Below are 144,179 nucleotides of genomic sequence, written 5' to 3' on the forward strand. Positions count from 1 at the left end.
CATTCATACAATGAGGACACGGGACGCGATGTTGCTCGCTGCGCGTCCCGGCGGCAACTGCCGCACGGACGCAGTTTATTCCTACGGCGCATGCGCGTGCCACAACGAGGCCCGCGCATATGCGCTACCATAAACTGGGACGTCACATCCCTTTTTAACTTTAACCAAAACAGTGCAAACCTTCGGGGTGGGCACACCCCTGTGCAACTTGTGACCATATGGGCGGTCGCATTGACAACTTTAAGTCTCACCTCACCTTCCAGGACGTAGTCCTTGAGATGTCCCGGTCGCCTCCGCTCACGGCGGACCGGGTACCTTGGCGAGGTGGTGGGCGGTGTGGCACACCCCGATTCAGAGTCTGTGGAGGCCCTGGCTTGTTCACCCTCCTGATCTCCAGGTGGCTCCTCCCGACCCACGGATTCCTCCGGAGCCCCATTCTCAGTGGGTACCTCGAGTCTTTTGAAGAAGGATATGTTGCGCGTGACTGTTCCTCGGTCACAGGCCGCCGTCACCATCGTGCCTTTCACATGCGTTACCTTCCACGGGCGCGGCTCAAATGGTAAGGACAACTTCCCTTCGGGGTGCCGGTTTCTGAACAGCACCGTGTCCCCTACTCGCACCTCCCTTTCCTGCAGACCCCTCTGTTCACTTTCTTTGTTGTTGCGCCTGGCCCGTTCTTCCTGGACTCCCTCGTTATTGATCATTCCTGGCAGACGGCCCTCCTCTTCCGGTAGCATTCCCCTCGGGCATCGTCCGAACAGTGCTTCGGCAGGAGCCACTCTCGTGGACTGGTGGGGCGTTGTGCGATACTCTCGTAGAAATTCCACTAGTTTTCTCTACAGGTCTTCACCGCCACAGGCGGAAATTCTTAGAACCTTGTTGAGGGTCCGCATCATTCTTTCGGCCTCACCGTTGGCTCGCGGCCAGAGTGGGGACACTCTGCGATGCTGGATCCCCCTTTCTCGGAGGTAGGTTGCGAACTGGCTGCCTGTGAACGGCGGCCCGTTGTCTGAGCACAGTAGATCCGGGAATCCGTGTGTGGCGAACATTTTGTCCAACGCCTTCGTCGCGAACTCCGTCGCCGTCGACTCCACCACTTCCACCTCGGGGTATCTGGACCATTGGTCGACTGCTACCAGAAAGTACATGCCACGACCAGTCGAACCGAAGTCCACGTGAACAGTCCCCCATGGCTTGTTGCTGCGCTCCATCGATCTTATCGGTGGGGCTCTCTCTCCTGGGGTCGCCGCCTGGCAAGCCACACATCTCCTCACGAAGTTCTCCACTCTCCCCTCCAAATCCGGGAACCAGACTTTGGGTCTTAGCCGTGCCTTCGTTTTGACGACCCCCTGATGACCAATATGGGCCAGTTCGAGCACTCTTGTCCTCAGTGCCCGTGGAATGACGATTTGTCGCCCCCTGAGTATCAGGCCATTGTCTGAGACGGAGAGTTCATCCCTCACTTTCCAGAGTGCCTGGAGGTCTCTCTGGGCCTCCTCTTGTCGGCGTGAATTGTTGCACAGCACCTCCCTCCAATCACCACTCCTCACTGCGGTTTTGATGATGCTAAAAACCTCGTCGTTGGAGGATTCCGTCGCTATTGACATTCTTGATAGTGCCATTGGAAGGGACCCTTCCACCACTTGACACAGCAGCCCATGGCATTCGTTCGCCCCGATGTCAGTGACGGTGTTTTCCCTGTTGGGGTGGCGCGACAAATAGTCAGCCGGGTTGTTTGTTCCTGGTCGATAAATCAGTCGCACACCATACTCCATCAGGGCCAGCATCCACCTTTCGATCCTGGGGGGCGGCTTGGATGACACGCCTGCAAGTATGGGCAGTAGCGGCTTGTGGTCGGTCACCACCACAACGGGTTTGCCCAAGATGTACAAGCGGAAATGGCGACAGCCCCACAGGATGGCCAACGCCTCCCGTTCGATCTGCGAGTATCTCATTTCCGTGTTCGAGAGGGCTTTACTTGCGTAGGCGATGGGACGCATGTCCCCGCGTTCATCGGGTTGCAGCAGCACAGCCCCTACTCCCACCGGACTCGCATCGACCACCACCTCCGATTCCACCTTGGGGCTGAAGTATGCCATGGTGTCCCCATCGGACAGGGCGTTCTTCAGGGCCTGAAATGCTTCTTGTTCACTGGCACCCCATCTCCACACCGCGTCGTTCCTTGTTAGCACCGTAAGCGGTTCTGCCAGTGACGCCAGTCCTTTGATGAAACGCCCGCAGTAGGTTACCATCCCCAGGAAACTCCTTACTTCCGTGGGGGACTGTGGGGGGGCGGCTTCCTTAATGTCCTTGACTTTGGCCGGGTCAGGTGACACACCGGCCGCGTGAAAGATGAAGCCGAAGAAACCAATGCGGTCTTTGAAAAATTCGCACTTTTGTCGATGTAGGGTGAGCCCTAAGTTCTTCAGTCTCTGGAGCGTGCTCTCCAGTCTCTTCATGTGCTCCCTTTCTGAATCTGCGAATACTAAGATGTCGTCGCTCATGTTCAATACACCTTTTAGGCCTGCCAACGCCCCCCTGATGGTGTTCTGAAATACTTCGGCAGCCGACGACACTCCGAAGCTCAGGCGTTTAAATTGATATAGACCATCATGCGTCGTGAAGGTCGTTATGAATCTGGAATCCGGGTGCAGCTCAAGCTGGTGGTAGCCCGCCCGTAGGTCCAGTTTTGAAAATACTCTTGCCCCTTGTAGTTCTCCTATGATGTCATCTAGAGATGGAGTAATGTGCCTTTCCCTCTTGATTGCGGCGTTTGGAAGGCGCATGTCTATGCAAATTCTCACCGCACCGGGTTGTTTCGGCTTGGGAGCCACCACAATCGGCGATACCCAGGGTGTCGGCCCCTCCACTCTCTCAATGATGTCCATGCTAACGAGTGATCGGAGTTCTTCCTCCACCTTCTCCCTGAGGTGGAATGGTATCCTTCGGTGCTTAAGGGCTGTCGGTCTGATGGACTCATCGATATGTAGGCGCACCGGGGGTGCTTTCAGCTTCCCTATTCCCTCGAAAATGCCTGAGAACTTGTCCAACAGCGTTTCGATGTCAATCTGGTAAACTCCATAAGCAAAATTAACCAAATTGAGGGCCTCCGATGCAGCGCAGCTGAGTAGCGAGTGAGGGCTAACGTCCGTGACAAAGAACCTTGCCTTGATGGTGTTTTCCCCTCTCGATACCGGTGACACGAACACTCCCTTGAGTGGCAGCGGGGTGTCTCCTCCAAAAGTGAATATCTTCGCCATGGATTTGTCCAGTGCCGGGGGGCCTGGGAGTCTTTGATAGTGTTCCTCCGCCAGCATGCATACAGATGCTCTGGTGTCGATGAGGATCTGCGTCGGCACACCCAATATGTTCACCACACACTTGGGTTGTCTCTTCCGTTTGCTTCCTGAGGCAATGTTCGAAATGAAAAATACTTCTTCTTCTTCGTCCTCCTCCTCTTCCTCTTCCTCTGCAAGCTGCAACCTCTGTATCTCTTGTTCGAGAGCTGCGATGCTGCTCTGCCTTCTGAAACCGCTGCCCTGTGCTCTCACGGGGCCTCTCTGTGTAGGCACAGGAGCGGCGGCGTGGCACATGCGGGCATAGTGCCCCGGTCCATTGCACCATCCACAGGATCTTGTTTTAGCAGGACATTCCTCTACATGTGGCAGGTCATATCCGCAGTCTTGGCAGAGTGATCCGGGCGCTGCAGGATGTCGGTTCTCAGTTGTCTTCGGGACCCACTTATCCTTCATCTTGGTCCGTTTGTTCATGGCAAAAGCTTCTTCCCGCGTGCTTGGCCTAACCGCTGCGTCCATGCTCGCTCCCCTGGACTCTGCCAGCTCGTACGTCCGGCCACTGTCTAGTATCTGTTGTAGTGTCCACCCCGGTTCTCTCAGCACTTGTCGCCGCAATTTACCTGAGCTGCAGCCCTGGAGGACCTGGTTTCTTATCATCAACTCCTCGTTGTCCCAGCGACATGTGCTGGCCATCAGCCGCAGTCTGGCACAGAATTGATCGAGGGATTCTTCCTCCCTTTGCTTCTCTTTGCAGAACAAAAATCTTTCATAGTCGACATTCGACTGTGGAATGAAATGGTTTTCTAGCGCAGTCTTGACAGTGGTGTAAGTGACCACTGGCAGGGTGAGTGATTCGTAGATGCGCATTACGTCCAGCCCGGCCGAATACAGAAGGGTCGCCCTATTTGCATCATCGTTGGTGGTTCCGGTCGCTGTGAAGTACATCTCGAGCTTCTTTACCCATAGTAGCCACCTGGGGCCTATCTTGGACGGGGGTCCCGACGTGTCAAACTCCTGCATTGGCAACAGCGACCCCTGTTGTGTCCTCACCGCTCTTGTCGCTACTTCTGTTTCTTCGTCGCTACTGGCCATCTTCGCAGGTCGCACAGGCACCTCTGGGCGTGTTAGAGGCCGCAAACCTGGCTGGGGTAGGGCTAAATGTTCTTCCGGCTGTTGTCTGTCGCCTCTTCCCCTTGTGTCTGTATTTCCAGATTGTCCCCAGGTTGTTGGGGACAGTCAAATGTTCCAAAAATTGATTTTCTCTTCTCTGGGTAGCAGCGCAGGAGCACCTTTTCAGGCCGCTACTGCTCTGAGGAGAAAAGAACGTTCACCGTAGGTCCGCGTCGTGCCATCGCGTACTGATGCGGATTGTACGCCCACGTGTGTTGGGCGAACGCTGTGGCGGCAATCCCGCCTCGTCGCCAGTTGTTGTGTGTGGCCCCACGGCCCTTGCAGGCACACGCACACGCATTCATACAATGAGGACACGCGACGCGATGTTGCTCGCTGCGTGTCCCGGCGGCAACTGCCGCACGGACGCAGTTTATTCCTACGGCGCATGCGTGTGCCACAACGAGGCCCGCGCATGCGCGCTACCATAAACTGGGACGTCACACACACGAGCACACGGTGTTGGCAGTCGACTGACTCCTCAGAGCTGAGGGCAGCTAATCAAGTGAATGGCCAGAGAGTTCAGGGAGATGGTGTCAGTGTGGCATGCTCACAGGGCAGTACCTTGAAGCCAAGACTTAGCTGCTGACGGCGACCAGTGCACATTTGAAGAGGTCACTGTGAAGCTCAGCTGAGTCACAGTTCGCAAATATCTCCGCAAACCATATTCCCAGAGAACATATGCCTGCATGGTGCAGGGAGAAGCCATCTCCAAAAGACATTCCAATACAGAGAGTATTTCAGGAAGTGAAGAAAGGGGACCATAGCTGATGAGAGGGGGACGGCTGGAAATTCTGCAGAAGGAAGATAAGTACCTGACACGAAAGGCAAGAAGGGGCAGGAAAGAGAGGAAGCACAGAGAGAACAGAGTGTGAGAGGGGCAGGGGAAATGGACAGCAACACTCCAGAGATAGAACAGCTGAGCAAGGAGTATGTTGTCAACCCAAGGGCTAAGGCAGACGGTGAAACCTAACACCAAGGTCAAGTCTATAAAGGGATGAGAGAGAAGTTGGCTCATTTGCTGTGATATGGGAAAAAAAACTCTCAGATCCAGAACAGGTCTATGAAAGACTGAGAGCAAAGTTTGGTCATTTGCTGTGATATGGGAATTAAAAATCCCTCGACAACATTTGTACTCTCCCACTCTTCAACGACCTTGATGATCGTGGTGTAACATACACCAACTACGCCTATGATACAGAAGCATTACTCCCACTCATCGGCTCCTATGAACAAGACGCTGCCACGCTGAGTGAGATCTATGCCATCATCCAGGCCTGGATGGCGGCCAATGGCCTATGCCTCAATGGAGACAAGACCGAAATAATCCTAGTAGGCCCCAAACAAATCCTCAACAAATTGGACAGCAAATATTCTTCATTCACCATAGACACCCCCAACACCACATCATAGGCAGCCAAAACTCTGGGAGTTTACATAGACTCCACCTTATTTATGTCAAGGCAAGTCAGTGCCATTGCCTCATCGGCAGCACTAACACCTTGCTGTCAAACCCTACCTTTCCCCCAAAAACTGCCTGTCCATACATAGCCAGAGCCACAGTAGGTGCAAGACTGGACTACTGCAATGTCCTGTTCCTAGGCACTTCCTCCAAAAACCTAAAAAAAACCTCCACACCACACAAAAAAACACCCTCAGAGCAGCCTTCCGCATACCCAAGAGGGAGCACATATCCCAAGCCAGGAAGGACTCCCACTGGCTCCAAGTTAAAGAGCGCATCCTCTTTAAAACCCTCTCAATCACACGCTCTTGCCTAGAAAACACAGCACCCCCACACCTCTCAGAAACCATTCAACATGCCACGTCAGAAAGACCTAGGCGGGCCCAACACTGCAACCAGCTCGCAGTCCCGACCTTTAAAAGAGACAAAGCCAGAGGCGCTAGCTTTGCAGTCCTAGCTCCCAAAACCTGGAACACTCTACCGCCAGCACTCAGAAAAGAGACCTCATGCACAGTATTCTGCAAGGCTCTGAAAACACATCTCTTCCACTAGCCACTTTACCTCACACGCACCCTCTCAAAACCGAATGTGATAACCGAATATGACCCTCTTCCTTCTAAGCATCACACCTCTGATTGAATAAGAAAGCAGTCTGTAAACTGCGGTAAACTGTATGTAAAATGTACACTGTTGTTCGTCAAAGTAAGTATACTGTAACAGCGCCACGATGCCCATGCCCCGTTGTGCGCTTTAAAAATGCAAATAAATAAAATCTCACACCCAACCCAAGTCCAAGAAAGACTGAGAGAGATGATTTAAAACATGTATTAAATGCTGGGAAAGAAGGGTTTGCAACCATCCCAAGTCTATGAAAGCCTGGCCGAGAAGTTAAGTGATGTGTTGAAGTCCCACACTCAGTCCCAGTCCAGGAAAGGCAAGAGAGAAGTTGAAACATTGGTTGAATGATGGGAAACAAAGGTTTGCACCCAGACCAAGTCTGTGAAAGAGAAGTCGAATGATTTGTTGCACGCTTGGAAGCAAAGCCTCATAAACCGGCCAAGTCTAATAAAGATAGTGTGAAATCATTTGACTCACATTTCGCGAGAGAATCTGTATAATTTTTTAAAGGGTGGCAATTAAATTCCTTTACACAGCCTAACTATCACAAAGCCTGTTAGAGAGAATGCAAATTGTCTATTGCATGCTCGAAAAACAAAGTCTTGTTCTGCAGCCCAAATCAGACAAAGATTGTGATAGTGAAACTGATTAATTTGTTGAAGGCTGGTAAATGGAGCCCAAGCCCAGCCCAAGTGCCAAAATGGCAGAGTGAGAGAAGACAAGCAACCTCATCATGAGTTGGGCCTTAGCCTTTAAATGCAGCAGTAATGCTATTACCGCCGCATTTAAGGGTTGGCCCGATCATGAGTCGTGTAGTAAGTGGGAGTTTTACCTCCAGCTTTTTGGAATTAAAAATGTCCCCTTACCTCCCATTTTGGGACGTTTTCGATGGTATTACCGCTTGTGCAATTACCGCCAGCGGTAAGAGCACCCCAAACCCCATTGGATCCAATGGACCCAATGGGGAATAGGAACATACCGCTGTACCACTACTCGGTCTGGCACTATTACCACCAGATGACAAGTAGCGGGCCAGCGGTAACGCTATTTGCGCTGGTGGTATCCCAGCAGTATTACCGCCAGACTCCCGATGAGACCCATGGCCTTGTGCTGTATTGGGCTCTTTGCATTGCCTTACCTTCGGACCCTGTATGACTCTTCTCTCTTGCATGTGTGCTGAGGAGCTGGTGCCTAAAATGAATATGCAGTCTTTCTTCATTTTCAGCCTGCTCCTACGCAAACAACAAGCTCCATCATCCAAAACATAAGCTCTTCACATCCAGGCTATTTCGATTTCCATCCCTGCAGCTCCATGCACCTCACTGCATGAACTTACTGAGTGCCTTTCTTGTTCACTGAACCTTCCCTGTGGCCCATCGTTCTGCCTATGAATCCCCATAGGCAACCCAGACCACTTTCCATGATTGCTCTTGCCTACTACTTGTTCATACCTGTCTGCCATGTTTACATATGGTGCATTAGCATGGTAAGTGTCATAGACCATTTTGCTGCTTTGCATTCTCCCTTCCTTTCGAAACCAACATTTGAGGTCTGCTCTGTATTGTGGACTGCATTTCCCTATATTCCAGTGGACCCGGACATTTCCCCTGCCATCCCATTTATATCCCTTTTCAGAGGTTGTCTCTTTTTGCTCTTCTTATTCTATTCTGCTATCATTAGACTTTCCCATATTCACACTGGGGCTTCCCCTTGTGTGGATACAGTCTCCATCTTGCCATCATGCTGACTCTTGGTTCAGAATCTTCGTAAACTCCTCCATCATGGAACCTCTTTACTTTGCACCTTCCTTGCACATGATAGCAGACCATTTAGAAGCAGTTGTATACCTCCTGTCATTTTGCTTACACTGGTACCTGGACTTGTGTAATGCAGTCAGCAATTGGTTCATCAAACATCTCCTTAACTCCACCATTCCATCAGGTAGTCTAGATCCCTTTTCCCCCTGCTGGAGTTTGGGAGCATTCTTACATGGACAACATTACAGTCATCTTTAGTTTGCTATGTCTGGATTCCATTGCCTTCCCGTCTTACTGAAGCAAGCTTGTGTTCTCTTTTGTAGCACAGACATGCAGTCTGCCTCCTTGCTTCCTTCATGAGCTTATCCTCTATTCATTGACAATGTTGTGTTTTGCCTACAGTGGTGGGTGGAAATAGGTGAGTGCTTGCGGGGACTATCAGCGAGGCAACTTGCCAGTCCATGGCAGGTTCCCTTTGTACAGTGTAGCATTATTACGTGAGTGACATCATTTATTGTAACGCTCACCTGGTTCCCTCGGAGGCGCTGGTCTTGGGCTGGGCGCTGCAAACGTCTTCAAGGTTAGGCGTAGGGTTCGTTTGGCTCTCGGATTTGGCCCCTTGCTCACCGAAAGCTTGACCTGCAGAGTGAGGTGTCTGCAAGTGGAAAATCAAGGTATTAGTGGCGGGAAGGATGGGAGAAGTTCCTAGCCCCTCTCTCCCTTTCTCCCCGTGGTACTCAGATGATTGTTGTGCTCACCTTAAATAAGTGAATGTTGAGCTCTCCATCCTGCGTCTTGTGCAGGGGCGCTGGGTCCAGTTACTTCACTGGATGTGAGTTCCGCCTCTTGATTGCAGAGGGAAGGTGAGAGCGATGCCGCCGTTTTGCTGCACGAGCGTGACTTGTAAGTATTAAAGTTCTCTTTGGATTGCTCTCTTTAAATGTCTTTTTCCTTATGTCTATGTCTTTTGCTTTTAGGATGCTGTCGATGCCAAAGAAGATGCTCTCCCAGATTCGTGGCAGAGAGCGTAACAAGAAGATGGTGAATTCGAAGGCACGTAAGTAGGAAGACTGCTTTAGGGCCGTAGAATGCACCTTAATGTCCCCTTTTTGTTTTTACAGGTGCCGGAATGCAGCGCGAACAAAGTTGGAACAAGCGCATCACAGGTAAGCAGTATTGTAACTGAACGTTACTAACCAATGTTCTTTGTCTTTGCAGGCCCGATGCCGGACGCGGAATGCAGAAAAGAAAACGACTTGGATGCTGCCGATGGCTCGGGTGAGTTGAAGCGCTAACTTTGCCTTTGTCTAACCTGTGCCTTTTGTTTTGCAGGAGCTGCTGAAGATTGAAGATTGGTTCCCAGCAGGTAATTTTCATAACTACAGGATCCGGAGCTGAAGATTCGCTGGAGCTGACACGGTGAGCGTCCTGCTGCAGATGCAGAATAACGCGAAGCATGTGGTACCAATCGGGTGTGGTTTAAATAGCCCATAGGAGTACTTAGGTGTCTTCTTCCACCGCAGCCGCGCCCAGGTAAAAGAGTTCCTGCTTCCAGAAGAGTTCCAGTATCAGTGATCCAGGGAGTGGTGCCTGCCCCACCCAGAAAGAAAAGTAGTCCCTGTTAGAAGAGAGTAAAGCATCATCTGGCTGGTAAGTAAGCAGCATGGTCTGCTTCAGGTAGGTTCACCCAAGCACTTTTACACTTGATATGAGCCCGGCGCTTCCTGTGCCGGGACGGGTCCTTACTATGAGCCTGGCACCACCGGTGCCAGGACAAGGTCCAAAAGGTCCCTATTGGGACTTGCTGGTGCCGATAAGGTATGTTATGAGCCTGTTTCCAAGGGTGTTGGGTAGGTCCTGACTCCTTGAAAGCAGTGGTCATGACAGCACCCCCCCTCAAGGCCCCTCCCAAATTTGTTCCTTCTGGGGGTCTTGGTTTATCAGGAAAAGTTCGATGAAATTTCTTAACCAGACGGGGTGCATGAACATGTTCCGACGGTTCCCAAGATCGTTCCTGGGGGCCATAACCTTTCCAGTCAATCAAATAGTATAATTTAGATTTGGAAATCTTGGAGTCTAATATGTCTTGTATTTCGAATTCTAGTTCTCCGTCCACGAGAATAGGGTCTGGAGATTTTGTCAAACGGGTTCCAGGTTGCATGGGTTTCAGTAGTGAAACGTGGAAAACTGGATGTATTTTCATATGAGCAGGTAGGCCCAATTTTACCGCCACTGGATTGATTATAGCAGTGATTGGGTAAGGCCCCAGGTATCGTGGATTGAAAGTACGCGGTCCTTTTAGGGGTAAATGTTTGGTGGACAGCCAGACCTGATCTCCCACAAGATATTGAGGAGCTTCCTTTCGATGTAGATCCGCACTCTTTTTATATTGTTCCTTGGCCTGCTTAAGGTGAGATGTGGCCTCCTTAAAGGCTTGAGTGATTGTCGAATGCAGATGATCTACAGCGGGTGTTCCAAGAGTTTGAGGTGGGTCAAGATTTGAGGTGCGAGGGTGGATTCCATATGAAAGAAAAAACTGAGTTTTTCCTGTTCCGGCGTGGACTGAGTTATTATAAGCGTACTCCGCAATCCAGAGAATGTCTTTCCAAGTGCCCTCTGATTGTTGTAACATGCAGCGTAGGTACTGTTCCAAGGATTGATTGGTCCTCTCGGTCTGCCCGTCGGTCTGGGGGTGGTGGCTGGTCGAAAGCCTTATGTCAATTTGGGCTAGACGACAACAACTCCGCCAGAAGTGAGAAATAAATTGACTCCCTCTATCTGAGATTAAAATTGAAGGAAAGCCGTGCAACCGAACGATGTTTTCGAGGAATTCTCGGGCCAAAATTGGAGCTGTAGGTAACCCTTTCAATGGGATGAAATGAGCCATTTTCGAGAATAGGTCCACAATCACTAAGATTGTATTAAATCCGGAGCATGGTGGTAAATCCGTGATGAAGTCCATGGAGAGAGTATGCCATGGATGTGGAGGAATGTCTATTGGATGTAGGAGACCTGCTGGTTTCTCCTTCTGGCTTTTGCTTTGAGCGCACATGCCACAAGAATTAATGAAGTCCTTAATGTCCTTTCTCCAAGATGGCCACCAAAAATGTCTCTTTATCTTTTCCAACGTTTTGGTAATGCCGGGATGTCCTTCCATTAAGGAGTCATGGTAACAAGAGATCACCTGTCTTTGTAAATCGGTACATGGTAGATATAATCTTCCTCGAAAGTATAATAGGTTCTTATCCATTGTGAAATCATTTCCCTTGAGCTGCCAGTCTTGCACTTCTGCTGGAGTCAGAAGATCTTTAACTTTAGTTTCAATGTCTTCAATGGATTGTGCATCTATTAAACCCAGGATTCTCTGTTCCGGAATTATAGGTACGGGTTCAAGATTGGTCGTGAGTTCATCTACTCCAATTCGGGAGAGAGCGTCTGCTTTACCATTCTTGTTGCCTGGTCGGTAAGTTATTACAAAGTCGAATTCGGCGAAAAACAATGCCCAGCGAAGTTGTCTAGAGGATTGAGCTTTGGCTGATTTAAGGTACTGTAAGTTACGATGATCCGTGATGACGGTGACTGTGTGTCGGGCTCCCAAGAGATAATGCCGCCAAGCTTTAAAGGCGGACTTAATCGCCAAAAGTTCCTTATCTGTAATGGTATAGTTGATTTCAGGAGCTGAAAATTTGCGGGACCAAAACGCCACTGGGTGTAGCTGATTTGTTTCCGGGTCTCTTTGCGAAAGCACTGCTCCCATTGCGAGACTGGAAGCATCAGTCTCTACGATATAGGGAAGTTCCGGGCGAGGATGTTTTAGAACTGGAGCCGAGGTGAATTTTGTTTTTAGTTCCAGAAAGGCTTGTTCAGCCTCTGTAGACCACTCGAAACGTTTATTCTTTCTGAGGAGGGCTGTAATGGGTTGGACAACTCGAGAAAAATCTGGGATAAATCTTCGGTAAAAGTTAGCAAAGCCCAACATGCTTTGAACTCCTTTCACTGACGTTGGTGAGGGCCACTTAATGATAGCGTCCACTTTTCTTGAGTCCATGTGGACTCCATTTGGTGACAAAATGAATCCCAAAAATTCGACCTCTGTGACGTGAAAAACGCATTTTTCCAATTTTGCAAAGAGTCTGTGTTTTCGGAGTCGCTCCAGTACTGCGGTGACATGTTTTCAATGTTCCGCCTCAGAGGACGAGTAGACCAGAATGTCATCAATATAGACAACTACACATACATCAATGAGCTCTCTAAGGACGTCATTCATAAAATACTGAAAGGCTGCCGGAGCGTTGCAAAGCCCAAAGGGCATTACTTGATACTCGAACAGTCCATATTTAGTACGAAAGGCCGTCTTCCATTCATCGCCCTCCTTTATTCGTACTAAATGGTAAGCTCCTCTGAGGTCCAGCTTTATGTAGATACAGGCACTTTTAACTTGGTCAAGAAGTTCAGGGATCAATGGTAACGGATATCTGTTCTTAATCGTAATCTGGTTCAAGGCACGGTAATCTATGCACGTTCTTAGGTCTCCCTCTTTTTTTGGCACGAAGAACAAAGCTGAAGAGGCTGGGGACTTCGAGGGACGGATAAATCCATTAGCCAGGTACTGATCCAAATACTGCCTTAGGTGAAGATTTTCTGGTTCTGTGAGGGCATAAATTCGACTGCATGGAGGAGTGGATCCTGGAACCAAGTCTATTTGGCAGTCGTATGATCTATGAGGAGGCAGTGAATTAGCTTGATCTTTTCGAAAGACATCCTGAAATTCCCGGTATTCAGGAGGCAGATGAGGACTCTCAGAAGCAGTTGCAGCTAGTTTCGTGGGGGGCTGCGGATAGCAGGTAGGTGCGCATTCTGGAAACCGGATTGTCTTTGCTCGCCAATCAATTTGAGGATTGTGTTTTTCCAGCCAAGGGATTCCCAGGATGACTTGAAACTGTGGAGCCTTGATCACGTCAAACACGATTTTCTCTTGATGTCCATCTTGGCTTACCAACGTCACTTCCATGGTGGTGTGAGTAACTGGTCCGGAAGCTATTTCCGTACCATCCACGGTGGTGATGACGTCTTTCACCGACTTAGGACAAAGAGACAGATTCATCCTGGCGGCCAATTCACAGTCCACGTAATTGCCGATTGCGCCACTATCAATGTATGCTTTAATGGCATGCATGCGATTGGGTTGTTCCGGACTCACGAGGACCATGGGCATGGTAAAATGCGAGGTCAAAGAACTGGTTTTTACGCTCGGCAAGCGGACCTCTACACTTGTCGGGCGAGGTCGTTTTCCGACTCTGAACCTTTGGCACCCTTATCGGAAGCTCCTACTGTCTTCTTCTTTGGTTTCACTGGGCAATCTTGGAGGAAGTGCCCTGAGTTCCCGCAATAGAGGCACAATTGTAGTTGTCTTCTCCTTTCTCTTTCCTTTTGGGTTAGAGGTCCTTTTACCACCCCAATCTGCATGGGTTCCACGGTATCATTTCCTTTAACGGAGCTCTGTGGTCTTGAAAAAACTCGATTTTCAAACCTGGAACGATCGGCTTTTCGATTTTGTATCCTATGATCTAATTGCACCACCAGATCAATGTATTCGGAACAGTCTTGTGGTGGATTCACCACCTGGGCCAGAACGTCTTTAAGTTCTCCACGAAGGCCTCTATAGAAAAGGGTGATTCTCTTATCCTCAGGCCATCCGGTTTCAACCACTAGTCTGTTAAATGATGCAATGTAGGCCAGAAGATCTTGATTGCCCTGTCGTAGTGAAAGAAGTTCATTGTCCAGAGCCTGTCCCTGAAAATGCCTTGCGAACAATCTTTCCAAACTAGCTTGGAAGTCCTGGAAATTATAAAGGATAGGGTTATCCTGAGTCACTAAAGGAATAGACCAATCTGCGGCGCTGCCACTAAGATATGAGAGCACAAAGGCTACCTTAGCCTGGTCTGTTGGAAAAGCGGCAGGTCTACACAGAAAGTGCAAACGACACTGATTGATGAACACAGCAAACCTTTTCGGATCACCTGAAAAGCGTTCGGGTGGAGCCAAAGGTACATTTCCTGGTAGATTAATTTGCACCGGATTAGAGGAAGCCGTTGGGGCATGGCTTCCACCAGGGGTAGGCAGAGGAGTCTGTCCCGCTTGGGCTTGTAACAATTGTCTAGCCAAGTCGTCTGTTCGCTCCTTAGAAATCACTAGCTCTCTCCTTAGGGCATTTGTTTCCTGGCGTGCTGCGTGTACTTCTGCTCTCAACTCCCCGAGCAACTGGGCCAATTGGTCTGTGTCTGAAGTCTCCATAGCGCCTGGGCGGGAAATGTTTGGGAGGCTTCGCGTTCTGTAACGCTCACCTGGTTCCCTCGGAGGCGCTGGTCTTGGGCTGGGCGCTGCAAACGTCTTCAAGGTTAGGCGTAGGGTTCGTTTGGCTCTCGGATTTGGCCCCTTGCTCACCGAAAGCTTGACCTGCAGAGTGAGGTGTCTGCAAGTGGAAAATCAAGGTATTAGTGGCGGGAAGGATGGGAGAAGTTCCTAGCCCCTCTCTCCCTTTCTCCCCGTGGTACTCAGATGATTGTTGTGCTCACCTTAAATAAGTGAATGTTGAGCTCTCCATCCTGCGTCTTGTGCAGGGGCGCTGGGTCCAGTTACTTCACTGGATGTGAGTTCCGCCTCTTGATTGCAGAGGGAAGGTGAGAGCGATGCCGCCGTTTTGCTGCACGAGCGTGACTTGTAAGTATTAAAGTTCTCTTTGGATTGCTCTCTTTAAATGTCTTTTTCCTTATGTCTATGTCTTTTGCTTTTAGGATGCTGTCGATGCCAAAGAAGATGCTCTCCCAGATTCGTGGCAGAGAGCGTAACAAGAAGATGGTGAATTCGAAGGCACGTAAGTAGGAAGACTGCTTTAGGGCCGTAGAATGCACCTTAATGTCCCCTTTTTGTTTTTACAGGTGCCGGAATGCAGCGCGAACAAAGTTGGAGCAAGCGCATCACAGGTAAGCAGTATTGTAACTGAACGTTACTAACCAATGTTCTTTGTCTTTGCAGGCCCGATGCCGGACGCGGAATGCAGAAAAGAAAACGACTTGGATGCTGCCGATGGCTCGGGTGAGTTGAAGCGCTAACTTTGCCTTTGTCTAACCTGTGCCTTTTGTTTTGCAGGAGCTGCTGAAGATTGAAGATTGGTTCCCAGCAGGTAATTTTCGTAACTACAGGATCCGGAGCTGAAGATTCGCTGGAGCTGACACGGTGAGCGTCCTGCTGCAGATGCAGAATAACGCAAAGCATGTGGTACCAATCGGGTGTGGTTTAAATAGCCCATAGGAGTACTTAGGTGTCTTCTTCCACCGCAGCCGCGCCCAGGTAAAAGAGTTCCTGCTTCCAGAAGAGTTCCAGTATCAGTGATCCAGGGAGTGGTGCCTGCCCCACCCAGAGAGAAAAGTAATCCCTGTTAGAAGAGAGTAAAGCATCATCTGGCTGGTAAGTAAGCAGCATGGTCTGCTTCAGGTAGGTTCACCCAAGCACTTTTACACTTGATATGAGCCCGGCGCTTCCTGTGCCGGGACGGGTCCTTACTATGAGCCTGGCACCACCGGTGCCAGGACAAGGTCCAAAAGGTCCCTATTGGGACTTGCTGGTGCCGATAAGGTATGTTATGAGCCTGTTTCCAAGGGTGTTGGGTAGGTCCTGACTCCTTGAAAGCAGTGGTCATGACATTTATGTTGGCAGGATTTCATCACAAATGGTGTTAGCAGTAGGATCACCTGGATCTTGCCACAAAATCCAGCCCATACAAATTTAAGGAATAGCCCCAAAACACCAAAAGACAGGAACAAGTCTGCAATTGAGATACCATGATTATTAGGGCCCTTCCACTGCAAGCCTTTTAAAAATGGGAGGAAGCATACTACCATGAACCCTCAGGAAAACTAAGAGGTGGCTGGACAACGAAGTGTCAATCAACCCAATATTTTGAAAGAGAGAGAAGTTGAATCCTTGGATGCATGCTGGGAAACAAAGTCCCAGATGCAGCTCATGTTCAAGATAGATTGAGGGAGAAGTTTAATCCTTTGCTGCAAGGTGGGAAACACAGATATGGAGCTAGCCTAAGTGTAAGAAAGACTGAGAGATAATATGAAACCTTTGTTGTACTCTGGGAAATGAAGTATTACACCCAGGTCTTTGCAATGCTGAAGGAAAAGTTGAAATGTGTTACAATGGTGTAATGAAAAGTCTCACATGCAGCCAAAGTCCAAGAAAGATTGCCAGATAACTGGAATCATTTGGTATTCACCCAGCACCAGTTTATGAACGACTGTTGCATGCTGGGAAATGTAATCTTACACCTAGCACAAGTCCACAAAAGACTGAGAGAAAAGTGGAAACATTTGCTTCATGGTGGGAAACAGTATTTTATGTAGCCCAAGCCTAACAAAGACTGAGAGAAAATATGAATGACTTACATCAAGAGAATCTGAATCATGTGTTACATGCTCGGAAATTAACTCTGTGGTCCCTTGAATGTTATGCATGTCTGTGCCACTGACCATCCATGTAGTGTGGGTAGAATGTTTTAGCAAGCACGTGATTGGCAGCTCGAGAGAATGTCCTGAGAGCGGCAGTTAGGGTTCTGTGCTGAATGGATGAGCGTGGTGTTTGTGTAATTAACCTTGCGTAACGTGAACCTGTAAAAGCCTGTGAATAAAATAAATTGAACGCCCTGAAGATATGGCTGACAGCTGGACTGTGTTTGGTTTCCATCAACACTTCCTTTACATCTTAACAGTGGCAACGAGGATGGATTGTGCAGGGGTTGTATGTGTGAGAGCGCTGCATTTTGTCATAGATGTGGCTCACCAGGGTGTTCCTTCTTAAAGGCTGCGTCAAGTGGCGTATTTGCATTATATGCTTAATGTTGTGGCCTCTGGGTGTAGTTGATGGGAGGACAGTTCCCAGTCTGCAGTTAAGGAGCTTTCATATACCTCAGCATAGGTTTAAGTATAGGCTTGATGTTAGGCACGTATGAATTTTAAATTGAATTTTTCTAACGGATATAGAAGGCTTTGTTCGAGGGTGTTTGGGAAACAAAGTTATTTTCTCAAACCCTAGTCCAAAAAGGGAGAGTCTGAAACATTAGCCGGGAAGTGCAATCCAGGTCTAAGAAAGAGAAAATCATTTTCTCTTTCTTAGACCTGGACTGCACTTTCAGTCTGAAAATGAGAGAAGTCCAAACCTTGCGTTGTGCTCTGGAAGATGGAAGAAGCCCCCCGTGACACCTAGAGTAGACCAGTGGAAGTGAGCGTTCCTTCTTGGGTCCCCAAACATAAAATCAGGTTTATCCTACATTTTTTCTCCATGATTTTTCTAATGCAGGTTTTACAGCGTTTACTTATCACGTGATTTATGTCATTTATGTTCAAAGAAATCCTCACAGTACAGAGTCTGGCTCCACATCTTTCAACGAGTGGTGCAGGGCATTGTCTAAGATGTGTTTTTATTTTGGGCTGCAAAATGACACAGATTATTGATAAAGTCTACTTAGAAGTGACATTAATTTTCCAGTCCTGAATTATCGAAATATTCCACCGTTTGCCGACTACAGACGCATGTTGAGAGACACATAACTACTTATCCCAGAATTCACTCTGCCCCAGTAGATATGTCCCATGTGACTGCATGTCCCATAATGCACCTGACTCAGAGAGGAGGATTTTGAACGGCAAATGAAACAGTGAACCTTTCAGTCGTCCTAGTCCTACACTTAAGCTCACCCATTCAGGCCAGGCTCCCATTGCTTGAGGACACGATTAGGGACATGGATGGAATGGCTGCAGCAGAGCTGACTCCCTCAGAGAAAGCAGACCCCCGTGACCCGCCACTGGGGAGCGAATGGTTGGCTTCTGCCGTCTGCCTATAAACAAAGGTAATCAATTCACTGAAATGTTAATACATCATGTACCAGATAACATTGCAGGAAGGGACATCCCGTCATATTTGACCCTGATACTGTCACAGAAATATGACCCCTGACCTTGAAAACATCACACGAATTTACAATACAGATGTTTTAAAAACTGCATTAAGCATTAGGAATAATGCAATAAACTAGCTGTAGACAGTGTCCCATACTAGCATTCACCCCTTTTCTTTCACAATCTTTCCCTGCCTCTCGCTTTCTCTCTCTCTCTCTCTCTCTCTCTCTCTCTCTCTCTCTCTCACTCTCTGTCAGCTCTTTCTCCCTCCTCCATATCTCTCTCTCTCTGCCGGGGTCTCTCTGTCACCCTTTATCTCTCTGTCTCTCTATATCTATATCTATTTATATTACAGGGCCTGCAGTAGCATCCCTGTAGTTCTGGTTAAGTTGCTCAACTCATAGAAAGCAAATTTTGGGCGGCTTATAACTTTGCCCCCCCTGGATGTGATCTGTGATGTCATCATTGTGGGCATAGGCTGAGCAACAGGGGGCACAAAGGGGGCACAAAGTTAAGGTGGCTTTAGCTGAATTTCAGGGGTTTTGTTGTGTTAAGTTCTCATCATAATGTCCCTGCAACTAAAGTGTTTTCCTTGAATTTTAAGGGTTTTGTTACAATGCATTGCTCACTTTAATGCACCTGCAACTAATGTGTTTTCCTTGAATTTTAAGGGTTTTGTTACAATGCATTGCTCACTTTAATGCACCTGCAACTAATGTGTTTTCCTTGAATTTTAAGGGTTTTGTAATTCCAACAATTTCTAGAATGCTTCCAGACCACTAGCTTGGTCTTGGGGCATGGTCGCTGTCCATTTTAAAACACTACCAGACCACTGGCTGTTGGCATGGCCAAACACTACCGAACCATTAGCCGTAGTCTTCGGTCATGGCCGGTGGACACGGCCACCCTATATTTTAAAACACTTGCAACCCATTGCTCAAAGACCTTCATCAATCACAAATTGATTTTGTCCTGTTTTGATAGTGGTATTGTTATGTATAAAAGATTTCAGGCTTTGAGTACTCAAAATATGTGTAGGCAATGCGCAGTGAAATTGAATTATTTGCCATGGACCACACACTTTGGTTAAGCAGCGTGCTCCAAGCCCCTGGTTTTATGGCCGATCTCTTGGTGGCTGTTGTGATACATTGCACAACCCCAAGTGACCTAATTTAAGCAGCACGTAAAAGGGGCAAAAATGACCAGGTGCAAGAATAACATATGCCCCGGTGCTTTTGCCCCATAGAGAAAATCAGAAACGGGCACCGATTAATATATGCACAGTAACTGAACATGTATCTTAAAGTGAAATATACAAATGTAGTTCAATAGACAGAGTGCGCAAGACAAAATAGCATTGGAATTTAAAAAAAAGTAATGAACATCAGAAAAATAACTTGAGACAGGAAATGTTCCAATAACGATGCTGGCAAAGTATAAAAGGTGCTCACCTTTCAAACCCAGCAATCTGTTGTGAAATATTCCCTGGAAAACTAAATCCCAATACGAAACAAGTGCTTGTGTTCTTGTGAGTAAGCATCTGCACTGGGAACATGACAACCTGAGTAGAATCCTGGTAGCCAAATACTTGAGCAAGCTTGCCAACCTCGGTTCATTTTCATGATAGTTTCTTTTCATGATAGTTGGCGGCTTGTCGTGTTGCTTGGTTATTAGTGTGGCCAGAGTGATCACGAAGGGAATGATGAATTGGTCTCTCCAGAGGATCTGAATTGGTGGTGGTGTGGTAATGAGTTTTTTATTGGTGAAGATTGTTTCTAGTGTATGTATTACTGTGTAGGTTGCTCCTTTGACTAGTTGATGTAATTTCATTGCTGCTAGTTGGCTGGCTAGAGATTTTGTATGGTTGTGGTTTCTTCATCGAACCAGATGTTGAAGTCACTAAGGATAATCAGCTGATTCTGCTTGATGGCTAGGTTGGGGATTGCTTCCGTGAAGACGTCTACGAAGGTCACATCGTAAGGTGGTGATCTGTATAACAGTATGAATTGCAGGTTTTTTCTGGGGTATGTTGATACGCGAATGATTAGAGATTCGCAGTTATCAATGTTTAATGGGTCTTCCAGTTTAATTTGCAGGTGCTCCTTGTGGATTATTGCCAGTCCTCCTCCTCTTTTGGTTTTCCTGTTTGCTTGGACGCACTGGAAGTTATCAGGCAGGCAGTTGTTGAGAGTAATCTTGTTGTCACCTAGCCATGTTTCAGTTACGAATAGGATGTCGATACCTCAGTCACATAGGAGGTCGTAGATTTTGGTGGCATCTTTGGACATTGACCTAGCATTGATTAGATTGCAGTGGATCTTTTTGGTGTGGTTTGATTTATCTGTTGTTCCGTTTTGATTTATGGATGTTCATTTGGAGTGCTTCTTTTTTGACGTTCCGTGGAGGCGGCTTCGTCATTGAATCGTCTGTTAGATTGATAGCTGGGTTGTTGAATTCTACTGCTTCACCATCTCCTGTGGTGTGATGTGGATATCGGTAGTGCCCTTCTGTTTATTTTTATTTATTTATTTATTTATTTATTTATTTATTTCATTTGTTACACGCCCAGACTCTGGGGTATCACGGCATGATTACAGACAGCTTAGTAGTTAGTTAAACTTTTGAGTAGCATATTTACAGGCAATTCATTAGGTAATACTCATCAATCAGGATAAACATAGTTACAATGCGGGCCTAGTTGCGATAAGGCTAGTAAGCAGTCAGTTGGTGCAGGATTGCCAGGCTACTAATATTGGTTAAATAGCCATGTTTTCAGTTGCTTTTTGAAGCCAAAGAAGGAGGTCTCTTTTTTGATGTTGATGGGGAGGGAGTTCCAGTGTTTGGGTGCTAAGACTTTGAAGCTGCTACCCCCTGCTCTGGTATTATTAAAGCGGGTTGATACGAGAAGAAGATTATTATTGTATTTTAGGGCTCTGGTGGCTTCTTTATTGTGAACTGCATTGTTAAGATGGATTGGTGCTTTTTTGGTAAGATATTTGTGCGTAATATATGGAGTAAGGGGATTGGCATCATCCCTTCCTCTTCTTCGGTCCTCCCATCTTTTTTTCCATTGTTCGGGGACATGCTTTGCCTGTCTGGAGATGTCATTGTTGTTGAAGTATTGAGGTTCTGTGGTTTTTGTGAGGTACGGTGTAAGGTATAGGGATTATTCTCTTACAATGTTTATTCTGTTGATTGTATTATTTGGCGGGTGCATTCTTTATTCGAGGCAGCTTCTACTAGAGGCAGTTGCCTCTGTGTATCCATATTGGTTGGTCCATGTTCCTGATCTCTTGGTCGGCTTCCAATTCTGCATCGGGGTATTTTGGGTCCTCGGTGGTAGGAGTTGGTCTGGGAATTGTGTTTACAGGGGCAATTGCCCACCTGTCATTCTTTGTGCTTGGATAATATTGAGTTTTATCCTCTTATGTTGTGATGTCTGGATGCTCTCCGAGGGTGTCTGTCTGCTCAATCGGTTGAGTTTGGGTGTTGTGCTTTCTCTGGGAGGACTGTCCAAGGGAGTAAGTGAGTACTAGGCATTTGACAGATGGTGCGGTTTGTTATGAGGGGGCTATGGGATGCAGGTTAACTTGGGTAGTGGTTCTGGTTGTAATTACTAACTTTTAGTGGCTGCTGGGTGTTCTTGGGTGTCGGGGGGCCTAGGACTCAATTATGGCAGGTACTGATAGATTACCCAGAGGTTTGAGATGACAAGATAATGGGAAGCTTAGGTTTCACAAGTGGTTTACAATGAGAAAGTACTCTTAAATTTAGTATCTCAGAGAGTGGGAGAGGGATCTAGGTTTCAGTGAATGCCAAGCAAAAATTAATTAAACACCTGGATTCCTGACACCTAGACAACTGGAGAAAGGCCTGGGCTTCACAGAATGGCAGGTAGTAATTAAAGCACCTAGATTTGAGACACCCAGAAAATTGGAGAAAGGCTGAGGTTTTGCAGAATAGCAGGCAGTATTTAGAACCACAAGACTTGGGACACCTAGATAATGGGAGAAAGGCCTAGGTTTCACAGAATGGCAGGCGGAAATTGAAACAACCATATTTGGGACACCTAGACAAAAGGGAGAAAGGCCTAGGTTTCACAGAATTGAGACAGTAATTAAAAAACCAAGATTTGGGACACTTAGAAAACTGGAAATGGCCTAGGTTTCACAGAATGGCAGGCAGTAATTAAAACACCTAGATTTGAGAAACACGGATAGCTGGTAAAAGGCATAGGTTTCACAGAATGGCAGGCAGTAATTAAAACACCTCGATTGGAGACACCCAGATAACTGGAGAAGGGCCTAGGTTTAACAGAATGGCAAGCAGTAATTAAAACACCAAGATATGGAACACCTAGATAATGGGAGTAAGGCCTAGCGTTCACTGAATGGCAGGGAGTAATTAAAACACCTCGATTTGAGACACCTAGAATATGGGAGGAAGGCCTAGCTTTCACTTTTCACTGAATGGCAGTTAGCAATTAAAACCCCAAGATTTGAGATGCCTAGACGATGGGAGAAAGGCCTAGGTTTCACAGAATGGCAGGCAGTAATAAAAAACATCTAGATTTGAGACACCTAGTAAACTGGAGAAAGACCTAGGTTTCGCAGAATGGCAGGCAGAAATTAAAACACCTAGATTAGAGAATCCTGTATAGTGGGAGAAGTGTCTAGGTTTCACAATACGATTGTTTTTTTAGTTTGTCTTTGCAGTGGGATTTTTTACTGCCGGGTATGAGTGGTTTCTTTCCTGTGAAAGTGTTGTATGGTGGGGTGAATTCTAAAGTGGGTATTGGTAACAGTGTGATTGTGCAAGAATAGTACCTATCTTATCTGTCAGTGCTGGTTGACGGCAATCTCTTCCTCATCTGACGCTTCTGGGTGCTGCAGCCGGATGCTGCTGCTTGTTCATGGGTGGAATTATGCCTTTGCAACCACCTTGTTGAATGCGGTTGCAGCTGGGAAGTGTTAGCTGTTGTTATTGGGAGCGGTGGGAGTTCGGCACTGCACCCTGGGACTCAGGTGGCAGCACTGCTGGTCCTTTCCCTTGAGCTCAGTGTGGAGAAGGAGCTATGTGAAGGGGCACAGTGGGTCTGTACGATTATATGTGTCAATGAAGGATTGATGGTTAGTTGGTAGTTTGGGCTTGGTTTATGGTTGGGTGTGGCTGCTTCCCCTGCCCGCACCTTCAGATACAGTATTGAGCCATCCCTGTAGGAATGCCCTTTGCCGTGGGGCCCTTAGCTGCTGAGGCAGAGGACTGCCCTGGTGCTATGCTATTAATGGGATTTAATGGGCCAATCGGAAGAGGGGGCGGGACACCATGCCGGAACGAACACGGAAGGGGATGCAGAGACAACTACAATGTGCCAGGGCGCTTCTAAGCCTCAAGTTAAAACAAAATGCACACAAACATATCAATTGAGTGCAGGGGGCCTCACCTCAGTGTTACCAGGGACCAAAGTGGCACACTGGAGGTGGCTCAAACAGGGTCTAGGTTCCCGTGTGAGTTGCTGGTATAGCTTGTCAATCGGAGGAGGGGGCGAAACACCAGGCCGGGAACGAACATGGAAAGGGAGGCAGGAGCAACTACAATGTGCAAGGGCGCTTCTAAGCCTCAAATTAAAACAAAATACACACATAAATATCAAGGAGTGAAGGGGGCCTCACCTCACCGTTGCCAGGGACCAAAGTGCCACACTGGAGGTGGCTTCAACATGGTCTAGATTCCCATTCGAGTTTCTTGTATAGCTGGCCAATTGGTGGAGGGGGCGGGACACCAGGCTGGGAACGAACACGGAAGGGGAGGCAGGGACAACTACAATGCGCTGGGGCACTTCTAAGCCTCAAAACTCAATGCACAAACAAATATCAAGAGGTGCAGGGGGCCTCACCTCAGTGTTGCTAGGGACCAAAGTGGCACTCTTGAGGTGGCTCGAACACGGTCTAGGTTCCCGTTCGAGTTGCTGGTATAGCTGGCTAATCGGAGTAGGGGGCGGGACACCAGGCCAGGAACTAACACAGAAGGGGAGACAAGAACAACTACAATGCACCGGGACGCATCTAAGCCTCAAATTAAAACAAACTGCAAACAAAAATATCAAGGGGTGCAGGGGGCATCACCTCAGTGTTGCCCGGGACAAAAGTGGCATGCTGGAGGTGGCTCGAACAGGGTCTAGGTTCCTGTTTGAGTTGCTGATATAGCTGGCCAATAAGAGGAGTGGGTGGGACACCAGGCCAGGAATTAACACGGAAGGGGAGGCAGGGACAACTACAATGCGCTGGGGTGCTTCTAAGCCTCAAATGAAAACAAAATGCACACAAAAATATCAAGAGGAGCAGGGGGCCTCACCTCAGCGTTGCCAGGGACCAAAGAGATAATATGTCATCCATGCCCCCCCCCCTTTGCATATGCAGTGTACAAAATGCTATTGGGGTGATTGTGATATTTAAAACTCTGGAGATTTAGAGCCGCAGTTTTACTGCTTTTTGAGGTGTTCACTGAGAGGTTCCTCTACAGACTATACATTGATGCGGTTAGATACTAGGCAAGAACCCACTGTCCTTTTTCAACAAGAGGTTAGGTGCTCCATGCTATGGAATCTCTAACATATTGGAATGAATCCATTGCATGGTCTTTGACAGGACATTCTCCTGCCCATTCGAAGGATTTTTTCTTACATTGAGAATGGTCTGCGAGTTACCATGACTCTTTTTTCTCCCCCTACTAGCTGGGATTCTGGGAAAATGGCCCAATGATAAGAGCTCGTAGTGTCCCATGTGGGATGGACAGGGGATCCTGACATGATCCCAGACGTGACCGTAAAGTTGATGATGTTATCGCGTTACGCAATGACGTCACAACGTGGGATGTTTACCAAGCGGACATCTCAAATCTGTTTTGTCTGCCGCGCACCAGAGAGCAGAGCAGTTTGGGTGAGCAGGATAACGTAACCCCCCTATTTAAGCCAGCAAAGGAGGGTGTGGGAATTAACTCCCTGCTCCATTAACAAGGTTTTAACTCAAATAATGTGGCTTGTTACAGATCAAGCATTCGCTATACAGCGGTGGGGCTTACAACACAGTACCTGCCATGAGAACGTTTTGAGAGTTTTACCCACTCAAGTAAGTTGGAATCAGATAAAGTTATGATCAGTGAAACTTTGAGGCAAGAATTATGAGACTTAGTTTCCTTTACAGCTGGGTTTACATACATATTTTATGCAGCTCCAAGGATTGGGAGTTCTGACAAGAAATATCTATTTTCTACGAATCCCTACACCGTGATTTGGGGGAGAGACCATTTCCATTAACTCCACCAAGTAAGAGTTATTTGTAAACTTTGTTTAGTAATGATTCGTAGTTGATAAATTCAGCGGGATTACAACATGTCATATGTTTTTTCCCACAGAACACTGGAACCCCCCACCATTGTATGAGGTAAGATGGGCAGAGATACTATTAGAAATTGAGACATTTGGCAGACGGTTTAAACTATAAACGTTTAACCTACAGCTTTGTAAGTGGGTGTTTGTGTTTTTTTGCCTTGTAGGTGAGGGTAATGAGGATAAGCTGATACTCATCGTACAGGAAAGACAGCTAGAGCAACACTAACGGTTGCATTGTGGTCGAAAGTATTAGATTCAGCTACACCACTCAGGTAGATTATCTAATATCAAACCTGTTACCCTTGCAGCTAAGGGTTTTTTGTGCCAGGCTAGTCATAAAACCATTAAAGTATTTTTTTAATTGTCTTTATCCCTATAGGGATTCTCAGGAAGAGAAGGGAGATAGTGCAATGGAATCCATCTCAAGCCACTCCATGATACACACATATTCTGCCCCTGATGAATGTCCAGCAGAGTCAAGCCATAGAGGACAGAAACGTATATAAGTTGGACTAAGTCAAACATAGCGTGACAAACGCATCTAGGGGACTAACGCTATGAGTAACCAGGTCACAGTGACTTGAAAATCAATGTGTTATGTACATAATTGTGTATCAAAATGTCAATAAATACAGTAATAATAATAAGGATAATAATTATTATTATTATAGATACCAATTGGAAAGTGGGTCTTTAAGTTAGCTACGCAACAGGAACTTTGTTAAAGCTATCAAGTACCTTTGCTTACAAATGTCATTTGCAAGTTGTCAGACACAAATCACTTAACTGTAGACGTTCACAATCTTTTGTATATGACATTGCCCCAAAATAGTGATGTAGGTTTATACGCACAATGGCTCTGATGAATTCATACTGGTGTTTTCGTGCATGGAGCGAATTGTCCACCAGCGACTAATCAAAGTCTTTTGATGAAGTAACTATGAGTGCATTGACGTTTATGAAGATGGAATGTGGAGGCTGCAGCGCTAACCAAGACTGAACTTCGAATGCATGGATACACCACTGAGAAGCCTCTGTAATAATATTCCTTCCAAAATTGAAATCCTGAGTAGTTCTTTTTATTGCTTCTAAGCATTTAAATTCTCCTGTGAAATACCCATTTGCATCTGTATCAAAATGCAGAAGAGTGTTGTGCACGCAATAATATTACATTATTTTTTATAATGAAAACACTTCCTGCTACTGTTACATTACACAGCGAAGATCTTGGTTTCGCTCAATCCGCCTCTTCTGCAATTTGCAAGGACAGTCATTTTTATTTGTCACAAAATATCCCAGATATGAATACAGTAAATAAACAGTTGAATGCAACGAAATTTCCAGAAGCTTGAATTTGTGGCCTAAAAAATATGCCGTGAAAGTAAACACTTTCTTCGAGTGGATGGGTGGCAAGGGGTCCGTTTCGTGCCAATTGGCGCGTTTCTTTTTACTCTGTGGGATCCTGTGACATTTAAACTGCTACTGAATGACATTAGACCACAAATACACTAGAGTGTACCCATGACTATCGATTGGCAGAAAAATATAGAACTCTAATTTTAATAATCTTCGACTGAAAATCAAGAACCCTTTACCATTGTTCATGACAACACACATAGCAATGGGACATTTTTGCAGCAAAACATTCTAGTGAAAGATAGCCTGTGGTGTACCGGAAACTGCGCACTAAGTGGAAAATTAATATACAATCGTATGCCTTCATTTTTGATGGATTCAGTCATGTGCAGTTTTATATTGTGAAGGAGTGCCCTCAGTCTACTGCCTACACTCTGGCCATCGGCTGACCCCCTTAACCACCAAGCAACCATGATATCCTGCTCACCTTCTTGGCATGCACGGTGGGGTCATGGTATTCTACTAGGATGGTGGACCGCACCTCGTCGGCAATGAGTAATAAATGCGCTGGATCAAATAATGCAAATATAGGGACTAAATCAATGAATAATATGTTTATGTTGGGTGATCTTCATAAAACTGTACACAACATGTAATTATAGCATCTTGAGAGTATAACATGCACAGAACTAATTCTAGAATAAGAAAGAAATGTATTTCAGATAATATTCACAAAATGGCATGCAAGACAGCAACAGCAAAAAGCAATAGTGTCTTATAAATCATCATCGGAACCTTGAATATCACATCCCTGTGGAACATAGTTTTGAGCATTTCAGGGTAACATTTTGACTATATAGAATTTTTCAGCATTTCATCATTAATATTTTGTTTCTCCCATTGTCCTGAACAAAGTACCAGCAAAGCACCTGATTAGCAACCTACAGCGATTGGGCTGCGGTGTGATTTAGGTAGTTTATCTTTCCAATCACTCACAGCATCTCTCTATCATCAAGCATTAATCATCCCACTTGAGGATCAGCAAAAACCTCCCCAGAGTTATTCATATGGCTAAAGATCAATTGTTCCCATGTCCCATGAGCCTAATAAAAATCTGCTAGATGCAAAGTTAACCTATCATACTATGTGCCTATAGGAGACATGGGCAACAGCTGAAATATATCACTACATCTAGCTACCAAAGTTATCCTGATTAGCAACATAGTGTCATCATGGATGTCCTGTGGGGGGCATGGCCATTTGAGTCAAGAGAAAATATATTTGCAAAATATATGAAATTGAGACAGAAGCGACTAATCTTCAGATTTTAGATATCACCTTCCCCTTCCCTTGGATCCCAAAATAATTGTATTTGATATCTCTCTATGACCGGGAAAAGATAAAGACAGGAAAGCTACTTTCAGGGACCAGCCAAAAGATGACTGACAAGAGAAAAAAATCAATGATTATTTAAATGGGAGAATTGACTATGCAGTTCAAGCCATTATTAGGGATAGTAAACATCGTAAAGGATCAAGATGAGGCCCGGGAAATCTCAAGGCTGGAAGCCCATGAAGTGAGATATAAAGCAAAACGTACTCATGGGTTGGAAAAATTAACATTGCTGCATGGGTGATGGCCTGTAATGGTAATGTAATTTCCTTGCTTAACCCACATATCGGGGTAGAGTTGTCAGCTAACATTGACTACTCTGTGACTAGTATTGAGAACGGGACTAGAAGAAGAAACTTTAATGTAGCAGTCGCATAGGCAATGACCATGACTGATTCTCTTTAACTGTAATACGAAAAGAATTTCTGAACCTAGGTATAGACCCCCCCAGGAGCAGCATTAATAAAGTAATGAACACGCGAAGGGGAGTGAAATGGACAAATCTTGATTTGGAAATTAAACCACACTCAAATCAATGCGCAGTCCTCCCACTGTTAAAAGGTTCATTTAGGCACCCCAATAGCTCCTGATATATTCATAGAAGGATACTCCAAGTTTACCCAAGTAATTCAAATATGACGAATCCAAAAACATTGATCTGCAAATATGCAAATGAAAGCAATAGGTGGTATAAGGAGTGCAGGAGAGCAAACAATGCTAGTGGAGGCCCTAAAGTGTCCGGACATAATAGATGACCTCATGGTACACAATTGGAGGCATACATATAAAGACAATTTTAAAAAGGAAAAAGCAGAGGAGAACATTCATTCCTTTTCCCATAAATATGGACACATAGGGCCAGATTCTCAAAACATGGACATCTCATTGATATGTGCAAAGGAGCACACATCTGCTTGCATCAGCACACTTCTCATTGAAACGCATGCATTCTCTAAAGAAACACCCAAAGAAAGGTCCTTTGGCCAGATTCTCAAAGCTTTTTTGGGTGCAAGTGAGGAGATGCAAAAGCGCAACTTCTCACTTGCACCTAAAAAGGGCCAGCCCAATTCACAAAGAGCATCTTCAATGCGCTCATTCAGATGTACTTCCCCCCCACCCCTTTTTGCACATTTGAGCAATAAGAGGGTGCTTCTGGGTATTTTTGAAGTGCATCCCAATTTATAAACGATATGTGCTTTAAAATACCCAAAGACGGAGGCGCAAATCGTAGCAGGGTCATTTCTGACTCTGGCATGATTTTCTTTTGAAGTGTGACAGCCACGTTTTAAACCGTGGCTGTCACATTAGCATTTCCATCCTCCAAACAGGGATTAAAATGTTTTTTTTCATTAGTCATTTCACCAAGACTGCGCTTCCGCAGTGAAATGCGCTCCCAGCAACCACGTGGATGCTGGGAGCCTGCCATACATTAGTGCAATAAGATGATCGGAGCATTTCTGAAGATAGCGCAAATTAAACAAGCAAACTCTCTGCACTCCTTTCATTTGCCTATTTTTTTGCAAATCTGGCCCTCTTTGCACTACCGACTGTACATGTACCCATAGAGCCAGAAGGAGGACAGAGTGTCAGATACATTGTTACCTGGATGACTTATTTTCTAGTGATTTGGGATCCCCTTTATGGCAGAAGCAGGACATCACCAACCAGAAGGCCAGAGAGATTCCTCCCTGATACTGTCCTTTGTCCAAAATGTTCCACTCAGTAATTGAGAGCATAAATAACCCAATTGCCTTTATGTTTATTTTGATGTTTCTAAAATTGAAAATTGGATATGAGAATTTCCCTCTCCAGGTACAATAAATAATTGAATTTCCCTGGTTTGTTTCAGAAGCAAGTGTCTCCTGGAATAAGTGGCCTCTTTATACATTGGGAGTTACAGATCTGACAAAGGAATTAAAAGACTTTGTGCCCTGTAACAGCCTTAGTCATTTAATGCCTCAAATTCATTCATCTTTTTCTAGTATTTAGATATTTGGAGAGGGTTTAAACAACTAGGATCTCAAGAAGCAGTGGTTCAAATATAATCCCCTTCTCATTTATCCGGAATTGTTTAGAATGTTCTTTTACTTGGTCCTATTCTGCTACATATATCATTTAGAGTGCAAGCTTTCATTGCTTAGAAAGGAAAAATGTCATCTCACATAACTACTGAATCATTTCCGCTTCATACAAGAGCATTTCTATTAATTTAAGTGTTCTAATTCTGATCCATCATAGAAAACGCGTGTACAGTTGATGATGAGGTATATTTTAAATCAAATGTATTGATGCACTTGTGATTTATATTCGGACTTCTTTATTTTTCTGACCGACATGACGTATTAAAATGAGTTAATCATTCTTTAGCCAAGTTTCACAATATAACTTTTCATTTAAATACTTTGATATTTCAGTGCATGTCATTAACTTGAGAAACATTTGGGGGGTAATTCATAGAAATCAGCGCACAAGTGGCGCACGCGGCTGGCGCACAGTGTGCGCGTGCAAATCCCTGCGCCAGCCGCGTGTGCCAAAACCCATTTCAGCGCACAGCGTATTCATGGATACCAGCCACCAAAACCAGCCGTGGTGCACAGTGGCGCAGTGACCCTGCAGCAGTGCCAGTTACGCCCCCAAGAACGCCTCTCGCACAGGGAAAAGCCATCAAAATCCCCAATCCAGCGCAAAGGGCTGCGCTAACCCTGTACCAGCACGGCAAGCGGGCTACGTGTATCACTGGGGTGCGCGGGAAGTACCTCACGTCATTTCAGCTGGGTACGTGCATTTCAGGGGTGCGCGGGAACTTCCACACGCGAATGTCCTGGCTACGTGTATTTCGGGGTGCGTGGAAAGTATTACACGCGATTCCATCAGGGTACGTGTATTACAGGGGTGCGCGGGAAGTTCCACACGCTAATGTCCAGGCTGCGTGTATTTCGGGGTGCGCGGGAAGTTTCACACGCGATTCCATCAGGGTACGTGTATTACAGGGGTGCGCGGGGAGCACCACACGTGAATTGCACTGAAGCTGGTGCCCCTCTGCCTCTCTGGCCGGGGGTTGTCAGTGGTGCCAGATGTTGCAGTACCCGACATGACAACCCCAGAGGCAGGGGTGGGTGGGCAACTGGGTCCTGGGCTGTGGAGCGATGGAATCCCAGTCGGGAGTCTTCGGTTCCAGCAGGGGTGGTCACAGCAACAGCACCCCTGGCTGATGTGCAGGCAGCAAATGGCAAGGCACGTGGGCAGCAGGCAGTCAGGCAGAAGCAGATGGCAGGTGGGAGCGTGCTCGGGGATCTGGGGGGCAGTGATTCGGCCTTATTGGCAGGAGCGTGGTCTTCCGTGTGCTTACGCGTGGCCAGCTTGATACAGAGTGATTTGGCACGTGAAAATCCTGCACGTCTGCATGTAAATCGAGGAAAGGCCCTTAGCGCGTATGCACGTCAGCACGCATATGCGATTTCATTGGACCAATGGCCCTTAGCACGTGAGCGCGTCTGTGACGTGAGGCGCGCGGGTATTTCCCTCATTACATGTGATGACAGAGCATACGTGTGATATTCAAGGTTTCAGCGCACCCCTGATATGCACGTACCACGCTCAATCGCGTGTGTAACTTCCCGCGCAACCCCGAAATACACATATCCCGCTCAATCGCATGTGTAGCTTCCCGCGCACCCCGAAATACACGTACCACGCTCATTCGCGTGTGTAACTTCCCGCGCACCCCCGAAATACACATACCCCGCTCAATCGCGTGTGTAACTTCCCGCGCAACCCCTAAATACACATACCCCGCTCAATCGCGTGTGTAACTTCCCACGCACCCCCGAAATACATGTACCCCGCTCAATCGCGTGTGTAACTTCCCGCGCACCCCCGAAATACATGTGCCCCGCTCAATCGCATGTGTAACTTCCCGCGCACCCCCAAAATACACGTACCCCGCTCAATCGCGTGTGTAACTTTCCGCACCCCCCCGAAATACACGTACCCCGCTCAATCGCGTGTGTAACTTCCCGCGCACCCCCGAAATACACGTGCCCCGCTCGCACAGGCCCAATTGCTGTCTGTTGCCACTTTTGTAATGCGCAGGAACGCTACCGCCTGCCTTCGTGTGGCGGACGTGTTTCGGCTTGTGCGTGTCTTTGGCTGTGCGTGGCTTTGCCCTATTCAATTCCATGAATACGTGTGGTTCGAGTGCGTGTGGGCGTTCCGTCTGCTTCCCTGCAGTACATCCCCAGTTACGCCCTTATTTTCGCGCGTTGTTCCCCATTCCGCGCGTTACACCCCGTGTTCCGCCCACTTTCTGGTGTATGCGCCGTGGTTGTGCGCTTTCACTGTGCGCGTCGCGCACGCCTTTCGGGATGTTGCAGTGACGTGTGCACCATGCACGGGTTTGGCGCACACCCCGAGGAAAACACGCGCAGAGATTGGGGGTAGATCTCTCTCTTTGGCTGGGGCCTCCCTCAGGAATAGCCACCCTGCCTCTCTCAAACGTGAACATGACCATCTAAACTTCTGGAAGGAACTCAAGACCAGCCTTTTCGCGTGCGCCTGTTTTTTTGCGCTTGCGCCTGCTTGCACCTACTTGCGCAAAGACTTTCGGCGCACGTTTGTTCCATGAATCGGCCCCTTGGTGTCATTGGTATGTTGAAGAATGGGAGCATCAGCAAAGCTACTTTTGAGTTGCTGGAAGGTGGCTTTAGATGTAAGATTCGAAGCAAACTCCATCCATTTTTTCCATGATGCCATAGTTGGTGTAGATGTGCTCTACACATTTCCATAACAAAAGATGCTGAGATCCACTGATTGGTGTGCAAAATCCTTCATAAAATACTTGTAGTAGTTGGCAAAGCCAAGAAACATTTGTACCACTTTAACAGCTTGATGGCTTTTCCAGGCCTGGATAGCTAGTAACTTCTGGTTATTCATTTGGATCCCATGTGATATTGTATACAAGAAAACGGAGTGAGTCTTGATGAAATACACAATCCTCATGTTTAGCAAACAAATAAAGACAGAATAAGACTACGAACACGTGATGCATAGGGAGGGTCAAGGAGGACGAATAGATCAAGATACCATCCAGATAAACCCATACACATTGACCACAAAGATTTGAGAAGACTGAATCCATGAATCATTGAAAAAATAAACGGTGCATTGTTTAAACGAATTGGCATCCCTCGGTACTCAAAGTGACCATAGGATGTCTTGAAAGCTTTTTCCATTCATCTCCTTCTTTTATGCTCAGCAGGTGATATGCGCCATCTAAATCCAGATAAGGGAAGAAAAGACAGGAACAGAGTGACTATAGAATATCACGGATAAGATGCAATCGGTATCTGTCCTTCAGGGTGATTTAGTTCAGTTCCCTATAATCCACACTAGGTATGAGGTTCCTTCTATTTCAGGGAAAATACCTGTAGGTGAGTTGGCCGAAATAATGCCCACGATCCAGACAGTCTTGCAGCTAGGTGCGCAGCAATGTTTTTCGTCTTTGGTCAATTCATAGATCCAACCATGGGGTATGGGTGATCCTTCTTTTAGCTTGATCTGCCTGGTGATGGGGCAGAAGAATGGTGGTGGAGTCTAAAAGGACTGCAGAATACTGTTAATAATCCAGCAGGAGGTGCTGAAAGTTACAGATATGTCTTTTGGTGAGATGTTTCTTTTCACCTTCAGCAGTGGGTAAGCATATGAGGGAGGATTACATGTGGTACTACAATAATATGAACAAAAAACCAAGGTGCATGTGGTCAGTTGATCTGCGGATTATGCTTGGTAAGCCCGGGTAGACCAAACATGACTGGATAGGCTGGTTTTTTAATGACATCCAAAGCCAACTGCTCCTGATTTTATGATATGATATGATATGTAATTTATAATGCTCATGTACACAAGTGTTTCTAGGCGCGATAAAACAAGGAAAGGGAGACAAAGGGAGGACAGGAACAGCAATCCTACTAGGTCATGTGTCATTCAGGGGGAGGCTGGGAAGAAGTGACAGGGGACGAGAGGTGTAGTGAGCAGAGATCAGGTAAGTGCAGCCGGGGTGGCCAGCTTGAAGTAAATGAAAGGCGGCAAGGGACTGTAGGGTTTTAGATACAGTCCCGAAGTGCATAGTAGGCCCTGAGGCAGAGCATGGGGCTGCTGGCCACCAAGGAGCCTGGTGCACATTAAGGTCAGAGGGTGGCCAAGTAACCAGTTAGTGCAGCAGACAAGTACATTAGCAGGGGAGTGAGAGAGGCAAAGCAGAAGCGAAAAGGCTGGTCTTGAGTTCCTTCCAGAAGTTTAGATGGTCATGTTCACGTTTGAGAGAGGCAGGGTGGCTATTCCTGAGGGAGGCCCCAGCCAAAGAGAGAGATCTACCCCCAATCTCTGCCTGGAGAAGCGTCTGACCCTCAGAGAGTTGGAGGTCGATGAGCGGGGGCTCGAGGGGAAGAGAGAGTTGGATGTAGTGTGATCCCCGGCCCCAAAAAGCCTTGTGGTAAAAGCAGAGGGTCATGAACTTGACCCTTGCAGCCACGGGGAGCCAGTGGAGAGATATCAGGGCTAGAGAGATATGATTCCTGGACTTGAGACCAAGGACAAGTCTTGCAGTTCTTTTATGGATTAGTTGCAAAGGGCGAAGACTAGACAGAGGCAGATTGAGAAAGAGGCTGTTGCAGTAGTTCCGCCTAGAGATAACCAGGGCTCTATAGACGGTGAGCTTCTGGGGGAAAGTGAGGAAGGGAAGAATACCTCTGAGGAGGTGCAGCTGGTAGTGGAACTTCTTACAGATGTCTGTGATGTGAGGAGAGAAGGAGAGGGTGGAGTCGAAGAAGAAACAAAGGTTTTTTGCCTCGCAGGACGGCATAGGTAGAGGGCCCAAGGATTCAGCCAGAGTGAAAGAGGGAAAGCAGGATCAGGGGACCCAATGAGAAGAATCTCAGTCTTTACTGGCATTAAGGCAGAGATTGATGGAGGCACACCATTCCTGAATCGTGGCTAGACAGTCAGGAATAAGTGAGAGAGGAGAGGAGGCTGAATGGAGACTGAAGGAGTGCTGAATGTCATCCGCATAGCACAGAAAGTTAGGACAGAAGGTAGAGGTGAGGTGGGCTAGAGGTGTCAAGTAATGGTTGAAGAGCCAGGGTAAAGGTTAGAGCCCTGGGGAGCACCACATGTGGAGAGAGAGGTGGTGGAGAGAAAAGATGCCAGTTGGACCTGGGAGGGTCAATCGGAGAGAAAGGAGATTAACCAGAGTAGGGCCTGATCAGTGATGCCCAAGCTGTCACTGAGCCGATTGATCAGGATGGCATGGTTGACTGTGTTGAATACAGAGGAAGGATCAAGGAGGATGAGGACGGAGGAAGGCTAGAGTCGATATTTATGAGCAGGTCATCACGGGTGTTCAGGAGAGCAGTTTCTGTGCTTCTGACCACTCTAAAGCCAGACTGATGGTCATGGAGACAACCAACAGCTTCAGTATGGAGAGTAAGCTGGGAAATGGCCAGATTTACCAGGAGTTTGCCCAGGAAAGGAGTGATAGGGATCAGGCGATAGTTTGCCAGAGAGGAAGGATCAGCAGAAGGCTTCTTCAGGGGGAGTACACAAGGGAGTGCTTAAAGGGGGAGGGGAAGGTTCTAGTGGCAAAAGAGTGATTGCAGAAATCGGCCGAGGCCGGAGCAAGGGTGTCAATGTGGTCCTTGATGGTTCTGGAGGAGCGGGGAGCACTTGCTTGGACTACACTTTCATAGATCAGACTTGTCTAGAAACATTGTCAGGAGTGAACACCGAGAAAGAGGAGAAAGGGGCAGGAGAGGGAGAGGTGGCCAGAGAGGGGCTGTGAGTAGTAGAGGGAGGGGAAGAGGAGAAAGAGGTTAGAATGTCCTGAGTTTTAGTGTTGAAGTAAGAAGCCAGTGATGTACATTAATCTGGATAGCAAGGGCCCTGGTGTGATGGCTTACTGGTCCATAAGACAATGGTGTCCCATCAATTCCTTCAATCATAGCCACAGAGGCTGAGGTGTTCCCTCTATCTTATATTCAATGACAAAGGAAAGATCAACATAATTGCCAGAGGCACCACAGTCGCTAGAGCAATGGTAGGGATATTTTTCTGGGTACCCGTCCATGATATTGTTATTGCTAAGACAATCAACGGTACTAGTACAATTAAGAGCAGCATTCATTCGCGAGGACTCAATGAAGTGCTGGGAGGGTCTGCTGATTACTTTCCAAGACCCAATTTAATGACCTTCATCTCTGCAGTACATACAAAGGCGGTTAGTGCGGCATCATCATTTCTCAACTTCAGTGAGTGGACACCGGAGATCTCCAAATTACATTGGTTCTTCTATACTCTCTGAATTCCCAGGAGCCACAGTAGGTGAAATACTCTGGTCAACCTGACGACTGGTATACTGGTAGTGTTTCTCGGCTTTGTGCTCGAAGTGGCACTTGTTTAATTAATACTAGTAGTGATACAGCTTCAGGAATATGGACCAGATCATCTTTGTATTCATCACACAGTCCATGCCAGAAAGAAGTCTTCTGGGTCATCTCAGGCCACAAGGATTCTGCCACGTTCAAAATCCCCAGAGGTAGACCACGAGATCCTGGTTTCCTAGAAGCATATCCGCCAGCTGGTCTTGTGCAGCAGAAGCCTCGTTGGGATTAAGAAACACCTCTAGCAATACTTTGTCAAAGTCATGAAAGGAATTCAGTAGAGTACTATGTGTTTAAACAAAATGGGCCACACAGACCAGTGCATTACCCCTAAGACTATTAAAGATCATACAAAACTGGGCATTGTCAACTGCAAAATGCATCGGTCACAAAAGTAACTCGATTTCACAGTGATTGCAAAGATCAAAGAGTTTCCGAGGATCACCATTAAATCTCATGGTGCTGCCTTGACTCAGGGGAGACTCTTTAAGCGCAGAGGTTGTGCCCTGAAGCATGGTGTCCCTACACATCTTGTTTTCATATTTTAAAGCGGCAATTTTTGGTGGAGGGCCTTGTTCTGTAATTATTTCATGGTTCCATGAAATTGTTTATTTCTAGGCCAGAAGTTGGGCGTATCAACCTGTCAAGAACTGCGTCTTGATGTTCTCACATACCTGATATTCCTTGGATCCGGGTTTCAATGTTGCAGCTGGAGCTGGAGTCCAGGGTGAAGAATGGTATGGGCAAAGGGCACCACACAGTTAGTCCCTGTGGGGTACACCCGGGGCTGCCCATGAACTACTCCACAAATAGCACTGATTGCCCATGATACAAACAAGGCCACAGAGGTGCTGGAAGCTGGAGATGGTGGAGGAACAAGTACAGGATGGCGAAGAAGGCTAGAAGGCACTCCAGAAGAGGCAGTCACACAAAGGGCAAAACAGCACAGGGACTCCCATGAGACCAGGAAATGAACAAGGGCAGAGACAGACTGGTGTATAAGGATAAGAGGGGTAGGAAGTGTGAGAAACAGGACAGGAAAGGCAAAAGGGAGTAAGGATCAGACACAAAGAGCATCATTCTGTGCCCCTCTGTATCCTAAACCCCACTGTAAATCTGTTCTGTTGTTACCAGTGAAATGCACTGTGTTATGCATCTATAATGTTGTACACCTCTGTAAAGCACTCCGTTATTTATCTGCATCTGCGTATACCTCTTTAAAGCACTCCGTTGCTTCTCAAAGCTAATAATAAGAATAATAATATTAACAAGGAACATTGGTGAATTGAGACAAGGAGTCCTGACCCTGTCGTCCCTGTTTTGATGCTGCTGGCATGAGAGCGAGGCTGCGCAAGCACCCACAGGAGTGTGCTCAAAGTGCACCCCTGGAAATGCACCGATGGTCCCTCGCACATGCACAGTTCGGAAAACATGGTGGCGGCCATGTAGCTCATGGTCCCGGAAGCATACGCCTGATGCCAAGAGGCTGCGGCAGAGATGTTCCAGGTGGCGGCGCTGAAGGCCATTCAACAGATAGGTACCAGGCCCGTGTGTGTAAAATAGGTTGTAAAAATGCCCTGGAAGTAGTTCCTTGAAGGACAGCCATCCTCCTGTGTGAGTGACAGCTAGGCTGCGAATGAATGGGAGAAACCTGTATAAAAGGCGAGGCTTTTTGCTTGGAAGGCAGAGTCGACCACTGGACGAAGGAATCTGAAGAAGAACTTGGAAGAGACACTTGCTGCAACTCCTGGACCATTGGTTTGTCCAGTGAAGCCCTGCTCCACTGCTGAAGCAACGACTTTGCCTGAACTAAAGAAGCCCTACAATGGATGACTTCTCCCCTTGGGTTGGTGAGACCAATCAAACCCAAAGTGAACTCATCTGGACATCCGCTCAGAGCTGCCTGTACTTCCATTGCTGCTGCAGGAACCGAAGTGCCAGGGAGAGGAACTCCAGACCTAGTGCATCGCTGTTAAGTCCAACCCAAACTCCAGGACTGACCAAGCCTGAGCCTCCTCAACAGAGTGCTGGACCCCAGATGCAAGGAAAGTCCATAGTTGTATCCGAGAACTGCGTTGATGCTGTTTGCGAGAGACACTAGGAGAAGAAACCGCGAAGTGCCGCTGATCTGAAGTGTGCCCATTGCTGCCTCCGAACTTCGATTCATAGTGCAGGAGTCCCCAGATGTCCTCCCTCTTGTCCCCACGAATGAAGCCCAGGAACCCAGGATCTGCAGAGCTACACAGGAACAGAAGCCAGCTGGAAGCAGTTTTTCTTCTCACCAAAGGTACTGTAAAACTAAGAGGACTTACCTCTTGTTGTGTAGCCTTGCTAGTTCTCAGTTAAGACTTATCTTGGTTGCCCTTGCAGAGTTGCTTACAGCTGTGCCCCTCACAAGCCTCCCAGCATGTAGCCCTTCAGTGATTTAATTCCTACAAACCTTTCTAAAAACATTGTACAAGACTTTTACTTACCTACACGAAGATCTCCAGCTACCCCTAGACTTTGTTCAACTAACATTGGCTGGCCTGGCACCCTGAGAGACTCTTCCTACCTCTGACTATGTGCTTTTCCCTTTCCCCCATGAAAGGGTTAATTTACTTTGCATTGGAGGGTTCAAAGAGTACTTACCAGTTTATGAATTATTTGTTAATCTGTGTTTTATTCCCATACCTAACCTTTGCGTAGGAAGTGTCTGTGTGCCATCCCTAATGGGTATCATCTGATTAGAGAAACTAAGAGTGTGTTTTGAAGTATATTTTAAAGTGTTACATGTTTTGCTCCCTTCTAAAGAAGGCTTATTCAACTGAATGTTAAACAAGTTAATAATTGTTTTATCAAGAAACCTGTGTAAAAGTGTTTATTTGAATAACTGTCATTGTGAAACTCTGTGTTATAACTTTACAGCTTACATTGACCCCCTTGAGATAAGCCTGGTTGCTCAGTCACTCTACCAACTTATGTAGTACATGATTATACGAAAGATTGGGTTAACTATTGCCAAGAGGACAAGGTTGGTGCAGTCTCCCACAGGGTACTGCATACAATCTTGCCTAACACACTCTTTCATGATTTTGGCCAACATAATTTTGTGACTATAGTCTAGTGAAAAATATCTCCTTTCCTGGAGGGTTTTAAGAAATTAGAGATACGGGTGAGACTTCAGACTTTGCATAATAGTTTGGTGGCTTCCTTATTGCATTCAGAACTTCGATCATGCCCATCGTTTATATAACATTGTTTAGCGAGGTATGGCCCCTTTGGATGGGATTTCAAGCTTGGGTGGGTCGGTCCACACTTGGTCTGCAATATTTTGCTTCTCAATGTTAGCCACTTTATTGTATAGCAACGTGGACTATCGGGCACTCTATCCACTGTAGAAGTGTAGGGCACAGCTGGTTCTAAAGCCACAATTGATAAGCTATTTGGCAGGAGGGCCAGTTTCCTCCAAAACCCTGTTTCACTTATGTCCGAAACCTTGTCACATGTCTCATGGCCCCAAACCCAGTGCGTACAGGTATTGGTTCTGCCCTACATAGCTGACAGGACCCTATTCCATTTCCATTTATATTTGTTCTATTTATATGTATTTGGTTCGTTTTTTTCAGTTGACCTGATGGACAGAGGAAGAGTGTTCTGCAGTTTTGATTTCGGGAGAACATCCTATCACTCTATCTGGCTCTTTTATATAGCATTTTATTTTTGTTTTGTTAGTATAATATAGTCATAAGACTTTTGATTCATTTACCATAGGAAAAAAGAACTATAAAACAAATATGAATCTGAAATTCAATCAACAGCTAACAATTAGACAAGCTACAACACTAAAAATGTATTACATTCCATCAATTAACTGGGAGATTAAGTCCCAAAGCTGTGTTACATGGTAAATTAAACGCATGTCATTGCCCAACCTGTAGTGTTCCAAATACCAATACTGTAAGCAGAACCCAAATTCCCATTGCCATAAGCCAACAAGGCCCTTCTACGTAGATAGCTTAAAATGTCACATTCAATAAGTAAATTCGTAGCATTTTCCAATAATTCATCATCACAAAATGTACAAGATCCTGTTGATCTGGGTATGCCAATACCAGAGCCAGTTCCTTCCCTAGAATGTATTTGAATGAATCTCACTTTTATATTTATCCATAGATATTTGCGGTTGGGAATGAAAGAAAATATGAGACATATGAGGGAATCGATATGATTTTCATTCTATAATAGACACATTCTGCACTGTTCACCTTCGTTGCTAACTAACCAAAATGTGTTCAGAGCAGATGTCTTGAGCAGATTTCTTTACACGTGTTGTTTAAAGCATATGGTTCACATTAGTTAGAATAGTAGCAGCCTAGCATTCCAAACATTTGCAGTGCTCAATAACTGCTGCATAATTCTACCTCTCACATGTTGAGCTAAGGCCAAGTACCCATTGACAGTCTGCAAAATGAAAGACGTGTCAGGGGAAGCCAGACATTTATGATGATTAAGATAGCTTATAACAAGTATAACGCTAACTCAGCATATATTAAATTTGAAAAGAATGCATTCCATAGGGGATTTGGGGGCCGGGGGGGGCTTAACGGTAGCCTAAATAAGAAATGTAATGATTTACTTTCAAGTAGGTACAGTTCTCGGCTGAATTTATTAACCCAAATTCCAGGCCCTTAGGTTAATATGGGGACAAGTTTGGCTTTATATGCTTTCAGAATAGAGAGGATAAAATAGTCGTGTTTATAAGAAAAAGCTCTAAGTTTGCCAATGTGTTTCTGCTTAAAGTATTGAGGTGTGGAATCCATTTTAGTTGATGGTCTATAGTGATGCCTAGATATTTAAAAAGCGGAACAGTTGCAATAATTTGGTCATTTAACCTACATGTAAAATCCTTTTTTTCTGAGAAGGGGGATGGAATCACATTGGGCCTCATTACGAGGTTGGTGCTAGTCATGGCGCTATAAACGATAAACGTTAAAGAGGTGGGGGCAAGGGTACATCCCTACTTAACTACTACAAAAGTAGGAATCTACTCAGTGACCTTACCTTGCCTATTGAGCTTAACACAAACTCGTGTTTGATTGTGTAGAGCCATAATCAATCTTAGCAGAACTAGAGGAATATTCCACCCAAAGAGTTTATGCCACAGGAGCCCTCTCTGAACTGTGTGAAATGCAGAGCTAACGTCTACCAAAGACACATACTCTGACTGTAAACGTACGTTCCATGACTGTCGGATATCAATCACCAATGCAGGAATGTTACCCAACATATTAGTGGATTTCCTAAAACCTGTATGATTGAGGCGGATGATTTTGTTGGCGTTTATCCAGGTGTTAAGATATTCTAAAGGAACACGTTCAAATATTTTAGAGGACACATCTAGCATAACTAAGATCTTGTGGTTAACTGGGTTGGTACGTGAGCCTTTTTAATGGACTGGGGCTAGTATGTTGTCAGTCCAAGACGACAGCACAATATTAGTTTTTCTGATAATTATCCACCAGTAAGGTCTCCTTTTAAGGATGAGATTACATAGGCCATCAAGACCATGTGATAGAGAAGGCTTTGTGCTCATGATAATTCTAATGAGGTCTGGTATTTGCAGGGAATATGTTCAAGAACAGATGCCAAAATCAGGGAGTTCTTCGTTCAGGGGGATACAGCATTTAGAAGCACCAATAAATGTAGTCAATGAAGTTACGGAAGATCCATTGAGCAGGGTGGGGGAAGAAGGTTCTCAGGTCATTTGTGTGAGAACATAGGGCCAAAGCATGCCAGCGTTCTTTGTCCACATTGTATGTATTATGTCTAAGCCAGGATTGAGACTTATTTTTCATACAGAAACATTATAATCATCAAGGTCTAGATCTGAATTGGCAAGTTGGTGCATATCAAGACTTAATTGCATTCTTGCCTTGCAGATATTGAAGGTGAGAGGCCCCCCACCACTGCTGGCAAATCACCCAACAGAGTTAGTAAAGGTACGTCCCAAGAGGGACTAAGACCAAGACCAAGTGAGAGTGCGATTATAGTCTTTTATCTAAAGTTAGGGCAAACAGAATCTACTCTGCTCACGCTGAGAGCGCTCTGCAGAAAACATGTTACAAATTACTTTTATACAGCTTTATCGTCATCGAACCGAGGGAAGGCCTAAGGGGCACAGAGTCAATTGGGATTGGACACTAAGAGTGGGCACCCATTGGTGCTATACAGTCGGTGATGGCAGATTGGTCCATTGGCACGTGACGAGATGACATGGTGCTGAGGGTCAAACGTTCAGCTGGGCTCATCGGTCTGGCATCCTTCGCTGGTTTTCTGACATCCTTTCTTGGTTACATTTTGTCCTTGTGGCCACACATTCCCATCCATTCAGAATATTGACCTGTTCGTCCGGCAGCAAGGTCAGTATCTTGTAGTTCTGAAAACAAGGCTCTGAAGTGAGCTTATTCATTACTGAACATGAGTTATATGCCCCTATCAAAGGTATCACTCTCCTAGTCAAACCTATTCAGATACTACGTCAGGGGTAGGGGTTATGGGGTCAAAGTATGGTCAGGGGTGTTCATTTAATAGTGACAAGCGGAATGTTAGAGTATATGGCTGAGATGACCGGGTTACAAAAGGTACATTTCATGATAAACATGCACTTCCTTGGAGGGGCTTCAGGGGCTGAATGTCCAGACAACATAACTCTTTGCTGACGCCAAGGTGATCAGAGGTGAGCTGAGGCGCCCTTTATAGTTTAGTCCCACACTACATAATGGCTGAAAGCCTTTCTAAATAAATTTAACGTGTGACTTTTCCAACACGTGGCTGGCTGGTTTACAGTTGAGTCAAATGGGCTTGGGACATACTTTTATCTCCATACAGCTGGGCAATTTTACAACAACAGACAGAGAGAGAGAGAGAGACTGTCAATGAGTAACCACATAATAAAACGTTTCTTTGGTTCGCGATTTACTTACTCCTGGTCGTGCAAGTTGTGGCTAAAGATATATGAGAATTCCAGCCAGGAGAGGATAACTTCTATGTTATGCTTTTCTGACATCATACATGTAATTACATTTAGCTTTGTCGAGAATGAGGCAGCATTGTGTGAGTCTGTACAGATCTACATTTCATTGACCATTGTAATATTGCAGTTAATATTGAGAACGTTTCAGCATTGTAAGTCGGCATATATTATGCTTTCAATACAGCAGGTTAGCATAGGAACTTCCAGTGACACACGTATATGTATTTACATTGCTTTACTCATAAGCCTTCTCAGGTTATCCACAGGTTTATATAATTTTGCACAAGAAGAGAGGGCATGCTTACTTCTATCCATGACAAAGGAAAGATAGGTTCACTGGTTGGAGTCGGACGGCAAGTGATACAGTGTGGATTTTGTTACATTCTTGCAACCAGGCTTCTCATGGGAAGCAAGTCGTTGTGTGGACGGCAGAGGGGAGGAGGTGGGGGGAGAGTCTCGCTTACTGTGTGCACTCGCCGGGGCTGGCAGCAGGCTGGAGTAAAACCTTGATAGCCATTTATTATTGCAAATGGAGTCTGTGGTTTTCAAAAATGGAGTCTTAGTCGCCCCTGGTTTTGCTACACAAAGGTGTGCACGGGGGTATTGCAGCACCCAGAGATATTCCCGTACGAAAGGGGTCATGGTTCCTGAAGGTGTTCATGCACATGAGTGCCCCAGGGCCGGGGCCCTGGACCTGAAGCAGCCGTGGTTGGGCCCACCAGGGAAGTTTAGGAATAAGGGAGGGGGGTCTCAGCTGGCCCCTCCTTCCACTCAATATTCCGACTGAAAGTTCTGCAATGGGCTCATTTCTGGTTAGCCGTCCTGAGGATTGGAGAACCCTGAAATTTGCAAATGATAGATGCCACTAATTGCTTAGTTAAGAGCTCTAGATTTAAAATGTACTTAGTGGCCATGGAGATGCTACAAACAATTAGTGAGTCAGCACAGAATGTGACCAGACAATCAGCAATGCATCTATCAATCATGAAGGCCACTTTTTCGATGTTCTCAGAATGCCAACACAATCTATTGAGACTGTGATATCATTCGCATGTGGATACATGACATCATTTATAAAAACATAGTCAAGAGTGGTAGCACTGCTAAATGTGGCTCTGGTGTGTTTCCCGGGTAGGTCGCCGCGACAATGGCCTTTTAGGATCATAAATCCTCTGGAATATAATTGGGAAGCTCAGTTCCTACCCTTTCTTTCTTTGATGTATGTGACTGTATTGCCCATGTTAGTATTTAAAATAGAGCTGGGGAGGTCATTGGCTGGTATGGAGGCAATAAAGTCACCAGCAATGAAGGCTGGAACGACATCACCATATTGATCAATTAAGGTTTCTATGGTGCTTAATACACCATAGTGCACTCAGCCAGTTCGTGGTTCATACAGACGAATGACGTTGCAATGGAAATGAGTATATCCCACCCCCCTAGGTGCTTTCAGGTGAGGCGAGCCCCATATGAAGTGATGTAGTGTAAAAAGGGGGAGAAAACCGCACCTTTAAACACAATGTAGAGGCAATGTAGCACCAACCGTAGATGCGCTGCACTAGAAAACACATAGAATAAAACTCCATTTTGAAGTAGGCTGAAATCACGGGCTTGTATGATCGAGTTGCCCACGCCAAACTCCATGAACCCAGTTCACTAGGCCCACACTCATTAGGATAGAATGAGTCCGCACAGCCAGTTCTCATAGAAGTTCACTTTCCCCTTGTCCCTCAACTGTTGCAAACATTTAGTATCTTTCAGAGGAATGAGCCTGCAAGAGCACGAGACAACCACGTGTGCAACAGTATGTCCATCCATCTCCACTAAACTGCCAATAGGCCTCTAACCCCCACCCAGCGAGCCCAAAGTTAGGCTCACACCACTGACTCGACCACCACACCTCTGCATTCCCTGATAAGCAAGTGACCCTTCTATCCTAAACACAAATCAAGTCTCCATAAAAGATCCAAGCATGCGCAACTGTATTTCTTCCAGCATAAAATACAGCCTTTGTAACGAAAAGTACAGGGAGGGATAAATTAAAGATCAAACCCAGGGTGAAGACCTTGGGTGTGGGAAGTGCTGTATCAACAAAGCCCTGAATGTGTGGGTCAGCATGACTGTATTTTATCCTGCTTTCCCCCTGGCATCATTATCCGTGCCGCCCAGGTGCATGCCACAGGGGTATATTGAGCATAGCTTGTTAGTTCAGATGTAACAAGGTATAATACGATCAAGACTGAGATGAGCCCAACTGACCCACGTGGATCCTGATCGACGGCATCGCGCCTTGAAACACTTGTGTATAGGTGCATTATAAATGCCATATCATATCATAGCAGAACTAACCAATTGTGGCCTGGCATCCCCGATGGAGCAGGCCCTTCTATAGGGCTCTAACAATGGGTAGCACCGGTTTTCACTGTATGTGATGATGGCACATGTCTTTTTAAGCTTCTGCTTTTCCATAGATTAACCAGAGTGCTCTCGTGCAGCAGAGTCCTTTGCTGATATTTGTATTCTGTACAATTAAACCTTGTTATCCTTGCAACGCTATCTGCTGGCCTATTTCCCTAGAGGTTTGTCTTTATTCTGGAGTGTGCGTTAAAAGGGACTTGCCTTCATTTGGTGGCCTCTCTGGAAGGGCTATGCCCTGCTGTGGTGACCAGTCCCAAAACGTGTATGCTTAGTGGCCTTGGGGGTACCGTCTTTGTAGAAATCCCACCTTCTCGTTGGAGCGGGGTGCGACCCAAAGGAGAGGCCCAGGCCTGTTGTGGATCCCCCAAACAGAGCCTTCTGGAAGAAAATGGACATGTGAGTACATCCTGCAAGGGATAACAAAGTAGGGTTGGGTGTATAGAGCAGTGTGAACAGGGTGAACACGCTGCAAATGAAAGTGAGAGTGTAGTTTGATTTGTAAATTGTGGTGATTTCTATGGCCATTTTTTATTTACTTTTTTGAGGCTATTAAGGCTAAGGAAAAACGGAATATGGGAGCCCCCCCCCCCGAGTAAGGCATCACATGCACTGTCTCAACCAGTGCGGGAGATAAATATAAGGAGAAATATAAGAGCTTTGTATAATTGGAGAGTTTGGGAAAAGTAGTGGTTGTTATTTTAGCTTGTTATTTTAGTTTGTTTTGTTGGTGTATCTTAATGTGTACAGAGGAGGCCCAGGAGGGGTGGGTGTGACGTGTGTTAGCGTATCAGGGGAGCTTGTAGGCAGTGTATGAAGAAGCTCTAGTGGGGAACTTGGGAGGGGGAAAAGTGAATTGATAATTTTTCTGTGAAATTATTGACAGCATTGACTTGTACTAAAGACACAATTAAGGTGTATACACTTTAACTAGCGTGGACGAATTTCTGTTTTGACTGTGGCTCAGTAGTACAATTGTAGCCCTGACACAAGACACCCTCTGGACACAACCCTAAACCACATATGCCCCTATACTGTGTGAGAAAATGAAAAAGTACCACAACCAATGAGTGACTGAGACTAAAGGGGAAGGAATTCCCCACTCCTGGCCCGAATATGGATCTTTTGACAGATGCGGCGTGGATCATATTTCCACTTACTTGACCCAAAGATATAAGGGGAGACTATTGCAGAATAGAAGGGAAAGATTAGACCTCTGGAGAATGTTCGAAGAAACAGAGGTATCAAAAGGGGAGGGGGTAACATCTGACAGTGACAAGAAGACTAGTACAGAGGAGACTGGGAAGGATGGGGAAATGAAAAAGGGAATATATCCACTAGCAACATGCCCAGCAGAAGGGTATACCAACCAGACGTATGTGTCAGCTGGCACTATAGTGGCCACACCAGGTATGGCCCCACCCCCACCTTATGTCTCACCCCCAGACCTATCGGCCCACACAGGGGTGGGCGCAAGAGACTTAGAGGTAGCATTAGCCTCAATGGGCACAGACATGGCAAGATTACGAACAGCATGTGAGGCCACGAGGGTGGCAGAGGTTCCAATGTTGCCCGTGGGGCCGCCCAAACTGCCACCCGGGAATGAATGAAAGTGAGGGGACTTCCTGTTCAGAACAGACAGTGCATCTATAAGAACCATCCATGTAGAGTGGGTCAGGGAAACAGACAACCTGGGATATGAGAATGTAGGGTCCCGGGGAGGGGACGAAGAATATTGGAGTGACTTTGATGACACGGAAGAAGATGCAGAGGGAGGGGCCGAGCAAGCACCCCAGAGCACACCGAGATCAGAGAGCCTATGGGACAGAAGATTAAGGGAAAAGTTTTGTAGAATAGCATTGGCACGGAAAAAGGGAAGTGCAATTAAGGGCGGGAAATTGAAAGGCGAAACTGCAAATGCCCCTATTACACAAGGGCGCGGGCGACTACACTATGTACCCTGGGCACAAATGGACAGAAATAACTTCCTTAAGGCACTCCCACCACTGACAGCGAGGGCGGGAAATAGATTTACGCATTTGAGAAAAACACAGCTGGGTACCCTTAGCCATGGGTACCCCGATGCTCATGATGGCACATCATTTAACAAGATCAGAGCACGAGTATGAGATTCACTGCGACGCATGTTCCCAGACACCCCAGATTTACAATCACTGTACCATGAGAGATGAGGAAGATGCTGCGCAATATATTCATAGGGTTCAGAAGATGTGGAGAGCAGAAACGGGCAGCGCCTGGGATTAATCAACATCATAGTTTTATTTCATTGTTAAAAGAGGGCTCCCCAAAGAAGTGCATAAAGTGCTTGATGAAATAGCGGGGGTGGCCTGACATTCAAAGCATTATAGTTCACCATTGTAAGAGGATCAAGGAGTGAGAGAAAGAAACTATTCAGAAGAGGCAGCCAGAGGAAGTGAAACTAGTTCAAAATAAACTAGTGAAAGTAGCTGCAGTATCGCAAGGGGCACCACCAGAGCAGACGCGAGAGGAGGGGTGCTCATCAGTTGTGACCCAGGCATGGATAGCAGCGGTTTGGGCTGATGGCGGACAAGGACAGTGGGGAGGAAACCAGCACTTTTCGCGACCCCAGTAGCAAGGAGGGCAGCAGCGAGGACATGGTGGGTTCCGAGGACCTAGCAAAGGGGTATTTGGAGGACCAAGGGGTGGAGGGTTGGTACAGTGCTGGTCCTGTGGGAGGTGGGGGTACTTTTCGAGGGGATGTCACAGCAGGCAGGGAGGGAATTATAACTTTCAATCAACAACAGTATGAGTATCCCCACCCAGGTAGCCCCCAAGGGCCCGCTTGTGGAATGTCCTCAATACCATATGAGATTCACCAGCCCTATACGCAGCTACCTCCCCAGATCCTCAGCCCTTACCACCCACCACACCAACAACAAGTGATGCAGCCACACCACCCCCGCCCCAACCAGAAGTCCACCGAGAGTAGACACCCTTTTGTGACTGCACCTAACGGAGCAGCAGCCCCGTATCAGGGAGCTACCATTGTAGGGGGGAACCTGTTCTCATTCCCAGGGACAGACACAGACCCCGACTAGGACAGCCCACAGAGAGCACTTGCATGTCCAGTCCTGTCAATGACCTTACATCCAGAAGAGAAACCACTGGTGGGGCAGAGAGACTCAGAGAGCGGAGAAGTCATGCATTAGTGAAGGAAACGTCCTGCTAAAAGACTCTCGACATGCAGGGATTCTCTGTTGCTGTTTTAACAGTTCCACACACAAAAGACCTAGACTTCAAGGTGGGAGGGAAGGTTGTACGAGCCCGCCTTCTCTATTCAGAGAGTTCTCCTGTCAACTGGCTTGCTAGGGATTTGCTTAGCAAGTAGAACATGACAATTTCGATTACAGACAGATGGATTGTCTGCACCACTCCTGGCATGTGCGCTCTAAGAGCGATGCTGGTAATACATGCAATGACTAGTGAAGTGGCAGTGAGAGGTATACCTGTCAACCCAGACACGTTTATGGCATCAAGGTACTTGCACGTGCAGTCCCCCAGATTATTAGAAAAGAGTGAATGGTACCCTGCGCCTTCATTTTCCGACCTGTAGAACTTCCTGAGTTGATTGCAGGCATAATTCTATCATTAGATCTGGAAGGCTTAGTGGTATATGCAAAACGGATTGTAGTGCTGTGTACTTACCCTCATGGGTGCTAATGGCGCACTCTGTTATGCACTGACCCTAATGTACCCCTACAACAATTGTCTGATGAAGAGCTTTTCGAGGATGGCAATAATGATGGAGAAATCATCCTCAAGATTTGTGCACCAGGTGAAATAATTGTACAATACAGGAAAGTGCAGAGCCCCCTCATGGCTGTTGTTAGTGGGCCACACCCATTCAGCGAGACAGATTTGCAATACGTGCCCACACATTTATGGACCACGAACCCACACGATGTAGGCATGCTGAAAGAGGTGACACCTGTAAAAATAATACTAAAACCAGGAACAGTACTCCTGCAGGTACAACAGTACCCACTGTCCAGGGAAGCAGAGGAAGGGATTCAGGAAACACTACAAGCCGTGTTGCACCAAAGGATCATAGTGCCCTCCACCTCACCATACAAAACCACTATATACCTCATTAAAAATGCAACGGGGGCAGTTGGAGGTTGATCCAGGATTTGAGACCCCTTAATGACATTGTACAGAAAGAATTTCCACTTGTTCCCAACCCGGCATCCATCTTGTGTAGCATCCCCAATGAGACTACCCATTTTACTACGGTGGACTTGAAGAATGCCTTCTTCTCTGTTCCCCTACATCCAGACTTACAATACCTCACACCCTTTACTCTGGGCGGAAAGCGCTACGAGCATACTTGTTTGCCCCAGCGGTACTGTTAGAGCCACGACATCTTCAACAGAATACTACATGAAGACTTAGGGAACATCCAAGCACCCAGCATGATAATTCAATATGTAGATGACCTACTGGTCTGCAACAACAGCGAGCAAGGCTGTCAGAGGGACTCCATCACACTACTACAATTGCTAGCAAGAAAAGGGTACAAAGTGGATAAGGCAAAACTCCCATACTGTCAACTGGAAGTGCTTTACTTGGAGCTGCTAATTGCCAAAGATGGAAAAAAAATAATTCCTGACAGGGCAGCAACAGTACGTGCCACACCCAAACCACTCACAGTGAAGGAAATGCAAATGTTCCTAGGCCTGTGCAACTATTGCAGGGCTTGGATCCTAGACTATGCAGCATACATAAGGCCACTCTTACAGGGCGTCAACGAGGCACAGAAGGAGAGCAACAACATTGAATGGACCCCAGATATGATAACTAGTTTTAATGACTTAAAGGAAGTAATTTCAACAGCACTGGTCCTTGCCACACCAGAGAACACACAGGAATTTTACATTTTCTCCCACTCAAAGGGCAGACTCATGACAGCATTACTCCCACAGAAGAGATCGATGGGTGATAAACCACGAACATATTATGGTGGCACATTCAATTCTGTCATGCAGGAACAGCTTTTGCTATTGAAAATAGCTCCACAATTGTCATGCGGTGCTCAGTAACATTATACGTGGAGCACTCACTTTTTGCAATCCTAGACCACTACAAGTCCACACTCACCACACAAAGAGCATCAGCATATGAGATCATACTGTCTAGCTCTCACATCCATGTCATAAGGTGCAAGACAGTAAACCCTGCCATGTTCCTCACTGAGCCATGCACGGCTGAAGACTTGCAGCAGCATGATTGCGCATCCTATGAAGGGGAAGGGGATGATATCCCCAAAGCAAAAGGCAGCCCCCTAGAAGAGGAAGAAGTGCTCTTCATTGACGGGTCAGCATCAATTGATCAGGAAACAGGTGAAAGGCATGTTGGGGCAGCATTAGTACACCTAGAAGAGGGAGAATATGAAACACTGGTCATGAGAACACTACACATGCATTATTCTGCAGAGGCAGCTGAACTAGTATCGCTCATAGAAGCCTTGTGAGCCACAAAGGGGTGCTATTTTACCATCTATTCAGACTAAACCTATGTCACCACCACGGTGCATGCAGGTCTGTCACACTGGAGAAGGAGGGGGTTCAGAAGAGCGGATGGCTCTCCAGTACAGCATGCTGCCCTACTCAATACATGGATTTCCACCCTCGTAGAGCCCTCTGGGATGGCGGTCGTCAAATGTGCAGCACATACACCCAATACAGAAGAAATTCCACTGGGAAATGCAGTGGCTGACGCGGCAGTGAAAGCTGCAGCATATCTCCCAGTGCCAACATCTGCTGAATACATTGTGACCACAGCAAACACCAGGTCAGACACAGAGGCATACACAGCTCTCCCTATTGCGCAGATCATTGAGCTACAGCGTAAGGCACCCCCAGAAGAACGGGATGTATGGCTCAAATTTGGGTACATGCAAACACCCATGGATCTCTTATGGAGACAGCAGAGCACAGGGAAGGTAGTAATGCCCATGGAATTATTGCATACAGCCTTCGAGCAATTGCATTACCGGTCCCAAAGCTCTAACCAGCACATTGCAGCATATATTCAGAAGATTGGTTTGTCCCAAACTTACAGGAACACTTAGCAACTATGGTGGTCCATTGTACAATGTGTCAAGTATTTAACACAGGCATGATACTGAGAATGCTGAGCAGAACTTTACCCCACCCCATCGGTCCATTACGTGAACTGCACATTGACTACGCAGACATGGGAGAAAGATGCAATGGGGCACAATATCTAATCGTGTTGGTGTGTCCATTCTCAAGGTGGGTTAAGGCTAGCCCATGTGCCCACCCAGATGCCAATAGTGCCACAAAATTCCTCATCAGAGAGGCCTTCCCCCGCTGGGGAGTGTGTGATGTCTTAAAGGAATGGTTTGGTCAGAAAAGTTATTGTTCCTATGGTTCGGCCATGTGTTTTTAACCATAAATCGATTGATCGTACAAACATTTCCTATGCACCTTACCAAAGTTTTCGTCTCTTGAACACAAGCGAAATCAGGCAGCAGGGCACAGCCATAATGTGATAATCGTATCACTTGCCGCATCGCCTTGGGTGACCTGCGTTTGCGGCACTAAATCATATCCCCTGCCCCTGAGACTGACATCACCAAATCATTGATATTCTCCGCCTCTCTCCGTGACGTTACTGGGCAGTGTAGCCAAACGCGCCCAGCTGTCACCTACGCGACTAGACGCGGAACCCGGAAAACAACACACATTGTCTCACAGCACAGCGCTTCACAATTATGAATATGCAACTGTACTTTAACAGGAAACAACACAACTGTCAAATTGGTAAAGTACATTTATTTCACATTAAATGTTTCGATAACATTCGGCGTCTGACATAATCAATTGAAATGGAACTTTTTTTCTTTGCTCTTGTTCCGCAAATCCGCAAATGTTTATCGTGCGTCACGCGCTGTTCCTCTTGCGTACACAGGGTGTTCCTTTTGTCTAATTGAAGCACTTCGGTCGCATGGTGAATTGCAAAGCTGGTGCATGAACTTGGCACTAGACCACCGTAAAGGTTGTTATTTTGCTCCTAATCGCTGGTACCGCGTACGGGCAAATTGGACCTTGTCTGTCGTCCCAAAAGACAGTTAAGTAGATCCAGTGATTGACATGTAGCTGCAGCTGGCGGTTGAAGAACCCATCGGTCGAGGTCTGGAATAGATGGCAATCGCAGAATGGCACGATGTACCTGTTTGCAAAAGATAAAAATAGAAATGTGTCTCAGTAGCCGAGTTTTATTACAGTTAATCATTTTCTTTATTAGCGCAGAGGTGACACAATGTGAACCGAGAGAATACAATGTGGAATCTCAAGTACTCCGCTATTTGCTTCCGACGATAGTGCAATGGAGTATGTTGAGCTCTAAACGTAATGCGTAAACTGGGGCAAGAATTCGAGGTGCACAAACTATGTAATGATTTATTAACGTACCAGGGATAAACGAGTGGCGGTCTACAAGCGTCTTAATGCTGGCCTACCCATGTGCCCGGTAGATAGCCCAGCACACAAAGGTTGCACTAGCACTTCATTGCAATATGCAACACAGAACGAACAAGTACAATGTGACCCAGCAATAATGGTCAGCTATTCGTATTTAGACTAATTCTGGTATGAAATTGTCTAAAGAGAAACTTACATTATATTCAGCATTTCCATTCTCTTGGTGCAATGCAGACCGTAATGCAGAATCCTCTGTTCGTGTCAACGATTTTTCATAAACTGAACTTATATGTAGCTAGGTCCAGTTTCGGAATGGGCAACGTTATCATATCATACATTATTATACCCCCCAATCAATTCAATCCCTTTCAGAATGGTCCCTGCCTCTCAAGGTCAAAAAACAATAGAACCTTATACTGTGTGCGGGACGCGTTGGCCTCCCAGCTCCCAAGCAAAAATTCAAAGCTGGTGACCTTCACTCAAAATGAACATACATTCTTACTTTGCAACATCCCGTGTCAACGCATCCATGAGAACATGAATTTTGAAGCACGGGCACAGGAAATTGGGGGCTGTCACTGCTCGTTGTTCGTGGCGCTGCTGAGCTGTAGGTGAAATTTGCCAATGACAGAATGCCCCCTGTTCCCAAATTATAGTCGGTGTAACGTAAAAACTGAGTCAAAATGTGTCAAGTAATAGGGCCACCTTTGTTCATTTCATGGCCTCCTACCCCATGGCATGTTTTCCCATCAGTACTTCTTGCGTGCCTAGAATGTTTTGTGGCCTAGGTATAGTAACTTTTCTAGGACGAGCAGATATTCAGCTTTTTGCTGAACTTTATGTCAAGGCAACTGCCAAAACCCAAAGATTCTAACACACTGTTATCCATTGGTCATTAACACGAAAAGTGAAGGTCCCACAGTAGCTCAACTAAACTGTGAAATGTGAAAGCAATCGTAATAAATGTAATATTTTTTTTAATAAAAGGACTAAGAGGATAGATTTCAAAAGACAAATCGCATACTTTATTTTTACAGTTTATAAAAAAAAATGTTGTAAAAATAAAAACAAATGGTAATCTTTTAAAGCGGGTTTTGAACGATTTAACAAGCTCTTCTTTGGGTGGACATGGCACGTTGTCAATGTTTGGTGGCAATGTATGTGTGCTCTGAACAGATTTGTGTGCATTTCCATGAGTATACATCTCGACAACATTAACAATAAGATCTTTCACAAAATTGAATTCCATTTTCTCATATACTGGTTTGACAACCCTTTTTTTGCTTCTTTTCGTAAAGGCCATATTGTAGCGAAGCATCCCTAAATTTCCTGCAGTCCTATATTGTTCCCGGCCTACATTCTCATTATGCGCTAATACCGCTAGTAAAGTCCTCGCTTTCATCCCTTGGATGCCGAAATGCAATCTCTTTGGCCTGTACTTTAGGCACATATTGTGGAACACCTCAAAATCTCCAGTGTGACAGAATTCTGTGAGTCCCTTCCAATCTCTTGATAGAGTTTTATCAAACACTATCTTCTCAAGGACTTTGTGTGGAGGTGAAGATGGGATCAACCACTTCTTCTTCCGTGCCTGCTCTGGGGACAAAGGGCCATGTTCACATTGGTGGAAATGTTGGTTTTCTGTCCAGTGGTGAACGTTGGAACAGTGGTTCATTAGAGAGCGCCATTTTTCCAGTAGAATTTCCACAGACCCATCACATGTTTTGGAGCTCCACCAAAGATTGTTGCTGAAAGACTGGGACCATTGTGAAATACTTTCAAAACCTTTTCTTTTCCCTGCCACCGAGATTTGTTTATTTATTGATTTGGCAACATGCCATACATCATATTGATGTTTAATATTTGGATACTGCTCTCTCATTTTCTTGGCTATTGAAACATGTCTGTCCGTGGCTATGAGGACAATTTGCATCCCCCTCGATTGTAGATCTTCCATTGATTTTATTAAACCAAGTTTCTTCATGGCCACTGAGGATTTACATTGAGAAACCTGCACGACCACCGAACTCACAATTTTCTTGCTTTCCATGGCCTGAAAATGGTAGGTGCAGTACTTAGCAGAAAATCTGGGGCTGTCACACTGTCCATCACCGGCTAGCATGAACCGTTTGTCGGCAAATGTAGTTTTAATAGCCAATTGTTCCATTTTCCAAGCTTCACTAATGGCAGGGAATAGATAATCACATTGGTATTTGTAGTATTGAATTTTAGAAATGAAATGTAGTCCCGCAAACTGAAAGAAACTGGATAACTTCGTGAAACTAGAGCCACTGAAAAGTAAAGCTGCTGCATACAGTAGATTGCCAACTGGCAGTTTCCCCAGCATCAGTTGAGTGGACCATGAAAATGTTTTATGTGACTTTTCACAGGTGGCATGTATTTTGAGGTTACTGCCTTGTGTGAAACGGGTCACACTCACCAGTGGCTTCACACATACTTCCCCTCGCACTGAATGCACACAGTTCAGCATCTTTATAAGCTTCATCAAGCTGCTGTCGAATACTATGTATTTGGCCTCTTTTATTAGACTGTCATCCGGCAACAATGTTGTTTCGGATGGAACCGTTGTGTACATATCAGCCAAACTATACATACTGTAGTCGATATTTTTGTCTGTTTAATTGGTCAATAATGTTGATGCATCATTCTCTGTCATTTCATTTCAACATCTGTTACTTGACTATGGATAGGAGAAAACATCAATGTGGACTGTTTTTTGGGGTGCATTTTTTTGGCGGGTGTCGATTGTTTCAAGTGCTCATCTAGTAATGTTAAACTATCATCTATAAATTCAATTTCACCTTCCTCTGGCGGAGCAGGCGCATTGTAGCAATGGTCCAAAAACACTTTCCTGGATTCGCCGGTCATATTAAATTAATTTTCTGGCCATTGGACATAGGCATCTTGAGTGTGAACATGCCACGCCTCAATTAATAGTTCCTTCATGGTGAAAACAGTTTGGCAAGCAGCATCTGTCATTTGTATCGCTGTCTGTGTCTGCATAGTCCGTACTCCATCAGCCAACTACAGGACAGATAGGAAAAGGGATGTTCAGTGTTGTACAATTTACATTAAAAAAAACATATAATGAAGGCCTCAGCACAAAACAATTGCCAACAATTAAAGAGTTTATAACTAATTGGGTGGGTTGACAAAACCCAGTTGGTTGGTGGCGCTGGCTGGAATGTTGGTACCTCGGTAATGTCTCTAGGTATTTAACCCTAAAGTCCAGAGTTTTGTTTGTGCAGAAATATTTTTTATTTCAAGTATAGCATGACACCTGGGGCACAGTGTGCCAGGTTGGTGAACCATAAATGAAAAAACAGCCGAAGCGCGTTTCAACCGAAGTCTTTCTTAAGGCTGTGTGAAGTGAGGGTTGGTGAGTGGTGGGAGAGTGAGTGATTCAGTGATATATATCAGTGATATATTGCATGTGTTCAAAATCATGGTAAGGAAAGTCATACATCAATCCAGGCATGGTTCAACACAGTAATGGCATGTTCATTATGGGAAAAGGCATTCAATATTGGTACATGTTGAGCCACAGTCAGACATGGATAGGGTGGCGTGATTAGTGCATTTTGAGATACGTGGTGAGTGGTGGGGAGTGGTGATTGATACAAATTTGTTACAGTAATTTAAGGCAAAAATGACATCATCATTGATTCAGTTGGCAGGTATTGAGAACAGAGAGGGAGAAAGTCCAAAATAGACAATGTGTACCAAGGAGAGAAAACAAAGGAAAAAATTGAATGAAGAAAGAGAGTTAGAGGGTGGCTTAATAAGCTGCAGGTTACTTAGGAAGGTCCTAATGCAAGGCTACTGTGGTTATGCTTACCATTGGAGTTTGGGTGGGAGTTCCCATTGGAACGAGAAGAACAGTGCCCTGAGTAGGGTAGTGGTTCGATGCTGGTTAGCCAATCTGAAAGGAGATACCAGAGTGTCAATGGGTAGCTGCAGTAGGTTAAGTGGGCAATTGGGCAGTCAGAGTGGCATGATAAAAGGTGTGAGAGGTGGCCCGCTGGGATCGGAAGGTGCTGGGGTGCATGGAGCCATGCCAAATATGGGTCATGAGTACGGGGGGTGGGTGGGGTGTCGGTGGGCCCGGAATGAGGCCGCTGGTGGAATCCCAGTGGAGATAATGTGTGCAAGGAGAAGCGACCCCTGGCTGGGGGACAGACCTTGGTAGGGTGGCACGGGTACGTGGTAGAAGTGCTACCATGTACCAGGTAGATCAGGTAGGTGGAGGGCCCGGGTTCAAGTGTCGGGGCAAATTAAAAGGTCCAAGCACCAGTGGCAGAGCATGGAGAGTTAGCATGTTAGCGGCAAAACTTGGTACGGATACGTGGTAAGTAAGGTGATTAGAGAGCCCGGGTTTGAGCATCAGGGCCAGTTAAAAGAGCCAGAGGCCAGTGGCAGAGCATAGGGAGTAAGCATGTTGGCAGCAGAGTCGTGACAGCGGCGTTTAAAGGTGGACACCCCTGAGACGAGCACAATCATCTGTTGATGGTGGGGCGGCTGTGGGCAAGTGGCTGCCGCGTGGTGCATAGGTGATCATGGTAGAGTGAGGTCTGGAGGTGGCCTAAGTCGAACGCCCGGGCGTTAGTGTTTCCCGTAGGAAGATGCTGGTTGGGACCGTGTTCAAGTGCAGCAACGCTATGGTGGCGAATGTCGGGGCTAGCGTTGTGTCCCAAGTGCAGTAGTAAGCTCTTACCTGAAGCGGTAGTCCATGTGCGTCCGAGGCTGATGCTGGTAATGGAAGATGTCGCAGTGAATTGGTAAAGACGCTCGTTTTAATCAAGGCGGGTGCTGATCATGGGTTACTGAAGAGTGCCTGCGGGTGAAGGAAGTGGGGAATCGATGTAACTGAGCTCCCCGGGGGTCCTCGAGTTAATGTGGCAGGCAATATGGGGGGCCCCATAAATTAGGGGGTGGCAGAAGGTCAAAATTGACCCATCCAACAACGGTTGGGCACTCAAAGAGGTCAGTTTGTAGGGTGGATGCTGATCATGTGGCAGAGCGACCGATGACAGAGAAGCGTGCCAGTGGCACAAGGAGTTAAGAAATTGGTGTGAATTGGGGCCCAGGAGGTCCCTGAAGTAATGTGGCAGGGCACAGAGGCCCCATAAGTGAGGGCGGGCCTGGTCAAATTGAACCATCGAAAAAATTAAACACACAGGGATGGTAGTGTGTAAGGGTTGGTTGGTGCATCCAGGCATATGGGTGCAACGTCTAAACCAGATGCGATAGGAAGGTTTAGAAATTACAGATTAGGTCTGAGAAGGGAGGAGGGAAAAAGGTAGCAGTAGCTCAAAGAAGTTTGTAAGTTCATAAGAAAACATGGAAATCATGATCGGTATTGGGGCCAACAGTTACACTTCTGTGTTTGCAAATTAGTTTGGCTTCTCTTTGACGCAGGTATAGTTCCCTGTCTCCTCCTCTTGCATTTGCCGGTATCATTTCAAGTCCCACAAAGGCAATTTCCTCTTTGCGGGCCCACTGGTGTGCTTCCTGCCAGTGCAGAACCACTGGGTATTTGGCATCTTGGGAATGCAGAGTGCTCATGTGTTCACGTATTCTGATCCTCCGTTCCCTCTTGGTACTTCCAATGTATTTGCGGTCGCATACACATATTATGGCATATATGACATATTTCGATTTACAATTGATAAATTGCTTGATGTTGTGTGTGTCAGTCTCACTGAAAGCCATTGTTTTGGTATTTCTGGCATGTTTACACATTGAACAAGTTACACACTTAAAGAAGCCAATCGGTTTCGATCTGTTGAGCCAATGGACATCCACTTTGGGAGTTAGTGTCATGAAGGATGGGCTGAGAATTGTTTTCAAGGTTCTGGCCTTAGTGTAGTTCAGGCATGGTTTGTCTGAGATCCATTCACTGATGTCTTCATCGATTTTTCAAATATGCCAGTGCCGTTTTAGGATTTTCTGGATTGCTTGGTTGTCACTGCAATATTGTGTGATGTACCGCAGTTCGGTATGGGTAGTGGGCTCCACTGTACACGGATTTTTGGGTGTAAGCAAAGTTGTCCTTTCTCTTTTAGTGGCCATATCTTTGGCAATATTGATTGCCTGTTGGGGATATCCTCTCTCAGTGAATCTTTTAGTGAGCGAGACACATTCTTGGCCATAGTGCATCAATGTACTGCAATTTCGTTTCGCTCTCAGGAATTCCCCCTTGGGAATGTTGTTGATGACTGATTTTTTGTGACAACTTGATGCGTGAAGGACTGAGTTGACTTCCGTTGGTTTCCTAAAAGTCGCGGTTGTTAGTTCAGCTCCTACTAGCATGATTGTAATGTCCAGAAAGTCAATTTTGGTGCTGCTTGAAAATCCAGATAGTTCTAGTCCAAATTGATTGTTGTTAAGGTATTCTTGAAAAAGCTCAAGTTGGTCTGCTGTACCCGACCAGATCATCAGAATGTCATCAATATAGCGAAACCATTTGTGTACAGATTTGTTGAACTCCATGTTGGCGAGAGCATGTACCTGCTCGAAATGATGCATGAACAAATTGGCCATTGATGGTGCATAGGTTGCCCCCATAGCTATGCCTTTGGTTTGTTTATAGTACTGTTGGTTGAACAAGAAGATTGTATGAGTTAAGGAGAATTCTAGGAATTCTTTTGTGAATTCTAAGTGAGAACAAAATAAGGCAGAGGCTTGTGCAAATGCAAAGTCAACAGCTTTAAGGCCCAGTCTGTGGTCAATGGCCATATATAAAGCTTTCACATCCAAGGTCACAAGTGTGTAGTCGTTGTGCCAAGTTACATCCTGTGGGACCAGGAGTGCGTGCATGGTATCTCGAAGATAAGTTGGTATTTTAGGAACTTCTGGTGCCAGTACATTGTTGATATATTTGTTCAAGGTTTCTGTTATCCATCCAATCCCGCTTCAGATGGAACGTCCTTCGGGTACCTGGTTGAATTTCTTATGCACCTTGGGAAGAAAATAGATGGTAGGCATCCTGGGGTCTCCGGGCTGCAGGTATTTGATTTCACCGTCTGATAGGAGACCGCGTCAATGCCATTTGGTCAACATAGTGTTTGCAGCAAGTGTCATTTACTGGGTAGGGTTACTGTTCAAGGTTTCATAACAACCAGGGGATACTAGGTGGTTGTTGGCCATAGTTATGTAGTCTGATCTGTCCATGATCACCACATTGCCCCTTTTGTTGGCTTCCTTGATTATGATTTTTTGGTTCGCTTGCAGGCTCTTAAGTGCGAGTTTCTCTAGATTCGTAATATTGTTGGACAATCTGCTCAGTTTAGTTTTGGTCTGATCCTCAAGAAGCTGTAGGTCCCTGGTTACTGCTATGGTGAAGATGTCAATTGCATTGTCACCTTATAGATTGTTTGTGAATTTGGATTTGGGCTTGATTTCGGGGATTTTAAGGTTTGTCTCTTCGATATTGAGGTCTTTGATTGTTTGTTGTATTGTCTGTCCATTGGTGCCAGTTGGATCCTCCAGGGATGCTAGTAGGTGAGTGTTTTCAAGGTGCTCTATGATGTTGATTTCACTCAACGGTACATGTGTGGTTACGGGATTCTTCCATTTGATTTGTTTGGCGAAAAATGTCTTGAGTTTCAGCTTTCTGGTATATTTGAACAAATCAATGTGAGCGTCCACATAGTTCGTGTAGTTGGAGGGTGCAAACGAGAGGACCTTATTAAGTATGTTGATATCATTAGTAGTGAGATTGTAGCTTGAGAGATTCATTACTAGATTCGGGGTCTCGGAGTTCTCTGTTGGAGTTGTGTTTGAGACTTTGTCAGCCTTATAGCACATTCGAGTTCTTCTTGGCCGTTTCTTGGTCCCCGCTCAATTGCCTCTCTTTGATGTAATCTTGGTGGGATGTTGCCACGGGGGGGCTCTTAAAAAAAGTCACCTGTTTCTTAGTTGGTGCACATGTACCTTTCTTGTAGCGTTGGATTTCATCCAGAAAATTATATCCTATGCTTCTGCTTGCTTTGTGTGCTCTTGACAGCCTTGGTGCTGGTTCCTTGGAACAAGTCTACGATTTGTGTGGGTCGTGGTCCTGTTCGTTGTCTGCATCAGAGTCCGGTTCATTCTCTGCTTCTATCTCTACTTCACTGTCAGCATCTGATGTTGCAGGTGAGCTGGTCGGAGTATTATCCTTCGAGCTGGTGCCTTGTATGTTGTCAAATTTTGATTGAAAAGTAAATACTCTGTTGTCCTGGTAATCACGTTCATCTCGGGCAAATTTCCTGCATTTCCTTATTTTTACCTCATCCTGGTGAGCTTTGAGTATCTCATACATGATTTTGTAATTTTTCTGTTTCGTAGCTGTGGGCGAATTACCTGATTCAATCTCTATTTTGAGTTAGTCAATTTCAATAGTGAGTCTTTTGTGTGCCCGGTCGGCATGTTCAATTAATAGTTCCATCATGATTTTGGAACCCATAATCAGGTTTTCTTCCCATTTGGCTGCCAGATCGGCATCATCGGGGTTGGTGAAGTCTGGAAAGATTATGATTCTTAGTCCTCTCTGTATTTTTTCCTGTTCCATGTAAGTTTGGAGAGTGAATCTCTACCAAAATGTATTGATCTCCTTGGTACAAAATCGTTCAAGTTTGATGAATTGGTGCCTCAGGTTATCCGGCACAATGGTTGTTGGTGGGAAGGCATGTACGGTAGAACCCTTCGCGGAAAAGAGGTTCTTGGTATCACTTTTTCTTGATTCCAGATAGTCGGCCATTATTAGTCTGTTGCTGCGGGGGTCCAGACCCTGAAACTGTTTCCAAGGGGTGAGGAGCTCGGTGTCGGGACAAATAGGTCCCCTGCGCAACTCGTCGTCTATGTAAAGGGTTACGCCTGCAGCCTAGCACATGGTTTTGTCAGAGAAACAGACTCCTTGGTTCTCAGGAAGTTTTTGAAAATTGGGTGGGTTGACAAAACCCAGTTGGTTGGTGGCGCTGGCACGAAGGTTGGTACCTCGGTAATGTCTCTAGTTGTTTAACACTAAAGTCCAGAGTTTTGTTTGTGCAGAAATATTTTTTATTTCAAGTGTAGCATGACACCTGGGGCACAGTGTGCCAAGTTGGTGAACCATAAACTAAAAAACAGCCGACGTGCGTTTCAGTCTTTCTCAAGGCTGTGTGAAGTGAGGGTTGGTGAGTGGTGGGAGAGTGAGTGATTCAGTGACATATTGCATGTGTTCAAAATCATGGTAAGGAAAGTCATACATCAATCCAGGCATGGTACAACACAGTAATGGCATGTTCATTATGGGAAAAGGCATTCAATATTGGTACATGTTCCTTGCTAGAGAAACTCGCACTTAAGAGCCTGCAAGCGAACCAAAAAATCATAATCAAGGAAGCCGACAAAGGGGGCAATGTGGTGATCATGGACAGATCAGACCACATAACTATGGCCAACAACCACCCAGCATCCCCTGGTTGTTATGAAACCTTGAACAATAACCCTACCCAGGAAATGACACTTGCTGCAAACACTATGTTGACCAAATTGCATCGACGCGGTTTCCTATCAGACGATGAAATCAAATACCTACAGCCCGGACACCCATGGATGCCTACCATCTATTTTCTTCCCAAGGTGCATAAGAAATTCAACCAGGTACCCGAAGGACGTCACATCCTAAGCGGGATTGGATGGATAACAGAAACCTTGAACAAATATATCAACAATGTACTGGCACCAGAAGTTCCTAAAATGACAACTTATTTTCGAGATACCATGCACACACTCCTGGTCCTACAGGATGTAACTTGGCACAACGACTACACACTTGTGACCTTGGATGTGAAAGCTTTATATACGGCTATTGACCACAGACTGGCCCTTAAAGCTATTGACTTTGCATTTGCACAAGCCTCTGCCTCATTTTGTTCTCACTTAGAACTCACAAAAGAATTCCTAGAATTCTCCTTAACTCATACGATCTTCTTGTTCAACCAACAGTACTATAAACAAACCAAAGGCATAGCTATGGGGGCAACCTATGCACCATCAATGGCCAATTTGTAGGAGCTGAACTAACATCCACGACTTTTAGGAAACCAACGGAAGTCAACTCGGTCCTTCACGCATCAAGTTGTCACAAAAAATCAGTCATCAACAACATTCCCAAGGGGGAATTCCTGAGAGCGAAACGAAATTGCAGTACATTGATGCACTATGGCCAAGAATGTGCCACGCTCACTAAAAGATTCACTGAGAGAGGATATCCCCAACAGGCAATCAATATTGCCAAAGATACGGCCACTAAAAGAGAAAGGACAACTTTGCTTACACCCAAAAATCCATGTACAGTGAAGCCCACTACCCATACCGAACTGCGGTACATCACACAATATTGCAGTGACAACCAAGCAGTGACAACCAAGCAATCCAGAAAATCCTAAAACGGCACTGGCATATTTTAAATATTGATTAAGACATCAGTGAATGGATCTCAGACAAACCATGCCTGACCTACACTAAGGCCAGAACCTTGAAAACAATTCTCAGCCCATCCTTCATGACACCAACTCCCAAAGTGGATGACCATTGGCTCAACAGATCGAAACCGATTGGCTTCTTTAAATGTGGAACTTGTTCCATGTGTAAACATGCCAGAAATACCAAAACAATGGCTTTCAGTGAGACTGACACACACGACATCAAGCAATTTATCAATTGTAAATCGAAATATGTAATATGCCATAATATGTGTATGCGACCGCAAATACATTGGAAGTACCAAGAGGGAACTCAGGATCAGAATACGTGAACACATGAGCACCCTGCATTCCCAACATGCCAAATACCCACTGGCTCTGCACTGGCAAGAAGCACACCAGTGGGCACGCAAAGAGGAAATTGCCTTCATGGGACTTGAAACGATACCAGCAAATGCAAGAGGAGGAGACAGGGAACTATACCTGCGTCAAAGAGCAGTCAAACTAATTTGCAAACACAGAAGCGTAACTGTTGGCCTCAATAACGATCATGATTTCCATGTTTTCTTATGAATTTACCAACTTCTTTGAGCTACTGCTACCTTTTTCCCTCCTCCCTTCTCAGACCTAATCTGTAATTTCTAAACCTTCCTATCGCATCTGGTTTAGACATTGCACGCATATGCCTGGATGCACCGACCAACCCTTACACACTACCATCCCTGTGTGTTTAATTGTTTCGATGGTTCAATTTGACCAGGCCTGCCCTCACTTATGGGGCCTCTGTGCCCTGCCACATTACTTCAGGGACCTCCTGGGCCCCGATTCACACCAATTTCTTAACTCCTTGTGCCGCTGGCACACTGCTCTGTCATTGGTCTCTCTGCCACATGATCAGCATCCGCCCTACAAGCTGACCTCTCTGAGTGCCCAACCGTTGTTGGATGGGTCAATTTTGACCTTCTGCCACCCCCTAATTAATGGGGCCCCCCATGTTGCCTGCCACATTCACTCGGGGAACCCCAGGGAGCTCAGTTACATCGATTTCCCACTTCCTTCACCCACAGCCACGCCTCGGTAACCCATGATCTTTACCAATTCACTGCGACCTGGGGCTCACACACCGAGCAGCTGGAGCACCCACGGCTGACAGGCCAGCCCGACCAATCAAAACCCCTAACGTCATGACCCACACCGGGCCCAACCTCCAATCAAGTCCAACTGCCTCACTTCCAACCTGGAAGTTCCTACTTCTTCTCTGCCAGCCCGACACCTTCCATTACCAGCAACAACCTCAGACGCACATAGACTACCGCTTCAGGTAAGAGCTTACTACTGCACTTGGGGCACGACACTAGCCCTGACATTCGCCACCATAGTGTTGCTGCACTCGAACACGGTCCCAACCAGCATCTTCCTACGGGAAACACTAACGCCCGGGCGTTCGACTTACGCCACCTCCAGATCTCACTCTACCGTGATCCACAGCTCTTTTGCACATGCATAGGTGACGCACCACGCGGCAGCCACTCGCCCACAGCCGCCCCACCATCAACAGATGATTATGCTCGTCTCAGGGGTGTCCACCTTTAAACGCCGCTGTCACGACTCTGCCACCAACATGCTTACTCCCTATGCTCTGCCATTGGCTTCTGGCCCTTTTAACTGGCCCTGATGCTCAAACCCGGGCTCTCTAATCACCTTACTTACCACGTACCCGTACCAAGTTTTGCCGCTAACATGCTAACTCTCCATGCTCTGCCACTGGCGCTTGAACCTTTTAATTTGCCCCGACACTTGAACACGGGCCCTCCACTTACCTGATCTACCTGGTACATGGTAGCACTTCTACCACGTACCCGTGCCACCCTACCAGGGTCTGTCCCCCAGCCAGGGGTCGCTTCTCCTTGTTGCACACATTATCTCCACTGGGATTCCGCCAGCGGCCCCATTCTGGGCCCACCGACACCCCATCCCCCGTACTCATGACCCATATTTGGCATGGCTCCATGCACCCCAGCACCTTCCGACCCCAGCGGGCTACCTATCGCACCTTTTATCATGCCGCTCGGACTTGCCAATTGCCCACTTAACCTACTGCAGCTACCAGTTGACACTCTGGTATCTCCTTTCAGATTGGCTAACCAGCATCAAACCAGTACCCTACTCAGGGAACTGTTCTTCTCGTTCCAATGGGAACCCCCACCCAAACTCCAATGGTAAGCATAAGCGCAGTAGCCTTGCATTAGGACCTTCCTCAGTAACCTGCAGCTTATCAAGCCACCCTCTAACTCTCTTTCTTCATTCCATTTTTTCCTTTGTTTTCTCTCCTTGGTACACATTGTCTATTTTGGACTTTCTCCCTGTCTGTTCTCAATACCTACCAACTGAATCAATGATGATGTCATTTTTGCCTTAAATTACTGTAACAAATTTGTATTAATCACCACTCCCCACCACTCACCACGTATCTCAAATGCACTAATCACGCCACCCTATCCATGTCTGACTGTGGCTCAACATGTACCAATATTGAATGCCTTTTCCCATAATGAACATGCCATTACTGTGTTGTACCATGCCTGGATTGATGTATGACTTTCATTACCATGATTTTGAACACATGCAATATGTCACTAAATCACTCACTCTCCCACTACTCAACAACCCTCACTTCACACAGCCTTGAGAAAGACTTTGGTTGAAACGCGCGCCGGCTGTTTTTTCGTTTATGGTTCACCAACCTGGCACACTGTGCCCAGGGTGTCATGCGACACTTGAAATAAAAAATATTTCTGCACAAACAAATCTGTGGACTTTAGTGTTAAATAACTAGAGACATTACCGAGGTACCAACCTTCATGCCAGCGCCACCAACCAACTGGGTTTTGTCAACCCACCCAATTTTCAAAAACTTCCTGGGAACCAAGGAGTCTGGTTCTCTGACAAAACCATGCGCTAGGCTGCAGGCTTAACCCTTTACATAGACGACGAGTTGCGCAGGGGACCTATTTGTCCAGACACCAACCTCCTCACCCCTTGTAAACGTGTTTATAACTAACCTTATTTTTTATTTCTTTTCTTTGAAACCTTCTTTACTCTAACATCAACATCAGCAAGCTGGCGCACCGACTCAGATCCACGTGCCTCCGGTTCAATATACAGATCTTGTATACATCCCTACAAAAAATAGTATCCGTATAAAATAAGTCATTTGCAGTACACATACAATTAGACTGACTTTCTTTCATTAGATGGTACTGTCAGTACGCATACCTCTGGCTCCTGATCAACTGCAAGGTCTGGTTCTGGAACAACTACAAGGGATAATGTAATGGTTGAGGACGCCTCAGCATCTCCCTGAAACACAGTACTTGCATTAGTAAAGATGAAAATATTGGAAACTGGACACACAATTTGGAAAGACGACAAAGGTACATATCAATATCAAACCACAAAAAACTTTGTGGAAAGCAATGATAAGTTGCGAAAATATGATCACGTTATCTAGAATTCCGTGCTTAAAACCAGTCTGGAACAGAATAGCTAGGTAACATTACCTGATATGCGCTGGAAGTGGTTGATGACTCCAGACAAGATATGGATGTTGAATCTTGTTGCTTCATATTCGGTGGATAGTCATGGAGCCTCATTACGAGGTTGGAGGCAGCCATGGCGCTATTAGCGCTATTAGCGCCATGGCTGCCTCCAAACTCGATCCGACTCCGCCCTGGTGAATGGAGCAATTACCGGTACATTCCAAGGTTGGTGGGACCGGTAATTCCCCATTCACCAGGGCTTTTCCCCATTCCCATTGAGCCCCTATAGGGCTCAATGGTAATGGGGAAGGCGCTAATAACGGTACTGCAAATTGTATTAGCTCTAGAGTCCCTTTGCGGGTCCCGTCCTTAACGCCTGGAAAAACCAGGCGTTAAGGGAGGACCCGCAAAGGGAACTCGTAGTAGGGCGGTAAGGGATTACCGGCACCGGTGCCCTTACCGGTGCCGGTAATCCCTGACTGCCCACCTCGTAATGAGGCCCGTGGAGTTGTAAAGGGAAAGTATTATTCGATTTAGAAATTCCAACATTAAAAAGCGGCATGTAAGGAGACCGAATACGAGAAAATGATGCTTATGTAAATGCATAATATAGCATGGTTATTTGTCCACATAAATCAATTTTCTATGTGGGTTCTAAAAAACAAGGACTGATGTTTAGCAAAATAGTCATTATTTAAACAGCTATTCAATCACATAAATATCGGAAGTATTATAAGTGACATTTATAACGAAAATACTGGCTTAAAGCTACATCCGGAAGCGTGTCTCACCTGTGGCGGCATGTGAACGGATAAGGATAAAGTCAGAATAGCGTTTGGTTGTAATTTTCGAGTTGTTCTCAGTTGATTCCTCTTTGTGTACAAGGATGTGTCGTACATATCTGGGTTGAAGTGCAGGATGCAGATGCGGTATCGATGACCCCTCTCGTCCTCCAAGACTTGTTTGACTCTACTTTCAAGCTCTTCCGGTGGATATCCACATTGTCTGACCAATTCTCTTATTCGATCAACAGTCTTAGGGAATATATGCATTGTAATGCCTTCGGATTTGTCATGGGTCTTCGAAGGGCAACCGAAAATAGGACATGCAGGCATTGTTGTCAATTCTGCAAAATAAAAGTCAACATGATTAGAAAATTATTTGCATAAACATGTGAGAATGAATGAATTGGACCATACATTTTTCATTGCACGCTTTCTCTTGGACGCCACAGCAAAACCAGTGCAGCGTGTGCGACTGTATTATTGGATAAATTTCACAAACGATTCACCGATGTGTTGAAAATCAGAACATGTTACTCGCCCCTTGAATGTTCTACCGTGCACGAAAAGGAAACATGCTTATACTATAGACACGCTCCGCAAACGATGCAATACCATGCCGATTGACATTGATGAAAAATGATATATCGATAACATAACAAAAGATACTCAAATTAATAGCAATGAGATATGATTAGGATACATGTCCTTACCTTGACCAACAAACAGTTAGATTCAGCAAGCAGAGTAATTAGTGGCAGGAGAACAGGGAGATGTTCACAGGTAGCACACTGACAAGTTCACTCCAATCGGTCACAGAGTAGCACGTTCATGAGTTGACTTGCAGTGCTCAAAGATGTTCTCATGGTAAATATGAAGTGGTTTATAAAGAATACCAAAAAGGTGTGTTTTACTGAATGAATGACGTTTATATGTAGTGGTATTACTTGTATTGCAGGGGCGCGGCCTCCTTGAAGGGGATCCTGCCTGGAGACACAGGGTCTGAGGAGGCCATGTGAACAATGGCCCCTGGGCATAAGATACCTTTTGAAGTGTACATGGTGTTTGGCACCTTGGCCGTTCGCGCCCTTGACAGCACCCCATGGCAGCGCACATCCACTGGTGGAAACTGCCTTTGATAGCGGATGGGGGATGGATGGGCCGGGGGCGTGCAGATAAGGCACCGGAACACTGCGGAATGGAGAAACGCTTGATTCACTTAAAAAATGAAACAACCATAGATAAAAAATATGTTGTGTTTTATTTGGTTTCTTATTTTGGTGGCAAAAAAATACTAAACATTGTAAAGGTCTGGTTGCAGCTCAGCGAGGGAAAATCCCCTGTACTGACCGCTGTCACTGGGGAAAGTTTGTCTAATGGCACCAACGACACAGGCGGGTATTACTCGTCGAACGTGGTGTCCAAGCCTCCCATGAAGCCACCATGTGTACGAACGATAGGCCACCAGCCGGTACCACCTGTGAAAGAGAAAGATATAAACTGTTTTTAAATGACCAAGATAAGTGTATTAAACCTTAGTTGTCAATGACAAATCTTGTATCCAATGGCATTATTGCCAGGACAAATGCTAACTAGACACTGCACAATATTGAACGACTTATATGCGACTTTAACTAGAGAAATAGTAGTGGCCTAACTGACATCACAACCAGACTATACTTACTCGTTACTTGGATTACGAGGCCGAACTGTTGCGCGAAGTTCGTGCATAAGCACCATCAAAATCCTCAACACGGGCCATGTGAAGCAGACTGCCGTGAAGTCTGGCAGCTAGGTAACGCATTGTGGCTGTGGATCGCCTTCCGATATGTAGGACAAGCAACCAGAGTTTTCTCGGCAGCAGCAGTTCTCCACCTCGGTTGGCATTAGCGCACACCGATTGCAGGTACACCAGGTGGAAACACCGTCCATGCGACTAGGCCCAGGCTCTTCATCTGTTGAAATGTCTGCCCAACTGTTGTCCAAATCCCCATCGTTTACGCAGCTTTCTCTTTCCAGTAATTCCTCCTCGGAATATTCAGGCTCGTACAAGTAGGGCATTATTGTTGCCATTGTGTGGTAAATAAACGAAAATAATTTATAGTGGTGGTACTGGTATCTGTTCACACGGGATACAAGCAACGAAGGTAGCTGACCAGAGCACAGAAACGAGTCACAGAATACTCAAAAAAATACAGTGAGAGGAATGGAATAGAAAATCTGCTGTTGTGTGTTGTGAAACGGTCTGTTCATACTTATCGAGGAAATGGGCTTCCTGCTGTTTCCATGGCGACACGTCATTAGCTGAGATGCAGAGAATGTTGACACGAGACGTGCTTTGGCGTTGGGAAATGGGCGGCACGCATCTGGTGATGTCAGGCTCAGGGGCGGGGGATATGATTTAGTGCCGCAAACGCAGGTCACCCAGGGTGATGCAGCAAGTGATAAGATTATCACAAGATGGCCGCACCCTGCTGCCTGATGTCGCTTGTGTTCAAGAGACGAAAACTCAGGTAAGGTGCATAGGAAATGTTTGTACGATCTATCGACTTATGGTTAAAAACACATGGCCGAACCATAGGGACAATAATGTTTCTGACCGAACCATTCCTTTAAGGTCAGATAATGGTACCCACTTCTTCAACAAACTCTTAAAGGAAATAACGACCCTGTTAGGAATTAAACATAGTATGTGCTCCATTTACCACCCACTATCAAATGGGATGATGGAGAGGATCAACGGCCTCCTTTAAAGCAGACTTCCCAAGCTATGTAACACCCTAAAAAAGAATTGGGTGTATTGCCTGCCCCTGGCCCGTTCCATCTGCGCACACAACCCAGTAAGGACCACCACCTGTGCCCCCATGAAATAGTGACTGGCAAGTGTAGGCAAACACCCTTATCACCTGTCAGGAGAGCATCAGATACTCATAGAGCAGCAGCTATACTAGGAGAGGAGTTCAAACAATGTTTATCCCAACTGACCTGTGCGCTAAGACGTATCGCAAAACAAATGACTCGGCCACACACAGAAGCAGCACAAACGACAACTGCCCCACAAGCTGAAGCCACCCCCACACAACCATTTTTGGCAGGGGAATGGTCTATGTCAGAAGCTTTGTGTGGAAATGGAACAACGCTAGGTTCCATGGGTCCAACGAGGTTGTGTTTTCCACCCCCTTGTAGTAAAGATGAAGGGGTAGAGATATTGGATACACCTCTCAGATGTCCACAGGGCCCCAATGGACACAAAACAAGGTGCCGGAAATGAAGAGAACTATAATACCTCGACTCACGTAGCTTCTTGCTATATTAAGTGCACTTGTAAAGAGTAAGAAAACATATATTGCAGCTACTTCATCAGCTACATGAATTAAAACTCTCTATCTTTATTTTTCTTTTCTCTCTCTCTTTCTCTTCTCCTCCCCTTACCTTTTCCCTTCCCTTCCCCGTTTTTTCCAAAATCTGCAAGTGCAACAAAGATGGAGATGACACCACTGAGATATTCTGCAAATAGTGAAAGAAATAGCATAAGTAGTACTACGGCGTACAGCAATGACTGTGGGCTTCACTTTGTAGTGATTTTGTTTACAATAATGATGTTTGCATTGGGAATTTATTGGAGAACATCTTTTGACTGGGCTGACCATTTAAAAGAAGGGAGAGGGCACTACGGGAACATGGAATATGAGTACACTTTTCAATGTCACTGGATAACTTTCAATGGTACTGTAGTGAATTCTAACATCACTATGGATCCCTCCAATATAGCTGAAGTATCTTCCATTATTGCCAGAAGCCCCCTGGTAGTTACATCTATCCCAAGCCCCACATCCTCCCCTGTCACAGTGCTAAGCCTTAACATGAATGAAAGGATGAATGAAAGTGTACCATTCAATATTTCAGAACGAACGACACCAATTAAAATCGGATCAACGTATAATGTGAATGTCGCAAACAGCAGCAGCTCTGAAACCTCTATATGTAATAGTAAAATGTTCCAAATATTAATGCCAAATGAAAAAAACTCTTTGTGTAACGGGACAATTAATGTAAATATAACTAGCCGCAAAAGCACCATGGTGAAAAGGCACGCAATACGTAATTAGAGAAACAAAAGACAAGCGTGCCAATGCAAATATGATGCATACCATGGTTTAGGACTAGATGCAGTGTAAGATTCGTCATCCTGAACACTCGAACAGTTGGTACTCTGAATTAAGTGTAATGGGAAGATGAACGACTAATGGGAGTTGCTACGTCTGTTCCTTAATACCGCATGCATCTGGGGCGCCCAAGGTCTTAGTTTCGCAAGAAGTACCCATGATAGGGACCCAATGCCTAATTCATCTTGCGCTATGTAGTACTTTCCAGGCACGCAATGTTTATCTAGAACTCCTCGATCTAGACCCCCGAAAAATCAAAACCAGTTCCAATAACCCCAACTGCCTGAAAGAACCACATCTAGTAATCAGAGGAGCGAGATATGTCAACAACGAGTGGCAAGAAATAACACATTCATGCAGGGCCAAAGGACTTTTAGGGTTAACTGAGCAAATTGCAACACTCGTGGAGAAGACATGCGCACAGACCGGGGCAGAGCACATCACCAAACTAACATGGATTGCGGCCCTCGAGAGACCAGTAAAAGTGCACCAACAGAAATCATATGAACTTTGTTTTTTCAGTGAGGGGAGAGTTTCTGTCGGGTCAAATGAACAATGCAACCAAATTGTCATAGTGCCTGGCATCAAGAAAGGTACTCCTGCGCTGGTGGACTATTACTGGATCTGAGGCCAGCAAGTGTACTTCCACCGCCCGCCTTCTTGGAGGGGCTACTGATTCGCTAGCAACACTGCACTTTGCCCTGTTAGTAGCACCAGAAGAACACCTAAGGTTGACCTCCTACTTGAAACCCGCACCGTGCCCCTGACAATAGAGGCACGACACACAAGGCCACCACCAGACTTTTGCATCCTCCCTTAGAAAAGGCCCTAAGAGCAGCTGGGAAGAAGAAAAAGAGCCTCAAATTACATATCCAACGACTCGTCCGAACTGCTTGTGCAAATACTGAATGAATATAAGCTCTACAATTCAGCAGATACATTTTTTTCAATCTCTAGTACCCAGCGTCCAGACACGGGCCAATGCAAAATGGCTCCAAATAGTGCAATGGGAGCTGATCCAGCTGGCCAACGATACCGAGCAGGGGTTCAATGTCATAAAAGTGGAACTGATGGCCCTCAGACTAATGACAATGCAAAACGGTTACGTACTGGATCTCTTGACAGATATGGAAGAAGTTGTTTGCAAAAAGATCAGGAGTTCATGTTGCACATTTGTACCATTGTGAAACGTCATTGCAGCAGTACATGAACTAGGGGTGAACATGAAAAAAGAAGATCCGGTCCAAGAAGAAGACTGGTTCACAATGGCCTTCAACTGGGTCCCATCATGGCTCAGAACGCTAGTGAAAATGTTGGTTCCCATCATCGTGATTATTCTGGTGATCTTCTGCACATGTCAATTGGGTCTCCGGTGTTGTGCCAAAGCTGTGCTTAATAGCACAATGATGATGGTTAGTATTGGGAATACTAAGGTACCTCATGATACAAAGGAAGTGGAGATACAAACTGATCAAAATGACCGCCGCGTTCACCACATGGTCCCAATCCCTATTGGAGATAAAGTTGATAACTTATACCACACAACCATTGTTCCTCCCCTTGAACTCAAAAACTATAAAGAGATATGGGTGGATCTGCTGGGCGGTGGAGGGTGTATCTACATGACATGTACACCTGAACAGTGTGCACAAAGAGGGGAAAGGTGCGACACGTGTGTAGAACGTGGATGCCAGTTAAGGGAACACCTGCATGGGAGGAAGCATAAAGGAAGGCCAATGATTGTAAATATGGCGGCGGAGAATTTGTTACTGTAGAAGTAATGAAAGGGGGGAATGTTGGGATGGAAATTAGTATATCCCGGCCCCCTAAACGCTTTCAGGTGAGTTGAACCCCATATGAAGTGATGTAGTGTATAAGGGGGGAGAAAACCACACCCTTAAACGCAATGTAGTGCCAACCGTAGATGCGCAGCACTAGAAAACACATAGAATGAAACTTCATTTTGTACTAGGCCAAAAGCACAGACTTGTATGATCGCGTTGAACCTGCCAAACTCCATGAACCCAGTTCACTAGGCCCAAACTCATTAGGACAAAATTAATCTGCGCAGCCAGTTCTCACGGTAGTTCACTTCCCCCTTGTTCCTCCACTGTTGCAAATATTTAGTATCTTTCAGATGACTGCGCCTGCAAGAGCGCGAGACAACCCCAGGCACCGCAAATATGTCCATCCATCTCCACTATACTGCCAATAGGCCTCTAACCCCCACCCAGTGAGCCCATAGTTAGGCTCACAACACTGACTCGATCCCCACACCTCTGCATTCCCCGATAAACAAGCAACCTCCTGTCCTAAACACAAGTCAAATGTCCATAAAAGATCCAAGCATGCACATCTGTATTTCTTCCAGCTTAAAACACAGCCTTTGTAACACAAGGTACAGGGAGGGATAAATTAAAGATCAAACCCAGGGTGGAGACCTTGGGTGTGGGAAGTATGGTATCAACGAAGCCCTGAATGTGTGGGTCAGCATGACTGTATTTTATCTCTCCTTCCCCCGGCACCATTTGCGTGCCGCCCAGGAGCATGCCACCGTGATGGAATAGGGAGCTTAGCATGTTAGTTCAGATTTAACAATGTATTATATGAGCGACCTGACCTTCACCCAAGATTGAGATGAGCCAAGCTGACCCACGTGGATCCTGATCGATGGCAGCAGTACTAACCAATTGTGGCCTGGTAATCCCCTATGGAGAAGGCTCTTCTATAGGGCTCCACCAATGGGTAGCACCGGCTTTTACTGTATGTGATGACGCCACATAGCTTTTTAAGCTTCTGCTTGTCCTTAGATTAACCAGAGCGCCTTCAAGCAGCAGAGTCCTTTGCTGATATTTGTATTCTGTACAACTAAACCTTGTTATCCTTGCAACACTATCTCCTGGCATATTTCCCTACAGGTTTGACTTTATTCTGGAGTGTGCTTAAAAAGGGACTTGCCTTCAATGATAAGAAAGAAAGTGGTTTTACCATCTACAAGGGTCAATTGAATCATACCCGCAAAGACAGAATCCATAGAAGTAGGGCTCTTCATAATGGAAAGGGAATTGTCAAAACTGATGATCAGGCCACCCCTGGATCTATACCTTTAGGTCCCTTAATAGCAGGAATATGGATTGGCTGATGGACATCAATCTCCAAATTGTCCATGAGCCAGGTTTCTTGAAGCATCACTACTGGAAGCCTGGAGAGGAAATCTGACAAGCCATCAGGTTCTGAGTAGTGAGAGAAACTGTGCATGTTCCAGGGCCTACGAAGATTGCAGGGTTGACGTGTGGGATGTTTTGACCCACTAGGCTCTGCTCTGCGGCATCACTGTGTGATGGTGGCACCAGAATCAGCAAAATGGCCGAAAAAATCCCATGCGTGCCAAAACCTAAGGAAATTGCGCTCCACCAAGCACAAAAAGATGGCTGCCAAATCTAGGGAGACCGCACTCTGAAACATGTCATTGGGCTGTCTAACATGTAAAAATGGAGCACAGATGAAAAGCAGTGCTTGCTGAAAGAAATTCAAAATCTGCTTTTAAATCTTTTCTTGGTTGCTAAAAAATACAGAATGCTGATTCCAAACACTTGCAATCATCCAATCTTCTTGTTGGGTGTCCCATGCTATGGAATACAAGGAATTATTGTGCATTTGCAATATCCAGGAAAGTTGAATTGGTCAGAAAAACATCCACAGCCAGTTTGCCTGCCTGGGAAAGCTGTCAAAATCTGGGCGCAGTACCAGCGGCCGCCTGTGACTGTTTCAAAAGCCTGTTTTAAAACTGTAAAAGTTGTACCATTAAGGTCTAATGTCTCAAATCTAAGTGACTTATTATCAAGAGCAAACTAGGTTGTTACTATTTAAACTCCTTGATTTAGAGCCTAGAATCAGTGTTCTTGATGTTTGTTTTAAAATTGTAAGTTTATTTTCAACAAAGAAAAATGTAACAATGTACTTTTAAAGTAAGCCTGATTCAGTCAAAACTACAAAGAAACTTCCCTCAGTTGGAAAGACACCTCCCTTCTGCTTCCCACCAAAAGGCCAGGAAATCATATTCAGGTGTTGATGAAGAGGGGAGGAGATTTGGGCTGCTGCTCCTGGGAGAGACAAAGGACCTTCCTGGGCTGAAAGGATATGCAGATTAAAGTGTCAACAGTACTCTCTGCCAGAAGGAAGAAGGCGGGGATTGCTCTTGAGCTACAAGAAACCTTTGGAGGTGGGGATAGGCGGTTTTGTTGATTCACAAATGGACAAAAAGCAGATTTCTAATAAGACTGATAATTTATCGTGGACAATTGTTAAAAATATAGAACCCCCGGACTTCTGAATCTAAATTTTGGGTGCACATTTCAAGAGGTGCCAGAACTCTGTGCTATGTTCTGGGACATGACTGTAGAAATTGTGGTTTTATAGCAAATGCATTGATGTAAGAAATACGAAACTTCACACCCTTATGCCCCTATGCAATGCGCACATGTGTACCAAGTTTGGACAACATAGATATTGTACCCCGGACAAAAAGTGTGAGAATTTGTCAAATCCAGACCCAAGATCCTACAGAGACGGGGCTTGCTTAAATACTTGCTCCACAAAATATGTGATCTAGATATGCTGTTACTATCAAGTTTGTAAGATTATAAATATATATTACATGAAAAGTAGATTTCATGTGCAAAAACAAAGGGGAGGGTTTTCCTGCCTCATAAACCACATCGTCATGATGACACTCGGTTTTCTTCTCCAGTCATGGGAGAGGAAAGACCCTACCCAATAGAATACCTAGGGGCTGCGCTTAGGATAATTCAGCATACACACCCTTTTAGTAAATACATAAATAGAGACAGCTGAGGGCTCACAAGTACACACACATTCACCCATCAACCGATTGCTGGTGGAGCACTTTGAAAGAGAAATCCATAGTTCAGACTCCAGATTCCAGAAAGTTTGAAAGCAGAAAGGCCCATTTCTAAAGCTGAACCATTCTCACCCCAGACCTCTAAGGGGAACCAAAGAACAGCCTGGCTGTGCTGTATCTGCTTTCCTGCTAAGAACTATTGCCAGAATCCAAAGATCAAACCCAGTAGAGCCGTACTGCGAACAGATAGCTGTGAACCAGAACCAGAGCAGATCCTGTCCCACTGTGCGGTGTCCAGAGTGCCTTGCTAATTGCAGACCAGACCAGTCTGGTGTGCCCAGCAGAATTCCTGTCGAGAAATCTTGACTGACCTGAATCCCTGACGGTTCTGTTCCAAACCCATGTAGTGAGTATCCTTAGCATAGGACTGTCACTAGCATTTGTACTGTCCATAAGTCATCCATATCCAAACCTATCCTCTCTTATATCCAGAATTGTTAGAATATTTTTGTCTTGCCTGAACTCTCCATCTCATCCTTATTATCTCCTGTACTAGTAGTGTGAAATCATCTTTGCGCTGATATATTTTCTGAAGAAGGCGAGCGTCTCAGCCGTCAAAAACCATCCGGTGACGTCCTGGCATGGTTTCTCTGCTGTCGTGTAGTTTGCATCTTCATAGTCTACCCCTAGTGTAAAGAAACCTAGTTTATAATTTTAAAAGCGCATTCTTGCTTTACAAATGTGCCTCTTTCTGAAGAAAAACAAACAACCTCCACAAAAACCTCCATGACTTCTTCACCGTTTATGCTAGAAACAAACTTTAAATGTCTACTTGAAGCTAACATCCTAAGCTTTCCAATGAACCCAACCTTATAGTTTTTCTGCAATCGCGCTTACCGCACACAGAAAAGTTTGCCGCAAATTTTTCCTGAACATAGAGATATCCTTCAAGTCCAAACTGTACAGACCCAAGAAAGTCAATCAAGAGCACTGAAGTTGTGTGAATGACTATGAACACTTTGCTCTAATGTACTAATTCTGGAGGCAACTGAGCCTCACAATTCATGTGACAATTTACACATATTCAGTAATTGTATTGCTTGATGTTATGTCACACAAAATATATTTTTACTGCACACCAGATGTTTAGCACTGAGGATTTAAAGTGCAACATGGTTATACGTTATCTCACTTTTGCTTTACCTTTATATACATGTGTCACTATAAAATGTTTAATGCACACCGGTTTCATATAATTTGGTTCTTTTTTACCACATAAATTTCTTTTTTTTCATTAGAATTGTTCGCATATGGTCTTTCTTCCTGTCTGCAAATAGAAAGCCCCCCTGTTTTGGAATAACAACCTCTAGGGTCTTTACAGGTTAAGATAATGACCACAACTGCATGCAGAGTCATGTGATGAGTCCCTCAGTAGTCCCCTTGTCTGACAACTAATGGTTAATTTATACGTGACAAGGTAGGAACAAGTTTATGCCCCCCCAAAGAAGAGGAGGGCGTCTAAGAATCAGATACATGGGAGAGGGGACAATTTCTTCTTGTTGTCATTTGCGAATTTTTCGTTTGGCTCAAATCCATAACGTGTGAAATAGCTTTTCATTGCACCCGGCCTCAAAATTAAGTTCTCAAATTGCTAGTGTCTCTATAATCATTGCAGTGTTTGTCTGATACCATACAAAGTGGCTCCCAGTAGTATTTGAATAATTTCAGTGAATTAAAACCATTTTCAGTGTTTTTACGATTCCATTCAAGCCAACTTTAAAACCATTTTGACAAGTTTGCAATCATTCCTGTTTCTCTCTCTGTGTTTGCTGGGGGAAATTGGGACAGATACTTTTGCTTAAATTCTGCATTCCTGAAACCTGTTCTCTCTCCTTCTATTTCGTCTTATTGCAAATTGGGGGGATTGAGTAGTGTGCAGGGGGAAAGAGTAATCACATTGCCATTTGATTGAACACACACAAAAGGATTATTTCTGTGATGCATTATTTTGCTCATTATTCCTCCTTCTGATTAAAGAGATTCTTAAGTGTGACATCACCCAATTGGTGATTATTGTATAACCATTAAAATAGTGTGAGATATATATTGTGAAATACATAAAAACATATTTTAACTTTGCAAACCAGTCTGCTTCCTGGTTCAGTGTGACCGGGGGGGATTCGAAGAGAGGGGCGTGAAATAAGTGATACATCGTTCAGAAATAAAAGAATTTATAGACACAAATAATTAATTAAGGGTTTCAGCTGTGCATCACGCACTAGGCATTGACTTAGGTGAAGTGCTGGGTTGAAATCACTTACAGACGTGTGGATGGTAACCAGTGCCAACAATTGACTGATCCATAATGTTTTCTTCCAGATTTCAAAATGGGATTAAATGGGGGGAGGAATAGTAGTAATTTGTATTAATTAATGTTGTTCCCCAATTCTGATTTGTCAGAACCCGAGAAGAGGTCAGGGACATGGCTCTCATATTTTTCGCGGTCTCCCTATCCCATGTCAAGTCTGACACTCAAAGGAATGCTAATTGTGGAGCAATCATGGCCAAGTTTTCCCAGCTGTTCATCATGCATCATAATAAGGTCCAATACAGTTGTGTTGTGAAAGTAAACAATGGCACATGTGTTGCTTGCGTCTTCTAAGATAGCCACAATGTCAATGTCACAACTATGAAGAGAATGCAAGGGAGAGACATCAGGAAACAACTGTAGAATAGTAGAGCAATGTACATAATAATCCCAACCACAACAAAAAATACTTAGAATTTAAGTGCCACACGATAAGTATCCATGTTAGTATTTGGTAGTCAAACGTCTTTCAATTCAAACATAACTTTATGTGGTGCGAGGTTCAATGGCAATGCAGACCTAGGAGGATCATTAGAACATGTGACCAAGCTAGTAGTGTCAGCGTCATTAGACAAGGCTTCAGGATTATCTTCATTAAATGGCATATCCAAGTCTGTCAGTGTGTTAGAGTCCTCCAGTACAGAAGACTGACTGTTAATTTTCACACACTGGGTAGAAATACAAGTGCATACAGTTTGAATGGGTGTGCCAATGGGTTTCGTTAAAAACTGTCTTTGTTCCAGGGAGCCTCACTGGAAGTGGATGTGCTAGTTTCTTTGCGTTGTGACTCAAACCTGGACCCCTTTTTTAAGTAGTTGATGAACGCAGTGTATGTTTTCTTGGGGCTAATGGATGAGATGGTATCATAATACAATAACTACGAGTTTGGTATTTTTAGTATTACATTATTATTGTTTTATTTGGCAATGCACCGAAGAGGATTTTAAGCGCAGACCCGAGAATTGAACTTGCATTCAGGGACGTCATTTCACCAAAATTCCAGGGGTAGCGGAAGTGACATCACATGACCCTTGACCTCTGATGACATCAAGGGAAGTGATGTCATTTGACCCCAACCTAAAGTGTATCACAGGAAGTGATGGAACACAACCTTTCACCCTTTGACAAAACAGCACATAGCATTGTTCCTAAGTACACTACGAAAAATATGTTTACTATATCACTGTAATGTGACATACAGTTCATACACGAATGTATCACCGTATTTAGCAGTAATATCAGTGTGTATAGGCCCACATTACTGTGAATGCAAGCAAACGTCCAAGGCCAAATGATAATGATGTGTTATTATATAGCACTTACGCTTAAGAGCTTTATATAAAACAAACATACATACAATATCACCCAACCTGTGTTGATACTCATTTATCAACCTCAGAAGAATGAAAGGCTGAGTTGGGCTTGTCAGGATTCGAACCTGCAACCTGCAGACCACACAAACATCACAGCAGCGAGCACTCAACCCACTGAGCTATCTTACCAGCTATAGCTATCTTACGGCTATAGTAAAATGAGAAATTACGTGTCTGAACGTTCTCAAAGTCAGAAAGCAACTTACACTGTGTAGTGGATACTAGTAAACTGGTAACTGAGATTTAACATCAGGCCAGTTCATCTGCAGGTCTGGTGCAAGGTTGGACACATGTGAAGCCTTCGTGGATCTACTTTCCAGGCTTCAGATGTTGGCAACATGCATACCATTGGGAGGGTTCATAACTGTGTATGAAAAAATGTAGAGTAGCCTAGGGAAAGCTGTGCCATGGACTATAAAGCACCATTCTGCTCCTTCCAAGAGAATCTTCACCTGAGCACTACCCATCAATCTTAGTAGTGCTGCCCTAAGAGAAATTGCACATGGGCACTATCTTTCTAAGACGCACGGAACCATACGCCATGAACCACCAAACCACCCCCTCTGCGAGGGACTACACCAGCCAGAATAACATATATGATAATCCCGTTAAGAGGCTCACACTGGCGACTGCAAACAAGTTTACTACTTCCTCTAAGAGAACTACTCCTCACAGAGGCACTGCACTTGGCACTTCACCAGATATGTTGAACTATTACACTCCCATCTGCCAGTGAAATACGGAGCCGCGAACGTCACACCAACACGCGACCCTTCAAAGAGACACTGCACCAGGCACTATAGACTGCCATACCCATCCTCCCAGAGACACTATATCATACCAGTCAAACCACTATACTGCACCCTCCCAGAAAAGCGCCTCACGAGCATAACCCACCATACAGCTCCCTCCCTCAGAGACACTGCACCAGGCACTATAGACTGCCAGACCCGTCCTCCCAGAGACACTGTGCCATACCAGTCAAACCACTATACTACACCCTCCCAGAAAAGCACCTCACTCACGAGCATAAACCACCATACAGCTCCCTCCCTGAGAGGTACTGCACCAGGCACTAAACACCACCACACTACTCCTTCGTTAAGAGACACCACACTACTCCACCACGGTGAGGCACTGTACACTCACATATTACTCTCTTCCCTACAGAGTCACTGCACCATACACAATAGCTTTCCCTCGAGGAAAGAAGGCACCAGGCTGTATAAATCCATTCACCCTACACTTTGCCCCAGAGAGACCCTGATCTCATGGTCCCTGTCTCACTATGATCTACACTACACAGCAGAGTGATCGACCGCACCAGTCATTATTCGACCACTTGAGCTTCTACCCGGGCGAGAGGCATAGGATGGGGCAGGCAGACCTAAGGCTACCAAAAGTAGCACGGAAGGCTCGCCTACTCTGGATACAAAACCAATAGAAAGGCCGGCAGTGGGATGGAAAGGCAACCCCAGGATCCGAGAAAGCAACGCTTGTCTGGAGAATGCGTAGATAGACAGGGAGATGGAACGGCGCCGAGACAGTCAGTCTGGAGGATGCCAAAACAGGCGGGGAGACAGGAGCATGCAGAGACAGTGAGTAGGGCAAAAGGAGGCAGAGAAACACCGACAGCCATAGCGATGCAGAGCCAGGGGTTCGGCGCCTCACCTGTTTTGTAGGCAGCGTGTCCTCCCAACAGATGGAGGGATGAGTTACAGCAGCTGGAGGAGTCTTTCCCGCCTGTTGCTCTGTGTCTCCTGTTGAAGTTTCTCGCTCCCAGCCTCCGAGATCAAAGTGTCCCCGGGGATTCCTGAGACAGGCCACGCCTGTGCCTTCAGGTCTATTGCTTGAGCTCGTCCAGGCCCACTGGACACCTCACTTCTTCCACTGGCCAGGCCTGGGGTGTCGACAGGAGCTTGCTTGTTTTTTTCATAGTTTGTAACAAACAACTTATAAAAAAATCAGGCTCCAGGCCAGTCCAGAGGTGGCAGAATTATGCCAGAGGTCGCTGGGTAAACGGCAGACCTCTAGTGACCCCCTATTGACGTCCCAGCCTCCGTTACTCTGTGTCTTCTTGCTTCCAAGACGAGTGTTGCCACTGAGCTACACTACCCGTGTCCTAAGACGAAATATGTTGGTGTGAGCTGCTAGGCCTTGTCACATTGCCTGCCTTTGAATGTTTAGCCTTAGCTCATTTCAGGGCAAATTTTCACTTACTTTTTTTGGATTTGTTTTTGTGTTGTTTACTCAAAGGTCCAGCATTAAAACCATCCATTGTGGCATAATAATCAGTAATAATGTAGTAATCTAGACCTGAACCCGACAAATTGGCATTGTTGGGAGCAATGTCGTCAGATTTGAAATTTGTAGATTCAGTCATATTTTTATACAACAATACACTCGGACCAATAATGGGGTCGATTAGATCACCATGGTCAATTTCAACAATAGAGGCTATTTCACACTCCATGTTAGAAGTGGGATGGCGTGGTCTCAGCTACGCCAAAATGGTGTTAAGAAGAATGGTATGGTTTCCAGTGGTGCTTTGCAAATCCTCACATATTTGCATCAGTATTTTCATGAGGTGTTCAATGGATAAAACAGCGTACAGGAAGCAGAGCTAAACTCCTATAGATTAACAGTAGAAGTGTTCACATTATGAGGAGAGTTAAGGCAATACACTTTGGCCGCAGAGGTAACATGATTAGAAAGAAAAGAATTGTGCAAAGGCAGTGCAGGAGTGCACAGTAGACGTATTTCTAGCAAGTCTTGAGTTATGTAGTGAATGTCAAGGGCCAGTGTTGAGTGACGCAGGTGTTTGGTGACAAAGGGGTCTGCGGTGCAGACAGTGAATGCGAACGATTCACCCTCCTGTCTGCAGCCGCCAGGTAAGAAGTTGGGGAGTTTGCTTGATCTGCGCTTCTTAGCCCTTCCGACTGAGCCTCTCCTCTGACTGTGTCCTCCCCACCACTGTGACCTGTGCCTCTGCCCCTGCCCCTTGCTGGGTGTGCTCCCTTCCCTTGTGATTCCTACCTTCGCTGTGATTCCCTACCCTCCCACCCGTCCTTGAGTTCCCCTTCGCCCCTTCCATCCTAGTCCCCCTTTGCATCCTCTAACTGCGTGATCTTCGCATTCTTGATCATGTGTGTGTCTGACCACTTCCATCCTTGACTTCACTCGCACTACGCGCCCCCGACCTATGTGGTCCCTCACAATCTTCGATCGCGTGTGCCTCCGCGCAACTTCCATCCTTGACTTCACTCGCGCTGCGTGTCCCAGACTTGCGTGGTCCCTTGCAACCTGCGTTGCACCTATTCCATCTTTGCCTGTACGTGCTGCATGTCCTCTGCCTGCATGGTCCCTCGTGATCCTGTGTTCGCGTGTGCCTCTGCACCCCTTCCATCCTTGCCTGTTCATGCTGCGTGTCCTCAGCCTGCGTGCTCCCTTGCAATCCTGTGTTTGCGTGTGCCTCACTGCCCTTTCCATCTTTGGCTATGCCTGCGCATGCACGTCCACTGCCCACATGGTCCCTTGCATTCCTCGGTCGCATGTCTCTCCGCCCCTTCCATCCTTGTCATGCACATGCCTGCGCGTCATTAGCCCGCGCGGTCCCTCACACTCTCCATACTTGGCTATGTTCGCACCTAAGCGTCCTTGCCCACACGGTCCCTCGCAACTCTTGATTGCGTGTGCCTTGCGCCATCCCTTCTCCAGTTTGACAGCACCCACGCACCTCCTGAGCATCCTTGCTGCCCTGTGGGTCTGTACCTGCCTTCCCCTGCCCTATCCTCCCTCCCAGCTGCTTCCCTGCCCATTGGTGTATTGCTCTGTGTTCTGTTGTGCTATTTCTTCTTCTAGGTTTTCTTCATCGACTACTCTGTTTTTTGATGTCTACTGCCCTGTGTTCTGCTGTGCACTTCCTTCTTCTAGGTTTTCTTTCATCAACTGCTTTGTTTCCTGTTGCCTGGTAACCTGACTATTGTTCACCTTACTGACTTGTGATCTGTTGTGATCTTCCTTCCAAGCTCTTCATCTCATTCAGTTTAAATATTTTCTACTTGTTCTTGTCTCATTTCATCTCATCTACTTGCACCCACCCTTTGTGTCCACCCCTGTCTCCCCCCTTACCTTTCCATCCACACTCCTCACTTCCACTCCTCTTTCTCTCTCCTCTTTCCCCCACCTCCTCTATGGTGTTCTCTGTTTAACCTATCTTCCCTAACGACTTCTCTATTGACTATCCTGCCCTTCTCACTAAATCTGGTAGGAAGAAGTTCAAAAATGATATCCTAGTCTCCAATCCAGGCCTCCCTATCGCTGATACCTATACCAGCGCTTCCTCCAGACAGACCCTCACCGACATCCTCTTTGTAGTTGCTTCGTCAGAGCTATGGACTCCTCATGTGGTCTCTGTGCTCTCTCCTTTTTCTTACTCTCCCATTAATGGTGGCGCCCGGTGGGAGGCCCTCCTGGCCCCCTTCCACTCCTCCAAGGTCATCATTAATGTTTACCTGAATGGCACCATCTTGGGCCAAGGCCCTCAGGCCAACCTCCTCCTCTTTGATAGATGCTTCCCGCGCCTTAACTATTTCCTTTCTTCTCCTGCTGTTGCTTCTCTCACTTCTTTGGCTCCCTCATCCTCCTCCTTGGCTACCTTGGCCTCTCCTCCTCTGCTTTCCCTCAGCCTCCGTCTATACCTCCGCAGGGAGTACCTCTGATTTGTACCCCTCCCCGGAAGTCTTTCAAGGGTAGCAACCTTCTCCATATTCCCACTCTTAACTCTCGCTCAGCTGTCAAACACTCCTCTGACATCTGCCTTCTCCTGGAAGAACTCAACCTAGATGTCCTTGGTCACACCGAGACATGGTTCACGGCCAGCTCTGTCACAAGCTTCAACACGCTCCTCCTTGATGGCTACAAGATCCTCTCCTTGCTCAGATCCAACCGTTCCGGCGGGGGTGTAGCCTTGATCTTCCCGAAGAGGATTCCTGCCTCTATCATTCCTATGCAGGATTACTCCTTGCTTGCAGGCTTTCTCTCTCTCCTGGTCACTCTCTCACCATGGCTACTATCAATCAGCCACCTGGTTAGACCACCTTCTTCCTCTCTGAGTGGGCGGACCTGTCCTCCTCCCTCCTGCCCTCGACCGCTCAACTCCTTCTTACTTGGAGACTTCAACATCCACCTGGATGCTTCCTGTCCCTTCTCTGGACTCTCTCACAACCTCTGCAACTCTCTCTCTCTCTCTCTCTTCCTGTTCTTCCCTCTAGTCCGACTCACTCTGCAGGGCACACGCTGGATGTTCTTGTCTCCTCTAACCCCCCCTCTCAAACCCTCTCACCACTCTTCTCTCCTAGAATGATCACTTTCTCCTCTCGTCTTATCTCTCTCTCTCTCTCTTTCCCTGAGGCCGAGCGAACCCACAAAGTGCCATGCACCTTCTCTGTCATCCAACCCATGAAGTGTGAGTCAGTTGAGGCTTTAGCTGTCACTTTCTCTCCCCCTCCTCCACCTCTGGATGACTCACATCCTGATACAGCCCTTTCCATGCTCCACTCTTCTATCGCTGATACTCTTGATGTGCTTACCACTGTCATGAGGATCCACTTGAAGTCCAAAGCCAGGTGCAACTCCTGGTACGACTCAGACCTCATCACCCTTAAACGCAAGTACAGGGTGGCTGAGAGGAAATGGCTGGGATCTTGTGCATCCTCTGGCAAACTGGCCTGCCGCCTGCTCCAAAGGCAATATCAGCTCTCTGTCCTCACTAAGAAGAGAGCTCACATCCAAGGCTGCATGTTTGCGGCATCTAATAACTCAGCCAAACTCTTTAAAATCTGCAAGGAGCTGGCCAATCCTGCTACAGTCTCTACCTCTCCTGTCCCCTCCCAGGCCCTCTGTACAGCCCTGGATTCTCATTTCATCTCTAAAACCCAGGACATCCTGTCCACCCTCTCGTCCTCTCCTCCTTTTCCCTCAATTATATCCTCTTCCTCCGGCCTCCCTGCAGCCTCCTTGTGGCCACAGCTCCTCCTCCCTTCTTCTGCCTTTCCTCTGTTCACCTCTGATGAGGTTTCTAGACAAGTCCATCTATGAAAGTCACATGAAAACAAGTTCTTCCCTGTTCTTCCAAAACCATCAAGGACCACATTGACACCCTCGTTCCAGCCTTGGCTGACTTCTGCAATCACTCTTCCGCCACTGGATCCTTCCCTTCCCCCCCGAAGCACTCTCTTGTGTACCCTCTTCTCAAGAAACCCTCAGCTGACCCCTCCTGCCCGGCTCACTATAGCCCGATCTCCATCACTCCTTTCCTGGGCAAACTCTTGGAAAAGCTGGCCATCTCCCAGCTCAATCTTCACACTGAATCTGTTGGTTGTCTCCATGACCATCAGTCTGGCTTCAGAGCAGCCAGAAGCACAGAAAGTGCTCTCCTGACCATCCATGAAACCTGCTCTCTAACCTTGATGCTAATCACCCCTCTGTCCTCATCCTACTCGATCTCTCTTCTGCTTTAGGCACGGTCACCCATGCCATCCTGCTCAACCGGCTCTGTGATAACCTGGGTATCACTGATCAGGCCCTGGCCTGGCTGACCTCTTTCCTCTCGCACCGACCCTCCCAGGCCCAACTTGGGTCCTTTCTCTCCTCTATCTCACACTCTACCTGCGGTGTTCCCCAGGGGTCTAACCTTTCTCTCTGGCTGCTCAACCAATACCTGGCACCTCTCGCCCACTGCATTGCTGCTCTCTGCTCCAAAGTTCAGTGCTATCCGGATGACACTCAGCTCGTTTTCAGGCTCCCCTCTGCCGCCTCTTTTCCCTCTCTGATCTCGGATTGTCTGTCTGCAATCCAGGAGTGATTTGCCGCCAATGATCTCTGCCTTAATGCCAGTCAGATAGAGATCCTCTTCATCGGCACACCTGCTGCTTCCTTTCCTGTCACTCTCTGGAACACCTCCCTTGGCCCTCTTCCTGCTCCCACCTGTGAGGCTAAGAACCTCTGGGTCATCTTCGACTCCACACTCTCCTTTTCTTCTCTTATCTCTGACATCTCTAAGAAGTCAAACTACCAAATGCACCTCCTCAGAAGTATTCTTCCTTTCCTCACCTTCCCCCAGAAGCTCACTGTCTCCAGATCTCTGGTTCTCTCTAGGCTGGACTACTGCAACAGCCTCTTTTTAAATCTGCCTGCCTTTACTCTCTGCCCTCTACAACTCATCCAGAACAGGACTGCAAGACTTTTCCTTGGCCTCAAGTCCAGGGATTGTATCCCTCCAGCCCTGAAATCTCTCCATTGGCTCCCACTGACTGCAAGGATCAAGTTCAAGACTCGCTGCATTGTCCACAAAGCCTTCTGGGGCCTGGGACCGCAATACCTCCAATTCTCTCTTTGGAAATATCTTCCTACTCGAGCTCTTCGCTCTTCCAACTCCCTCATGGTCAGTCACTTCTCCAAGCAATGAATTGGGGTAGATATCATTCTTCGGCTGGCGCCTCCCTCTGAACAGCCTTCCTGCCCCTCTGAAACTTGAGCAGAACCATCTCCGGTTCCCAAAGCACCTCAAGACCTTCCTCTTTGCTTCTGCTTTCTCTCTTTCTCTCCCCTGCTGATCTCCTGTCTGACATTTCACTGGTCACCTGGCTACTCTCTGAATTTGGGCCCAGGTCCCAGCCCACCCAGTTGCACACCCGCACTGCCTCCTGGCAACCCTTACACTTGGGTCTGTATCTGCAACCTTACAGTCCCCTTACATGCACTTATTGGACACCTGCTGTCTGCACTTTAACCTTGCACTTGCCACCTGCTGGCCGCACTACTTGTTGTTTTTGATCCCTTGTACGGCACTCTCCCAACCTCCCCTTCTTTTCCCCATCCATCTCCCCTGCACTTGCGCGATCTCAATTTCACTAGGCCTTGTAAGATCGTTGTCTTTGTCCTCCCTCTGTTTCCCCGTCCTTGCCTCGCCACGCCTTGAAACACTTGTGTATAGGCGCCTTGTAAATGCCATATCATATCATATCATTTGTGCTCATCGTTTTTTGCTTCAGAGAAGATGGAGAATGAGCAGACGAAATCAGTGGAGGCCGAAAGTGTAATCGATTCAAAGCTCGGAGACTTATTATCACGAGAGTTGTGGCTCACAGACTCCGGGTTGTCTGTAGGTGTATCCATAATATTCAAAGAAAAATTGACTGCCAAAGCAGGTTTGGAGGAATTAGATGAAATAATGACGTCAGTCATTTTGCTTCCCAGCCATGGAAGAGGTAATATGTTTTTCTAAACAGTGACTTGCTGTTGAAGTCGGACCTTGAACTGTGGGAAAGAAGTTGGTAATCTTAGAGGAAATAGATTGCGAAGCAAGAGTTACCATTAGGGCTTGGATAACTTGCAGCGGACAAGTTGTTGCATGCCTTAGCTCACATCTAGGAACATTGTTATCAACGGGCACCGTAAGAACCGTAAGAAAAGTGTCAGCAATCAGTTACGTAGATTCTTGTAATAAGGCTCTGGAGAAGCGTATAATTCCACCTCACACGCCATCGCCTTACCACGGATGATGGCATGACGCTCAAAGGCTGTGCACTCTTGCGCGTGTCTCTCTGTTTAAGCGCTGCTTCAACGTCCATCGCTGCTGATGAGAAAGACCAGGGCATTCCAACAGTCACTGCTTTGCCAAATGGGAAATGTAGTCCACAAAGGAAGCAGGAGGGCAATGACACAGCTACCGTGCTGGTAAGTCTGAAGAAAAGCGCTGCTTCAGCATAGAACGCTGATGATGAAGAAGAGCTGGGCAGTGCAAAGGGCATTGCAGCCCAACAGTCACCGCCTTGCCAAATGGGAGATGTAGTCCACGAAGGAAGCAGCAGGGCAATCCCACAGATACCATGCTGGCAAGTCATGGTTTGTAATACAATCCTGGTTAGTGGCCTTACCCTGCTAGAACGCTGGGACCGTTTCAATATGAGAGCTAGAACCCGGGGTCAGTTTCCATTATGGGATGTATGAAAGATTGCTGCCAGCACCTTGCTCTCATATTTGTGCTGTCTTCAAGCACCAGCCAGAACAATGCCCTGGTTCTCTCTCCTCTACTGTGCACCTCATGTAAGTCGCATCTAACCGTGCCTTAGCGTGCACCAGAGCCTGCACTTCTGCCTTCTCTGCGCCTGTCCATCATTATCATGAAAGCCTTTTTTGAGGAAAGGAGGAGAAGAGGACAGGAGAGGTGAGGAGAGGAGAGGAGAGAAGAGGAGAGGAGAGGCGAGGAGAGGACAAGAGAGGACAGGAGAGGAGAGGACCTCCCTTGCTCCTCATCCCTATTATCTTCCCTGCTGCCACTGTCCTTCTCTTTGCACTCCTTCCTGACCAGCGACCTGCTCATCTGTGCCTAAGCGTGCGCTGTGCTGATGCTGTTTGGGTAGAGTCTGCACCAAAACAAAGCTGTCAGGGGTTTGTGGGGGTGCTGAAGAGCTGATCCCTTTTATTAGAAATGAATAGGGCATTCTGTTTTATTCTGTTTTACTGGTATCCAGTGAAGTATGTAGGTCCAAGTTTACAGGTAAGCATTGTTTGCAAGATATTGAACTCATTGGTGACTAGAGATGCTTGTATCTGGAAGACCAATACAAGCGGCATGGCAATAATACAATCTGGGGGAAACTAGGCGGTTTACCAAAAGCAATAGGGCAATTGGTGAGAACAATTTTGAAAATCCAGCACAAGGGGTTCACTTAATGATAGTGCTCTGGCAGAGCTTCAATAGTTAGAGGAGCAGGGATTTTAACACTATCTCGGTTGGCTTAAGGCATGGACCCATGCAGAGCGGTTAATAAAGAGATGCCCAAACATGGCATACTCTGTTAGTAGAGTTGCTTCAGATTGTTACACAGTTTACAGTGGGTAAGCATAATTACAAATTATGCAAATATTAATTAATTAAATAATTATTAATTGCAAATATTCAATATGATATCTTTTTTTTTAATCCAGTTTATTAGCACCCAGGAAGGAGGCGTTGGCCAATCAGGAAACTCGGAATGCAGGCAAAATTTTCCGGTATAAGCCTGCATTCCAGCAGCCTGGGTGATGCTGGCCAGAGCCCCCTTACATTCCCCTCTCAGTCCCCATCCTTAGCACCCATGTAGTTCATAGGCATGTGCTAAAGGTGTGTTAAACTGAAATAAATAATGGTATGGTGTTGCGCTCCATTTTTTGGAGTCTGTTTCCTTGTTGATGGCGTCACGCTCATCAAGACTGAAAACGGACTCTGAAAATGGAGCAGGGCTACACCTTAAGGTAAGATTTCTTTTTTTTAAGTTATGCTCACCCTTAGCACCCACATAGGAACTTCACTGATGCTAATGGCGATATAACACTTGCTTCGCTCAGGCCCTTAACTTCGGCAGCAGGCTGTTACCGATTGAGTAAGCCCACCCCCGAGGGTTATATCAACTAAATAATTATCTGCATACCATTGATGTCGTTTTAAAAGGAAAGCCCAAAGAACTCCACCAACTAACGACGAGATATACATGGTAAATAATAACAGTGGGAGAGCTGAACCCTGAGCTCTCTGGACCCAAAAGGACTGAGAGCTGCGGTTTGGGACCTCTCCTCATGGAAGGAGATTATTTAGTTGTGTACAATAACCTGCTATCCGGGATAAGAAAGATGGCCGTTAAGAAGCTTGTGATCGACCAAGTGAAAGCAGCAAACGGGTCTAGTAGGACAAATGCCATTGCTCTGCCACTATTGGCCAGGCTATGCAGTTCACCAAAGATCCCAACAAGCACAGCCTCTGTTCCCATGCCTCGGGTTATGCAGTTATTGTGTTTTCTTGCTCAGGCTGAATGTTCTCACTGCATTCCCTGTTATAACTGCCTTTGAAATGGCAAGGCATATGTGTTGTTTCCAACATAGATGATGGAAGATTTGATTTTTAAGTCTGCCTATTCAGAAACTTTTTTCAGTGTTGCATTAACTGACCTAAAAGGCCTTTGTTGGCGCCTTGACATTTTTCCAAAATGCCATTGCCTCTGAATTTGTTTTTGGTTCCGAAAGTGTGCTATATGTGCCATGTGATTCAGTAGCCATAGCAGATGAGTGCATGCTAATAGAACACTGGGGTTGTTGCCTGCTGGGCGGAGAGAGGATCATCCTGAATGGCTTATTCTATTGCTGGTTCCAACTTCATGCTCACTCCCGTGACTCACTGCATTAATTCACTCATGCATGCTCCCGATGAACCACTCAGGGTGTTGATGTCATGTTTTTGGCATAAAATGTATATTGACAGCAATTGTGATACCATTGGGGCATCACTCTCCCTTGCTCTCTCCTAATGAAATGCACAGGGCACCACCTTTCGTTACTGCACGCTGTCCCCTACCAATGTAGAGAGACAACCCCCTGACACCCAACATTATGAGATTTTTTTGGAGGGCGACCATGCTACAGCCTGTAGAAGGTTGGCAACTGGTCTTCCCGCTGTTCATTTTACATGTCAAGAGAGGTGCTCTCTCTTGGCCTAGTGCCCGCTTACCCTGCCTAAAATCTAGCCCTTATAGGTTCATATATGTGTGGACGGTTCCCCTGGCCATCCCATTGTTTCCTCCTAATAATCACTATGTATAAAATGATATGTATGCATCAATTACTATTTCCTGTATGTTAAAGTATTACAGACGTATTTGTGGGATACCACCTGTGTGTTGAGTAGATTCAACTGTATTCCCTGATCAAAAATCGTCATTTTGGTATTCCTAATTAACAGCAGAAATAGTTCAACTCGAGATAAATGTAACTAAATTAGTTAAACAAAGAAAACACTGACTGAAAAGACAGAATTATTTTAACATAGAAACAGGTGAAGCAATTAATGTGTAAACATAATTAAAAATGCTCACAATCAAAACCATTGCACATATAACAAATAACATGCAAGGAGGTTACGAAATGAGTTGCACTTGGATGGATTTTTGGGGAGGAAGGGGAGTTGCACTTAGATGGATTTTGGGGGTAAGAAATGTAGTGCACTTGAATGGATTTTGAGTTAAGAAAAGAGTTGCACTTAGAGGGAGTTTGGGGTAGGAAATGTGTTGCACTTGAATGGAATTTTGGGGGTAGGAAATGGAGGATAGCACAGGGGCAATGTGCTGGTCCTGCAAGCAAGACCATGCAGAGCAACAGAAGTTTGAATCCCCGATCCACGCTTAGAAACCGAACTCAGGTAGTGTTTTAGGTGCATTATAATACATTTGTTGAACGTGGATGGATATTTGGCGGTAGGAAATGTATTGCACTTGGAGGGATTTTTGGGGTATGAGATGAGTTTTACCTGAATAGATTGTTGGGGTAGGAGGGGAGTTGCACTTAGATGGGTGGATTTTGGGAGTAGAAAATATGACGCACTTGAGTGTATTTTGAGGTTAAGAAATGAGTTGCACTTGGAAGGATTTTGGGAGGTTGGAAATGGGATGCAGTTGGATGGATTTGTTGGGGTGGGAAGGGTGTTGCACCTAGATGGTTTTTCAGCGGGGTAGGAATGGTGTTGCACTCTTTCGTTAGCCTATCCATTTAGGCAGATGTTTATGATGTCCTGTCCCCAGAACTCTGAAGGGCATAGTGAGAACCGGCCAATGCGCCAAGAAGCCCTTTGAGGACAGACCCTATATTTGCACCTAGAAGAGGTATTAGGATTGCCCTTCTGCACTTAAAGATCTTTCAGGATAGTTTCCCACTGCACTGGGCCTTAGTACTAGTGGTAATTTGTGAAGGCTAGCCTGTGCCACAAACTATTTGGCACAGCCGCAAGACTCGACATAGGATGACACTACCTGAACAATCCGGTGCATCTACAACAAATCTCCATCCCAGTTTCTAGGTATATATAAACGCATCACTCCGGTAGACCCCGGCGGCAGGCTTGTCTACCCACACACATCAGATTATAGCAACGACTACCACAAATTCGGTCTCGCTGGTCACATAATTCCGCCAATTTACACCTGACTACACCTCAGCGCCTTTGCCATTAGTGTGCAGCGAAGGCCTACGACAAACTCGGGCCAGCTGGACACATAATAAGACCCTTCGCCCTGACCTCTCTCAGCACACAATCACGTGCCTGAACTCGTGGGATGCTTTTTATCGGAGTCTAGCCAGCACACACGCATTCTAATCCTACTCCACAATCTCCAACACTCTGGACTTCGTTCCCCGAGTGTGTTCCCACCACTAGCCCATTTAGACTATAATTAGGGTAAAAGGTGCTATATAAATGACAACTACAATACAATACAATGCATAATCACACATAATCACACATATTGATAAAAAACTTCACTGGCCAAAGAATTCATCACATTAGTTCCGGCAAACCTTATCTAAAATACAGTTATAATCAGCTTAAAATAAGTTACAATAATGTAGCACAAATGTCACAAAATTATCAGAATCATATATAGCCAACTAGTTGCAACAAACCATGTATACCATTTTTTGATTGATTAATACAAGTGTCCTTGACTGACTTTAAGTAGGTTTAGGTAGGGGGATATTTATAAAGCACAACAAATCACCTCGAAAGAGGCATCGTGGCACTATGTTCTCACTATCAGAGCTACCAAAAAACCTCAAACCTATATGAAGAATAGGAAGGTGTTCAGGTTGTATCCAAATTTGAGATGGTCATCGAAAAGACATAACGGGGTAATTCATGGAATCAAGCGCAGAAGTGGCGCACGCGGCTGGTGCCAGCCGCGTGCGCCAAAACCCATTTTGACACACCGCGTATTCATGGATTTAAACATCCATAACCAGCCATGGTGCAGCGTGGTGAAGCAACCCTGCAGCAGCGCCAGTTATGCCCCCAACCCTGCCCCATGCGCCAAAAACTTCTGCACAAATCCCCTACATGGTGCAAAGGCCAGTGGACCAGCATACAGCCCCCCAACAACGAAATCGCGTGACAAACGCCACTCAGCCCTCACGCGACAACCCACTCGCGTGTAAAACTCCTCGCGCACCCCTACGAATACGCGTACCCTGCTCGCACCAGCCCAATCACATGTAAAACTCCCAGCGCACCCCTCGGAATATGCATACCCCACTCGCGCCAGGCCAATCATGTGTTAAACTCCCTGCGCATTCCTCTGAAGACGCATACCCCACTTGCGCCAGTCCAATCGCGTGTAAAACTCCCCACGGACCCCTCGGAATATGCGTACCCCGCTCACGCCAGCCCAATCACATGTAAAACTCCCGGTGCACCCATGGAAATACTCGTACCCCGCTTACGCCAGCCCAATCACATGTAAAACTCCCCACGCAACCCTCAGAATACACGTACCCCACTCACGCCAGGCAAATTGCGTGGAAAAAGTCCCCCCTGTGGTGTGGGCTGCCTGCAGGGCATGGGGAGGGTGGATGGGCTGTCTGCGGGGCATGTCCAGGGGTGATGGGCTGTCTGCGGGGCGGACCATCCACCCTCCCCATGTCCCGCAGGCAGCCCACACCACAGGGGGGACCCCTGCAACCCTGACCATGCCCCGCAGGCAGCCCATCACCCGTGGGCATGCCCCACAGGCAGCCCACATGGCACCATGCACTTCTGAGCCCCAACACATGTCCCCCCTCCAGTGACGAGCACCTGCCAACAGGCCCCGACACATGTCTCCCCACCCCCATTAATGGCAACCTGCCAGCAGGCCCCGACACATGTCCCCCCATCCCATCCCCATTGACAGCAACCTGCCAGCAGGCCCCGACACATGTCCCCCCACCCCACCCCCATTGATGGCAACCTGCCAGCAGGCCCTCACACATGTCCCCCCACGCCACCCTCATTGATGACAAAAAATCAAATCCAAGAAAAAAGTGAGATCCATGAAAAGCCAAATGAAAAGTGGTCCATCGCCAATGTCCATGAAACGAAATCCAAAAGCCAAAATTAAAACAAAAAACAGTCCATGGGTCCAAAAAAAAGAAAGAAAGTATGTACATGTCTGCAACTATTGACAAAGGAAGTCACAAGGGTCCATGATCCCCAGAAGAAAGAAAACCTATACAAAAACCAATACAAAATAGAACTATGTACAAAAAGGCAGAGCAAAGTCCAGGCACTCCAAATAATAAAATATAAAAGGAAATCTGTGTTTAAAGAACTATGTACAAAGGCGGCAGGACAGTCCCACGGCTCACTTGGTGATGTTCCGGGACAGGGCATCATCAAACTCCACGTCGATCATCCGGCGGTGGGCCTGTTCTGGGGCCTTGAGGTCTCGCAGGGATGCAGCCATGGTGTCCACAAACCCCCTGCGAGTTTCCTCGAGGCACTCAGCCCGCCTCAAAGCCTGGTTCATGAAGTTCTACGCCATGACTATCCTGAGCCATGCCCTCTCTGCCCGCCGCCGCTCTGCATCTATCTGCTGGCCCAACCGCTGCCACACAGAAGACACTCCCAGTCCTGGGTCCTCCTGCCCCTCGGCCGATGCCTGTCCCTGGGATGTTGATGGCCCGAGCCATGATGCCTCCCACACTGAACCTGCTGCTGCCTCCAATGCAACTGCCTCTGCCACCACGATGGCCTCCGGGCTAATGGAATCCCCTGGTGCCGTCCTGCACGTCCCCTGCTTGTTGATGCCTGAACGTCCTCCATTTGCTGGGGTCCAGTTGGTGGGGTGGCCACCCCTGCTGGACCTCCGACTGTGGCAGGGATGTGTCCTCTACCAGCCTGTCAGCTGGCTCAGGGACAGCTCCACAGGGGGCCCAGGTGAAACTTGGGTGGGAAGATGGCACAGAGGACGACTGGTGCATAGGGGGTTCAGTTGAGAAGGGGGTCGCAAGAACCTCCAGCACACAGAGGAACACAGTGCTGACGACCCATCCCAGTAGGTCAAAGTGCCCATACAAGTATTCGAAATGATGTGCATTGCCCTGATGAGAACCCTGCACGTCATCCTGAATACCACGTGCGCGCAACGCCAACCCAGCTAGGACAGGCTCAACCCGGAACAGATTGCCACGACCGCAGGGAGAGGAAGTCCAGTTGTTGTTCACACATCCCCTCCCTGAAAACGGGTCTGGACGAAGGCATCCCTGCTGGTGCCAGATGATGCAGTAACAGGATTGGGGACAGGATTACACACAGGCACCTCCGCGGCAGTCTGTGCTGCCTCCTGTCCCTGCCCCTGGACGGCACCACTAGCACCAGTGGAATCCCACCTTCCAGGCCCCGTGCGTGGGGCTGTCATGGCCTCCTCCTCAACCAAACCCCCACCAACCTGGATGACTACGTGCTATCTTCATCCACAGGCCCCTGTGGGTGCTCAGCTACCCCTTCTGCTGCCGGGGAGTCCACCTCCAACCTCCACCCCTTGGACCTTCCCTCGGCAGCTGGGGCCATGGAAGCGGTATTCATCGTAGCAACGAGTGCAAGGGAAGGAGACGTTCGTGCTCGTCGGCACACAGCTGAATGCGGGACTCAGTAATTGAGGTGTGACAGCTAGGCCCGTTAAGACTCTTCAACAGAAGCGCTGGCAGCATTGGCGCTGTTCATTTCATATCACGCAGGTTCCTGCTCCTTGAGGAATGTGTTTAAACGTCTAACATGTAGATGTTCCCCTTCTCACCGCAATTGAACAGTATTTGTGTTGGCAAAACTGATATTGGGGTTTGCATATACTGAATGTGTTCATCTCTGAAGCAACCCGGATTTCGAGACACACTTCAACTTCCGTCTTTGATAATGTTGTACTATTGTGTATAGTGGGAGTAGTTTTGGATCCCCTGAAGAAGTTCTTATAATTGGTCATATGTTTTTTGAACGAAACATGTTGGGCATATAAGCACCCGAAAGTATAAGGGTGCGTGATATATTTGTCAATTCAGTTGCCTACTGTCACCCTAGTAGCAGGTTTTAAATACAGGGTAGACAATCAATAGGTATGTGATTCATTACACACCTCCAAGAAACAAAGATTAGTGGTTGTTTGGAGTAGCTACTTACCAAAAATTTACTATACACTAGGGATATATTTTGTTGGGTTCTGTTTAGATTTGTATGGGCAGGAGTTTTTTTGAGTGTATAAGTGACACTTCGGCAGGTTGTTGTTGGTTTTTATCAGTTTTCTATTTCAAAACTGGTTTGAATATGTATTATGTTTTTGTACTTGATGTTTTAGTAAAAGTGCACTATGTTTTACACTTTTTTACAATGTTTTTTTGATTCCATTTTATTGCATATTGTATTTGAATAAAATAGTATTTTTTACATTCATTCTTCAAAAAAACCTCTGACTCGGTCCTTATTTGGTCCATGGACCAGGAGAGGGCGGATAGGTTGAGCAGTATAAGGAGAGATGACGGCTGGTTCCTTCTTTGTTTAATATTGTCCACAAGGCTTCCATAGGAGTGCGGAACAGACGTCTTTAAATCACTCTGCTAGTCTCTTGTTGTTGTTAGTTGCCATGAAAGCGGCACCAGACTCCTCACTCTCGGAAGATATGATTACCTGGGAGGGGAGCTGAACCTTGCGTCTCCGGCTGGTGGTGGCATCCCTGCCACTGTGCTCCACAGCACCGTATCTGCCCTCTTCATCAGTCGATGCTGCAAACAGATAGAGATAGAACACATGCATCAGGGCACTGTACAATGGTCTGATACACACATGACAGGTGCACATGAGTGTCAGTGCCAGACATCACAGATGGCATCACACTCCCCAACACTCATGTCATTTGAACCCACACACATGCACAAATTAAAAGGAATCGTGCAGCAGGCATCAGCATTCATACATACGCAACTGCATGAACATCCAAAGGTTGGCATGACATCACAAGCAACATGGGGAGTGCCGAACACATGAACACATGCCACCAGACAGACATGCATCTGTACGTCTCCACCACCTGTCACAGTGCAATCATCGGCAACTATGTCTGCCAATCAGGTACCCAGATGTCCGGGACACATGTATCCATGGTGTCCCACTGTCACACACATGACAAACAGACACACGCACATGTACACTGTGCACATACATGAAAGTGGGACCAGCATCCATGTGTCACACAACAAACATGGCATAGTACACACCCAGACTTCCAAATATGCGTGCATCAACAAATGCAGTTGTGCATCATGCATCGGAATACATACACCACTGATGTGCACCACACCACACATGACTTGTCACACATGCAGCACGGGCCTGTCTCTGCACACAGACATCCATACATGGGCCATGTCAGACATATGTCCAAGCTGCACACTCCTGCCACACTCAACATGCACTGTGTGGAATGGGATAGGCCAGACATTCACCGCTCGACTCAAGACGGGTCTGCCTCTCTAGGACCTGGTGGTGAAGCACTGGGTTGATGCGTTCCAGGACCCTCATCTGGTCGATGGTAAGTTGGACCTGGTGCCCCCATGCATCCACTGCACGCAAGAGGCACTGGGCCTTCCTGAGGGTCCTGGACCTGTAGTCCTCCCAGCGCTGCTGGATGTGTTTCAAGTCGCGGGTTGCCGCCTCCTCCGCGTTGATGGCAACCAAGATGTCCGAACAGGTCCTCTTCCATCCTTTGTTGTCGGCACATGGTCGTCTGAAGAGGGCATCATAATGCCCCAGGACTTGCTCCACCAGGATGCCAACTTCTCCGGCTGAGAAGCTGACAGCCCTCTGCCTCTCTGGCTGGGGGTTGCCAGTGGTCTCAGATGGTGTTTGCCCTGACATTGCAACCCCTGAGGCAGGTGTGGGTGGGCAACTGGGTCCTGGGGCTGGCCTGTGGAGCGATAGAACACCAGTCGGAAGTCTTCTGTTCCAGCAGGGGTGGTCACAGCAACTGGACCCCTGTCAATGGCTGATGTTTAGTCACCAAATAGCAGTGCACGATGGCAGCAGGCAGCAGCAGATGGCTCTTGGGAGTCTGCTTGGGTCTCTGGCAGGAGTGTGGTCTCCTGTGTGTTGTCATGTGGCCAGCTTGATGCAGAGTGATTTAGCACATGAAAAAACAGCACATCAGCGTGTAATCCGAGGAAAGGGCCTTAGCACGTAAGTGCGTAAGTGACGTGACGCGTGCAGGCGTTTCCCTCGGCACGGGTGCAGAGTGAATCCACACGTGCAAAAACAGCACATCCGCGTGTGAATGCGTGTAATTCGAGGAAAGGACCTAAGCACATAAGTGACGTGACGCGCACAGGCGAATCCCTCGGCACGGGTTCAAGGTGAGCGCGGCTTAGCAGTTCGCTGTACGTGCTTTTTGTGGAGACTGACGCGCTTGTTGCTACTTCTTGTTGTTTCACGTGCCATCACTTCACAGTGGATTGAGGATGTACCTCTTCTTTTGGCGGGGGTCTTGCCTACATGTGTTTTTCTTTCCCAAGCTAGTCAGACGGTGAGTCACGCACGCTATTTTTCCCACTGCAGGTCCCCCTATGTATCGCATGCCCGTTTTCGAGGTCATAGTAGCCTGTGTATCCCATGCGTATGTGTTTTTTGTGTCCCTGGGTGCCACCGTGTACTGCGGGAGGTTAATTCCACACACGTGGGATACCGGGGGTTGCGTGCACAGTTTTTTTGCAGAGTCGGGTTACCTGAGCGCTGCGTGACCTGTCATTTTCTCGCAGGGGTCACATACAGCCTTGCAGGAGCACAGGGGTGCTGTTTACATCACATCACCCCACCCCCTTCACCCCAATCGCCCAGGACAATTGTTGTGTACACCTCCCATTAGCACTAGTACATCCGTGCCATGGTTGGGAGGCCACAAAAGGTGAGGAGCGCCTCAGTTGGGCATCTTCCATGTGGTGGGTGTGGTCAGGTACGTTGCCAGGGTGACCAGGGAGTAGGGGGAGTCCATGGGGGCCAGGGTCGCTGCAGAGGGAGAAGAGGCAGGGGTGCGCCACTTCATCAGGATGTTCTGCCACGTGTTGGTGCAGTCATGCCATCACCCCCTGCGGCTCCGGGAGATGCAGCTCTTGCATCTGACACTTGCGCCCATGTGACCCGGCAGTCAGTTTCATCAACTGTTACAGGCCCAACGGTAGTGGTAGCTGCAGGTGCAGCATTGGCGACCACCACCCAGGCTTAGGGTTGGCCAGTGCATGATGCGTTGGCACCTGAGGACTCCCAGGCTGAATTCCAGGTGGTCAGGAGGCACAAGCAATGTGCACGCAGAGATGCTCTGACCGATACTCTGACCGAGGCACATGTCCCTGGGGCAGTGTTGTCATCTGCTGCCCCAAGTAGTTAGGTGTTGGAAACTGCATGGGCAGATGCAGCCAACACCACCCCGGCTGTGAGTCTGCCAGCCAGGACTGTGTCGGTCACAGACCTTGGCACAGCGGCTGTTGCTGCGCTGGGTCCTGTCAAGATCACCCAGCAGCCACTGACGCAAGTCAGGGCTTCTGACCTGGTTCCACCTGCCACTCCCTTGGTCCAGAGGAGGAAGGTTGCTCCTGCGCAAGAGCCTGGGACCCCAGACACGGCTCCCGCCTACGGCACGTCGAGGAAGAAGCCTTTCGGCAAACAGGAACCGGACTTCCTTGTGGGCTACGTGTCGGAACACAAACGCAATATACTAGTCGGCCCAAATTGTCATACTACGCCTGCTCAGTGTTGGGCACACTGGCAGCATGTTGCGGATGGTGTTAGTGCATTCAGATATGAGGTGCGCACAGCTCAGGACTGCAAAAAGCGTTGGGATGACCTCCGACGCTGTGCTAAGCAAAAGCGTGCCTCAAATTATGCCATGACTCAGGTGACTGGCAGTGGGCCACCACCTGAGGAGGAAGAACTCACTCTGCACGAGGTGATTGCTGCGGAGTTCATCCCGGCACAATTGATCAAAGGAGTGGGAGAGATGCAGGATTATGATGCCCCGTCCGGTGAGTGTTGTTGTGTGATTGTCCAGCCCATGTGAGGTTTGCTTGTGTGATGTGTTGTGCTTGACTGCCATTACATGCAATTTATACATGGTTCTCATGTGCGAGCCATGCAATGCTTCACTAATGCGTGCCTTTTGTGATGCATGCTGGACATGTGAAGCAGATGGGGACTGTCTTCATCACCACACATGCACCCTACGCACATGCTAGTTACCCGGCTGCCCCTCCTGTCCATGTTCCAGCTCACTGACCTGTCTGCATGTAGCCTGTGGTGTCTTTCCACTCAGCACTAGGACTATGTCATTGCATGACTGATGTGCATGTGTGTTCAGCCTGCATTCGGGTACTCCATGCGGGCATGCTTCCTTGCCCCTCCGCCCCCCTGCACCTCAATTTTACCATGGCACTGGTTGGTAACATGTTGGACTACTGCAATGACCTGTTCCACGCCCCTGTGTACATGCACACTTCACCCTGCGAACCTGCCAGACACATACTGTTGGGGTACATCCTTTGTCCTTGATGCAGGGTGTCTCACTCGGACTGTGCAGATGGCAGATGCTCCCCGGGGACAAGAGTGTCCATTCATGCTCCATGTGCATTCCATGCATGCCCCTATGTGTCCTTGGCAGGATGATCATTGTAGTACGTGTCCATGATTACAGACGTATCATGGCATTTGTCATCCATTCCATGCTCACTCCGGCTCAGTCCTGCATCACACACATGTTTAGGGTGTTATTGTCTGTGTGGGGCATAGGCATCCCCTTGTTGCGGGCCCCATGACTCTGTTCAACTGGTGTAGTGCCTTCTGCATGAATGGGTGTACTACTAAGGGTTCATCATGTGTCCTGCTTACTGTCCCTCTCTCATCTGCTGTGGTGTCAGTTGACTGAGATGATGCAATTAACGCTAGCCAACACTGTCTGCCAATACACAGTTCTCTGGTCAACCTTTCATTGCCATGCAATGCCTCCCTGCATTTTCACTAAGGGTGGAGGGGTGTTAACTGTAGCCATGCAACCCGATGCATGCACATTGCACATGATGTCTGAACTTGCCCTTACACTACCGTCATGTTTAGTGCTTGACATCAAAATGTACTTGTTGATGTAGATTGTTGGTAACATACACATGTACTGCAATGCACCTACCCACTTCTGAGCCATGTTACACCGTTCTACATGCCTACTCACTGCTGCAATGTCAAAGAGACCTGGCATGTATGTTAAGATTTTCATCCCTTCACTGTTATAAAACGCACTAGCACAGGTGCATCCTGTGACACATGTACTCTGTATTGTGTATGGGAGGACAGGTCAAAGAGACCCCCCTCCCCTACAGTCCCCTCCTTGTGATGTCTATGACTCGTCAGGGGTCCCCCTGCCACCAGGGCCCAGGTGGTGGGTGGACCACTGGCCAACACATGGATCAAACATACTGTATTAGGCTAGATCCTGGAAACCATTTTGAAAACCAGAATGCCATTTTAAGACATGATTCCCCGTGCACTGCAGCACGGCCCCCACCTTCAGAGAGTCCTCGCCTGCCCCTGTTGCCTCCGCTCCCTGGCAGATCCGCTGAAAGCCCGTTCCCACGAACAGTCGGACATGAGCTAGTGTTAGAGCAAACACTGTATCTTCCACCTTCCGCAGTGCATCATTATCCTCAGCGTGACCAGGGTAGCGGGGCTGGCTTGGAAAATAACTGTAAACCGTCCTCGATGAAACAAAAGCCTCAATCCCACACCATGAAACTGTTCATACATATATACATGTATATATATATATTGCATTACAATGATATCCCTTCTGCACGACCCCCGTGCCACAAATCTACATACACTGTACGAATAGAAGACTGCGTTATTGTGTGACAACATGGTCACAATACTCAAACCCCTCAGTTATGTGCACCCACTCAGTGCCCCTGGCCTCCTACTATGTTCTTCTCTAGGGGTAATGTAAAGAGAGTGATACCAAGTTGTTATGCCATGACTACCCTGATGCTGCTAGAGTGCAAAGGAGCACAAGCGCGACAGTATTGTGAGCTTATGAAAATTGTTTAATGCGATACACAGAATGCCATCCAATGTAAATGTACGATTTTAACGTGTATCACTGCTGTTAACCGTATTGGTCTGTTGCTCCTGCGTGCTCCACAACCCTAATGCTACCTCACGTATCGTGTTTACAATATGATGTTAGAGCTGCTAATCTTGCAAGTACTTACCCTGTAGTGACTAATAGAACTATTGATATAGTTAACGTGTTTTGAAAATGACTATGTACTGATGCAAAGATTATAGACGGGTAACCCTTTAGCCATTTTACATTATAGGAATCCCTTCATTTTCAATACAATTTGCAGTTTGCAAGACGACTATCATTGTGGGCATATCCAAGGCCACCTCCCCTCCCTTCCCATTGAAGCCTGCCAGAGAAAGCAAAGGCCCGAGCTACACCGCCTCACCTCCCCCGATTCGGCTGGAGCCGCTTTAAGCATTCATGATTCCCCCGCAGCTCACATGGCCACAAACAGCCACCTGAATTATGTACAGCCCAGCAGCAAAATCCGGCCATAACCAGAGGCCAGAGGTGCCCCTTCATAGGTCCCATGACCCACCAGTTAACCCCAGATTAATGACGCTTGTAAAAGAAGACACCTAATATTGCACCAACATGGTGCAAAAGCATCCATCATTAGTTCTAACAAGGCCCAAAGCTCGAACAGCTTAACCCGTGCCCTGAGACCGGACCCCGTGGGCTATGATACCTAGTCAACAGGATAACAGCAACCCTGTATTGATGTATCACCAAAGTACCCCACCTAATGCGCATTCCTCCTCTGTTGTATTAAACTGTAGAATAACCTATTGTAGGATTTACAGGGCAACTGACACTGCAGCATTGAATGAATGGGGTGTGCATGGCCCTTAGGGCAGAAAGCCAAGAAAGACGTCCATCAATGACACTGACCACGCCTGACCGGACAGCGCCTCCCGGATGAGCCAAGCTGACCAACCCACCCCACGTTGGCACCCGGCAGTGTCCACCAACCACAAAGCGACGCATCACAGCTGCACATATAGTTAGTCGACGCCACCCAATCCCCATGTCTATGTGCCCCCTATAGTGTGTAGGTGCCTATGACACTTTTTGTAAATATAAACGCTTGTCTTTGCGATTGTCAGACAGAGCACTCTCGGAGTTTCCAGAGTTCTTTGCATGCCCTATTTTGACTTAGATAAACCTTCCCTTGAGCTCACCCGCACTTGGTCCTAGCCTTATTCCCATTCGTGGGAGAGTCCATTATTGCCTTTCATTGCGGGGAGGGTCGTGCTATCTGGGGATGCTTGCCTTCAGTGGTGACCCCGATTGCGTGATTACATCTCCCAGTATATCCCTTCCGTCCCCTCTGGCACGAAAATCTCTGGTCGAAAGGGGAGACGCACGGTACGCCTGCTCCGGAAAGCTACCCGCCTACGGCAACTGGTACGCTCAGAAGTGCGCACTCATTAGAGAAAGGGTACGGGATCCCGTTTCAAAAAATCCCCTTTGAGTACCGCTCGCCGGAGCTGGGGCTGGCCGTTGAGCGTGTGGCAGCGCCGCCTGGACGAACCCAGTTCGGAGACTCTCGGTTCAAGGCGGGCACGTGAGTATTAAGTGTGAGTGATCATAAGGGGAGTAGGGGAAGGGAACAGAATAAATAAAAACTTTTTTTTTTTTTTTAAAACCAAGGACATTTAAAAGGGGGGCACGTTTAGGATCACTAAAAGCAGTACTATACTTTATTTCCTTTTTTCTTTGAATATGGCCATTAGGATCAAAAGGTGAAAAGAGATAAAGAGATGGGAACCTAGCTCTGCAAGGGGGTAGAAGGCGGTGCAGCATAGTGCTATCTTGACTAGTACTGGGAATATATGAACAAGTGGAGAATAAGATAAAGGTGTCTGGTAGAAAAAGGGAGACACAGTGAATATTTTAGTAAACGCTTTTCTTTCATTCTTTCTGGGTCTATAAATAAAAATAGGTTAATACTGAGCAAAGACAAAAAGACATCACGAGAAAAGGGGGACCTCATATCAAATAAAGAAAGACAGGGTTAAACTAGGGAGGGAGGAAAAGGATTACAGGTTAACTATCAATAGGGTATTAACTATAATTATATATGCATTATATGTATTAAAAGGTAGCCATGTTATGATGATTTTAGTGAATGATGAAACGTGCATGATTATGGTGTGGTCATGGTAAGTGTGACCAGGAAACATTATAAGGTGGTAAGCCCAATGAATTAAGCTGTTTCTCTTGAATATTTGTGCTGGAAATATTGATAGTGTGTAAAAGGTGGTTTGCTCTTGTATGTGCCCCCTAAGTTATTTTCAGTATAAGTTACACACATTCCCTCAATGCCAAGGTGTTAAAAACGCACAAGGTTTTAAAAGATACGTATATATATATATATATATATATATATATATATAGTGTTACACAAGCCAAACGCACACAATGGGGACAGAAACACCCCTGACCCATATCTGTAAAAGTTTACCTGGTTATGCTGAACGCATTAGAAAATACCACAATCAGTGGGTCACAGAGTTAAAGGGAGAAGGTCTGCCCCAAATATGGCCCGAAGGAGGATCGTTTGACAAAAATGTTCTAGATATGGTAGCTACCTGCATCTTTATGAAATATAAGAGGAAACAGTTCCACAATAGGAGGGCGATATCAGATCTCTGTCGATTGTTTGAAGAGGTGCCTCCTGTCAAAAAGAAAGAGCCAACGACCAATTTGCCGTCCACCACCGATAACCCATTACTGATTCCCAAAGATGATAAAGAAATGACTGAGGAAGAAAAGCCAGGTGAAGTGACACGGTTGTACCCTATTCTATAGCGACCCCACCTATGTGCCTCCAACTCCAGCTGCAACAACACATGGCCCGACTGCACCCCCGCCGTATGAAAGTCATAGACAGCGTGGACAGATAAGTACACCCGCAGTAGACATAGAGAAGTTAACAGAGGACTTAGATTCAAGGCTCTCATTAGCAAGAGAGGAATTATCTAGAATTAAAAATATCTGTGAGCAAAGTGGGACTAATGCTGTCCGGTTAGAGCAAACACCAAGGGCACAAAACCATGACAGGACAATTGAGGAGGGATGGAAGAAGGGAGAAATATTGTTCAGAATACAAGAAGAGCCCACGCGAATAATAGAAATAGACGGGGCAAGTGAACATGCGGAGGATGAGATTTTGGTCACGGGGGGAAGAGAAGACTTGTGGTGTGATGTGGAGGACGATGAAGAAGAAGGTAGGAGATTAAGTGTGGCAATGGGAGGAGAGAGTGGGAGGATGGATGGTACACATCTGGGGAGAACAATGGATGAGGAATGGACAGGACGATTAAGAAATAGGCTGGGGAGAATGGCTCCACTAGGAAAGAAGGGAACGAAGGTGAGTACAAGCAAAACGACAAAGGGGAAGTTACAACTCCCATTGATACACAGGGGAGGAGGGAGACCAAATTACATACCCTGGGCACAAATGGATAAGGCCAATTTGTTAAAGCTGTTACCACCACTGTCCGGAGGGGCAAGTAAGTGGAAATATGCATTCGAGAAGCACACAGCTGGGGCCCCACTGGCGGTAAGGGATGTAAAAAGCCTGCTAGTATCAGAGGTTGGGGACCAGGCAGATAGAGTGTGGGTAAAAGCTGGTTTCCCGGGGGTAACATTAGATTGTGACCATCATGATGGTGCCTCATTCAACACAGTGCGAGCACGAGTGTGGGACGCATTAAGAGAAACATTTCCAGACACCCCAGACTTACAGTCGGTTATGCAATGCACAATGAATGAGGGAGAAGATGCTATGGATTACATTTTTCGGGTACATGAGATGTGGAGAGCGGAAACGGGCCCGCCCTGGTACCAGTCAACATCATTATTGTATTTCATAATAAAGAGAGGTCTGCCTAAAGAGGTACAGAAAGCACTTGACAAAATTGCAGGGATTGAGGCAAAGGGGTGGCCCGAAATACAGAGTATAATAGTCCACCATTGCAAAAGAATAAAGGAACGAGAAAAAGAAATAGCACAAAAAAGATTGGCAGATGAAGCTAATTTAGTACAAACGAAACTGGTGAAGGTCGCTACAGCAGTAGCGGCGCTCCCACATAACAGGGAGGGAGAAGAGGAGGAGGAGGGGCTGATAGCGATACGGGGGAGGATGGCAGCGAATTGGGCAGGAGCGGGACAACAACAGTGGAACGGACAGGAGCAGTACGGAGGTCCGCAGTGGCAAGATTGGGCCCCTCGAGGGGGACGAGGTGGGTACAGGGGACGCAGAGGAGGTGGGCAGGGGTACGGTGGTAATGGAGGGTATGGGGGGCAAGGCCCCAGAGGTGCAAGGGGAGCTGTTGGAATTGCAGGAGGTGGGGGCACTTCTCACGAGAATGTAGGAACAGACCAAACAACGGATTTCAGGATATGGAGCAATACGGTAACCCCCACCCAGGGAACCCATACGGCCTCCCAATGGGAAGACAACAGAGGCAACAGGAGCAAGGGTATGACAAATTCAACACAATAGAACACAGGGTCACCCACAGAACGACGAACCTATGCACTACATACCAGGAAACCCTTTCGAAACAGTTGCGAACGTGGCACCTGCCCCGGCCTCCTACAGCGGTGTAGCGGTAGTGTCAGGCAATGTCTTTAGTCAAGGGGGAGCCATGAGGCAGCCAGCATAGGACAGTCCACAGGGAACACTTGCATGTCCCATCCTATCTACCACCTACAATGCAGCAGAGGAACCATTAGTGGGGGCCCAGATAGGAGACAAGCAGTTCATATTTATGGTAGATTCGGGAGCCGAAAAATCATGTATACGTGAGAGTCGGTTTCCGCTATCTAACCGTAGGTTGGAGACGCAGGGGTTCTCTGGGGCTGTCATTGAAGTTCCTTGCACAGAAGAATTGGATGTGACAGTGGGGGGTAAAACAGTGAGAACGCCCCTACTTTATTACGAACATTCCCCGATAAACTTGCTCAGAAGGGACCTTCTCAGTAAGCTCAACATGACTATATCCTTCACAGAAAGAGGGATAGTCTGCTCCACCACAGGAATATGCCAGCTGCGTGTCATGTTAGTGGTACATGCAAGAGCAACAGCACCAGAGATACGTGGCATGCCAGTAGATGAAAGTGTGTTCATTGAAGGGTTGAAAGCCCTAGCCCGAGTAGTACCTGAGCTAAAAAGATTAGAATGGAGAGTACCAACCGAATTCATCTTCCGCCCAATAGTGCGCACAGACATTACACCTGGGTCGGTGATATCTTTAGATTTGCATGCGGTACAGATATCAGCCAAAAGAATTGCAGTAATTGGTATGGACATAGATGGGTGTGAATGGCGCACTGTGTTGTGCATCAATGCTGACATTGCCTTACATGATCTATCAGATGAGGATCTCTTTTCTGACTCAGAAAGTGACGGAGAAATAATAATGGAAATAGCAATACCATGTGATATCTTGATACAAACGAGACAGGTGCCTGTACAGTTAATGGCTGTGGTGGGAGCACCACCTTCCTTTTTTGATGACAACATGAAATTAGTGCCAAGTAACTTGTGAACTACAGGCCCCCCTGATGTAGGGTTGTTGCACGGAGTTGCCCCAGTCACGATAAAACTAAAACCAGGAGCAATCCTGCACCGAGTCAAACAATACCCACTGTCCCATGAAGCGGAGGAAGGGATAAAAGAAACGATAAGTGCTTTATTGGCCCAGGGAATAATAATACCCTCAAATTCCCCATGTAATACTTGCATTTACCCGATCAAAAAAGTAAAGGGAGGGGCATGGAGGATGATCCAGGACCTACGCCCACTAAATGACGTCATACAAAAAGAGTTTCCTCTAGTCCCGAACCCTGCATCGATATTTTGCAGTATCCCAAAAAACGCATCACATTTCACAGTAGTTGATTTGAAAAATGCATTCTTCTCCATTTCCCTGGCAGAAGGTGAGTGCTCCCACCACAGCCATTAACTGTACAGGCACCTGTCTCGTTTGTATCAAGATATCACATGGTATTGCTATTTCCATTATTATTTTACACTTAGGGGGGAAAAGATATGAGCATTGCAGGTTACCACAGGGTTACTGTGAGAGCCCCAGTATATTCAATCGTATCCTCCACGAAGATTTGGGAAACTTGACAGCGGAGAGCACAATCATTCAGTACGTAGATGACTTGCTCACATGCGCACAGAATGAGGAAGAGTGCAGGAAGGACTCAGTTACCTTCCTAACACTGCTGGCCCACAAAGGGTACAAAGTGGACAGAGGGAAACTACAATACTGTCAACCAGAAGTATTATACTTGGGACAGCTGATATAAAAGGATGGCAAAAAGATAATACCTAACAGAGTAGAAGCGATCACAGCAGTAAGAGAGCCAAAAATGTAAAAGAAATGCAAACATTTTTAGGAATGTGCAACTATTGCAGAGCATGGATACTAGACTACGCAGAATACACAAGACCCTTACTACAAGCAGTCAAAGAGGCCCAGCGGAAGAGTAAAGAAATAAAATGGTCAAAAGAAATGAGTGACTCATTTGTGTCACTGAAACAACTAATTTCAAGCGCTCCAGTACTCGCCAACCCAGACTATGAGCGCACATTTTACCTGTTCTCCCACTGCAAGGGAACACTTATGACAGCTGTGTTGACACAAAAGACATCCATGGGACACAAGCCATTGGCTTATTACAGTGGCACACTAGACGCAGTTATGCAAGGACACTTCACGTGGGAACAGTCTCTCGCTGCCGCCGCGTTCGCCATTGAGAAAAGTGCCACTATAGTAATGGGGTGCTCCGTTACATTATATGTGGAACACTCCCTTTTCGCAATACTGGAAAGATCAAAAAGCACACTAACAACACAGCGAGCAACAGCATACGAGATAATATTATTGAGCGCCAACATCCACATAGTAAGGTGCAGTAAACCCAGCGACATTCATCACAGAACCATGTACAATAGAAGACATGCAAGAGCACGATTGTGCAACATACACAGGAGAACAGGGAGAGGGCCCGGTGGTAAGCGAAAATGCCCTAACGGAAGGAGAAGTGTACTTTGTAGATGGATCAGCATTAATTGACACGGACACAGGTGAACAACATGTAGGAATGGCGGTAGTGAGATTAGAAGAAGGTGAGTACGAAGTGCTAGAACAATATCGCCTGCCATCACACTTTTCCGCACAAGCAGCAGAGCTTCTTGCCCTAATTGAAGCATTACGGGCAGCCAAGGGATGCACAGTCACAATATACACAGATTCAGCATACATGACTACAACGGTACACAGTGGTCTGGCCCGGTGGGGGAGGAGAGGATTTCACAGGGCGGATGTGACCCCAGTACAACATGCCGAACTGCTACTGGAATTAATTGAGGCACTGAAAGAACCTACAATGGTGGCAATCGTCAAGTGCCAAGCCCATACGTCTAATACAGATATTGTATCTTTGGGAAACGCGTCATATTTCCAAAAGGAAACTGCAGGTGAGTACATATTGCAACAACAAGCGAGTGAGGAACTACCAGAAAGGTACAATGCCATGCCCATATCACAAATACTAGAGTTACAGGACGGAGCAAGTAACAAAGAAAAAGCGTTGTGGGACAAAAGGGGTTGCAGCCAGTCGGCAACAGATTTACTATGGTGCCAAAATAACACAGGTAAAGTGGTGATGCCCATTAAACTGATGGAGATAGCATTCCAGCAACTACACCTTCCAGCACACAATGCCAAACAACACACAGCAGCAGAGATACAGGAAGATTGGTTTGTGCCAGGGCTCCAGGAACATATATCAAGATTAGCAATGGAGTGCACGACGTGTCAGATATACAATTCTGGGATGACATTACGGACACTCAGAGGGACAACTCCAAAACCTACAGGGCCCTTCCGGGAACTACATATTGATTACGCAGACATGGGGGAAAGGTGCAACGGGGCACGCTACATGATAGTAGTTGGATGTCCATTTCTAGATGGGTTGAGGCTGGTCCATGTGCGCGCCCTGATGCTAAGTGAGAGAGGTATTCCCGTGCTGGGGAATTCGCGACGTGATTCGCTCAGACAACGGCACTCATTTTGTGAATGAGCTGTTCAAGGAAGTCACTGCACTGTTGGGGATTAAACATAAGCTTTGTTCGATTTATCACCCTCAAAGTAATGGCGTTGTCGAGAAGATCAACGGCCTGTTAAAAGGAAGATTGTCTAAACTATGTTTCTCACTCAAAAAGAACCGGGTGTATTGTTTGCCCCTTGCACTATTCGAGCTGAGAAACCAGCCGAGTAAGGTCCACCACTTGTCCCCGCACGAGATTGTGACGGGGAGACGAATGCACACAGCAGATTCTCCACTGCGTAGACACTCAGATGCACACAGAAGCGCCACAATATTAGGAGATGAGTTTACTGATTATCTTAAAAAACTGACCAGTGCAGCGCGTGCAATCTCAAGACAACTTTCACCGCCATTTACAAGAGAAGAGGGAAACCCAGATGTGTCATTTGTGGAACAGGGCCCCCAAGGACAATTGATGCCAGGGGATTTTATTTATGTAGGAAGTTTTGTGCGCAGATGGAGTGCCCCAAGATTCCATGGCCCATACGAGGTAGTTTTTTGTACTCCCACAGCAGTCAAGGTTAAGGGGCTAAGGTACTGGATACATTTAACAGACGTACGGAGGGCCTACAATAATGTTCAGGAGGAAGTGAACGGGGAGGCACAGACAACAGCAAACGATACAAATGAAAATATTAAATGAGAAAGGTGCAGTTGAACAGAAGTGTATCAGGTATGTTAATATGCTAAAAAAAAAAAAAATTGAATTACAGGTACAAGAAAAAGATAACTGAATAACATTAATGATTGAAATGAAAAATGGAAAAAGTGATCAAATACGAATGAGAAAATATCTCTCTCTTTCTCTCTGCATCCATCCCCTCTCTCTCCCTCTATCTCACACTATAATTGTTTGGTGGATACAGTACAAAAAGAAAATGTTTACATGTATATACTTAATGCACTTTTATGTCTTAAATAGGAACAACGATGGCAACAAACGGGCAGCCCGCAACGAATAGCAATAGAATATCGAGATGTAGAGATGTTATAGTAGAAAGGTGTAGATATTCGTATGAATGTGGACTGACTGTATGCATCGTATTATTTTTTGGGATACTGTTTGGCATAAGCACTTACTGGTTCATAGCATTCATCTCTGTTGAGATGAATGAGGGGGGAGGGGGGAACAGAAGTAATATTGCAAATGAAAATACAACAACTGCAAGGGCAAAAGAAGGTGATTTTCTGGTATGGAACAGATACCAGCTTGTATGGGGGTATAACACGAAACCGCCTAAAACAATCAACCAATCCAAGAAAAGCAGTGCTGAAATGAATGTTAGCATAACTCCCCTGCCAAATCTCTCTGACTACAATGTCCACAGCCTAAATGACCGCAACCCTTCTGTCATATCGTGGCTTTACAATACCCGACTACCCCGCTCACACAAGTAACCACTCCTACAGCAGCCACTACATTATATTATAGAATAAAAGAAGAGAACAAAAAGATGGCAGAAAAGTTTGCATCCCTATATGATGAATGGGTAGAGGGGGATGTGGAAAAAGGGGGGTATAGATCACACTTCGCTCATGAAGCTGCCAGATATCTTAGAAATAACAGAAGGAAAAGGGAGGTGGGGAGCAGGAAGTATGACGAGTATCATGGTCTGGGTTTAGATCAAATGGAAGACCCAAGACACCCTCACCAGACTAATAAATGGTATGCGGATATGAGCGCAACTGCCAAGCATACAACAAATGAGAGTTGCTATGTCTGCTCCCTTATCCCCATCCATGCCTCAGGAACACCCAAGGTGTTGCTACCAAAAGAATTGCCTCTTATAAATGACCAATGTCTCCTTCATCTTACGCTGTGCAGAATTAAGAACACCTTTCAGGCACACGAAATAACTTTTAGCATGCTGCAGAACGAGAAAACGTGCTACCCGAAAGTGGAAGGCGTAATATGCCTGAAAGAACCATTTTTTGTAATAAAGGGGACATTATTCACAGACAACAGATGGAAAGATGAAAAAGTTGCATGCAAAGCAGAGGCGCTGCGAGGAGTGTCACCTGAAAAGCTGCAGTGGATCGAAAGAACGTGTACACCCATCTGGAAGGAGCACACCACAAAGTTAACATGGGTGACTGCCATTGAAAAACCGTTCAAACTGCAGAAAGAAATAACATATGAACTATGCTTCCAGGGGGAAGGAAAGACCGCAATGGGAACAAAGACTGCAACAGAACTCTCACCATCCCAGATATGAGGAAGGGGACAGCAGCATTCATGGACACCTACTGGGTGTGTGGCCGCCAGGCATACTTGCATCTCCCACAATCATGGAACGGCAGTTGCTCACTGGCCACACTACACTCAGCACTAATGGTCATACCAGAGAGCCACATTGGTGGGGGCAGGAAAGGGCAAGATGCCCCCCGCGAAAACAAGGCCCAACCAACAGAAGAACCGAAGATGTATGTCTTGTCCTCCGGCACCAAGGAAGAAATGCTGTCCCGAAAGAGGCGATCATCAAACTACATATCCAAAGCATCTTCAGAGCTATTGGCACAGATCCCAGACAGATATTGATTGTTTAGCTCTGCAGAGACTTTCTTTGCCTCACTCATTCCAAGCATCCAGGCACGGGAAAATGCTAAGTGGCTCCAAATAACACGCTGGGAGCTGATCCAGTTAGCAAATGATACTGAAGAAGGTTTCAACGTGATCAAGGTGGAGCTGAGAGTCCTGCGGCTAATGACAATGCAAAATACGTATGTCCTAGACCTATTAACAGCAATGGACGGAGGTGTTTTTGCCAAAAAATTGGAAGTGCATGTTGCACTTTCGGACCTTCTGAAGACGCAGATAATTGTACATTGTCCAACGTGATCGCAGCAGTGCACAACCTAGGAGAAAGGGTGAAAACAGAAGGTGGGGCAGAAGCAAGCACGTGGTTCGACAACCTCTTCTCATGGGTCCCATCATGGTTGGGAATGACTGTTAAACTACTAATGCCCACAGTAGTGTTTTTACTTCTAATTTTTTGTGTGTGCCAGATGGGCCTTTGATGTTGTGCAGGCGCAGTACCAAATGGTACATTGATGATGGTGACAATGGGCAATGCTCGAGGCATAGTGCAAGCTATGCAGGAAGTTCAAGTAAAAACAGGCGAAGAGCCTGGGCCTAAATACCAGATGGTGCCGGTATACCGCAATGGGGATATAATAGACAGATTATGGCACACAACAATCAGAAAACCTCGGGAACTTGAATGGTATACGGAGGTGTGGGTAGACTTGGAAGGGGATAGGGATTGTATATACCTGACTTGTACCCCAGACGAATATGCTAGAAGGGGAGTAAGCCTGAGGGGGGTGTACAGGACCTGGATGCCCACAAAGGGCACCCCGGCATGGGATGAGGCGGTGGCTGATGAAAAGGAATGTGAGCTGTTGGGGGACTTACGGTATTCGTTACTTAAGTAACGAAAGGGGGGAAATGTATGGGAGGACAGGTCAAAGAGACCCCCCTCCCCTACAGTCCTCTCCTTGTGATGTCTATGACTCGTCAGGGGACCCCCTGCCACCGGGGCCCAAGTGGTGGGTGGACCACTGGCCGACACATGGATCAAACGTACTGTATTAGGCTAGATCCTGGAAAGCATTTCGAAAACCAGAACGCCATTTTAAGACATGATTCCCCGTGCACTGCAGCACGGCCCCCACCTTCAGAGAGTCCTCACCTGCCCCTGTTGCCTCCGCTCCCTGGCAGATCCGCTGAAAGCCCGTTCCCACGAACAGTCGGACATGAGCTAGTGTTAGAGCAAACACTGTATCTTTCACCTTCCGCAGTGCATCATTATCCTCAGCGTGACCCGGGTAGCGGGGCTGGCTTGGAAAATAACTGTAAACCGTCCTCGATGAAACAGAATCCTCCATCCCACACCAGGAAACTGTTCATACATATATACATGTATATATATATATATTGCATTACAATGATATCCCTTCTGCACGACCCCCGTGCCACAAATCTACATACACTGTACGAATAGAAGACTGGGTTATTGTGTGACAACATGGTCACGATACTCAAACCCCTCAGTTATGTGCACCCACTCAGTGCCGCTGGCCTCCTACTATGTTCTTCTCTAGGGGTAATGTAAAGAGAGTGATACCAAGTCCTTATGCCATGACTACCCTGATGCTGCTAGAGTGCAAAGGAGCACAAGCGCGACAGTATTGTGAGCTTATGAAAATTGTTTAATGCGATACACAGAATGCCATCCAATGTAAATGTATGATTTTAACGTGTATCACTGCTGTTAACCGTATTGGTCTGTTGCTCCTGCGTGCTCCACAACCCTAATGCTACCTCACATATCGTGTTTACAATATGATGTAAGAGCTGCTAATCTTGCAAGTACTTACCCTGTAGTGACTAATAGAACTATTGATATAGTTAACGTGTTTTGAAAATGACTATGTACTGATGTAAAGATTATAGACGTGTAACCCTTTAGCCATTTTACATTATACAAATCCTTTCATTTTCAATACAATTTTCAGTTTGCGAGACGACTATCATCGTGGGCATATCCAAGGCCACCTCCCCTCCCTTCCCATTGAAGCCTGCCAGAGAAAGCAAAGGCCCGAGCTACACCGCCTCACCTCCCCCAATTCAGCTGGAGCCGCTTCAAGCATTCATGATTCCCCCGCAGCTCACATGGCCACAAACAGCCTCCTGAATTATTTACAGCCCAGCAGCAAAATCCAGCCATAACCAGAGGCCAGAGGTGCCCCCTCATAGGTCCCACGACCCACCAGTTCACCCCAGATTAACGAGGCCCAAAGCTCGGACAGCTTACCCCGTGCCCTGAGACCCGACCCCGTGGCATATGATACCTAGTCAACAGGATAACAGCAACCCTGTATTGATGTATCACCAAAGTCCCCCACCTAATGCGCATTCCTCCTCTGTTGTATTAACCTGCAGAATAACCTATTGTAGGATTTACAGGGCAACTGACACTGCAGCATTGAATGAATGGGGTGTGCATGGCCCTTATGAAAGCCAAGAAAGATGTCCATCAATGACACTGACCACGCCTGACCGGACAGCGCCTCCCGGATGAGCCCAGCTGACCAACCCACCCCACGTTGGCACCCGGCGGTGTCCACCAACCACAAAGCGACGCATCACAGCTGCGCATATAGTTAGTCGACGCCACCCAATCCCCATGTCTATGTGCCCCCTATAGTGTGTAGGTGCCTATGACACTTTTTGTAAATATAAACGCCTGTCTTTGCGATTGTCAGACAGAGCACTCTCGGAGTTTGCAGAGTTCTTTGCATGCCCTATTTTGACTTAGATGAAACTTTCCTTGAGCTCACCCGCACTTGGTCCTAGCCTTATTCCCATTCGTGGGAGAGTCCATTATTGCCTCTCATTGCGGGGAGGGTCATGCTATCTGGGGACGCTTGCCTTCAATTGGAACACCCTAGCAGGTGTTTAGCAAAGTTGATTGGTTAATCTGCGGGCTATATTAACTGATATAGCCCGCAGATTGATGATAGCCTGCCAATCGGGTTGTAATTACTGTGGCGCTGAATGCACATGTGAATGTGTGCACTTTCACATACATCAAAGCAAGCAGTGTTGAAGCTGCTTGCTTTGCTGTATAGGATGCTGTTCATATACACCATATGGGTGTATATGAACGCGGGTGTATTTGAACACTTTCACATATACATATTCAAGCAGCTTTTTTGTTGAATAACTAATATGTCGTTATTTTACGTAAATGCGGCTGAGATTTCAGCATTGCGCCCATTATGTCCAACAGGCACAATCGTGAAGGTGCACTGTCGTGCAGTACGTGTACGCCCAGGCCCAATTAGCAAATCTGGTGGAGCCTGGGCGTGGTGATTTGACACACTGAATAATGTTTTTTGGCACATTCAATGCACAAGTGCTGAATCAGGCCCTGAACGGTGTTCTGGAGGTTTCATTGATCGGCAGCTCGGACCGTACTGGGCATTATGGTCCTCATACCTTGTTGTAGGCCCTCGCTTTGCTCGGGACATCAACTATGTCTTCAGGCCCCATGACGCACGTGACGGGCCGATCTGCAGATGGATGAAGGTATATTGGTGATGATGATTTAGTGATGCATGTGTACATGTATATTACATGTGTCATGGTGTGTTTTGATTGTCTTGCAGCAGTGGCAGTTTGGCTATTCTAACATGCTTATGCTACGTGCCATCTCTTTGTTGCCATCTGTCATTTCTGCCGGTGATATTTGCCTGCGAGAGGTGGTGTGTGATGGAGGTGATATACTACATTCAGTACATGTGCAGTCTTTGCAATTTACACGCTTCCATTTCTGCATTCGGGATGCCATTGGATATCAATGCCACTGGATGCATGCCGGAATTTGAGTTGTGTGTGACATGTCTGCTTCATGTGTTGGCTGTCGTTGTGATATCTATGTGTGTGTGGGTTATGTGCTGCTGACATGTGCACTCATGTTTGTTTTGTTCACATTACAGGTGATGGCGCAATGGAGCCAGAGGATGGTGATGTCATTCTAGACACAGGGTTGCTTTTACATCAGCAACCTTGCACAAGTGGGGGTCGTGGGGTGGTAGACCACAAGAACCCACTTGTGCTCCAGACCATCGTGTCCAGGGCTGGCAATCAGTCAAGCTCTGATGATCACTTTGACAACAAGGTTGAGTTGGATGCGCATCATGACCATTCGTCGCAGGCGAGTGATCCTGATGTGGATGATCTTCTGTCTGTGACACCTGCACTGAGGGGCCAGACAGTGTTGGAACATCCACCTGTGGTGGTTCTGGACACACGGTCACACTCCACACCAGTTGCTGATGTGCCTGGGGCATCATGTCAACGAAGGGATGTAGTCTTGCAGCCACGGGCGGTGCCAATCCAGCAAGGACCACAGCTCATTGGGCCCTCAGGTCTGATGTCCGGCAATGCGGTGGCCGTGTGCCACCAAGGAATACTGAGTGGGAGTAATCCATGTATGCCAGTTCATAGCAACAGGGGGAAGCTATTTATGAGATCACTCAAGGCATGGAACGTGTGGCCCAATCTGTGCTCCCCCCTGATAGGCAGGTGGAGCTCCAGCAGCAGGCAGGGCAGTCTACGTGCCGCTCACTCAGGCTGGGCATGGCAGCCTCAAACAGGACACAACAGGCTGAAACGGTGTCTCTGCGTGAAGCACTTGCTGCTCAGGCAGAGGCACACAGGGAGGCCCTGAGGGAAGAACACCAATCCCTCAGATCTACTCTGGGTGTGCTCAACAAGACCTAGAGGCAGCGGTCAGAAGTGAGGTTGGAGCAGCTTGAGAAAACCATCTCGGCTGAGCTACGTGCATGCCGGGAGATGCTCCAGATGTCATGTGAGGCCATGCAGGCAGAACTCTGAGTTACACGTGCTACCTTGCAAGAGGAAGCACACGTATCACGTGAGGTGCTGCATGCTGACCTACGTGCCATTGCCACACAGAACCTGGCTTAACAGGCCCGCATGCTTGCTGCCGTGGAGGGGCAAGCTGCGGATAGGCATGGTCAGGCAACTGTGCCATGTCCACCTTCTGATTTCCATCCAGAGGGTTAGTAGGACGACGACTTATCTTCAACAAAGGTCGGGCCGTGCAGGCTTTGAGCCCATGGAGGTTTGTTTTTTATCTCAACATCATCGCATGTGGGTGTTGCGGTGCACCCTGTAGCACCCCCTCCTGGGTGCCCCCCCCCCCATGTCATATGTGGCCATTTTAATTTTTTTTAAATAATATTGTTTGTCTATTGTGCATTCATGTGTGTGACGGTGTGGTGCTTAGTGGCTTTTGAAAGCATCCACTTTGTGTTCCAGCTGGGCCCATACAAGCTTGTCTCGTGTATGTGTTTGTGGCTTGGGGTCCTGACACATATGCCACTCCTGATTCCCCTTTCCATGGGCTTGCAAGGATGGTTCGGTGTGACAGCAAATTACACAAGGGCATTGGACTTTTGTCATATCTGTGGCCAGTCTGCTGTACTACTTGTGTATAGACCCCTAGTGGGGATTATGGATGTTTTCTCCAAGGCATGCCTACAATCAATTTTGGTGAGTACATTTTTGAACTGTGCATTTATTGAAGTTGATTGTGATGTTTTTTTTTCATTTCTTGCCTGTATACATGCTTGATACACTTCATGCTGTAGAAGGGAGCCTGCACCCTTTAGCTGTCAAAGCTACACTGATGGTGGGAGAGGGCCGGGTGGTGACAATGTCAAGTTGGTACGTGTTAGGTTCAGCCCCTGGGAATTGTGGCAAAGGTGGAAGCATTAGGAATGTGACCCAAGAACCACAACTCACGGTCCAATCCTCACCTGAGATGGCTGCCTAGACTACTTCTATGCTCCGTTCTGTTTGGACGGCACGTTGATATGTCTTCACTCTTGGACTTCGCTGCTGCATGACGGCGCAGTTTTCCTACTGGATTACAGCTCTTTTACTCGTTTTTCACACTCTGGTGCCTTTGGTCCCTTTTTTTCTTCCTGCTACTGTCCTTGTTGCAGATCTGTCCGCCGTCTCGGGGGCAGTTATTTCCGCATACTCGTACGCTGCCTCGGTTTGCCTGGGTACACTTCTGTACCACAGCATCTCTCTATCGCTCTCTCTCTCACTCCTCCTATCTTTCATCTATTCCATCCATACCTTTATGTTGACTTCAGCCTTTTACCAAAGCTATTCAACTGTTCTGGCTCTTAAGTTGCTGTCAGCTGTTTCCGGCAATCTCGCATTCACTCTGCCTGTCCAGACTTGTGCTGTCTCTGCCTTTCTCCGTTCAAGCTATCAAGGATTGATTGGGTGTCAGCTCAACCATCGAGTTGTGCCAGCCTCCTTGGTTATTTTCTGCTCAAGTTTCAGCTCTACCCATCAGTTGTGGAATCCTCATTGATTATTGTCTACTCAAATCCCTACCCATCCTGTTGAACCATTCTACAACTGTGCAACCTTGGAAGTTCTTCTATGATTCAGCTTGGACATGTACTTGGCTGTATTCTACAACTTCAAGTCAGTGACTGGAGACTCTTCCAGGGTTTTTTGGCGCGTTGAAGCTTTTTCCCTGGTTTGGGGGTTTGGCTCCTTGGAGTTCTCTGCGATTTGGTATTTTTCAAAGTGGCCTCTGAGGGGGCCAGACCCTATTTACACGGAAAGAAGAACAAGAAAACCCAGGGGAAGGGGAATCCTGAAGCCAGGTAGACTAGAAGGAAGAAGCCGACGGACCCCAGAGACAGTTCTTCTGAAAGTCAAGGTGATGAGGAAATGAGGGAGGGGCTTTCGTTGTCTGACAGTACGCTTGGGCTACAGTGATTGGTCACTGTCTGACATTGTCAATGTGGGGTACTCTGTACATGATGTGTTCTGCTGGTCAATGGATGTTCCTGTGTTTGGTTTACCTTTCAGGTGTCAGGGGATTGGTGTGGTTTGACACGCTGGGGTGTCCACATGGGCAATGTTCACATGTGATGTGTACAGGACACTGAGGGTCACTTCATTTCACATGCATGTATTGAGTGCATGTCCCTACTGACACACACACTTACACAATGCACCACCACACATACAACCACCCATCCATGCCCACACGTGCACACAGATTGCCTTCTCTGCCATGCTGTGTCCCTGCAGCGCATGATCACTTACAATTTTCGGATTGTGTACATGTGTCACTGGGTAATTTTAGTTGCTTGTCCTTTTTTATATACTGCTCAAGGTGTATCCCCAATACAATGGCCGCTCACTGTGCTGTGTGCTGAGCGGTGTGTTGCAGGGGACACACACAGCACACGGTTTTGGGATTTGCGGATTTGGATTGGCCAATGTGCTTGCCAACAGGCATGCTGTCTTTTGTTGATGGTACCGCTGGTGGCATACATTTGTGTATGACTTTGTATGTGTGGGAGGTTATTGGTCAGTCATTTCATCTGATTCCATGTCAAGTGTGATTGTCACAGGCATGTTTCCATTTATCATGTGGCACTTCGTAACTAATTTGTCATGTGTTGTGCATTTGGTTTGCTCTTTTGCTGTTGCATGCCATGTCATGGTGTGGCTGACGAGGGTAATGGGGGTTGGGAGGGTTTGGGTGACATACCAGTGATTTACATGGCCTGTTTTGCAGGGGGGTGGTGTGATATGCACCTTGCATGTGTTCCTTTTGGTCACACCGTATTGATTATGTTTAAGTAGCTAGGGATGCATACAATGTAGCACTTCTGTGGAAATATTCTCAGGGTGGTAAAGTTGTGACAGTTTACTGTCTCTTTGTCATCATCGATTGTCACCTGGTGTGTGCCAGGCCTGTGTGCACTCCGCAGGGAGGGGTGGGAGTTTAGGTGAAAAATTTGGCCACAAGCTGGGTCCAGGCTGCCTCGCCATGTGCCCTTTCCCCTCTCATGAGCAGCGCCTGTGCGTGTGGTTGGGGATGTGGGGGCCCCACTATGTTCACCGGTACGCCCCGCTGTGTTGTAACATTGTGCAGGACACTTGCTGCCACAAAGATCCTGCACACTACTGGGGGTGCATATAGTATCTGCTGGCCAGAGCGGTCAAGGGAGCGGAAGCGTGACTTGAGCACTCCGAATGTGTGCTCCACTATGGCCCTAGTTGCAATATGGGCTGCGTTGTATCTTACCTGGGGTGGTGTGGTGGGGTTCCGTATTGGCGTCATCATGTGGGTGCTCAGAGGGTAGGCACTGTCCCCTGGGGAGGTGATGATGGTTGTCATTAGGTGGGTTTTGTGTATTTGTCTGTGTGTGACATGCATGCATGTGCACAGACATTTCTACTCACCAATGAGCCATGTGTTGCCATGCTTCCCAGCTTCCAGGTCCCGGCTCAGGGCGACATTCTGTATATGAAACTGTCATGGGTAGACCCAGGATAGTTTCCATAGACAGAGATGATGATTCTATGGGCATCGCATGCAACCTGTACGTTGATGGAATGCCAGTGCTTGCAGTTGCAGTAGATGTTCTCAGTGGCCCTAGGTGGACGTAGGGCCATATGGGTGCAATCTATGGCACCGGACACTTTGGGGAAGTGTGCCACCCTGTAAAAGTCCAGGACCACGGCCTGCCTATCTGCGGGTGTTCTGGGCTTGTATATGTGCCTGCAGACTGAGGGGCGCACAGTCATGATTGCCAACACCTGGTGTAGGCAGCGTGACTGCGTGGGCTGTGAGACACCCCCAACTATGGCAGATGTCCGCTGAAATGACCCAGGGGCCAAAAAATGCAGGACATTGAGCACCTTTTCCAAGGGGCTCAGTGCTTGGGAGCACAAGGTGGGTGATGTGAGGTCATCCTCCCACTCAGTGACCAGGTCTAGGATGATATGAGGTAGAAACCTATACCTGCCATAGACCTCGTCATCAGGCATCCCAAAAAGGCTGTCCAGGGCAAAAAAATGTGGGGCGTGACTATTCTCCTCCTGCGGTGTCCCACGATCACTGCTGCGAGAAATTGGACATTCATAGTAGCTGTATATGCGTGTTTGTTGTTTGTGTGCACTTTTATACTGCGCGGGGCAGCTTCCACCTGCCTTTGTGTGGCGGATGTGGTTACGCTTGTGCGTGTCTTTTGGCGTGCGTGGGTTTCCCCTATTCGATTCCATGAATACATGTTGTACGCGCGCGTGTGGGCGTTCGATGTATTTCCATGCAGCACTTCACCAGTTACGCCCTCATTTTCACACGTTGTTTCCCATTCCGCATGTTCCGCCCCCTTTTTAGTGTGTGCGCTACACATTGTGCGCTTTCGCTGTGTGCATCGCGCACAGCGTTCTGGATGTCACAGTGACGTGTGCGCCACAAGTGGTTTCGGCGCAGCTCCCTGGAAAAACACGCGCACAGGCTTTCATGAATCGCTTGCATGCGATTTGCACGTGTGCGCTGGATTTTTCTTGCTTGCGCCAACTATTTCAGCGCTCAATTATTCCATGAACCGGCCCCATAGTCATAAAAAGCATGTTCCATTGTGTAGAGCAAAGGAGCACCTGCCCCGATGTTGATCTGTGAATTTTGGGGTTACCAATAGCCTAGATGATGCTGATCTGAGGTGTCTACCTGGTTTAAGAGGAAAGATGGCTAGGCCCTTTGTTATTTAGGGATGTGTAAACCAAACACAGTGCCTTGCAACTCTACCTGGTTGACTACAGGAAGCCAAGGTAAAGCTGGAAGTCAAGTGAATATTGGGGCTCGGTGAATTAAATTATATGACAGTCTAGTGATGGAAATGTGTATGTATTAGAGCTTAATTAGCTCCTTCTTGTGAAGACCCAGGGAGATAACATTACCGTAATCCAGGCAACTTGGGACAAAATAGTAAACTGCTGAACCCTAGCAGGATAACTGAAGTAATCTAAGCACCATTTTTAAAGTTCTCAGTTTGAAACAACAGCTGATTGTTTATATGATAGCCCATCTCCAGTGCTGAGTAAAACCAGACACCCAGGTTATGAACAGGTTTTGATGGCCAAGGGCATTGTCCCATAGATGAAGGCCATAGACTATTTTACCATGGAGAGCTGACAGAAAGGTATGGGGTGGCAATTTTCTGAGCAAGACTGTGTGTGCAGCTCAAAATTTCAGTTTTTTTGCCAGTTAACTCGCAACCTATTGGTGTTCATCCATATTCCCACCGCACCCAGAAAAGGCAGAGTCACCAATCACAATCTACCTATCCCAGGCGTGATTGTGTATTCACTACCCGCAGTCAATAAAAATGGTCACCATAAAAATAGAAAAGGGACTATGTCCTTTTTCGGATGATGACGGCGGCCATTTTGGAACATGTTTTCCATGGCTGCCATCATCCGAAAAGGGAGCTAATCTCTTTTCTATTTTAATGGTGGTGGCCATTTTCTTCGACATTTTTTTTTTATTCTGACAAGAGATGTGCTTGCGCTGACCACATCTCCAGCCGAAAGGAAACTAAATTACAACTATCTACACCCCCGGGAAATCCGGGGGTGCGAATAGTTTTCACGTCCCGGCTGGCGGGCAGACATGGTGCTTAACAACCCACAGCCTGAGCGGAGGCCCTCGAGACAACACACAGGCTGGTGGGCCGTTAAGCACCATGTACACCCCCCCAGCTGGGGCATAAAAGCTACATTGTCACCTGCTCCATAAAGCATGTGACCTGATGCAGCCAGTAGGGTAATGTGCAGTCTCACCCAATCAAATGATGGTCTGCGTGTCATCTGCATACATATAGAAACTCATATCAAAAGCTTTGAATCTCCTCTGCTTATTCTATACAGAGGTTTCATGTATGGAATAAATAAAAGTGGGCTTGAAAATGAGCCTTGCAGTACTACCCATTTAATTGCCATTTGTCCAGATTGATATAGAGGTAATGCAACTGTTTGGGCTTGATTAGTCAGATAGAACTTAACCTAGTCCCAGGGTCTACCTCGTAGACCCATCTTGTGGAGGCAACAAAACAAAATGTCATGGTTCATGGTGTCAAACGCTGAGGAGAGATCTAATAATATATGGGTGCATGTTCCTATTCTAGGTCACAGTTTAATTACATGTTTTCCTTGAATCAAATGTTTTAGGGGCAGATTTAAAAATCATTATTCCTCGTGGACATCATGGTGTGCATTTTGATTTGTATTATTATGCTTTCTCTTTCTTTACAATTGTACAACGAGAGTCTATTGAGTGCATGCATCTTTGAAACTGATTTGGATAAATGCTGTGTAAGTCCTGATGAAGACATTGCCACAGAATTCTGCGGTCATTCATCAAAGTAGTGGGCTATATATGTTTTTAACTATATTGTGACATTGTGTAAACATTCTCACTACTGAGTTCGAACTTCACATACTTTTCATGCTCACATTGTGGCACATTACAAACACCCAATAAATAAATAAATGTGCCCCACCTGTCCCTTAAAAACGTATATGTGTATCACTGCAGATGAAATGAAAATGAGAACTGGAGATGGTGGTTCGCTTTCAGGGATGTCATGGGGACAATACAGAACTTCTGCGTTTTGTGGCCATGCAAAACATTTCTCCTAGAAAGAGATAGCAATCGAGAAGACACAATGAGGCAAGCAGAGTCGTTGTACACCATAATATTTCAGAAGGTTGGCATTTATTCTGTGAAAGCCGTGACAGCTCAGTCTACAATTACTTTTGCTGAAGGTTTTTGTTCTTGAAAATGCTTAGTGATTAAATCTATTTCTATTTTTATCAAGTCATTTATTTATGACAGACTTATCTGAGCAACGCTTCTTATCTTGTATTAATATATTGACAGCTATTATGAGAAGGCAATTCTCTTGGGAGCTCGCAGAATATAGGGCAACAATCTACAAACACCAGCAAAGCTTTGATGGGTTGAAAAAAAACTGTCCACTTTAAATGTGAAAGCAGAATAAGTCATTTGAGTAAAGTCATACATGCTAAATGCTAAAGCTCCACTCAGTAGCAATCACTTCAAGTTCACCTTAGTTCAGAGCCGCATGAGCAAAGCATTGTGGGCATGTAAATTAACCCAAATGCAAGATTTTTGTTCCAGAACATTGTCTTTGTCCTACAGGGCAGTGCTACGTCATACATATAAGTAGCATATAGCATTTATATAGAAGACATACATATAATGATGCTCTATTCACTCTTTCCTCCTCTATCTCCTCCAACCTTGATCAACTTTACGCCCTCTCCTCCTTTCGTCCTACTCGCAAACCCACTCAAACATGGCTCTCCTCTCAACTTATCTCCATGCGGCGTCTCCTCCGTCGCATCGAGCGACACTGGCTCAAATGTCTCTCTCTACCCAATCAAACCTCCTATTTCTCTTACCACTCTCTTTATGACTCCTGCCTCAGCTCTGCTAAACGTTCTTACTATTCTAACCTTCTCCACTTCCACGCCTCTCACCCTCGCTGTATCTTTCAAACCCTCTCTCGTCTTCTCTCCCCGCCCACCTCTGACCCCTCAACCACATCCTCCCTCTCTCCTTCTGACTTTGCTGACTTCTTCTCCTCCAAGATTCTCTCACTTCGTCAAAACATTCTCTGCTGTCCTTCCTATTCCTCCCTTCCGCTTCCCTTCCTTCCCCTTCCCCCTCTCCCCCTCAGCTTGCATGCCTGACTTCTCGCCGTCTCCACTTATGATGTGTCCCTTCTCCTGTCCAAAGCCCATCCTACGTCTGCCCCTACTGACCCTCTCCCCACCCTCCTTATCCCAAAGATCTACCCTCTTCTTATTCCTTACTTAACCTCCTTCTTCAACATATGTCTCTCCTCAGCTACCTTCCCCACCGCATTCAAGCATGCTACTATTAAACCTATTCTGAAGAAACCTTCTGCTGATCCCCTTCTTGAATCAAACTTTCGTCCAATCTCCCTACTCCCATTCCTCTCTAAATTACTTGAACGCCTAGCCTACTCCAAGCTCTCAGCCTTTGTTTCTAACCTTTCCCTCTTTCCTCTCTCTCAATCTGGCTTCCGACCTAAACACTCCCCTGAAACTGCTCTCACTTATGTTCTCAACTCCTTCTTCTCTTCTCGATACTGTAAGCAATCCTCTGTCCTCATCCTCCTCGACCGCTCTGCTGCCTTCGACACTGTCGATCACCCCTTACTTCTCAACACTCTTTCTTCCTTTGGCTTCAAAGGCTCTGTTCTCAACTGGCTCTCCTCCTACCTCTCCTCCCGGTCTTTTGCTGTCTCCTGGGGCGGTCGTACCTCATCCACTCTTCCCTTGGATTACAGCATACCCCAAGGTTCGGTTCTTGGCCCTTTCTTATTCTCTCTCTACACCTCTCTTCTTGCCCTCATCATCTCTTCCTTTGGTATCTCTCACCATTTCTATGCTGATGACACTCAACTCTTCCTTTCCTTCTCTTCCTTCTCTCCTGACCTTCACCTTAAACTCTCTTCCAGTCTTACTGCCATTAAAAATTCGTTGTCATCCTGCTTCCTTTCCCTCAACACTAATAAGACTGACATCTTATTCTTTCCCTCCAACATTCTTCCCCCTCCCTCTCCTCCACCTTTTATCCACTTTCCCCCCTCTAATCTCCCTATCTCTTCCCACGCTTGCAACATTGACATTCACTTTGACTCCTCCCTCTCCTTTTCCCGCCACATTTCTCTTACCTCTCGCGCCTGTCGCTATCACCTCTTCAACATTCGTAATGTCCGCTCATCTCTCACCTTCCATGCCACTAAACTTTTAATCTCCTCCCTCATCTTCTCTCGCCTCTTCTATTGTTCCTCTATCCCCTTTGGACTCCCTGCATCTCATCTCGCCCCTTCAAATCCCTCTACCATTCGGCCATCCGTACCCCATGTCTCCTTGCTCCTCACGACTCTATTTCCTCCTCACTTTCTTACCTTGGTTGGCTTCCCTTTCACTCCCAACTTAAATTTAATTTCCTCTGTCTTGTCTTTAAATCTCTTCATGACCTCGCCCTCCCTTATCGCTCTTCTCTCCTTTCTTTCTACACCCCTTCCCGCTCCCTTCGATCCACTGATCTCTTCCTTCTCACTGTTCCTCCTTCCCCATGTGCCTCTTCCCGTTTCCGCTCCTTTCAGCTCCTAGCCCCCCTGCACTGGAACTCGCTCCCTCTCTCTATCTGCTCCATCACCACCTTTTCCTCCTTCCGTACTTCCTTGAAATCTCTCCTTCTTCATTCCCTGCCCTGATACCCTTCCACCTCTCACTTATCTCTATCCTACCTCACATCTTCCCCTACTCACCTTCCCTACCCGCTCCTTTCCCTTACCCTTACCTCTGCCTCCTTACATCCTCACCCTAATGCCCTTTCTGTCTCCCTCCTCCTTCCCTTTGTCATCCCCCTCCTTCCCCTACTTACCCACACCGGTTAATTGCTCTACCTACTGTTTTATTGGTTTGATTCATGTCTTGTAAATTGCTTCTACTGTTATATTTTTCTATGTAACTTGCTGTTATAATGAAAAGCACTTTGGACTAAAGCGCTATATAAACACAATAAATACAAATACATAGCTTCATCCACCCAAGACAGACAGTTCTCATAATTCAAGATAACTGCATAACTGGTTTCAGCCTTATTTGCCCTTCTAATTGCCATCTACACCCTCAGTTTCCCCATCTTGGAGGCAGAACACCCACCATCATGTTCATAGTTTTCTCTGGTGGATATCTGTATTCTAAAAACGTATTCCTGTACGTGTATCTAGGGAACCCTGCCCCCCTCACTCTTATGCTTCCTACCGATCAGGTGTGAGCAATTCCCCAGTGCTGATTATTAGCTGTATGCCAATGCTTTCAGTTGTGTTTTCTCCTTTCTAAATCAAGGACTACAAGTCCCAGAATGCAAATTTGGAGGTAGTACCCAAATTGATCTTTTACAAATGATCGTATGCTAAATCTGGCCAAATTCGCAGACAGGGGATCGAACCTGTGTTGCTCCATGTTGTCTTGCTTCCAAGGTGAATGCGTTACTGGTAGCATCATGATTAAAAAAAAGCATTAACAAAGCAAATAGGGCACACCACTGACCTATTTGTCGCCTGGTGCTTTTAATGGTGGTAATGTTACCCTATGAAATTATATTCATTTTGCCGACCTCATCTGAATGATAGACTGAGTATTCCATGTAAGGATTAGAACCAGTGACCTGCAGGTTACACATATATCTCTACAGTGAACACTCAACCCACTGACACAGACTGGCAAGTGCCATTGAGGTCCACTTTCTTGGACTTTTAAAATACTTTGGCTGGTGATGATTGTGATGTTGCATGGTTTCTATAGGGGCTTCTTGGAATGGATTCTAAGAGATTTGGTGAAGACATGTGTAATACAACTGCTCTCTGTAGATGTTTATGATCATGAGGCGTGGTTAGGGACTAATCTATCAATTTCAATCACAAGAAACAACGTCCTGTCTTTCTCACACCACCAAACTGTGTGATGCTGGGCATCACCCTGTGCCTCGCTTTCCTTATCGGCCAAGACATTGAGACTTGAGCACTACGAAACTTAGTAAATTGAGCCAATAAGCACTTCATAAATATAAAAAATCATACCTTCACAAGACCTTGACAAGGCCTCACAGCTGGTGAAAGCTCCCCCCCACCGACCCACCCAGTCGTCATGCTGGTGTTATTGAAGAGGCAAGACACGGAATGCCCTTGGATGATTTGCCAATGAAATTACCCTTCTGTGGAAACCCAGCTCAGCACAACTGTGCTGACGAGACAAGGTGCTCTCCTTGTTTCTTTGCATTGCATTAGTGACGAGAAGAAGGCTCCGGTCAGGCAGCATGCATTCCAGCACCTTTCAGAAACACACTCGGGCTCATGTTCCATAGAGCCGTAACGTGAAGGCAATGTGTAAAGGCTTAACACCTTGCATTCACGACACTTCTCAATTTCAATCATTTGTGTGGTGGCGAGGAGGGGCGGAGTGCAATTTGCGTTTCTGCCGCTCCCTTCCTCTCAGCCATACAAATGCTCCAGCATCTGCGTCGGCATGGATTGTTATGAATTTTGCTGGAGTTCCCTACGGGGCCGTCTGCTTTATGCAAGAGCATAAAGCAGGCGGACCCCATGGGGATCTATTGTGCATGCATGTACAAATGAGATGAAACCCTCCCTAACATGCTTGCGTGTTGGGGAAGGTTACATTTCAATTGGGAACACTGCTTACCATGCACGCATGGTAAGCAGTGTTCCCAGTTGAAAATAAACCCTCCCTGATGTGTGAGCATGTCGGGGAGGGTTTCATTTAATTTGTGAGCACCGCTTGCCATACGAGCATGGCAAGCAGCGCTCACAACAAAAGTTACTGTGCCATGCCAACATGCCAGGCAGTGTTTACTCACTTTGCACTGCGGATTGCAAATGTGAAGGGCAAAAGGCAACGTGCACGCTTGTACGCTGCCTTTAAGGGAAGCCTTTTAGGGAAGTTCTTATTAAGATTGGTATTGGTGATTTCGATGCTTAAATAGAACCTATAAAGGATCGAATAAGCGAATTGGAAGATGAAGATGTCTGTGGAATATTCCTGAGGTTAATACCCCAACCTCTCAGGCACTCTTGTCAGAATGCCCACCAGTTAGCACTTCATTTTCCCAAATTGGGCAATGTTGTAGTGACTCCCCAGCTAAGCCAACCTCAGTATCCAATTATAAACGCGGCATTTGAACTACATTGGGGGTCATTACGAGGTAGGAGGTAGCCATGCCGCTACTAGCGGCATGGCTACCCCCTTACTGGGTACCGGGTCTGGGTTCCTTGAATGAGGAATTAACGGGCCATTCCGACCTTGGAGGGCCCGGTAATTCCTCATTCAAGGAACCCATCCCCATTCCCATTCGAGCCCCCATAGGGATCAATGGGAATGGGGAGGGTGCTAACAACGGGCCTGTTAATAACAGCTCCAACTCTTCACCCCGTGGTGTTATGTTATTTATTGAACTGTTAATAACAGGCCCGTTGTTAGCACCCTGGTCTGCTCGCGGGATCCGCTAAGGTCGCCTGGTAAAACCAGGCGTCCGTAGCAGGTTCCTTTGAGCAGACTCGTAATGAGGCGGTAAGGGGTTGACGGCTCCGGCACCTATACCGGCGCCGTTAACCCCTTACCGCCTCACTACGAGTTAGGAGGTAACCATGCCGCTATTAGCAGCATGGTTTCCCCCTTACCGGGTACTGGGTCCGGGTTCCTAGAATGAGGAATTACCGGGCTATTCCAACCTTGGCGGGCCCGGTAATTCCTCATTCAAGGAACCCGGACCCAGTACTTCCCCATTCCCATTTGAGCCATCCTGGTCTGCTCGCGGGACCTGCTAAGGCTGCCTGGCAAAACCAGGTGGCCTTAGCGGGTCCCGCGAGCAGAACTCATAGGGCCTCATTACGAGGAGCCCGGTAAAAGAGGGTTAATTACCGGCATGCCGGAAAAGCGGGTCCGTGCTCGTATGCACCCGCTAATAGTGGGTGATTACGAGTGCGCAAGCACGCGCGTTCCCCCATGCCAGTAATGGCAATATCGCCATGCCGCTAAAGGGCCTCTAACTCCCCTATACCGGCATCGCGGGACCCGCCCATAGCGGTACCGCCTCATACCAACCCCTAAATACCGGCACAGTAATACCACCATGGTAATACTGTGTTCGCAAAAAAACGGACCCGGAAATTACGTCATCGCGCAGGAACGGAAATGGGGTGGCGGCCTTCTTTAAAAGCACAATCCATTGCCATCCTCCCCAACCACCAGTCCATTTGTGTTGTGCTGTGGCAGAAAATAACCAGGATGTCCAAGGCAAGCAGGGGGATTACCCCCAGGAAGTGCAAACATTGTTTTTCAGACGCTGAGCTTAATATGCTCGCTGACACCCTGGCCCAGCATGCGGACATCATCAGGTGCACTGACATGAAGCATGCGGCCCAGATCGAAAAGAAGGAGGTCTGGCAGAAGGTCGCCCAGAGGGTGTCGGCAGTGGGAACCACCCCAAGGACTGTGCGCGACTGTCGCAAGCGGTGGGATGACCTCCGCCACAGGGTGAGGAACATCCTGGCAGACAACAGGAGGGCCGCCATGGCGACAGGTGGGGGGCCACACTCAACAGAGAAAGCTGATATCATGGGAGGAGACAGCCAGTACCTTCATAGATCCTGAGTCCATAGAGGGATTCGGAGAGCGGGAGGTGGGCGCCGCATCATCCCCAGAAGAAGGTGAGTGATCCATCACATCCCTGAAGGGTAAAACATGATGTGGCACAAGTGACATGGAAGTGAGACTAGGCAAGGCAATGCATCTCCCAGGCCCACATCAACATATCCAGTCAATAATGTGTTCCCCACCCTGCCACACACAAATGCATGCTGAGTGCCAATCCCAATCCCAACACATGTGCAACATGACTCGACTGTGCCCATGTAACTCACCACACAGATACCATACCAATGCCATGCCACCAGCCATGCATTGATTGCCCACATGCCCCCTCAGAATACCAAATGCCACACCCCTGTAATAATTGGATGCATGAATGTATGAACATATCACAGCGCAACAGATTATCGCTGCCATGTGACACCGTCACTGATGACCTGCATCTCTTCTATCCCCCAGGCACCGATGAGGAAGATGGCAGGCAGGACAGGGGTGCAAGTGCATCTACTTCATGGCAAGGGACCAGGGCCACCGCCACCACCACCCCCCAGCCCCAGAAACTGCCCAGACCAACAGGCAGTGTGCCACACTGGGCAGAAAACCAGCAGGAAACACCTGCAGCCAGAGTCCAGCAGCAGCCACCCACAACAGTGGGAGGCGTTTCCGTCCCCGCTCCGCCAACCACTGCGGACGTTGCGGATGCTGATGTGGAGAACGAGGGTGACACAGTCGTGTCCACCACACCCACCCCAAGCCCCATTACCAGCCTCCCTTCCCCTACAGAGGCCGAGAGCAGCGACGATCCATGCCTCCACGACTCGGACCTCGGAGAGTCTGACATATGCCTCTTTGAGGAGGACCGTTCCCTGGACGTGGGCCCCAAGCAAGTGCCATCCACCACCCTGCCTACCACCACCCTGGCTACCACCACCCTGGCTACCACCACCCTGGCTGCCACCACACTGGCTACCACCACACTGGCTACCACCACCCTGGCTGCCACCACCCCAGCCACCAGCACTCCTGCTGCCAACGACTCCTTTGAGGCTCGCCTGTCGAGGGTTGAGGCACGACAGGAGTCGATGCTTGAACTAATGCGGAAACAAATTGCCGATGGTAATGACTCCATGAGGGCCATCGCTACAGCCATCGCTGCAAACACTGCTGCAGTTGAGGCATCCACAACTGCCATAAGGGAGTGTCTGGGGGCACTTACGCAAGCCCTGATGTCAAACTTGCCTCAAATGCAGCGCCCACACCTTGGGGCAGGCATGGGACTGGCCACTGACACCTCCACTGCCACAACCCCTTCGACCTCAGCCCAATCAAGCCCCGTGCGGATGACGCGGAGGAGTGCACGGCGCTTGGGCATGGCACCCCCGGATCCCAAAATAGCGAAGAAGTAGAGTGGGCAGACAATGCCATTGGACAAATGGACGTTGGTCAAGGGACCAGTGTTTGGTGTACATTTGGGGACATTTGGGGTTTGTAGGGTGGGTGAGGGAGTTCACTGGGGTATTGTTGGGGTTTGTATGGTGGGTGAGGGAGTTCACTGGGGTATTTTTGGGGTTTGTAGGGTGGGTGAGGGAGTTCACTGTGGGTTGTGAGGGGACTGTTTACCTTATTACGTGTATGAAAAATACACCAGTTGTTTGCAAGAAAATCAATGGCTGGACATACTTCATTTTGTGCATGTACATTTAATGTGTGATGTGTACAGTGGCAAACTTCTAACTGAACAAGTGTGCATGTTCACATGCAGCCAGTGTGTCACTGGCACATTACTTTCATGGTCCCTGCGTTTCAGAAGTATTCGTGGATTAGTGCTTGGGGTACAGCATGGCCATCCCGTGCATCACGTACTGGCAAGGGGGCTCCTTCGCCTCCGTCTTCATCCCCTTCATCCTCACCCAGCCCATGCATGTCAATGTCAGGTGGCAGTGGTACATTCCTCCGGACGCACATGTTGTGCAGCATGACACAGGCCATGGTGATCTTTGCCCCCTTCTCAGGCCTATATAGGAGTGCCCCACCAGACCTGCTTAGGCAGCGGAACTGCGCCTTCAACAGGCCAAAGGTCTGCTCAATCACAACACGGGTACGAGTGTGCACATGATTGTACTCCTCTTCATGGCTGTTCTGCGGGTTCCGCACAGGGGCAAGTAGCCACGGCCTCAAGGGTTATCCTCCATCACCTGCAAGCAGATACAAATAGGTGTATGTCACTCTGAACTGCCACCTTCAGGGAGCACAGTCATGGTGGCAGCTATTTGGTGTGGGCATGCACATGTCCCTGTAAGTATAGAAAATAGTCACCTAGATGCAATGTATACTGTAATGAGGTGTGGTACACTGGATGGGGTTAAATAGATGATGCAGGGTGTAATCATGCATGCTGATCCAGATGTGCTGTGGTAGTGCGACAATGTTTCGCCTCCAATTCATGCTGTATATTCTTCACAATGCATGGTCACACTAGCCACATTGCCACAGTTGCCATCCTGTTCAGTCATGCATTGCTTGCCATCACCATGGTGGCCTGGTTGTGCCTCTTACTTGTTGTCATCCATATGCATAATTTGTGATGTGTGGCCCAGTAATGTGTCATGTTCCGTTTGGCAGGTTCAGGTGAGGAGTGTTTAGCTGTGCATGCATTCTCCACTCACTGGCTATTGCCACCCAGGTGCACTATTCCCCCCTTTCCCACCCAGGTGCACTATTCCCCCCTTTCCCACCCAGGTGCACTATTCCCCCCCTTTCCCACCAAGGTGCACTATTCCCCCCCTTTCCCACCCAGGTGCACTATTCCCCCCCCTTTCCCACCCAGGTACACTATTCCCCCCTTCTGCATCCGCACACATCAGTACCCCATAGCAGAGCCATGGGACAGTTGTGCAACTCACCAAGCAGCCAGGCACGTGGTCCAGCATGTCGCTCCATGTGATGGGGTAGCGTGGAGTTGCGCAGTACCATGGCATCATGTGTGGATCCAGGAAATCGGGCGCAGCAATGGGTGATGATCTTGCTGGAGTCACATACCCTTTTCACATTGATGGAGTGGTATAGCTTGCGATTGCGGTACACCGCCTCTATGGCATGGGGGACTACCAATTCCACATGGGTGCAGTCAAGGGCACCAACACAATTGTGCATGCCTGCCAGTGCATGGAAGCCTACTTTGGTTTCGGCTATCTACTGGGCAGTCCGTGGTAGGGATATGTGGGTGCTTGCGTGCTTCAGGAGGGCATCCAGCACTTGGTTCAGCATGTGTGAAAATAGTGGTTGTGAAATGCCATGCAGCTGCCCCACTGTGTGTTGGTAGGTGCCTGTGGCCAGGAAGTGTAGTACAGACACCACCTTTAGTAGCGGCGGGATGGCAGTGCGTATTTCTATGAGGCTGGCAATGTCATGCTGTATCATGTCCACTATGGTGGTGATGGTCACGGTCCAACCGGTACAGGGTGTGGATCGGCTCAAGGGTTAGGTTAAATGGGCTGGGTCTGGTGCGAGGGATTGGTGGCGGCCTACGTCGCAATGGTGGCTGCGCTGGTGGTAATTGCTGGGCCTGTCTCACCCTCCTTCTCCTCCTACGTCTCCTCTGTGCTGCCTGTTGTTGCTGCTGTAGTTTTTGTTGTTGTTGCTGTTGTTGCTGTAGTTGTAGCAGTATGGGCATGTCCTCCAGCTCCATGATTGCAACAGCTAGTGGTAGCATTTTGGTGTTGCAAGGGGTGTGTGTGTGTGTGTGCTCATTTTATACTGGCTCTGCCACCATTGACTACATCGTTGGGAATTGTGTGCACCCGTGGCAGTTGCTTTATATCCTGATTGCTGTTTGCGGGTGGTCCGCGATGCCTGTATGGCCGGCATTGTGCAGCCCGTGATTACCGGCTTCGCGATGCCGGTATTTACGTGTCTGCGTGGGTTGGAATTTCCCCCTATTACCGGCATGCCAGTATTTGCTCCCTGAAGGGGCACGTGTACGCGCCTATGCCGCTATTAGCGGCACCGTTATTTAGGGTGCCGCTAATACCGGGTTTGCGGGTCGGAATACAACGGAGCGGTAAAACGATGCCGGTATTAACATACCGGCATCATTTTTGCCTTACCGCCAACCTCGTAATGAGGCCCATAATGAGGCGGTAAAGGGTTGACGGCACTGGCACCTTTACCGGCGCCGTTTACCCCATTACCGCCACACTCATAATGACCCACATTGTCTTTTAGTTTGTAAGCTTGGCATTGTGTAAAGAACTTGATAATTGACCTAATGGTGGAGAGAGACAAAAAGACTCAGGCCCTCATGCCGAGATTGGTGGTAGTCATGGCGCTATTTGTAACGGGTCCGGCACCGGTATAGTTCAATGGGGACTTACTGGTGTAGTCCGACCTTTGCGGGACCGGTAAGTCCCCATTGAAAATGCCATTCCCCATTCCCATTTGAGCCCCCAAAGGGCTCAATGGGGATGGGGAGGGCGCAAATAATGGGCTCGCGAATGTCAAGCCCATTATTTGCACCCTGGTCCCTTAACGGGTCCCGTCCACAACGGCTGGTAAGAACTCGTAATGAGGGCCGCGGTCTGTTTATACTTATTGAGGAAAGAGGTGTCCTGCCATTTCCATGGAGACACGTCATTAGCTGGAGAGCAGAAGACGTTCACACGAGACGTGCATTGGCATTGTGAAATGGGCCGTACGCGTCTAATGATGTCAGCTTTCACTGGTGTTGGAAGTGGCCTCGGATAACTCATGTTAAAAAAGTACTGACAGATATAGGTTGTGTTCACTTTGTGCAAAGCTCAGACAGCTTAAGTGAACATATTGTCAAATGGATCAAAGCAGATTATGCCAAATGGCTAATCATAGATGTTCTGTCCAAGGTCATTACTAAGCCCTATGTTATGTTGTGTTGTGTTGTGGTATGGTATGGTATGGTATGGTATTGTATGGTATGGTATTAGGATTTGTACCACACGCTGCTGCCATTATCCTGGTCTCCAGGCACTCACGTGGATCTAAAATGGAAAATGGTGTGCAAGGTGTTTATGTGAGTAGAGGGAAAAGGCAAGGTGTACTGCTTAAGTGTTGGTGCATGCAGAGCAAGATGCAACTGGCGTCTGTGTGCATGGGTTTTCTAGGTGGATAGTTATTTGTACACCAAAGGTGTTTTGTTTCCACATGGAGTCCTCAAGTATCTGGGGAGGATCTGGGTATTTTACCAGTGGACAGGTTTGCAGGTTAATTGAAGAGGCTTACAGTTGTGACAGTTTTGGTGTGGGTTGAGGATCCATTTGTGTTGCCATAGTTTCGCCCACCCTCACTAATGTGGGTACTGAGGGTGGATGTTACACGAGGTTCTTATAGGGTTATGTTTTGAGCGTGTGCTGTTTGTGAGCAAAGTTAGTTTTGACAGGTTTGGATCTTTCCCATTGGTCTTGGTGATGGGAAACATTTTGTGAGAAAGTTCAGGTTCTTAGGGCCTCATTACAACCCTCGTGGTAGCCGAGGGCATGGCTGCCGCCGGTAATGATTTTTTACCGGGTCCAAGTAAAGGGCAATAACCGGGTTATGCCGACCTTAGCGGACCCGGTAATTGCCCTTTTCGTGGACCCAGTAAAAATCTATCCCCATTCCCAATTGAGCCGCATAGGGCTCAATGGGAATGGGGAGGATGCTAACAACGGGCCTGTTAATGACAGGCCCGTTGTTAGCATCCTGGCCTGCTAGCGGGTCCCGCTTTTCACGTCTGGCCAGAGCAGACGTGAAAAGCGAGACCCGCTAGCAGGCCTCGTAATAGGGCATCCCGTAATGAATGGTGACGGTCCCATACCGGCACTGTTCATTACGGGAGCACCAGGGTCCTAATGAGGCAGTTAGTGTTGTTTTGATTTTGGGCAGTGCTGGAAATGGGCAAAATGTTCTGGTGTGGGGGGACTGAGGGTTGGAGCTAAATGTGGAATGATGTGCGTGCCCTGAATATAGAATGCTGGCTGCTTTGCATAAAAACAAAGTGCATTTTGGGAACCTAAGAATGACCACCAATTTGTCAATGCCTCATGTCTCCACAGCATGGCGTCTTTTTCCTGCCCAATTCCTCCCCTGATTTTGGGTCATGTTTCACAGAAAATTGGTTGATTAGCTTAGTTTTAATAGGCTGTACTTGAGTGCAATGTGGGTTCAAAGGTGCGTTGGGTAGGTTCAATTTTAATATTCTTCCATATTTGTGCCTGCTTATTAGTTTTATCTTGTGTTCTTCCTATTGAGATTTTCTTGTTGGGTGTCGGTGGTTTCTGATGGTGGTGATGTTAGATGGGTTGCACCTGTATTGCATGTTATGCCTAGATGATTTGAATTAATGCCATTTGTGTTTTTTTGCAGATGTATTCCTTGTTGAGTGTTGTTCTTTTTGTTCATTCTGGTAGGACCTTTGTTAAATAGATAATAGACATATATGCATTTTTTCGTACACATGAATCCTTTTAATATTGCTTTTTGGAGGCCTGTTAATGTCTAGAGTTAAAAACGTTTAGTATCAGTGTTATTTTAAATTTAAAAAGTTGTGACGGTTGTTAAGGAAACTTTTTTTTATTTCCAATGTATATATTTGTTTGTTAAATGTTGGCAGTGTTTTCACAGAATAAACTTGATGAAGGCACGTTCCACCTTTTCACTGTCTCAGAAGTTGGTCAAACAGGGAAACTGAGGCATAAGGAGATTTCCTACATTGGTCGATATCACCTGATAAGGTATAAGCGCTGGCTTTGAGCTCTTAAAGCACTGTACTTGATAAATGGCCATCATGTATACAGCACATAGCTTAACTAGTCCCTCTGGTACGAAACTGTCTCCACCCGATTTCGCACCTTCAGTTTGATGGAGGCTGTTGGAGGTGTTCCTAGCTGTGAAAGATGGGTGTGTGCCTGCACTGGCCACTGCTTAAGCTATACTCCCTGGGCCTCATTCCGAGTCTGGCGCTAACCAATGGCGGTAGTAGCACCTTGGTCGGCACCGGACCCGTACCGGCACCGCCCTGGTGGAATGGGAAATGACCGCCCTATTCCGAGTTGACCAGGGCGGTAATTTCCCATTCCCCAGGGCCATTCCCCATTCCCAAATGAGCCCCCATATGACTCAATGGGAATGGGGAAATTGCAAATAACGGTGACCGTACTTTTACGGTCACCGTTATTGGCTAAAAAGCCCCTTTGCGCCCTCGTCCCTAACGCCTGCTAAAAGCTGCTAAAAGCAGGCGTTAAGGACGAGGGCGCAAAGGGAACTCGGAATGTGGCGGTAAGGGATTACCGGCACCGGTCTCGTTAACGGTGACCGGTATCCCTTACCGCCATACTCGGAATGAGGCCCCCTGTCTCTCTGTGTCTTATGGGACCGCCTCCATTCATTCTTTCATGCACAGTGCTCTAAAGTTGTCCCTCGTCAGGCTTCAGTAAGACATCCAGTATAGGTTTTATATGTTCCATTCGGCGAATCGTGATGCTTTTACATTATGCACGAATGGATGAAAATCCCAGCATGGAATGAAAAAACAAAAAGGGTGGAGATGCTTGCGGAGGACATTGGACAGCGGGAACCCCCTGCAAGCTTTTCCTGTCCCGGACATGTTCGGGCCCAAGGTTAAGTAGAAATATTTGACACAACATAATATACAGAGCCCCTAGTTTATACCATGTCAGGGATGCGCATTTGATCCAGTCCTGTTTCTTTTTCTTTGAACGTTGTAACTACAAGTGCCAGAATTCACAAAGTAGAACAATACTGTTTTAGCAATTCTCGCATGGCATAGAAGGCCAAGGTATTTCGGGAGATGACCATGAGGTTTATTTTTTATGCATGCTAGTACTAGGCATTAGTTTAACATTGGGAAAGCAAAAACTTAAAGTCCGGGAATGTAGAGAAAAAACAGGGCTCAGTGATCATCCATCAATTGACATGGGACACGCTGACATATATGCTGACATGGGATCATGCAATAGCCCAGGGTGGTCTGTCCCCCCTCTTCATCCATAGGTATCTGTGGTCTAAACAAAGATTCATCAGGTATTCTCATAGTATTTCCCACTAAGCCAGGTAGCCATGTCAATAGGAGGCTCACCCCATAAAGGAAAACCTACTGGAACGCCTCGCAGAGCCCCGTGAATGCCAATATAAATTCGCCCACATTCATGTAATGTATTCCAGTAGTGGAACACACTATCCCTTCATCAGTAATAGAAATCGTCATGTTAAGTTTTGTCATCAAATCTCTTCCCAAAATGTTAACCGGTGTCTGTCAAGAATACAACAATGGAACAGACATATTACACTCTGCTATAGAGACTAGTAATTCATCAGTAAAAGGAACTGGACTCATAGCTCCAGATAACCCTTGAGCATTCATGGCAATTCCTGATATTGGATATTTTCCCTCTCGTATATATGAATGAGTAGCCCCAGTGTCCACTGCGAAAGAAAAGGATTTGCATCCTATTGTCACATAAACCCTTGGTTCCTCTTGGGGTCTGGTGTCACAGATAGTACTGAACACATCAAGTCGCCCTGTGAGCTGTCCTTTGTGGATACATGCATAACCCTGTACCTGTGAAAGGATTTCCTCCCATTACAGTGGCACCTCCGATTCTAGGTGTTAATATGTGTCCTGTGTTTGCATATTGGTGTGTTGCTGCAACTGCCCTTGCAGTGGATTCATTTGCACTTGCTGTGTTTGCTGGTTGTGCCTGTTGTATTTGCAGTGTCTGTGTTTGATCCACCGTCTGATCTTGGGCAAACCCTTCCCTAGCTTGTGAGCTATATGCTGGAGGATAAGCTGTCCCCCTCTTGAGAATTGGCCATTTTGTACATTCTCTTGGCTCCCACATAAGCGTGCAATGTGTCCTGTCATCCCACAAGTCCAACATACTGGAGGAGCCCGTCTGATTAGCCCTCCTTGGTTAAATCCTCCTTGCACATTCTGATTCTCATTATGTGTGTTCTAAAACCCACCTTGATTGTTTGGGAATCCGCCCCTTCCTCTGTAGCCCATACCTTTACCGCATGGCATGAACTCATTCCCTCCTTGGTTCTTCAGATGCTGACTATTTGCCTGTGATGTACCTGCTGCTTGCTGTACCCCCAGCCCTTCTCCACTTGCCAATACCGTCCCTTCTATGGCATTCTTTGACAATTTCTTCAGAACTAACTTGACTTCCTCAAGTTTCCTAGCCTCATCTCTCTTCCTATTTTCTCCTGCAACAGCTGACAGTGGTGCACTGTTGTCAACTGTATTTCAGCCCATGGCTTTGCTCCCATTACCACTTGTTTTTTCATTTGCCCCTGTACCTGTTTGGGCAATCCCTGACATAAAATGTGGTAAAATAATGCCACTGTTTTTTCCCATGGTTCCCTTGTTTCAAGAGTCCAACGCTCTTGAATATCCTGGATGTAAGCAAGAGGGTCTTAATCTTCTTTCATCTTTCGTGTCATGATTGCAACCATGTCTGACGTGTTGGGAAACTGTACCCTGAGAGCTCTCCAAACATCTGCTCTGCAATTATTAAAAGGCACTCCAACATGTGCTGTGTTCTGTGCTGTCACATTTGAATAGCCTGCTCTCTTCCATATGTCATCAGCTCTTTCCCCAAGAATACCTGCTAAAAGACCCTTAATGTCCCCTGTAGCTTTACTCCTGTCATTTTTTTCTAATTCATAAATCCATTTTCCCACACCCGATGTTAAACACAGGAGTTTGCATCTTCAATTATCCTTGTCCATCTGCAGCCATGGAATATACTGTGGTCTTGTTCCAGCTTTTTCCAATAAGGGAAACTGCATAAACCCTAACACGCAACTGGCTTCCATTGTCTGCCTATCCATGCTGGGGGCAATTGTTCCTTACCGTCTCCTTCCTGGCAACGATCTTAACCTACTCACATATGGTGGTGATTCTCCCTTGTCACCCTATGATCATCTATACCATCCTCTGGGACACTCTGGATATGCTATGGGATCTGGCGTCCTATCCTTAGGTTGCTCTAGATCAGACTATCTTACTTCCTTGTCTGTCTGCAAGCTTCCCTCAGGGGCATATGCACCTCCTCCCTCTTCTCCATGAAGGATTCGCTCTCTTTGTCTGACATGTCTAGTCCCCAACTAGTGTGACTCTCGTCCTCTTCACCCTTGTCTCAGGTCAGTCTGATTAAGGATACGGCCCTATGCTTGAGACTGAATGGAAGAATATAGAGAAACCTTCTGTGGGGAGGAAGGAGCTAGTGCACGTGGTCCGGAGGGATGTTCTTCGACAGATAAGGAAGTGAGATGGCCGGATCTGGACCTACCTAAATTGAGGACACCAGAGACCCTGGCATGGCCAGATCAACCTAAAAGGCGACCTCTTAGTGAGAGGGGGGACTCGCCACCCTATGTGAGTAGGCTATGGTCACCACCAGGAAGAAGGCGGTGCAGAACGATTGTCCTTGCTATGGACAGGCAGACGATGGGAGACAAGTGTGATTTTGGGATTTTGCAGTTCCCCTTGTTATAAAAACGAGGGGCCAGACCACAGTATATACCGTGGCCCCAGATGGATAAGGCTAGTTTAAGGTGTAAACTCCTGAGTCTGACGTCGGAAGCCGGAAAATGGATCTATGAATTAGAGAAAATGACAGGAGGAAATACGCTAGCCATAGGGGACATTAAGGGTCTTCTAGCAGCTATACTTGGGGAGAGGGCTGATGACATATGGTCAAAAGCAGGATACACGAGTGTCACTGCACAGAACACAGCGCATGATGAAGCGCTGTTTAATAATTGTAGAGCAACAGTCTGGAAAGCGCTTTGAGTACAATTTCCTGATACGTCAGATATGGGTGCTATAATTGCACGTAAGATGCAGGAAGTGTATGATCTGCTTATTTACATTCAGAATTTTTAAGAGCAATGGACTTTGGAAACGTGGGAGGCATGGGGAAAATCTATACCTGTATTGTATCATATATTATGTCAGGGATTACCAGGCAAGGTACAGAGACAGCTCAAGAAGCTGGTGGGTATGGAGGAAAAACCTTGGCCAGAAATACAGCTGACCATTGAGCATCATTGCTGA

This window comes from Ambystoma mexicanum, chromosome 8 (assembly GCF_040938575.1).
Source record: "Ambystoma mexicanum isolate Mex_15411 chromosome 8, UKY_AmexF1_1, whole genome shotgun sequence".
Taxonomy (NCBI): Eukaryota; Metazoa; Chordata; class Amphibia; order Caudata; family Ambystomatidae; genus Ambystoma; species Ambystoma mexicanum.